At 42.1% G+C, this 143526-nt stretch overlaps 4 protein-coding genes and 3 long non-coding RNA genes across 9 annotated transcripts in view; 4 read left to right on the forward strand and 3 right to left on the reverse strand.

The window, feature by feature from the left end:
* The window catches only part of DYNLT3 (dynein light chain Tctex-type 3), a 7769-nt gene extending 1272 nt beyond the window's left edge, over positions 1-6497 (forward strand). Inside the window, exons 2-5 of the mRNA XM_055702934.1 lie at positions 53-94; positions 1964-2087; positions 3076-3153; positions 4250-6497. Of these exons, the coding sequence (XP_055558909.1) occupies positions 53-94; positions 1964-2087; positions 3076-3153; positions 4250-4326 (321 nt within the window). The 3' untranslated portion in view covers positions 4327-6497. The remainder of the gene's footprint in view (positions 1-52; positions 95-1963; positions 2088-3075; positions 3154-4249) is intronic.
* An 11986-nt stretch (positions 6498-18483) lies between these two features.
* On the reverse strand, positions 18484-40073 carry LOC102053609 (cytochrome b-245 heavy chain). The gene is made up of 13 exons (XM_005431905.4): positions 39564-40073; positions 36848-36943; positions 35303-35413; positions 31419-31503; positions 30032-30177; positions 29031-29221; positions 25698-25827; positions 24799-24891; positions 23144-23397; positions 22691-22853; positions 21729-21875; positions 20414-20538; positions 18484-19707 (listed from the first exon to the last, which is right to left on the reverse strand). Exons 1-13 carry the CDS (start codon positions 39606-39608, stop codon positions 19581-19583), a joined length of 1713 nt encoding a protein of 570 aa, XP_005431962.1. The 5' UTR covers positions 39609-40073; the 3' UTR covers positions 18484-19580.
* LOC129735307 (uncharacterized) lies at positions 36952-47614 on the forward strand. 2 transcript variants are annotated; one of them, XR_008730729.1, is made up of 3 exons: positions 36952-38395; positions 38599-38705; positions 40067-47614. It is a non-coding gene; the product is annotated as an uncharacterized LOC129735307 (long non-coding RNA). The 2 variants fall into 2 exon arrangements; XR_008730728.1 differs by lacking the exon at positions 36952-38395 and having other exon boundaries at positions 38407-38705.
* A 3480-nt stretch (positions 47615-51094) lies between these two features.
* XK (X-linked Kx blood group antigen, Kell and VPS13A binding protein) lies at positions 51095-70114 on the reverse strand. Its single transcript, XM_055701078.1, has 3 exons — positions 69721-70114; positions 59223-59485; positions 51095-54215 (listed from the first exon to the last, which is right to left on the reverse strand). The coding sequence occupies exons 1-3, from the start codon at positions 69963-69965 to the stop codon at positions 53389-53391; spliced, it is 1335 nt and encodes a 444-aa protein (XP_055557053.1). The 5' UTR covers positions 69966-70114; the 3' UTR covers positions 51095-53388.
* Positions 70115-70655: 541 nt separating this feature from the next.
* Positions 70656-75742, forward strand: LOC129735308 (uncharacterized). Its single transcript, XR_008730730.1, has 3 exons — positions 70656-70785; positions 70953-71093; positions 75608-75742. It is a non-coding gene; the product is annotated as an uncharacterized LOC129735308 (long non-coding RNA).
* LANCL3 (LanC like family member 3) lies at positions 71684-110357 on the reverse strand. Of its 2 annotated transcripts, XR_008730727.1 has the most exons (6): positions 109505-110357; positions 83238-83361; positions 82147-82344; positions 79853-80060; positions 75923-78735; positions 71684-75004 (listed from the first exon to the last, which is right to left on the reverse strand). XR_008730727.1 is itself a non-coding variant. In XM_055701079.1 (5 exons), the coding sequence occupies exons 1-5, from the start codon at positions 110048-110050 to the stop codon at positions 78576-78578; spliced, it is 1236 nt and encodes a 411-aa protein (XP_055557054.1). In that variant the 5' UTR covers positions 110051-110357; the 3' UTR covers positions 71684-78575. The 2 variants fall into 2 exon arrangements, 1 of the variants encoding a protein (XP_055557054.1); XM_055701079.1 differs by having other exon boundaries at positions 71684-78735.
* On the forward strand, positions 109678-121647 carry LOC129735309 (uncharacterized). Its single transcript, XR_008730731.1, has 2 exons — positions 109678-109804; positions 121247-121647. It is a non-coding gene; the product is annotated as an uncharacterized LOC129735309 (long non-coding RNA).
* Positions 121648-143526: the final 21879 nt, after the last annotated feature.

Genomic DNA, 143526 nt, shown 5'->3' on the forward strand with positions numbered 1-143526 from the left:
ATTATTCCTTTTCTGTTCTATCAGATATAATAATAATTAATTTTTATTACAGATGATCTTCAATGCTGATGAGGCCCACAACATAGTTAAGGAGGTAGGTTTTAGCTAGAAGCTGTATTTCAAAGAAATTATTGACCTTATCTTGCACTATAGTGAAAGTTGTTACTTTCATTGACCTTCCCAGATAAATTCAGTCTTACATGAAAGTATTGTTTGTATCAAATAAAGGCTGAGTTTCATTTGGAGCTGCTTTAAGCCTCATCTGATCTCTCTTCAGCTACCTAAAGGGACGGTAGATGGGAGAAGAGAGTACCAGAATTCACATTACAGTGGAAAGATGAGGGCCAGCAGTCACAAGTTGCAAGAGAAGTTCACTCTGATTTATTTCTTTTCCTCTTTGATCCAGCTAGAGACTAGCTAATCACTAGAGAGGTTGCAGGAAGAGCTTGTGGAGTCTTCATCCTTAAAGATTTTTAAAACTTGACTGGACAAGACCTTGAGCGACGTGATCAAACTTGGAAGTTAGCCTTGGCTTGAGCACAAGGTTGCACTACATGAGCTCATTATTCTAGCAGTGCTTTTGAAAAAAAAAATTTCAACAAAAAGATCAGGTTGAAAGTGAGTAGCCGGATGGTCTAAATTAAATACCTAGTAACTGGAAAGGGATTAATGAAGAGCTGGCTGCATACAGCATGCTGTCATGTTTTGCAGAGAAATACCATTCTGAGAAAGGAATTCCTAGAGGGGCTCTATGATTCCCTTCCCACGTGCCCTGTCAGGAAGGGGAAGGGCTGCACCTTTAGAACTGTTCTGATGCACAGCGGCAAGCTCTTAGATGTCAGATAAACGATAAGTCAGCCCTTTATGTAACTGTCCCTGCCGTGAAAGGCCACATACGGCATGACAGAGTCTCCAGACGCTGGGAATAAAGCCAGGTGTTTCTGCCGCTGATTGAAAGCTTAACCAGAGCCAAGGAGCTCTGGCACTGGGTTCATTTCTAAAAGGACCAAAATCTCCAAGGGATCTTTTTGTCCCTCTTCTGTTTTGTGAATATTTATTTCCATTGAGTCCTTTGTGCAGCTTCATACACTGTCTTCAGAACTATTTGGACTTTTTAAGATCTGGGGCACCAGTCTCTTACACAGCCTGTTCGTGGATGGTTAGTGTGTGGGATTCATCTTACTAAATCAGAGGAGAACATAGTTCTATTTTGCTTACCTTTTCCAGGTGTATGTTTTTTAACCAGATTTCTCAATTTTAGAGCAGTATCCATCAGCACATAATTGTGAATTTGTTAGTAGTAGTAGAGAATGCAGTTTAAGAGTTACAGTTACAGAGAAGGGTTACAGTTCAATCACTTTAAGCAAGAGTTGGCCAATCTGTAGCTGTGGGAGAACATGCAATTTTCAAGCAGTTCAGGTATTTCTTGTGCTGCAAAATAGGATGCTTCACTCTCTCATATCTTCCTCATCTTTTGAGCTGGGGTATGCATTTCACTATTGTTGCTCTGAGGATTTTAGTATATTGCTTGCAGGCTCTGAGAGGTTGGCCAGCCCAAGCTGACATTATTGATTTGAGTAGTACGGTTCCATTACAGTAGCTTCTGAAAGCCAAGCTGGAGTAGGCAGTCATTAGGAGCAGTGGCATGTGTTAGTGTCTTCACTGGTGAATAGATCCGTTCACTTAACTTGGTACTTAAAGCATATGGCTAAGGTCTTTCCTACCAGAAATGTTCAGTCAGAGCCTCATTTTCTCCATGTAATAATGTAGCAAGTACGTACTAAAAATAAGCTTACGAGAAGGCTCATTTTATTTCCTGTTCAGCTGCTGATACTTGATAAACTCAAGTGATTTAAAGGAATCAAATTGCCAGATAAAATTCCTCGGATTATGTGAGACATTTTAAACTTCTACATTTTGAAGTATGTTTACTGAAACTATTTTTTTTAATTCTCTATTTTAGTGCATAGAAAATGTTTTAGGCAAGACAGATTATAATCACAACAAAGTCAACCAGTGGACTGCTGCTATAGTAGAACAGTCACTAACACATCTGGTAAAACTCGGAAAAACATATAAGTACATTGGTAAGTACAAGCAGTCATACTTTTACCACATATAATCACAGTGAGTAATTGCTGAAAGGTTCCTTTGAATGCAGTGCAATACTCAGTAGAAAGTTTTAAACTGTAAACAAAGCAGAGTAGGTACCTGAACTCTTCGGTTATGTAAATTTTTAGTAATACCTGTGGTGAAACCTTGGCAGTTTCACCTGAGCTAAGCAAGCTAGCAACACTTAGCACACAAGATGACATGTTACACAATCTTTTCTGACTGTTAAGCAACCCCAAAACAATTATATCAACTTTTTTGGTATCAGTTCAGGAAATAATTGCTTATCTTAAATAGTATCTTCAGTAGGATTAACCTTACTATAAATACAGACATTTGAAAGACTTTAGTCCTGTATGTTAAACCACGTCCCATGATATTTATATGCATGTCTGAGGAAGGGAAATGGAACTAAGTAAAAGTTTAACCCATTTGGGTCATTTTGTGGAGTGTTAATAGCTAGTGTTTGCACTCTGTTCTGTTTTGAAAGTCTTGGATTCAGGTTATCACAGGTTATATGAGTGCTGCAGGTCAGTCTAGAAATGCTGCATGTTACCAGAGTGTGGTGGTTTCAGAGAACAGTCAACCAGTACTTCTCGGAAACAGCACTCATCAGCTGTGACTTCTGCTGTACCTGTGAGGACAGCACCTGTAATCCCCTTCTGAGGTGCACATGACACAAGCCATATCTAAGTAGTTTAAAAGATAGAACCCATAATCCTATTAGCAAGCATTTTGTTACAGCTGTTGTCTTTGTGCAAGTAAGAATAATCGTGAAGTGAATACCAAGTTCTTAAGGAAAATGCTGGGGGCGAGGGGGTTGTCAAAAAAGGCATTGACTTAACTGAAAGCCACCTGCCAGCCATTTGAAAACATAATGCAGGCTTGAGTTTGGAAGTACTGAATGATTCACCTGTTCTGCTTTAATAATTAACTTCTTGATTTTATGACTGTATCTTGCAGTAACCTGTGCAGTGATGCAGAGGAGTGGAGCTGGTCTTCACACAGCAAGCTCATGCTTCTGGGATACCACAACTGATGGTAAGTTTCCTCACTCAAATTAAAAATTTGTAGTAAAAGAAATGTTAATTATTGTTCAGCTGTAATAGTGAGGTTGAACGTTTCTTCAAGAGTGATCGTAGAAGCAGTAGCTTCCAGGATTAGATATTGTTTACAAGCACAGCAGAAGTATTTTGTTAGCAGTCAGTGCCTGCATTAAGAGCAATTGCTTTGTAAAGTGTGAGAAGCAGGAGTAGCAACACCTTCATTCTGAAACGAGTCTCAAAACATTTAATCCTCATCAATAACCATAGATCAGTTGAAGAGACAGTAAAATGTTACCCTCAGTAAATGCAAGTGGGTAGTCCTAAACATCTGCCTGTCTGCTGTAGGAGACAGTGCTCCTTTGGAGGAGAACAGAACTTGGTAAAAAATAGAAATAGTTTGACCGATGGTGTGTGTTTCAGTTGCTTAACTATCACCCAGGCTTTAGATGTGTTTTATTGCTTCCAAATTAGTTCTGTGCATTTTTTTCCCAGGTTCAGAGTATCACAGGGGAACAAGATTAAAATAATCTTATGTCTGTCAGAGACTCAGAAAGATTTTTTTTAGAAGAGGGCACCAAGATTTAACTTTGAAATAGAAATGGCATCAGAAAGTCAACTAATGTTAAGAAAAAAAAATCATAAAATAAAGTTATGTAAACAAGTACAGTTTAATCTTCATGTTTCCTTTGCTTGTAAGACAGTGATACAGGAGAAGAGGAAAAGTTACAGAAAGTAATTATACTAGAATGTATTTGATCCAGTCTTTTTTCTGATTTCTTGTCTGGTTATCTTGCCAGTTTCAGTATGAGATTTTCAAGGATTTTTGCTAGTCCAGCTTCTAAAGAGAGAGACTGAAATTGTCTTTTCCTGGAAACTGTCTTAAGTTTTAAAGGCTCATGTTAGGTAGTAAGCAATGTACAAGTTACTGAAAATGTTTTGCAGCATGTAGTCTATTTATAGCCAAGGTGACATAATAGTACTTAACTTAAATCACAGCTGAATTATTCATACTAATTTGACATAATTTACACTGCAATAAAGTAAATGTAGACACTGGAATTCTATTTTTACTTTGTAATAATCTCTTCTAGGAGCCTGCACAGTGAGATGGGAAAACCGAACAATGAACTGCATTGTCAATGTGTTTGCTGTTGCTATTATCCTGTAGCTGACTGGAAGATAAATACAAGCAACACCGAAGCCTTTAAAAAAAAAAATCATCCAAACACATGGCTAAATATTTTAAACCATCATTTGTTTTTGTATGAGGAACATACAGAAGTTCTCTACAGAGAGCATACAGTCTAAGCCAGTTCTCATAGATTAATTATCTGAAAGCTAGCAAAACATTTAAAATATATATGTATGTATCTAAAGATAAAGTTTTAGTAGTTTAAATATTCAGAAGTATGTTAATGAGAAGATGCCACAAAGATCAATACAATTTATATCAAAGCTAATATCAAAGATACTTTATTTGAGAGGAACGAAACACATCAAAGGAAGGATTGAAGGGCAAGCAAGACCACTCAGGATTATGGTGCATTTGGGAGCAAGTTATGAACACAATTCAGAGTGGATATACTGTAAACTACTGGTGCTTCATGTTTGATTAAACAAAGCTAACTGTTACATTGAATGCTGGTGCTTGTGAAATTGCATGAGCATCAAGTTTTGGTCAAGCATGAACATTTACATTGAAATTAAATCCAGTTAAGCTTTTCCGCTGGAGGTAGAGGATGACTTCACTGGGACAAAGGTGAAATATACCTAGTCCTAGCAGAATTCCAATTTATCTTCAAATGAAGAACGTAATATTTGTTACTGATTCCATGAAACATGCTGAGGATCAGACATCAGCCCTTAATTCATAGTTTATATATCTGAAAACATTCCAAAGCTACTTAAATTTGATTTTATGCCACAATTGTGGAATTTGTGATAAGCACTTTACTGATTCCTCATGCAGTAGCCAGGAGCTAGGGCAATAAGACTGGACCCACATTACTCCCAAGGAGGAAAGTGTTCAGAGAGAAGACACACACATTTCTAAAGGCTTCTGTTAGGTTTGAAAACATTTATCTTAAAGCAACATAACTATTCTTTGTAGGAGTGTTTCCTGTGTTCTCTTAAGTCTAGAATTGGATCTTAGTCATATGAAATAATAGTTAAAATTTAAGCACTAAGAATTCCACTCCTGTAAAGATTTATGCAAGTTCTTAACTTTGCTCATCTGATGAGTGTTAACTTGAAATAGTCCACGTAGAAGAAAAAGATTTGCACACACACAAGTATTTGCTGGATTGGGGCCTGCATTTTTGTTGATTAATGTACGAATTATATGATAAAGAGATGTATCGATACCAAAAATGCCTAAATGATTGCTGCCACTAAGTGGCAGTTACATTAAGTTGTTTTCTCAGATGCTGCTTAAGGATAGATTTTTTTTTTTCTTTATTACTGCATGTCTTTGGAAGAGACTGGTAACTACCTAACAGCTACTGTAAGGCTGTTTTGGATTTTAACAAATGAATGTTAAAGCACTATTATGCAGTTGTGTTCAGGTGTTTTTTCAGATAACTGACTATTAGGGCATGTAGCAAGTGTCCTGTACAAAGAACAAGCTAAAACCCATTTCATTGCTTAAAATGCATATACCTGTGAGAAGGAACTTGTGTATGTGTAATTCATATTATTCAAGATCCCTTGCTTTGCAGACAAATACAGTTCTGCTTTTACCTAAGTGCAAGTCACGTTAATACTGTAATACTGCATTTGCCTAATGGGCAAGTGTAGTATGAAGATGTATGTTTACGTTGTACTGACCTTCAAATGTACAATAATTTAACATTATTTGGGTTAGGACAGCAATTTCTGAACTAGGTGTCAGCAGCATCCAAGAGCTGAGATGTGGAACTGACAAAAATGCAGTAGTTTCACTGGTATTTGAGATTGTGCAAAGTGAAGAAACAAGTGGGGTGGCAACTGGAAAAAGATTTGGTATGGTTGATACAATTTCAGAATTGGGTGAGTAAAAGCAGCACTGGCCGTTACCTCCCTTTAATGGGCATTCAGGTGCCGTGGTCAGAAGAAATATTCCAAATAGCCGCCTACAGGCAAATCTCATTTGCTATTTTTGCTTTACTTGAAAACAAGATGCACTGAGTAAGACTATCAGTTTAATGAGGCTTGATTAAGGTTCTGCTGCAGAAGAAACCTAGAAAATACTGCTTAGTTATAAGACTGCTTCATTTTTCTACCAAAAAAAAAAAAAGTTTTGCCTTAGTTGTATTTTTGTCTTGTGTTCTTGATCAATATAAACAGGAACTGATAAAACTATTCCTCTTACTTTCCTTCACTTGTATACAATTGTGAGAACTTGGGAAAGTTATTGAAATTCTGTGCGCATTTTAGAGATGAGGCCTTGTCAGAGGCTAGTTCCCAGATGCTTAATTTCTTACACTTTTTGTTTACTCAGACCTCTTCCTCTTACTGCTTGTCTTGATGATGGAAGTTAAAGTTTTGTTACTCCAGAAAAATCATTATGAAACTCTGGGAAAAGTATTTGTGTTCTACATCATAGTCTTGTGAATTTAACTTTTTTCCCCATCTAATCTTTCTTTTCCCCATTCTCTGTGGGTGCAAACAGGTACTTGTATTTAATGTAACTCTGAAAACAAATGCTGAACACCATTAGTTGCTTTTCCAAGTAGTTTGTTTTCAGGGATAAAACTGAGTTACAGAATATGAAAACCCACAGCAACATTTCAATAGTATTTTCTAGCAATATGTTTTCTTAGTTGTTACAATCAAGGCAATGAGTTAACTATAGGGATCTTTTTAATGGGACAGAAGAGTTTGTGTTAAGGTATAGCTCATATATACAGAGCTATATGTTCCTACATAGGATTTCATGACAAGGTGTGTTATTCTTCCCATGCAGATTTTGTTCATCTAGACAGAAGAGGTGAAAGGGAAAGTAAGGGAACAGATTCATTACTTTCTATTGCCTGCTAGATGTCTGTCAGTGACATGTTAGCTTTCTGATGACTATCTTCCCGTTACACTCAACTTGATCGATGAAACAAGTACAAATCCTGGTATGTTCAATTTTGATTCTTGCAATCTAATGCGCTTCACAGACCCTGCTGAAATCCCAGCTGGTAGCTAGCCTGTTTAGAGTCTGACATGGATGTTAGAGCACTGATATTTTAAATAATGTTCTCTGTTATGGTTTAACTACTGGTGGCCTATATGTATTAGTACGGTAGCTGCCATGTGGAGAAAATAGGGTTTTGCTCTAATACAGCAGATCCTTCAAAGAGGAGTGCAGCAGATTCCTGTAATGAACAGTTCTTACTTGATTACTGGGGTGTGCCTTGCTGCCTGCTGTACAATCTGACCAGGTGGTTTTGTTCCCATTCAATTCAGAGAGGGATGCTTTAGCACAGTCAGTGTGACACAAGCACGGAGCCAGACTGCACCCTTCCATCAATATCCTGAGCAAGGAAGTTCTGCCTGTGTGTCTGCAGGACATTCCCAGCTTGAAGCCAGTACCAGTTTGTGTCTTGGGGAGTACCTGAGCTCAGTTGTGGTATTCTGTAAATGTGGCAATACACCCAGTTGCGAAGTGGCTCCAAAGCTATGCAGTTACGTTTATGTTGTGTTGCCTGTGAGCCACTCTAGCCTGTTGGGCCTATGCCAGGTAAGGGGTCCGTGGATGTTGGCTTGTAGGTGGGACAATTTCTCTGTTCCCCCCCCAACGGAAAAAAGGGTGCAGTCAAACACAAGATGCCTACTGAGGGAGGGTTTTTTTACTCCAATGAGTTTAAATCACTGTCGAGTAACTGGAGGTTTTAGCTCTTGTGTTCTATCAAGCAACTGTTTTCAAACACAGGAAACATGCTGTGACAGCAGCTTTGTTAACCTAAGTTTTCTAAAAAGGAATAGAGTAGGGCTAGAGCAACAGCTACAAACACCACTGTAACTCCTGTCCCACCATCTGACCTAAAATGACTTGGAAAGGACAATCAGGGTTACAGAAGCACACCTCACAGGCTGTTATGGTTTGTATCAGGCACTTAGGTTTACTCTCTCGTGCAAAGAAGCTACTGGTAGTACAAGAGCACGAAGGAAGAGGCAAGGCAAAATTTGCAGTGGCACTACCATTTTAAGTAGATGGTTTTACCTATCTGTAAGTTACTGACTTTGTAATACATGCTTACATAGCTGCACAGTGTAGAGACCACAGAGTTCAGAAATCAGACTGTTAAAATCATCCATCCACAGGGGAAGGCAGTGAGATGAACTACCTCACTTGGCTACAAGAAACTTCTTTCTAGTCAGCAGGTTCTCGTCATAGGCCTATACTGGATTTAAGTAGAATAATTTCTGAACAGCACCTCCTAAATCAGAATCATAATAATATCTGCAAACATATTAGGAAGAAATGAAACATTCTCAGCTGTTTTTGTAGAGTTTACTGAAGTTTTTGAGGCAGCTTTTATTCAATGCTTGTTCATGAGCACCTGGGTAAAATTAGAGGCTGGAGGAAAGGGAGATGGATGAAGCCCTTGTTTGACAAAAAAAGTGTGATCTTTTGGTATATAACTAGTCTCTCTCACACAGACGTATATTTTTATTTTGTTTTGTATTTATTTATATCCCTTTTATTTATCCATGTCCCTAACAATTCTGAGTCATACATAGATAATCTCATTCATCTATGATTTCATCTCTTGTTGCTTATTTCCACTTCAGCAAAGTCTAGGTATCAAAAGAAAGGCTCCAAAGCTCATACAAACAAATATCCTGGCCAGAGACAATACAATTCAGCATTTAGATATTAGCCAGAAAAAGTGAGAGGGCTCGGTAACGCCAAGGCTGTGGCTGCCTTTACTGGTACTCGCAGCACTCTGATGTTATGACTTTATCCAACATCACGACTTTATCCGATCTTGGGCCATAACTCTGGGGGCTTGTTTTCTGTGTGAGCCTCTAGAGTGGCTGTTGAAACTGATCTGACCAAATCACACAAGAATCTACTGCAGGGTTCCAAGTGATGTCATTTGTTAGTTCGAAAGGCCTTCAAAGATACGTAAGGACCTCCCAGATCAATGCTGTAATATCTGTATAGTGTTCATGCCGGAGTTGAACGTTTCAGGAAATTAATCTTAAACTGTAACCATGGTTGTAGCTAGATGGTCTGCTAACGTGAACAAATTATAGTTGCCTATTTCATGGCACTCTTTACAGGTCCCCTGAACGATAATTGAAATTATTGCTCGTAGGGACAGCTTGCAAAGCTGGCTTTGGAAGGGAAGAAACTGAGTGGTTTTAAGATTTAGATGTGGATCAAGTGAAGCTTAGGGATCGGCGCCGACATCTCCCAAGCTCTTTGTACCGTTGTTTGGACATCTTAAACTCATGCAGTTGCCTCGGGGCCGGAGCGGGGGTCGTGCAGAATTGTGGCTTCGTTTGAGTAGCAGCCGGTAAATAGATGCTTTCCAGTTTTCGTTTCATGAATAGCTCCACGTGAAGCAAACGACCTGCCCCTCCGAACACCCAGTTCTGCTGCCGCTGGGGGGCTGTGCCGCCTTCCGCTGAGCTCGGCTGGGAGCACAGCGCCGGCGAGCCGGGCTGCAGCCGCGGCGGGACGTGCCCCCACCGATGTCCCTGTCACGGCAGGACGTGCTGAGCTGGCCGCCCCGCAGCTTCGGTGCACGCCGGCGGCCTGCGCCCCCGCATTTCAAGGCAGGCACGGCCATCCCTGCCGCGGGCATTCGGGATTTTGCGGGGCCGAGGCTGCCACGCTCCTGCAAGGGAGGCGGGGGGGCGCGGCCCCCTCACGGCTCCGGGGCCCGGCGGCAGGTGGCGCCGCGGGGAGGGGGCCGAGGGCCCCGCAGCGACACTCGGGCTCCCGTGGGGGGACGGGCCGTGCTCCAGCCCCGCCGGGCTGCGGGAGGGCGCAGCAGCCGCGCCCGAGGAGAGCGGTGCGGGGGCGGCTGCCCGGGCGGGTGGCGGTGCGGCAGCGCGCCCACAGCCGCGGCGAGCCCCAGCGGCCGGGGTGCCGGCCCGGCACGGCGGTGGCTCAGGCGGGAGCGCGGGCTTGGCCCGGGGCCGAGCGCGGTCGATCGCGGCCCCGGCGCTCCCGCCGCGGAGGAAGCGGAGCGCGGCCCGGCCGGGCTGGGCTGCGGGCGGGCACCGCTCCCGGGGCGAGCGCTGCGTGTCACCGCACCCGTCAGAAGCGGCGGTGCCTGCCCGCGGGGCCCGTCACCTGCCCGGGGGCTGCGGGGCGGCTGCTGCCGGCGGGGCTGGGGGCGGGCTGGCCGCCCGGGCAGTGAGGAACCGGGAAAAGGAGAAGTGGCGGGAGGGCAAGCGCAGTCACTGCGATGGGAAACGTGGGAATGCCCTGACTGCAGTCTTGGCAGCAATGACACGTAGCAGTCACTTTCTTACAAAACAGCACGGGGCAGTTATGGTTGTGCCATTCCTCTTGAAACATGTTTTCTGCGAAATTGCAGCCTCCGGGAAAGACGAGACTGCAAACTGGCTGTCCTTGCAAGGAGGCAGATACCTCACCGATGCTCTTACTACTTCCCTACTGGGAATTCTGTCAGCAGCTGTGGGCTGTGTATGAGGCAATTGCCCACCCATCTTCTGACTTCACCTATTTTTGTATTAGCTCTTGGGCCTCATAAAAATAAGCATTTTGTACGCATGCTTAACTGTAGGTATGACGAACTTCTAATTTCAGTGTTGCTACTGTTAAAAACACTTTCCCTTGAGAAGAAACGTGGGGCTAATTCATGACATTCATATATTAGACCACAACAGTAGTCATATCTACTGATACTGGACAGATGTTGAAGCATTAAAAATAGAATTGGTTGTATATATTGCCAACCTCCTTCATTTACCCCCTGGAGCTGGTCAAGCTTGTAAAAATTTGCATGTTTTCTCTTTTATAAGCCAAACTTGAAATGGAGAAAAGCAAAGAGAGACAGTGTAAAAGGGCATGGAAAACACCCACAGCTGAAACAGAAACTTCAGAAAGAATACAGAGCTCCAGATTTATTTTTTATTTTCCACATAGGTAGATGATTTACATGAGAGGCAAACACCAGCTCATAGGACCAAATCTGAAATGAGCTGAATTTACAAAACTTAGTCTCTGTCTTTTCCTTTTTCAGTAATCCATTCATTCCCTCAGCTCCTGTCTCATTCAGAAAAACAGATTAAACAAATAAACCTAGCTTGGAAACCTAAATTAAGTTTTGCTCAAATAGTAGCCACTGGAATTTGTGATCCTAGTTCTCCATAATAATAACAGTAGTAGTAGTAGTGTTATTATAATGATGCTATTATTACTGCATCACCTAGAAGCACTAAGTTGGGAACAATGCCCCCCAATGCTGGATGTTTTTCAAACATAAAAGAAAAGCCCAGCTACTGTCTGAAAGCTGTTCAGTTTGACTGAGAAGAGAAAACTGCAATGGATTGACACAAGCAGTCCTAGGAACACAAAGAAGCAATATTAGCCACCCCAAAAACAGTGGTCCTAGAGAGGAATTTGAGTCCAAGATGTCTCAAGATGAGGACAGGGATTAAGATCTCCGAGGAAGATCATGGCTGAGCATGGTGATGCTGACTATGTCAAAGGCAACAACTACAGAGGACTAGGGGTCTGCCTACTTAAAAATTCTAGTCACAGCATTTTGAGAGTTGCACTGAGTTAGAAGTTAGGGGTTTAAGATGAAAATGGGAGCATCGGCAATCACACAAAATACTTTTTCAGTTATAGATGAAAGAAGGGCTGGTAATTATATTAGCAAGAAATTGGTTTGATTGTTTTTTAAAAAGATGAGAGTATTCTTGATTTGGGTGGAGAACAAGACAAATGAAGTGCGAGGTTCCCGTTGCAGCTTGTGTGACATTTACAGCATATGCAAAGGCCAGAACTGTGCATCTTTTCCCACTGACACTTCCCTCAGCAGGAGTAAATACCTGCTTGGCATGTAAGGTAGCAATTTGCTAACTCTCCCAGCAGTATTTTCTCTGCTGATACAGCTTCCTTCTGCCGTTACAAAATGCAAAAGCTGTCCCCATTAGCTGGCAATGAACAGTGTTTGCGTGCTACTGGTAGGGAGAGAAGGGAAAGGCCCAGCATCCTGAAACAAATTAAATGACTGTGGACATTAGCTAAGTAAGGAGGGAACATCTGTTACTTCTAAAGGGGAAGTGGCCATCTTAATGGGTTGCAGCTTACTTTTTGCAAACGACCTGAAAGTAACATGAGGACTTTAATAATTTTCTTGGGTTTGGGGCTAGTTTCTCTTGCTTACATAAATGCAGATGTACCTGTTAAATTTTCCTAGTAGTAAGTTGCCTGTATCTATCAACCCCTAAGTCTGAGAAAGATATTTTTTTTGCAGCATAATAGTTGGGGGATGCTGGTTTTCCTTTCCAGCCTCACAAACCAAGACTCATAGTGGCTTTCATCATCTCCCTCCCTGATTACTACTGTTCCCTTTCTGCAGGCCTCAAGATCCCCTCCCCATATGTTGCTACAGAGATCCTATCTCTAATCTGGCACTGATACCTGTATTCCGCTAATTTACAGTTCACCACCCTACCACCCTGGAAAAGGATTTAGGCATGCAAGCACCTACAGAGGGAATCAGTGCATAAAGGGCTTAAATAGGATATTGTATTATTGCAGGCTGTCAAAAAGGAGTACTGGCAAGTGCTCTAAATATACTAATATATTGGCCCTGCAATGCAACGCTCAGGCCAACGCTCATATCGCTATGGCTATCTTGCAAAGAGCTGTTACTCGGAGTGGCTGCTTGGGGAAAAGCTGCTGGTATGCCCCAGGCAGCAATGTGAGGGCACATGACATACAAACCCACAGTCCCCAAATGGTCACTTCATTCTTTACGATGGCTTTTATAGTGGTACTAGCTAAACATCTGACAGATTAATGCAAATAAAGGCACTGGGGCATTCATTAAATTACCAACGACTAACTTGAGGCAAGATTCCCTAGCTACGTTTGCAACACAGGCTTTGCTGCCTGCCTCAGAGGCTGTGAAATGGCAGGGAAAGGGCTCACTTCTAGCTGCAGCAGAGACTCTAATCTTCAGAGGTTTCCTGTAAAGTGGTTGCAAAGTAATACTGGGTAACTGAGCAACAGTTAGTCCTCTGTAAGTGCTATGTCACTGCAACTTGTGTTGCTGTCCTTTACACATTTTTTCTATCGTTATTTGTTTTGGCTTGTAGCATTAGGTCTCTGTTGAGTTTTTAATTTATGCATATGAGATGGACAGCAATGCCCATATTTACTTAACCATTTGCAGCCATATTACAGTGAGAATATTTCATGAATTCTTAACAACTGAGAGAAACTTTCATAATTTTGAGGCAGAGTATAGTTGCTGATGGTATACAGCGTTCTTTTTCTGTCCTCTCAGGGGGCTTGGCTCTAGAAAGTGTTTCTCATAGTTGCTTTGTCAGTCTTTGCTGATTATTTCCTTGCTGCTGTCTGGGCACGGTTAAGGTCTCAGAGGGCTTGTCTGAATTTGCCACCTGAAAACTGGCTTAAGCTAGTATCAGATTTGTCACAGATAAAAGGGAAGTGTGAGAAAAAGGCAGAGAAAGCAATAAAACCACAGCAGCAACTATCTTCATCAGCTGTTCATGGAAACGTGCCCAGCCTGGGTCATCCTGCAGAAATATTCACTTATGTCCTGGCTGCATGGGATTGCAGGGTAGAAACCTCTTTGGTCTGTGAGGGTGGTATTGACAACTGCATTTTGTCTTGGTTAATTGCAGAGAGATGACGGCAGTTGCTGTGTCCCAGTTCTTCCCTATGCCATTTCTGCACCCAGGAAAATTCCACCTGAATTTTCTCAGTGCTCTCCATCATTCAAAGAGAAACCGTACAGAGCCACAGTGCAGACCCTGGACTTTTGCATGGTCCAGTCTAACTCACAGGAGTGTAAAAAGACAAAACCAGCATCAGAAGCATCTACACTTTACTTCAAAGGTGACTTGATCAAAAATGTCTCTGCAACCCATTTGTCCCGAAGGTCGTAAAATTCATGGTGAATCATATTTGCATATTTTCTGATCTTAACACCAGTTGACCTACAAGTACTAAACAAAATCAATCAAAGACTTATTTGCAGGGCACTTTGCTTTGTAAATTCTTTGCAGAATTATAAAGCATCAGTTCCAAGGGACGAGGTGCTCCCCTTTGGCTGGCTTTTCCTTCGTTCCTCCCTCTAGGATAACGCTTAGACAGGTAGGTGAGTATTTGTGGGGGGAGTGAGGTTTTTTGGCCATTTCCCTGATTTCCGAACAGTGCAAATGAAATATAGAGTCAAATGGAGGTATGTTTTACAGGATGAAAGTACATCATTTGACCCACACATGCTGAAATACTAGAATAGAACAGCTCATAAATTTCCTTCATCATAGAATTTAAAATAAAAATCATTAAGCAGGAGGAGAGAATTCTACACGAGGGGACCAAAATAGTTTGTTTGGGCAATACAGAGGTGGCTACAGTGCTGATCTATTTGTAGTGACTGGGGAGGTTGGAGCTGAAACATGTTATGTGAGACATGCACTGCACCGTTTGGAGCTTGGAGCGAAGCCCTTGTGCCTCTCCCTGTACTTGCAGTGGGCACAAGCGCTTGCAAAATTAGCAAAAAGATTGTGGGAGCTGGGAATTTTCAGGAATCTTGCAGAGCTGGGGAGCAGGACAAGTGGGTGAGTGAAGGGGTGACAGCAACAGTTGTTAGGAAAGGATGGACGGAGAGAAATCGGTGGTATTTGGGTGGGCAGAGATACACCAGTCAGCCAAGCAGAAGAGAACCAGCAGAAAGAGACGGAAGGGGGCTAGTGGAGGTGCAGGATGGGGCTAGAAAGCATTTATAAGCTTTCAGCAAGTCTCTCAACACTTTTCCACTCTACTGTAATTAATTTTGCTGCTACTCTGGGCTAGTTTGTATGTGGTGAATATAAATGAGACTAGCAGGTGGCTAAGGTCTATAAGAAATGCAAAAACAAATGTGTGGTCTACGACAAATTACTCTCGTTTGCGTCTGTGGAACTGACACTGTTGTACACAGACATGAGGATCTTGATCCTGACAATGCTTATAACCGTTAGAATCTTAATGTATGCTCCTAACTTCCTTTGAGCATATATAGCTATGTGTTTGAGGTGTCAGGAATTACACCTCGCTATGATTTCTGAAAAGAACTAATTGAAAGTTGAAAAAATTAGAAGAGTCAACATTAATTCATGAAGAACACTCCAAAACAGAGCTGGATCCTGAGAAAAAGTGCAGTAACAAGACCCCAACATTATTTCTTGTTTGTTCAAAATAGCTTGTGTTTCACAGGCAGCTTTTTGTTTCTTTTTCTGTTTCTAATTTGGTTTAACTCACCATCTGAGGACTAAAAGGCAGAAAATCTCCACCCAGTGGAGAAAACCTTACAAGACTGAAAAGAGGAAGATGTATTGTGCAAGCGGGGTGTTCTTCCCCTGGGACATGCGAGATGGTGAACAGGCAGAGTAGCATTTTAATTGTAGGTTTAAACTTAGGAAAACTTGGGTTTCATTTGCCCGTGTGCACGCTTTGCAAGTATGTACCAGGGAAGGAAGGAGGATTAGATGAGACCCAGCACATATCAAGGTCTTACTTGAATATATTGTCTGAATATGTCCAGGTGCCATGCCCCTTCCAAAGCGCCTTTCAGTTTCCAAAATCAAGATGAGGCCAATGGAAACCAGAGCAGCCTAGCACCTTGGAGGGTCAGGGTCCTTAACTGTAAGACTAATTACAGTGAACTGGAGATCAAGGATATCAATGAATTGATTAACTGCTTATTTCAGATGACTACATATGGGAAGACAGATAAAATGTTATGTAAGAAGGGAAGGAAAACATGCTGAGCTGAGGCCGTAAGTGAGACCAACTTTTCTCTTCAGTCACTGAATTTAAATTCCAGTTGCTTCCATTAGTTGAAACAGTTATTTTAATAATCCAACAACTTTTTTCTTGCCATCAGCAGATCATTTTTCATTTGAGTAGGGAATCTGTGGAACTGGATGGAAGGACAGATCAGACATCTGCCCGCTTTGTAAGCTCAGGTACGGCACGAGTTCCACGGTGTCGCACAGACTGTGGTCCTGCCTCTGCTGGTGGTGTCAGGAACGCTAGAGGTTCTGGCCTCTTTTGCAGTTATCTCTGCAGACAGCTGTAATGGGAGAGCCACTTGCAGTGGTTAGATCCCACTGAAAGTGCGCGTGGTTCTGAAGGGTGCCCAGAGACCCTGGCGAGCATGGGCAGTGGCAGAGCTCCGCTAGATGAAGCACCATAGCTCCTTTACTCTGGCACCCAGAAAACCAGGAGCTTGGTAAAGATGGGAGCAAGAGTTTTGTGGCAACTGACCCTCGTCAATGAAATACGGTCTTCAAGTCTTCAAGTCCTGCCTTCAACCATTCACTGCCATTCCCCTTGCACTGCTTCCCCCCCCACAGAAGCAACTTTGAGATGTCCCTGCCTTTCAGAAAACCTTGCTGGTGCTGCTGCAGCAGGGTCATGGCACCAGGTAGCATTGCCTGAACTGCAGAATACCACATGCAGTTTCTCAAACAAAGGTGAGAGGACACCCTTTTTTTTTTTCCCAGGGCAGGCCCTTTGGAGTCAGCAGTTTGACAACAAAAGGAACAGTTTATTGTGAAAGTGACCCCTTCCCCCACCCCCAAGAGAGAAAATCCCCAGACACACAGAAGGAGGAACTTTTTGGCAAGAGGCCCAGCCGAAAGCAATGGTTGGGGTGCAAGCAGTGGCATTTGGCCACAAAAGAGGAATGTTGTTTAAGCTCACCTGTAGCCTGTTGCCCTGGCATTCTCCTCCGGGTGAATAAAGAGCCCTGCATGTCCTGCCTGGTAGGCTGTGATGGTGTCACATCCAGAACTGTCAATGAATTTAGCACAGCATGGGGTTTATATCTAATGCACATGTTGTAAAAGATGTTTTATTAAGAAAAGGTCTGCTCTGCGTCTAAGGTGGCTGACCAGTGAAACCACTGATTTTCTGTAGTGGTTTCTATAGAATTCTATAGATTCTATAGACCAGGCAAGCATTTGGAGGAAGGGCTTTACTCTTTTACCACTCAAGAAGACAGTGACATTTACTTAAAACAGTACTGCCGACATCCTTTTGTGCTTTGCTGAAGAGTAGGGAGGTCTCAAGCTGGTTTGTTTCTTATGTTTGTATTTCAGTGCTATCTGTTTCACTCATGTATCCTAGATTGTAAAAAACCTTCATATTCATACCATGACTGATAATGCATGGCTTGCTATTTTAGTAAGATTTAATATAACAAACCTTTGAAAGAAACTGAGAAGCTCTTACCTGCTTATGCTTTTTTATGGTTTAGGAAAACAGTGATTTATTAACAAGCACAGAAATCCTTTTCATGAGTTCAAGGTGACAAAAAAACCCTGGTGCCAGTGGGCTGAGTAAGGAAAGTTCCCTAGAGTTTTAAGAACAAATGTGGCAATGTTTAAAAAATGAATGTATGAATTAAAATACACCCTTCCAAGACTCTTCACGTGATAAATACGCTGTCTCCTTTAGACCTCTTGTAATTCCTCTTTGCCCACTTTCTAACAATATAGCATCCTGATCACATTTCTAATAAAATCAAAGGCAAATATTTCAATGCTTTCTGCACAGCATGACAGATTATTATGTTTCAGTAGCAATGATTTTTATTCCACAGCAGAAGCTTCTTTAATTCTGCTTATGTTCTATTCTGATTTAATAGAGGTGTTTCAAACAGAATTATGTGGATTTAAATATGGCTCTTCTGAGGGAAAGAACTGGAAAATTCCCCACCAAGCTAATCTTTGCCAGAAACTGGTATTAATAAATAGGAAACTGGTAAGCTGTCCTTTTGAAGTCACATGGGGTGCTTGGATAAGATTTAAAAGTGGTGTAAAGGGAGAACATATCCTGTCTAGCAAGCTGACATGTAAAATATGCTGCATGCAACCAGCTGGCTGCACAAATTTGAAATTGCAGGAGGAGACCACCACTTTCTTCTGTGACTGTTAAGAACCTGTCAATAAGGTCTCATGCTGTGTAGGAGCTATCACAGGGCTTGGCTGCAGGGTTTAAAAGTCGCTAAGCAGGTGATGGCTGAACGGGAGACTGTGGTGTACTAAATGGCAGCTTTTTTCAAGGCTTTTTGCACTTTTTTCCTTTTTTTTCTATGCTACTGGTTTTAATGCTTTTTTAAAAAAATTATTTTCTTTCTCTCTTGCTGGTATTAAAGGTTTTGGTTCTTTTTTTTTTTTAAGAACCTGTTACCTGTAGTGTACATCCAGAAGTATTGTGCTGTGTATGGGTGTCTTGTGCACATCCGAAGATTGATTTGTAGCTATTCCAGCTACTGCCCACGTGATCATTGCTTTCTGAAACCTGTTTCACCATCAAAGAGGAACAGCTGAACAACAGGGCCAAAAGCACTGCATGTATTTAAAAACGCTCCAGAAAATACCCATTAAATCATTTAGGAACAAGTTTTTTTAAGCCTTGAAAATCAGAAATGGGAGTCTTGAAAACACAAAATCTCTTCTTTTTTGCATCACTGCACCATGAATTTGAAGATATGAAACAGCATGTTCAAAGCAGCTGAGCAATGTCTCACATGCCAGGTGCGGAACTTGGTTTGAAACCGTGCTTGTCATCCCCCTGCAGCTGGGGTGGGGGTGCCACTTGGAAATCCAGGTGGTTCCTTTGCAGTTCTCCACTTTCCTAGAGAGGAACAGCTGCTTTTCAGCTGCCTGTGTTATCTCTTGGACAAGATGTTTAGGCTTGTATTCGGAAACCTGAAAGATGCTGGTGCTCAAAGGAGATTCTCTCTTGTAAGGAACAACCTTTCCAAGTCACCCTTCCCCAACCCTGTCTTGTTCCAGGGACTCGCTGCAGCCAGGTTAAGCTGTCTCCTAATAGCAAGCATTACGCTAGAACGCTTTATTGTTTAATAGCATTAAGCTTTATCAGTGTGCATTGGTTCCCAAATGCATATGGCTGCCTAGACCTTTCAGCAGTCATTACAAATAACAGGAGGATAAAGGCAGTTAATTGAGGGGAAATCCCCTCACACAGACAAAGTAGATTTCTACTAAATTGCCAGCATACAGAGGGCAGTGCAAACTTCCCTAAGGTAAAACTTGACTCTTTTACTCTGCCACAGTGCCAAAATAATTCCCAAGAAGCAAAGGGATTTGCGTTAGTGTAGCTGAGATTAGAAGCTGGGCTGTCCTCAGATTCCAAATAGAAAAAGAGATCCAGTCTTTAGAAATTATATTGAATGAGTAACACATGCTTGGGAGTTAGAAATTTTCCTTGTTAAAAATGAAATGTACTCCTCGTGGGTCAGCTTCTGAGCTGCTGATGCTCTGCTTGTTGAGTGTGTCAGCTAGGCCCTCAGGTCCACAGAGGAAAACACCTATTCTGGAGCTGTGAAGAAAATGAAAATATGGTTAGGAACTAGGTATGGAGCAGTTGGATGTTCTTCATGTAAATCAATCTTATGTTCTGTAGGTGCAAGGTTTTTTTCTCAATTACAGGAACTGAAGTAGAACTTGATGTCTAGTCCTTAAAACTTATAACCCCTTAAAACTTGCAAGGCACTTACTACTGCCTTTAAAACAAACGGTGGGCTAAATCTAAGCTCAGCAGAAGTCAGTGAAGACAGGTTTATTGACCTCAGTGGAATCAAGGAAATAGAGCTTCGAAGAGCTTACGGCACTGATTCTTGAAAGGAACTCTTCTGGGTTTTTTCCTATTGATTTTGGGTGCTCAGCTAAAGGTCATCCATAGGCAGGTTTGGGGTTTTGAGGTACATAGTATTTTAGGAGGTATTCAGACATCACCTGATACTCCTGTCTAGCTGGAATGATGGGGTATGTTGTTTCTAAAACTATGGCTAATAATCAGACACTGCATGAGGTACCTCACCAAAAAGGAATGATTTTTTAAAAAAATATTGGTTAGAACAATTTGGTCAAGATCACATCCATGGCTGAAACAAGAATATAAAATACCTGGACAATGTTAGAAAAAAATTGTTCCTCAGACTTTATCAGCCAAAGGAACAAGAATATGCTATTATGGCATTTAGATAGAGGAAGTCCACGGACACTATCAATTTGTACAAGTTTACCCAGGATGCTGCCCTGCAATAGTTTTGAACTCATTTTCCCAGTTAGGTCTTCCATACAAGGTTTTCTGTTTAAGGCCTGTAATCACATCTTTCTCTTCTTCATGATGCACTACAAAGTGAGTGGCCTGTGGGAAATGAAACAAAGGACAGCGTAAAGACAGAGTTAGATATGGCAGTATTATGTCCTGTTAAAGAAGTAATGTCAATACACACTGAATTATTTCCAAACCAAGAATATGGAGTTTATGGTGTTTAGCAAGGATAGCTAACATTTGTGAAGTCCTGACTATCGGTGTCTGCCTCCTCCTTTTCCCCAGACTGGGCAATCTCAAGAGTTAAAGCTATGAAGCACTGAACACAGCAATTAATTACATTTCTTTTGCAATGAAGTGGTTTGGTCTACAAACTGTAAAATAAAGCTGTAAATTAAAACAGAACTTTCCCTTCAGGTACAATAATACAACTCCTTTGACCTTAATGAAGTCTTGCCAGTTTGATCTCGGGAAGCCTTGACCCATATGAGGAGGTCTTGTCCACTCTCCCTGTGTAACTTTCATCTAAAGCAGCTAAGCTAAGTAAAGCCAGGAAGAGAAGGTGGGGTTAAGAGCACAAGTTCAGGCCTTGCAGAGTTCTGCAGCACTTTTATATGAGGAAAAAGTTACAGGTAATGTTCTCCCCAAGCAAAAATTGTGGGACTTTTCCTTCTCCGCCCCTACCCCTCCCATGTGTGAGAACTTCCTATCTTGCTCCTGCCCCTCCCTGTCCATCTAGCTAGCTACAGGACTTTAGGCACATGGTGAATTTTGCAATGGTGAGACATAAGTTTTCACTAAAAGTAACAAAGAGAGCACCTTTCCTGACTCCATCACACACTCTGAAGTGGCTCAATGACGAGATGCTCCTTTCTATCCCCACAGCGACCTGCCTGCATGGGGCCAGACAGAGAACTCATGAGAGTCCTCAAACAAATGAGCTGCTGTTGCTCAGACTTTGTGCATTACCTTCCCTAGTCCCAAATGCTATTAATTATATTTTAAGCAATATTAGCTATCTTAGAGATACTTGCATGGTCAGCTGGGGTTGCTGCTGTGAGGACAGACTGCTTCCCAGAGTGCACAGCCGGAGCAGACCACAAAGTAAGTCAGAGTGCACATTAGCAGCTGATCCCGTGTAACTTCTGATGCGTAATACCTGTCTGCATGTAAAACCTCTGAGAGCCAGACAGAGGCCCATTTGGACATTCATCAAAACATAACAGACTTGCGAACATCGATCTCTGTGCATATGGAAGCAATATTTTCTACCATCTTGTTACCTGAGATTCATCCCAGCCTGTAAGGTAGATGTTATAGCTGAGAAACTCTGCGTTATTCCTCTCCTGCATTTGAGCCTCCAGAGATTGCAAGAGGTCAGCAAACCACTCAAAGGCATGAGTGTCCCTGCAAAGCCAGTAAAAATAAATCTGGAAGAGACAAGAGGAAGCTGTCAGGGGACATAGGAACTTACGGTTCCTAGTTTTATGTCTGCTAACAGAATGGGGATTGTAGAGTTCTTGTAGAAATTGCCCCAACTACTTCAGTAGATGGGTAGGCTCTTATGGAAGCTATTCAGGAGTTTTGATGCTGGGAGGGTTGTGAAGCAGAATGAGTGACAGCAAGAACAAGGAAATATCTTTCTATTTCTCTTCCACCAGTGGGTGACATTTTTAGTTCATGATATTTCCCCACATACATTATTGTAAAACAGTTTGTTAGGACATAAATAAATGATTTAGAGGTAGACTCTACCTCCCTTGGCAGGCAAGGTAAATTAAAATAGGTAACAAAACCAGTTCTGTTCTCTGAATATGACCATAAGAGCAAAGTGTGACCCCCACACCTCTGCACAGGGAGTTTCCAGAGGCAGGAGGGGAGAGGAGGATGCTAGCAGTGCTCTTCCACTGATGTATTGCTTTCTCTGTGCTTAGGGAAGGAATGCAATATTTGCATGGGCTGTGTCAGTGCCTTGGACTTCTTGTTTCTCATGCAGATTGAAAAGCATCTCCACTGGAAATCCCCAGGGCCACAGTGAGGATTTGTATGTGAGATTATGCTTGTAGGACATTTCTCCTTTAATTATGACCCTCCTACTTCTCTGCCTGCTAGTTTTGTGAGGTAGCTGGACTCTTCTCGTAGGACTCATGAGTGTCTGGAGCCACATCAGCTTTGCTGGGCCTGTTTTGATTTGGGCTGCCATCCCTTGAGCAATTCCATGGGTTCTGGGAAAGAGGACATGTACCTTCTTGAGTTTTAGGTTGGTCGCATCGTGGCAGTATTTGTACCAGACAGACTTGAGTACAGATGCAAAGGGGGTGACCCCTATTCCAGCTCCAACAAGCATAACAGTTTCGTAACTGAATACGTCCTCACTAGCTGTTCCAAAGGGGCCGTCCACAGCTATCCTGAAATTGAAAGTACTCTTAATAAATCAATAGTGAATATTTATCAGCACCATTTAAAATAACAGTAAAAAGGTAGGTATTTGTCTGCTACAACACACATTTGGGCTGAATACCAGTCAGCAAAAGAAGAGGTGGTGTTAATGGGAAGAAACTGTAAAGAGCCATCTAAGGCCCACATCTGTGTTGGAAGTAGTTAAAGATTGTATCACAGGTGCCACCAAACTGGTTGAGCAAAATTTAAACTGTCATAGGTGTTGGTTGACTTCACTGTGGAGACTTTTTGTACATACTTGGGCAACTTCCATGCCTCTTGGAATTCTTGTTTATCACATCCGCAGGCATTGAACAAACCCTCTGTCCAGTCTCCTACAATACGGACATGAATGCTGAAGTAATCCTCTTCTGGAGCAGAGGTTAATGTAAACGGATGCCATTCCAGTTTGGACACTGCTGGGCATTTGACAAAAATGTATTGCCCAACCTCCATCTTGAAGCCCTTCTTCATCATCTGGAGCTCAATTGTCTTGAAGGGATGAATGACCACCTACAGCGGGAGGGACAAGGGTAAAAAAGGGAAAAGGAAAAGGCTGTCTTCACTGTTCACTGGATGTATCTACATCCTCCATCACTAACAACATCCTCTGCTATGACAGCAAGGCAAGCAGGTGAAATTTTGTTCCCAGCAGAACTGGGAGTGAGGAACAGCACCTGACAGCCAGATGAAAGACTGCAGAAGATGCTGAATTTTTTTGGTTGAAGTATTTTTTCACACCATGTTTGCGGTCACTCCAAAAGGGACAGGTCAAACTGGCACGTCTTGTAACATATCACCAGATCTATGTATGCGCACTGTGAATTCCAGATGCACCTTACACAGTGGCACAGCGCACAGTATTAATAGATTTGACAGTGTATGTAGGGGCAAAAACACAGGGCTGTCATACAGATAGGGAATTGGGTAGATAGTGCCTCTGGAAACTTATGTTTTTGTGTGTGGGACCTATGGACATTTGGATTCTGCCTATCTTTAGCCAAGAATAAACAGAACAGTATTCTAGAAGCAAGGCTAGTATTTCCGTCACTACGATTTTTTAATCCTAAAGTTGTCTGCCAAGGTTATTTTCATTTTTCAGAAGAGATTTGCAAACGGGAGAATCAAGTCTATCTATTAATGTAGGTATTAATTATAGAGTTTAGCATCGTGGAAGAAATTTTCTGCCAACAAGACACTAAGCAGACACCATAGACATATGGTGTAGAAATGGCTCAGAGATATTTTAGTAAAATTATCAAAAAGCACACTAGGATCCTTCCAACATGTCAGCATTGTGCTAGGGCACAGTAGAGACACCGAATGTCATCCTTTAAAGCTTGCTATGATTTGAACAGGATACATCCACAAGATGTGTGGAATGTGAGGAAATTACACTGGGAAAGACCAGGGTAGTTCTTACATGTTTGAGCTTAGTGCTGTGCTAATTTGACTGTCAGACTTTCAGAACCAGTGTTTATATGTCTGCAATGCACAATGGGGAACAGAAGTTCATCATTTGCGTTGGCTGCACAAAATAGGCACCCCCTCACTCTCCTTTTCAGGAGTCATTTGTTCTGCTGAAAAATCAGAATTCTTAAATATCCATGTAGTTTTGAAAACAAAGATCTTAAATTATTCTTAAGGCTGTGGAATTTCTATATTATGATTTTTTCCACTCAATAAAAAGGAAACTAATTTCTCTTTCCTAAGATTCAGTTCTGCAGCATAGCTAACTTCCTCCTCTTGCTCTCTTTTAGAGGCAGGCTACATTTAGATGTTAGAGGTTAGCATCATGATAGCAGCCAGAACGTTCCTTTCACTGATGACATTGTAGGAGTTGCTGGCTTTGCTGCACCGTTTGGAAAAACTGATAAAGTTTTGCTGGGTGTTAAGCATAGCGTCACCACATACCTTTGTAATAACAACCTTCTGCTGTGACCTCCAAAACCGCACCAGCCTCTCACACAGGTACAAAACCATGGGACCTACTACCCACTTCCATGTCTGTAAGCAGAATAAAATGAGAAGTCAGGTAATGAAGATGGCAATTCAGATTGAGTCCTGGAAATGCTATGAGCAGACAAGTAATCTAGGTTCTGTATCAACCAGCGTAGGGACCCCTTAAGAGAGATGACACCTTCAAAATTACTTCTGGTCAGAGAGGGGGTTTCTTTGTTGAGAGTTGCAGCTGGCTTTTTAGTTGCCACTAGAGTTACAGCAAGGTATTTTCCTATGAGTGATATTGTCTTTGTCTAAAAATTAAGGTAACTAAGTCAAAGTTGTGGAGTAAAGCTCTGAATGTGTTGTTGACTCAGGTCTGTATTACTGTAGGAGATGTGGTTTCTGTTAACAGATCAGTCTGAAATGTGAACAAACAACCAGTCTGGTTAGTCAATAAAAGTTGAAGCTTCAATGTCACATTTCCAGACGCATTAATTTTCTGGTAATTATCATCAGTCCATTAATAATGTGAAACTATTTATTGCGTAGATTATAGCACTTTCTAGAAGTCCCCACGAGCCACAAAATACATTTTGGGTAAACAGATATGATTTGCGCTTTTGTTTTGCCTATTAATTTTGCTCATTTTATGGCACACTGGAAGGGGGTTGTCTGTCTGTCTGTCTGTCCATTTCTGCTTATAATCCATTTTGTCAAAATCTATTGCTTTATGTAAAGAAAGCAGCCACTGAAGAGTGCTGGGGGTTACACAGCAGCTTTTCCACAGCAAATGCATATGCTATTTAACAAAAAAAGAGTAAACTGTAAACATTTTTAATTGGATTTACACTCAAGACAACTGTTCTTACCATAGGAGGATTCCCTGAAAACTGGGGGATTGGGCAAGCCCCCTTCTTCCCCCATTGAGTGAAGTTCTTGTAGCAAACCTCTGGATTATGTTCAGCCAGGCTCTCATCTGTCTGCCCCCGTACAATACGCCTGGAAAAAAAACCCCAAGAATCATTAAGGCGATGAAATGAAAATGAAGGTATATGTCCCTTATTATTATTCTACAGCTTTGATATAGCTTGACTGCTCAAATCAAACCACAAAAATGTTATTGAAGTGATAAAAATGGAGAAGAAAGTTTGTGGGGAAAAATACTGACTACAAGATTAGGAAATGTAGAGGTATGTCCATTACCATTTTCAGGATGCAGTCACAATAGGAAAGCTTCATTCTTTCCAGAGTTAGCCTACTTTTTTCTTCAATAAAAACAAAACCTGGAGTGGGCAAGGTAGCCAGTTTCCTAGTGACTGGACAGAAATAATTTCTGTTGTTTATCTTAGAAATTTGGAGAGCTCTTTCCAACATACATTCTTCCTTTGACCCTTGCTCTCCCTCTAAAGCTGTGGAGTAGCTGTTCAGTCAGTGTGGATGAACACAGATGAACTTCTGATGCAAAGCAGCTATGCAAACTATATCAGCTTGTGTTAGCCTCCGGCCTCTATATTCTTGCTTGGTTAGGGTTTGTTGTTGTTGTTTGTTTTATTATAGAGAAGTCTGACTGCTCCAGTTCAGCTGTATTTCCAGTGGCAGAGCTAAAGCTGAAAGGCAGTTTCAGTTTTGAGGGGGAAAAGTATGTTCTGATCTTGTTAACTATTTCCTGCCTTTGTCTGGAGTTGTGCCAGCCTCAGGGGCATGTAAGAGTCCCCAGAATGATTGTAATTAGGATGAGGGTCATAGTAGAGAAATTTAGATTAAGATCTACTGATTTTCCTTAGAAACAGTCTGGTTCTGATCAGGCTGTTCAGTTTTATGCCAATATGATTCTGTTGTTATCTTCTTCCCATGACTTCTCTTTCTGCTTTTCTAGCTCGGTTTCCATGAAGTAGACTATGTTTCTCATGTTTCAAATAACATGTGGTATGTAAGTCATATATATGCCCAGCTTTAAGATTTATCAGAAGATTGTTAGAAAGCCTGTGCACCCTCTTAAAAGTTGCACTGCTCACAAATATTACTAACGAACCTCTTCCTCATTAAAGGTTTGATTAACATCCTGTCTGAAAAATAAAGGGAAGGAATGACACTGTCCTGGGAGTGTCATGAGTTGCAGTTTGCAGGAACATCACCAGCTGCAGTTTACTTCCCTACTAATGACAACGGGTTCATCTGAGCTGCCTGCCCTCTGGGATGAGTTGGGGGGCAGGAGGAGCCCATTTCCTGCCACTCCTCACCCTGTTGCTTAAGGGAAAGTGAACCTGAGGTTCTTGGCCTTGTCCTATGCTCCATTCAAGGTCTGACAATGCCAGTACCCTGTACAGGAGAAAAAAAAGACTTATTTTCCCTCATTACTCAGTGCAGATGCTCTTCCAGTACTGTAACTAAGCTTTCAGTAGTATAGCCTTATAGCTACTTCTTTTTCAGCTGAAAGTTTTACTTTAGCTTCCAAAGCAGGGTGATCTGCATCTCTGTGCTCTCTCCTCTTTACATTTACTGTGATGGGAAGTTTAGGATGTTTGTCCGTGACACATAGGTCATGCACAGAAAACATCAGTGCTACTAAAGTGCTGTAATGGCTTGTAACGGACAGGGATATGCCCCTTTGATTCTGTTAATTATCTTTCGTTCAGTTTTCTGTATATACATATCTGTATGTATGTATATATGCTTAAGTATGACACACAGCCTTCTGTCTCCTGAAATAAACTTGACATCTATGCCTCTCTCTAGCATGTTACTTTGAGACTGTCAGATCATACTTATTCCATAACATCCATCTTTGCACACGTAAGATGCCTTCCTTCAGTGTAAAAACCTGTCCAACTAGTGTATTAGTATTTTATCTAAACTCAAAATGTCCCTCTTGCCTCTAAGGCCAAATAAGTGAGGCCACTGAGTTCACAGCCAGAAAGCATCCTTCCCTCTACAGACAATAATATTCCTATGTTTATCTCCTTTGAAAGGACAGCTGAAGTTCTCTGACAACCACATTCAACCCCACTGCTGCCCAAACTCTTGTCTTTTCAGCATAGTGCAATTAAAACGGTGGAAGTATACTGAACATCCAAGTAAGCAAAAAGTCAACTTTTATGAAACACATACTCCTCACCAACCTCTAGGAAGAATTGCTTTCTGATAGCATTGTGTAGTTACTACTAGCAAGATTGTACATTTCGTCAGTAACTATACAGTCTTTGCTGCAGGAAACATGAACCACTTCTCCTTTTCTTTCAACAGGTTTTGCTCACACCTTCTCCTTCTTGTTTTGGAAGTTGGAATGGCCAAGTATGCTGGTGGTGATCCTCATCTGCCTTCTATTTTTGTTCTTCCTGTTGTGCTCTCATTTCTGTCTTTTTTCTAGCATTACTGGACTGAGAGGAAGTGTTTTTGAATAGTCATTTTTGCTGAGCATTTTTAAAGCATACTTTCTAGTGCACCTAAAATTTCCTTTAAAATGAACAACATTGTATAATTATGAACTATGAGATGTGGCTTGGATACTTTAGCCTTTTTTGTCTTTCTTTATGCGTCAGTTCTGTGGTTTTGAAAAATGTAACTAAAGTTCATTTTTCTAAGTGCTAAAATAGAGTTTGCATAGCACTAAAATTGTTTTGCTAGGCTTCTCAGCTATTTCAGAAGAAGCTACAGAATGAGCCAACAGTGGAAAAAGATGTTTGGCATTTGGAAGTTACAAAACCTTACAGTTGCCTATGGTTGAGCTGCAACAGCTAAAAATCTGTTCTGAAATGCTGCTGATATTAAAAAGTTCATCCAAGTCTGAAAGATAAATCTGTGTTACTAGAGTTTTCATTTACCCAACAAAATCCTAGGGTCTACATAATTTTTATGCTGAGATGTTCTTACATGCATGTATGTGATGGAATTCCTTTTAGAAGAGAAAGATAAATTAACAATTAGAAAAAAACTTGGGAAACAGCTTTCCCATTAGAATATCAGAAGAAATTGAGTATCAGTGAGCTTAAGTATGCCAGGTTCTCATGAAGCTTCATGCATGTGAATAGCTTGTTGTACATGTCAGTGAGAGCCACTGGCTCTCAAAGCCTGCATTGGCCCAGCATTGCTATCAAAAAATAACTGTTGCTTGGTAGCTTAAGTCCCTATACTTATGTGTGTAGAAGGCTTTACAATAAGATACAGTAGTTATTATGTACTGTGTGATAAATGTGAATACTCACCCAGCACCGTGGATGACAAGGCCAATGAAGAAGATGACAAAGAGATGGTGGGTGTACCAAAATACTTCGAAATACGACCTTCGGATGGTTTTGGTGGATGATGTGATGATTAGTATGAGGGCCAGTGTGATGATAACTCCGCTGAGACCAGCCAAGTACGTGAAAGCAACATATAGGCCTCCCACAGGATTCTGTGAAATAATTGCACACGTTGGTCTAAGGAAGGGGTCACACCAAAGCAGAGCCAGCTGAACCATCAGTATGTTTCGCTTGGCAAATCCTTTGCTTTGTTGTAAATCTTTAAGTCATCCTCTATCAATTTTGTATGCCGACAACGCCAAAATCCCACTCCATTTTTGTTGCACTGCAGATTTGCCTTTACTAAAGTAAGTGGAAGTAGAGGAAAAAGATTTCCCACCAATTCACACACCGAACATTGTTTCTTACTCTGCTGTTGCTCAGCAGTATGGGCTTGGGGAAGGTGAATATGTTTGCATAGCTCTGTTGTTGAAAGCTGGAGTTCTACATCCATTTTCAGGGAGCTAAATGACAGCTCTCCTTTCCAGTGGTGGCATGCAGCTGTGGGTCTCTTAACTCGTACAGACACTGGACACTTGGTGCTTCTGAGGAATGGGGAAGTTCCTTACTTTTGGTTTTTGTTAACCAGGGCTTAAGCAGCCCAAGTTCAAAACTTTTCCCCTGATTTCTGTGTACCTTTCTGTGTGCCATGTCTTCCTTAGTCACAAGACTGCTTTACAGAGTATTTGTTTTTACATAATATTTTAAAAAAACTACTTTGAAATCCTCAGGTGAAAAAGTTTAAATGCCAAAATTCAGCAACAATATTACTGATAAATATATGAGTGAATTATAAAAGGATTTGCTGCAAGATGGCCCAAACCCAGATTGTGCACACTAGAAATAGGTACTTTGCTCAAATAGTCTTATATGATCATCTAAATAAATGTAATAATGACTTTACACAGTCTGTTGTCACTTACTCCAATAGTTTTTCTAAAAAAGTTGACGTAGCTTTCATTTGGGTTATCACCAAGGCTAGAAAGCACAGCTGCCAGAGTGTGTTTCTCTTCAACACGGGCGTGCACACTCCACTCTACGTTGAATAAGTGTGCAATGGTGTGAATTGCTAGGAGTGACAGGAAAGAAATAATCACTGTTAAGCACAAGACAAGTACTGAGTGGTTTTGGCTACCATATGAAACTTTGGAACATTTGTCAACTGAAGCTTAAGACCTTTGCCACTTTCACCCTCTTCATCAAAATTTGAGATCACTGACATGTTCTACCTTACCAACTGAAGTTTACATCTTTTTGGGTGGGAGAAAGAAGTAAAGGTAAGTTTCCAGCACATCTTTGTTCAACAGAGGCTTTCAACAACTTGAGTAGTAGTATCCTAATACACGGGAAATGGAAGTATGGGATGGCTTAAATTATTTGTCAGGATTATCCAGGATTTATGTAGAAAAGCCAGAAAATGAATCTGGATCTCTTTGGTGTCACATTTGCTAGTGCTGCTTTGTTCTGCTGTATTGCTAATAATCACTAATAATGTTCATGATGAGCTGGATGTGTTCATAAACCTAGTACAGCTGAGGTGTTTCACACTACCTCCACTACACATCATTGTGGGGGCAAGCCGTATAATGCTTTTCAAAATTTCCTCCTTTTTGTACCACCAGATACCTATTCACCTTCAAAACAGGGCCTGATGGGTACAGATCTAACACCCCAGGCAATCCTCTGCTGCAGCCCTCCTCTGTGGCCTTACGTTAACTGCATCGCCCTGCTCCTTTTCTGTGAAGAGGTGGTGAGTTTTCAGCCACAGCTCAGAAAGGGAACTTGCTTAACTCAAGTAATCTACTGATATGAAGACTGTTCTAGGATATATCTTTGTAATTTACTTGCACTGAGAAGTGACAAATGTGATGGGGAAAAAAAAAAAAAAGAAACCCCTTAGTTTAGGAAATGAGATATAAAATATGAAAATATTCCCGTGGCCTGTCCAGGTTTTTATATACCCTTTTATCATTTTTATTATTTGTTTCAGACATGCCAGCAAAGAAAAAAGTCTAAACAAGAATTAAAGCCAGAGTACGTGGTTCTCAGGGCATTGCTAAACATCCTTTATTAACCAGTGTCATAAATGCTGCTGGTGGATCAAGGGAAAAGTATTATTTCTTATTTTTCTTTTGCTCTCTGCCAGTTGCAGAATAGTGTTTGAAAACTGATTTAAGCCTTGGCACATGCTGACTCCTTTAGGTTAATGAAATCACGTCTCTACACATATCCTTAAGAACTTGAATCCCAGCTGGGTTCTGTGTAAAACACATGACAAAGCAATAAACCAAGAAACATTTGAGTACCAACCAGTATGAAGAGCGATCATCCATGCCACCATTTTGTGAAAGGTGAGGTTCCTGTCCAGCTGTCGTCTGACGCGGGTAGAGCAGCACTTTGGGTTTGAAGAAAGAAAGTATTTGAAGACTCTTTGTGATTTCTATGCACACTTACTTAATTGTAGGAACAAAAACAGAGGGCCTGAGCACAACAATTGATGGCATTGCTAGTAAAAATCTAGAATTCCTAAATATAGACAAAAATATTTTCTCCCATACTTCAGACTACAGGAATAACAGATGATGTTTTAATGTGTTCCATTGAAACAAATCACTTGATAATGAGAAAAAACTTAACGTCCAGTATGACAAAGTATATATATTATCTGTGTTAAAGTACATGCTATAAACAGAAGGAGGGGTCACAGTCTGCCATGGCAGGGTGACTGCTTTGGTAGTGGCAAGTCGCCACCCAGCATCAGGATCCTGTTGTGGTTCATGCTGTAGAAATGGATTGCAAAGTCTGGGTATGACTGTCTCAGGGAGCTTCCACCCCAAATGTGTTAGTCACTTATGGTCAGTAATGCGAAGTGATTCCTTCCCCAAAATACTGGGTGTACTTGCCAGGCATTCACTTACAATTTGTTTCTGGAGTTACACAAAGAGAAACAGAAAGAGAAAATCTCTGCTGATACAAACTGAACAAGTTGGCTCTTAAGAAAAACAGAACGATACGTTCATGAAGAATGTTAAGTTCCTAAGAGGCCCCATCTAAATGGTGCTGCAGTCAGTGGGAGTTTTCCTATAACTTTAAGTTCCTGTAAGGCTAGATTTACTGTCTCCACACAGTAGAAAGCATGATTATCCTGTGTTGTATCTTTATATTGCTTTTGCTGATTGGCAAAGGGAAGAAAACACTGTGGAAACTAACACAAACATTTCCTCACAGGAGCCAGGTAAATGTTTCACACCATGAATAAAGAGAGACAAAAATATTCTCCCAGGTTTTGCTGGACATTAACTTTGTGGAGGCCAGGGTAAGGTAATGCATCTTCCCAGCTGAGAGGGTGGAGCTGATCGCCCCAGCTCCCATCCCGGAGTGAAACAGAAGGGGTGCTGAAACACCAGAACAATTTAATTTCTGATTTGTTCGTCACTTAGTGGAGATATAGCAGCAGTGGCCTTACTCTTCCATACCAGTCCATTTCTAAATGTCCCATGAGTGTTAACTGTACAGATAAACAGATGAGCAGGAAAGAGTTCTCTCCAGTTATTCCCCAGCTGTGCCATTGATTTAAAAAAACGCTCTGGGGCTACTGCAATGACTTCGGCAGACTATAACAACAGCCAGGAGAATTTTGTCCTTCCCTGTATCATGTATCTTGAGACACAATTAAGAAGACTGTAGAATAAACTGTAGCATAGTAAAGGAAGTGGAGCTCTGCTTGACTGCCTTGCAAAAAGCACTTGGTCTTTCTGTTCAAGAAGCAGAAGGCCAAGCAATGGCAAAAAAAGTATTGAGGCTCATTAACAACAGTGATGAATACGGCAATAAAGGGCATGCAAAGAAAACAAAGCTGTTCTTTCAATTAATCACAAATAAATTTGTAGTGTATGATTTCTGGATGGCAGGATGTAAAGGGCAAGAGTTTCCAGCACACTCCTATTGAACAGTGAGTTTCAACAATCCTCCCCTCTCCTTAACCCCAATGACATTGTTGTTGGAAAGGTCACTGCCCTTTCAGTAAGTTATTTGACATTTTAAAATCCTGATTTTTCTTAAGAGATCCTCACAGGTGTTACCTGCAGAGCACAGCTAATTACAGACAACAGAACAAGTATAAGCAGCTGTACTCCTGTGCCACCACAGTCCTGACACTACCACTGGCACACTGGGCTGTGCATGTTTGCCTAAGATATAAAATTACCTCCTTCCCGAGGTACAGACTAATTGCAAAAAGCAACTGAAGTTAAACAAGCACCATCTAACAGCCCTTATTTTATGGCCTTCCCTCCCCTCCTTGCTCATCCTCGGAGCCCTTTGCTTCATCACACAGCCCAGTGCCACCAGCAAGACAACGAGCTGCAGGCAGGAAGCAGAAAGGGAGCTGTAGCTCTCTGCATGGGTCTCACCTGCACACTGGGGTGTAGCCTGAGTGACTCTACCACAGTGCCCAAGGCAGAAGGCCTTACTCTGTAGCATGAACACGGAGATAAGAGGGACAGCTTCATCGAGATCCTGGTTAGAAAAGTTAAGCTATAGATGTTAGGAGATAAGTAATTCAGAACAAGTAGCATAAAGTCCTAGCTGGAGTACAATCCTCAACCCTTGGAATGAGTTTTTAGCCCTCCAGTAATGTTCCCAAAAGTGTCTTCAGCTCTTTTTTTGCTTTGACCTCAGAAGACCTCTGCCCAACCTGCTTTCAGCCTGACCTCCGTGAAATCTATTTTAGACCTCATGAAGGCCTTGTATGATCAAGAGCTCATCAATATTTTCCAGTTGTATTCATCCAACAGCAACATTAATTCTTAATAAATTTACGTTCATGATTGACTTCTGCAGCCTGGGGAGTCAGCTCTAAATCTTGACAGATACTAGTTGATCTTTCTTAGGGCAGGGAAGAACAGCTTTAACCCTACAGTTTTACTTATTGTTCTTTTTCCTTTTACATAGGTGGCAGGTATGGCTGTCTGCTTTTGTAGCATCTGAAGGGGTATAGCACAAGACTGAAAGCCTGGTCTGTGTAGTTACAACTCTCTATTCCTAAGTGTTATGCCTTAAAAAGGGCAGGGCACTGTCCTTACTCCTAAATGTAATTTAGGAGCTTAAGGAGGCAGACACATCTCATTTATTCAGCCTCACTGATTGTCAGGATATATCTACCAGATGGAGGTAAGCCGGGGTTGTCTCTGATTATTTTCTTATTACTTTGTATTCTGCTCTCTTCCCCTGTGAAGGACTCTTGAAATAGTGCATCTATTTTATTGCTTCCTCTTTTGCTCTGCTTTTTCAGCCCCCACAGGCTCTCTCATTTGTGTGTAAGAATTTATGCTAGATTTATAAATGAAAACCAACTTCTGTGAACTGGTTTTGTTGACTATGTGTATATTAAAGAGGCTAGAAAGAAAGGAGGAATCATTATATATTTGGAAGGACAGTTCATGAGCTTGAGGACACCACTGCTTCTTTCACTGCACCACGGCATGCATTTTCTGTGTTATTTCTGCTGTAATAGCCAGAAATCTAGATTTCAACAGTGTGATACAGTCAGTACTACCATAGGAAGATACTCCAGCTGTCACTGAGAATCAGTTGTCCTCTTCTTAGTGGTGGTTCCTCAGTGCTGTGTATAACATTTGCATTTGGGAGCTAGAAACGGTCAAAAGGTCTGAAAACTATTTCACCCTGAGATGGAAATGCACCTCGGACAAGAAAGACTACAATGAAACAGGTGGAAAAAGTCCCATTCTGAAAGTCTGTGAAAGCCTACATTTACTTTGAGAACTGAACATGCAAAGACAGAAGACATGGGCTAGTATCTCCCTCTGTAAATGGGTGTTGCATCAGTGACAAATGATGTGAACGTGTGCAAGCAGCACCAATGGCTCTGCCTGCCAGAAGAAGGGCTTTGCACCTGCAGCCAAGGCAGCACAATGCCCCGGAGGCAGGAAAAAATGCATTCGAGTTTAAAGACTTGAAGGAGGCTAATTCAAGGCTAAACCTCTCAACAGAGCTCTAGGTACACCACTGGCATACAGACCTCAGTCTTGCTCATCAGCCTTATCTGCTTCCTAAAAGAGGACATCCCCAAAGTACGGCATATTTGGGGAACTTGGATGGAGTTGCTTAGTATATTTGCAAGGCTGCTTAGGTTTTTATCTTTCATAAATTTTGAAATTCTTTCTTCATCTTACCGCACTTGATCCTCTGAGGAAGGAGAGCAAGTTTCGACATACTGGCAGCAGAATCAGCATGCAATTGAAATTCAAGCAAGCTGCCGGGGCCCTTGCCAGAGCCAAAGCACGCTGTAATTGGAAAGATAATGTTATTTAATGCATTAACCAAGGCATTATCCGGAACATGGGTAGACACAGATTTCATTTATGCATTATATCACAACTTTTCGTGAGTGTGAGATCTAGAGTTAATTAACAATGTCCACATTTCAGAGTAGTCATGCTCTGGCCAAGTCAGAGACACAGGTGGGGCAGAACACATTCCTCCAGATAGACAGCTTTTATTTCCAGTTTTGAAATAATAGGCTTGTACAAAAAGCTCCCTGTCATGTCTGACAATCAATGGCCAAGCACAGATGCAAGTTGAAGCCATTAGTAAATTTTCTATCCCAAGGCTGTAAAGAAAGTCTCACTGCTGGGGCTTCAGTTGGCTGGGGGGGTGTGGCAGACAGAAGGGCAGCTTATGAGGGAAGCGGTTTTATGTTCTCTGTTGTCAGTAAAGGGAGTCTAGGGAAATTTGTTGTCTCATCTTTTAGGATTATATTCCCTTAATGTTGCTCTTCACCCTGTACGATTTCAGATTTTTGAACAAAGGCTGTTTGAACAGAGGGAACAATGACCATATTAATCCAAACACAGTGAAGGGAAGCAAAAGATAATGTTTGCCCTCCTTGCGTTTGTTCGGACCCTTTCAGGTTTCAGATCACAGTTACTGACTTGGGGTTACACTGAGCTCTAGTTATCCAAGCACAGGTCTCTGTGACTTCAAAGGCAACTGCACCATGATTGCAAAGGACAGAATTTGATCCATAGATGTGAAGCCATATGCAGAATGGGATTTCATGCTTTGTTGAATTAAACCATAGCTTTGCAAGCCTTTTAAAAAGTGCTATGTTCTGTAATTTGAAGCTTAGCCTGCTTTTTTTGTTAGTGATCAGGCTTTTAAAATATGTGAACAAATTAGTTTTCTCTGTCAGTTGGTCATGACCCGTGGCAGCTTTGGAAGCAGTCAGACACACAATGCTGCATTAACCAGTGGGATTATACTGAGTAGCCCAGGGTCCAGGATCACTTCACTACCTGACTAGTATTCACAGGCTTGACGAATGTGTGAATGATGATTGCTTTTCAGAGCTAATAGCTTTGTAAACTATTCATGCTATGAAAAATAATTGCAAAGGGAAGTGATTGCACAATATTTCAATAGCAATATTTTATTCATCTTTTGCTTAATAAAGCAGCCAAAATTTAAGTTCACTTTAATTACCAGGAGCATAATAGTTACCTGAAAACATCTTCAGAGTGGGATCTGTCTATTTTATGTACCAACTTTCTATTCAGAAGCACTGGGCATCTGTCTGCATTCAGTTGTATGTCTGCATGTGACTTTTAACTCCTACAGGAACTTGCAGCTCCAGCCACTTGATCCTCCTTCAATCAAATAAAACTAGGGAAAAATGCTATGTGCTGTCTATGCCAATATAATACACGTTTTGTACTTACGCCAAGGAGTACTCTGGTGTAGAAGAATTTTGGTGGAATGTCATACACAAGATAGTACCACCAAAAGAGGAAGGCATTTAGCCCCAGCCACACAAGCTGAAATAGAAACAAACAGGAAGCTTTACAGTTTGTTGTTAGAGATCATACATCTGAATTTACACAGTTCAGATAATGGTCAGTTGGTTCATTGTGCTCCTGTTTGCAGAGAGGCGCACTGCAGGGTATAAAGGCTTCAGGACAGGCAACAGAAATCTTTCTGGTGGAAATAGGCTCTGATGTGTGCACACAGAAGTACGGGAGTGGCAAAAACCAAAATACAGCAATGGGTAGCTGAAACTTTTGCATAGCCCAAAGGGTTTAGGCATGATTATATAAGGACCATCATATTACAGGTGTTTAGCTAAGTCTGCAAGTCTAGTTGAATGTCCAAACATCATTAAGGTTTAGGGTCTCTTCCAAACGGCAGTTCTTCAGACATATTAACCTATGTAAGAGGAAGACTTAGGAACTGTGCCAAAGGACAAAGAAGCTTGAGATCTAAATATAGATGGCCTAAATTGCACGTAGGGCTCTGAAGGTCTGAAAGCAGTCAGCAGGAAATATTCAACACAGGCATTTTGGTAGTGTTTAGACTACCCAATACTGGGCTTCTTTGTAACTGTACTGCAGTATTCTCTCATTCTTGCATATCCTATGGTGCAGGTTTCTTCAGGGAAAGAGAAGTTATTAGCCCTTTCCAAAGCTATCTAAGGCAGCTACAAGCCCATCCATCCAAAGAGATGATAGTGAATCTGGGCATTTGCCCTCCTGATTTTACATCCCATAGTGAAACCAATCTGTATCAGGGTACCCTCAGTCTAAAGCAGATTTACTAGGTGGTGTGTGAAAACAAAGTCTAATAACTGATGAAAAACCCAGCCTCTGGTTATAAGTTAAGGATGCCAGAAACTTTGACATTACAGCCCCTCACCCCTCCTAACCCATACATTTTGCTAGTTCTTTGGCCCAACTGACACTGTAAAAAACTTGGGATTAGTTTAGATCTTGAAAATGTATTACCCTTGTGACATAAATACAGGGAACGAAGGGATTTCCATCAGGGTAAGGCAGTATATGGGAAATCCCCAAATCCTCATTAAAAAAACCAAACTCGTCTCAGGATTAAATGCTTAGGATACGTATTTAAAGTGAGAGTGTTTCTACTCCCACATGCCTGTCAGCATGCCCAGAAGACCAGGATGTTTGGCATGATCCTTGAAGGTCTCTCACAGTTCTTCCTGGTGTTAACCCATGTGGAACATGGACCTTCTGAAACACACTGTGACACCCTCTGGCAACTGGGGGTTGAGTTGAAGAGTTAGCAGCCATCTGTGCTCTTCAGCTAAGGGACAGTGGAGGCAGCACAGGCTGGGGTCAAGGCAGACATGTTTCTGTTTTGTTGAGGTACACCAACAGAAACTGTGGCTGTCCTGTTTCTTTCAAGCACTGGACAGCCCTGTACCCAGCCAGCATGCACTGAAGCTGTAGAGGACAAAGCCAAACACTTTGGTAAGGCTTCCAGTGAACTGTCCTTTTGGCTGGATTCTTTATCAGTGACTTCGTTAGTTTCCTTCCTTATTAGCTGACCTTGTTATAGCTTTGAGGCTCTAAATAGAAATTCCTTATTTGAATAAAATAAGGGCCTCCTAATTTTTTAATATTTCAGTTCTGGTGGGGGAAAAAAACCCACCCCAGAATTCACCTTTTGGCAGTTTCAACTTCCTCAAGTCACTGAAGGTGACAGCAAACACAGCTACTGCTTTGCAAAGCACTGAAGTTCCAAGGTTATCTTCCTAAATCAGAGCTACACATCTACAATGTAAGTATTGATTGTTCATAGCAGGAGGAATACCTTTTGGAGAAGAGATGTTCACATTTCAGTCACCACAAATGTATATGTTCTAGGTCTTCTTTTTCTTCCTTTCATTTTTTACGGCTAGTAACCACACTTGGCAACAATACCTTAACTGGTATTACATTTTGGTTTTGTATGTTTTACGTGTATCTATATGTGTGTATATATATATTGTATGCCTATAGCTTTTGTATCACACTGTGAAGTGAAAAAAATAAAACACAAATATTAAATTCTGTCTACATTTTCTCCAAGGAGGACTGTCCAGCTTTACTCTTCAGCACTTCTAAATGCAACTGGGATTTTCAATACTTTTAAACCTTGCTCAGAATTAACTTAACCTACTTTCACAGCCACTCTATGCAAGCTGTATACAAACTCAACTCAAATACTTAGTTGTCTTAATGAAGAATTCATGAATCTCTGCTCTAAATTTTGGAATCTGACTACAACACAAATTTTATGCCATCAAGACGCTATGCTTCCAGTTACACTCACTTTTGTTTATAAAAGTGCAAGAAAGGGTGGTTGTAATTGCTTTCTCTGTTGAAGCACACATAGTTAAGTGACTAACCTCAGATACTTAAATATTTCTAACAAAGCAAACGAAAGTTAGCATATGATCATTGCTCAGCTGACAATGAAGCCTACAGCAACTGAGATACTGGACAGAGCTCCTTAAAATTTATTCTCTTGAAGTGTTTCACTGTGCTTGCTGCCCTGGTTTCAGCATAATCATTCACTGGCACAGTGAGAGCTGCTTAGTACAATTTTCTGCAGAACTTTTCACTAGACACAAATCACAATAAAACTTGTACTTACAACGACAAAGATGGACAGTCCTTCATTCTCCACCCAGTTACCCATGACTGCCTGAGACGAGTGTGCACAACGGCCCCGTTCTTTCTGGGAAAGCGCCTATGTCTTCTCTCACAAGGAAGTGAGAGCAGAAGCTTGCAGCAGCCTGTTTCCTTTCTCATTCATTTAGGAAATAAGTTAACCATTGAATCATGTCCATAGTTCGGTTTCAAACATGTTTCTACTATCTTTATGCATAACTTTTCATAACTGAACTACATATAAACTGTTGAAATAAGCTATTTTTTCCTTGTGATACAGAGGATAAAATAAATAACATAACTGGTCAGGTTTTCTGCTAAAAATGTATTGCTACTTTATATAACTTTCAATGCTGAAATGTAATACAGAATGCACAGAAGGGCTATCTCTTCCCAGTCTTGTCTTTTTCTAATCACCTCAGGTCTGAGTTGCTGTTCCTGCTGATCGTCTTTGATAAATAATCACTAGAATTATTTCTCTTCCAGTAATTCAATGTCCACAGAGGCTTCCAAATGTAATCTAATACTCCTGTTGTCTGGTACTTGGAAGCCTTGCTACTTCTTCTCTGCTCAGGACGAAACTGAAGATATGTCGCTAGATAAGCTATTTTTCATACTTTGCACTCTTGCAGAGACCTCAGCCCCAGGAACCATGTCACTATATGTAAGAAGGCTATTGAAATAAGCATTTTGCTTTTGTGATTAGAGAGAAAAATATGGGAAATTGCCCAAATGTATTTTAGAGCTTACAAGCCAGAGGATATTTATTCCAAGTGTATTTGCTTTAAAAAAATGTAAAGTTAAGGGAGTTGAATGATTTCTGATTTTTTTGCCTCTGTGGCATCACAATTCCTAAATCTGCAATAAAGAGTGCAAAATGGTAGTTTGGAGCTCAGGGATTAAGAGGTACCATCCTTTGGTGAGGTCCAGGCAGGTCCAGGAGGAGCAAGGCATCCAGACCTGTCTCCTGCTGGCTCATTCTCCAGTGTATTCCACCCACTGCACCGCAGAAATGCAGATCGCCTCCCAGAGCGACCGACACAAGGCTGCCTTCTTTCCACAGACGTGTGTATGTACCTATGGTGTTCTTCAAAGATCTCTTTAGGCTTTGGAAAGTAGCAGAATGGCAGTTTGAGCAGTGGTGTCTCTGCCAGACCTGTGACACCCTACTGGACCCTGCAGAATTTTCTGGCTCTGAAAGCCCGAGCGAGCCTGCAGCAGCCTGGTGTCGCACTAACGGCTCTAGATCACAGCGACATTTCCCCAGGCCTGATCCTGTGCCTACTGGAGCAAGCAGCAAGCCTCGCGCCGCATCTGTATGACTGACGTTTGCTCTCCAGAGTAAATGCTGATCTCATCTGCCACTGAGAGCATGACGAACCACTGAGCTGGCAAGAGTAAAACCTGCACGACTCACATCGATCAGAAAAGTGACTCGGCACAGCCTACCTTACTTTGGAGTCAGTTAGGAACTAGCCTCCTCAGGGCCTGATTCTGGCAGGGATGAGACATTTGGTTATGGTGTAAAAACGAGGATGAGGGGAGCCAGGGCAAATACCCGTGTTCTGGCTAGTGGCTCTCTTCTTGCCTCTACTTCCAACATACCACGATCTTTATTTAACTTTTCCTGGAATTTGGCCTCCATAAGGTGACATAACTGGGACTTGAAAAATCCATTATAGAAAAAAAATCTCATATGTTTCTACACTTTGCTAAAACAAATAGACAAATACAGCTGTCTGAATGATACAGGTCATCTGAATTATATTCTTCATTATTACTCACTCTTGAGACATATAGAAGTAACTGCTCAAATGTAGGCCAGGGACGAACAGCCGTCCTTCACCTCCCCATGTAGGCAGGACTGGCAGCATTTTAATCACCTTCCTCCACAGGAGCCTCCCAAGCTTCAGTAGCTGAAAACCAAAATGAAGTCTTCAAAACCTGTTAAATGGGGTTTGCAGCAACCTCATTTAACAGGCTCTCATGTGGTAACAGTCCCTTTAATGGCCATCCCAAATGGGTGTCAGCAGAGGGTCTGGTCCTCCGTAGTTTTGTTTATGGAGGTAGCCTTTGGGAGCTGAACAGCTAGAGAGGATGGGAAAGGAAAGGAAAGGAGGGGGGTAGTGCTGATTTGTGGATGCCCATTCTTGCTGTGAAGACTAGCGCGTTCTCCCTGCCCAGAAATGGCAATGTTCTCACTGCCTTTTTCTTCCCCTTAGTTCAGGCTAAGATACTTAAGGCTTCTCTGGGGTGAGCAAGTGCAGGCATCCAGGATGCTCTTAGCTTTGGCAGCCCTGCCTTGCCTGGAAGCTCCTCAGGCACCAGAGCCACTGAAACATGGATTTACTGGCTCAGGAGGTTTCTAGCAGGCCACAAACCCAGCAGGGGCTGATCTTAGATCAGTCACAGCAGTCGCAACGTATGATGTCCTCCTAACAGTCTGAATACAGAGCATGAAGCAGAATATATTTCAGCTGCTCCCAGCCTAGCACCTGTCAAACACACATAGCTGATCTCACTGCCTGAACTCCAAATAAAGGGTAGGGGTGCTGGGCCTTTCCATGGCTGGTGAGTTCTGGTGCTCCTTGATGTCTGTGCGTGTTCCCATTAATTTCAAAAGTGACGGGACAACACACAGAGAACTCTGACTAGTTGCTGCAGGTGACAGGTGTGAGCAGAACTGGTACCAAACCCACCCACGCATCACCCTTCACTTAATTCTGGTGCTTAAGCAAAACATCTTTGCTATAATATTACAAAGACTCGCATCCTTTGTACTTTGGTCTAATTTGAAAAATGCATCCTGTACAAGAAAAGGCAACATTGGCAGCTGTGTACTAATTACGTAGGAGTGTGTGAAACCAGAGTATGGAAAAAATTAAACACCACCTCATTCTGTTTTTAAAATTTCTTTCAACCTAGCTGATTACGCACAGCATTTTTCATTCTTTGCACTGAAGGTTCAGCGAACAGTGATCCTTTTGCAGTGGGATAATTTTGAAAAAGTATTCAGGTCTCAGGGTTCTTAATTTCCTTACAGTAATTTTAGCCCCTTGTTTAGAAATTAATTTAGTTCCTGTCCTGCTCTGTGCAATAGTATTCTGCATATTCCTGCACAAATTTAATGCCAGATAGTTGCAATAAGCCTAGGTGTTTCACACCTGCCTCCTAAAAGGGACAATGTAACATTCTGCACATACAAACCCTGAAAGAGAGTGATCGAAGAACAGAGTGAAAGAGACCCAGCTCCTGCATTGCTGAGGAAGTTGCTGAGCTGGGATCATGGAGCTCCTTCCCGTGCAGCAGGAGGAAAGCCAAGGAGAGACCTCAAATAGCTTCTTTTATTTTGTAGGCTGAAATTTTTATTTTGAATGCTGTGCAATCCTTGTTTACCAACCTTCCCTTGATTCCACACCAAAGAGGCAGAAATGGACAAGAGACTTGTCAAGCTGTCTTTCCTGAAGGGACTGCCTTCACACACAGCCTGAAGCTGTCACTCAAGGGAAGAACATAGTCTGAAACTTCTGCTCCTTCTGTTTTGTTTACAAAACAAATGATTCCATGCTGAGAGGAGGGCAGAAAAGCGGACAGATGTGAGCCGGGAAAAAAAGTGTCAGTGAGACTCCAGAAAGGACTGGCAGATCCTTCTATGTCTTTGCTTTACGCTGTAACCCTCAGTGCAGGTCCCTGCTCCAGTACTTCCTCACACTGCCTTTTGCAATGATCACGAGAGGCTCACGTGCTCCATGTATGATCCAGGCACTGTTTGCCGTATCAGTCTTGGCCTGAAGTCAAACAGCGCTATCACAGAACAGGTCAGAATGGCTGCGCACTGCTACGTTATTGGAAGGAAGGGCCACTACCAGCGACGTACCCTGAGTACAGATAGACGTTTTATTACATTAAGTTGGCAGTATTTTCCAGGTAGAACTGGAGTAAAGTTAGGACAGCATAACCACCCACGCCTAAAAGCAGAGGCCAAAATAACCTGGCTTTGCGTGGGACTGAGGGAGAGGGAGCCCAGCTTGCAGCTCTTTGGCAGAGTCCCAGGCTTTGTGATCTGCTAGTCTGGCTCTGGGACTGGAATACAACTATCATCTATTTGCTTCTCCCTGTGTATCTAGACCTCTCTTCCCATGGCTTCAGATCCACTACACGTCTGTGATAGGCCAGAGTAATGCTTCTCTGCCTGGAGAGGGACTTCACCAGCAATTTGCCACTCAGGAAAACATCTTGAAAGATGAGGGGCTGGGGGGGGGGGCAGTTTTCCCCTATGCTATTATTGTGCATTGCCTAGAAGACTTTCAACCCAGACCTAACAAGCCAAGGTTTCAGCAGGAGAGCGGTGCCTCAGAGGCCAGTGTTCACCCGCCTGGCAGGATGTCTGCATGGCCGGGTGGCTGGGCAATGCCCCTGCTGGGCAGCACGCACCGGCCCGGGGCCAGCACCTTCATCCAGGACCCCACATCACTCATGGGGCAGAGCTCAGCTAGAGAAGATGTGCCCAATATGTCCCAGACCTTCCCACCATAAGCACCTGCCCTTCTGTCCCCTTTTCCATGGCATCCCTGTTCAAAATCTTTCCTACTTTTCCCTCTCTCCTCCAGGGCTGGGCTGTCAAAGCCCATTTCTAATCAGCAGCTCACAATCACAGTCTGGGAAAGGACCTCCAGAGATCCATTAGCCCACCTCTGTGCTTCCAAATAGGATCCACTGGAGCTGTGTCACTCCTGACACATTTGCATCACCACTTCCACAATGAGAAGCAAAGCAGCCTGCTAAAGCTCTGAATCAGTAGCTCATGACCAAGAGCGTGCTGTGCAAAGAGGAGTCCGTTTAAAGGCATGAGAGGAGAGGTCTGCTGGCGTTAGTGGGCTGGGCCAGGCACTGGGGAGTGAGATCTGTGGGGGTCTGCACCTATTGCCTTTTGCAGCAGTCCCTGGACTAATTCTGGCAGTGAATCTCCTGTCTGGGGAGAAACCTTGTTGTTTTGCTCCCCAAGGGATCCTGGCGTAGCGTGCAGGGCGGTGGGCAGTGGGAAGGGATGAGGCAGGTTTTCCTTAGGTGTCTGCTGGGGCACGTTCCCATTCGTTAGGCTACATGCAGTACTCCTACAGACACTGGGGAGTCTGTGATTTTTTTTCTAAAAAAATCTCTAAAAGCTGAGGAAGAAATCAAGCCCGCTGTCAGTAAATGCAAGTTTATATTTTGTATTAAATGTTAATTTGCCATTCAGGGATCAGCGCTTCCACAGGGAAACACCTGCACCATGCCCTGATGTAGCTTCTTCTGTTGGCTGGCTGGGTGTCTTAGTGCCTATGTTACATCAGTGGCAGAAATGCCATCGATGTAACTACACAGCCACAGAAGTATTCCACTATCCTCCTTCACGCACAGGAACAGCTACCCAGGTGTCAACGCTGTAGCCGCACAGGTCCATATTACTTTACATTGCTGCAGTTTGTCTTATAAAATACAAAGGAGTGTTGTGATAGCTTTTGCTGATTTTTCTCTCTCCCAGTCCTCAGCATGCAGGTGACAGGTGACACAGTTCAGTTAGCAGATGCCTGTCCACAACCAGACACCTGACAGATAAAGCCTCCGACTCAGTCATGTTTTTACTGGGGGCTTTTAGTTTTGAGTAATAGCAACAGGGGAAACACTGGGGAATGTTGTCATGTTTAACGGACACATCTAAGCAAGATAACATAATATAATGAACTGAGGGACCAGGGAACAGGCTTCTGCTTAAAGCCTTTACTTAAAAACTATCCTTCAGATACGTTAAAACATAGCTCACCCCCACGCCAAGATTCAGCCTGAAGCCTATATGCTGCTAAATCATACTTAAAACTGCCTCTTAATATAGAATTACATCACTTCAGTCACACAATCACTAGATTTATGCGTTTCTCTTCACTCATTTGTCATGATAAAGCTTTTTTACTTCTAAATTTGCCCTGGTAACTCGGACACTTGTCTGTGAGTAGCCTGCAAAGCCCTAGCTGGCTTCAGTTACACTCAGGAGAAGCTTGAAGGCATCCATCCATCTCTTTGGAAAACTTAATGAAGATACAAATGACACATAACCTGGGCTTTGGACTGGGATGACTTTCTTCCAGGCTGAATTACCCTTGGATTAATAGCTACTGAAGCCTCCTGTTACAAGACTGGTTACAGCAGTTTATGCATACACACACACGCACCTCCCTCCTGTAATACATTTTGAGCACTTCTAGAGAAACCACTATTAAAAATGAAAGTAAAATGAATGGATTAGATTGGCGAATACAATTTCCACAATATTATTTATTCATTCTCTTTCCTGTTTTTATGACCTTTTAATATACGGTATGATGGCTTAATGATATTCTGCTATTTTCCTTGCTCAGGCTTTCATGGGAGTAGCAATAGGCTGGAGGTACCTTTCTCAGCTGGATTTAGGGATCTTTCTCACGTAGTTTCCTGCCAAAGCTAAGGGGGACTGCGTCCACCTTGATCAAAATCAGAACATTTGACTGCTAATTACAGTGACTGACAACACTTTCTTTTGTATTCAGAGACACAACCCCACCTCGCTGAGACTTTTGCTACCTGGCACGGAGGCTCTGCCACATCAGGCTCCAATCCTTTGTCAATTTTTTTCCATACAAATATGCTCTTAAAAATGCTAAAATTGCATTTTGTTTTCTATCACACCAGAAGTTATTGTGAATGAGTGATATGCTTAAGACCACACACAGTTTGTATTTTTTAATTTTAGATCTCCCAGTAGTAAATTTTCCCTTTCCCTTGCCATTTTTTTCCCCCTTTTCTTCTCTTGCTTGGAGAGACAACTGCTCATTTGCTGTTGTACCCTGGGAAGAACAGTGATGTATGGTTTATTAAGACAGCTCAAACACATAAGCCCTTGACTGCTACAGGACAAGTGATTTATAGGTGTTTGCTAATGGACTCCTGCTCGGGGCCCTTGGGGGGCTTCCATTTAATTTTGTACCAAGGGCAAATTATGCTGAAGAGCCAGGTGTAATTGGCATATGAGTCATTTGATAAGTTAATGGTACAGCACTCTTTAGCCTTCCCTGAATTTGCCTTACCATCTATCTTCATGGCACAACATCAACATCATTACTGAGGTCTGTATTTCATGGCAAGGCAGAAGTAATTTTTCACTTATTACATTCCTTGCCTGCTCCCACCTGATAACCTGTCTCGCCTGCAATGCTTCCATTTCCCTCTTACTCTGAAGTAGTTTGGTTCATTTCTGATATACACAGCTGAATCGCCGTGACTAAAGCTTAGCATGTGCGATGTGTTGGGTTTCTCCAATCAATTATATTTTATCTGTCTGTAAAGAACAGATACTGCTTTTACAGGGCATCACATCTTGTCGGCTGATGAAAAAAAATATGATCCAAGCCGGAACTAGCCAGCTACCACATGGTGTTAAAAACACTGATATATTGCATGGGTCATTGCTTTACTTTACATGCATAAGGGAACTGGAATCAGCTAAGCAAACCTTACATATTATGTCAGTAGTAATATTTCTGTTCTGACCATTAGCATGGAAATTGCCTAGCTGTGCTGAGAAGCAGAGTCAAAACTAACGTGTGCACTGCAACACAAGGTATATAATTAAGACTATGCTGGTATTAAACCAGACAAACAACAAAGAATTTTTCTAAAAACGAGGCTATGTCTAGATCAGGGAGACCACCTCTGTTTCTGAGGCTGGAGTACACTGCCTGCACGGACCTGGACTCCTTGTGGGGGGTTGGACCATGCATCTCAGAGCACCAGTGGAAAGATCTAGGCACAGCCTCAATGCAACATGTTTCTGAGTTGTCCCACACATTTCTGAAGGCTTGCGGTGACATTTTTTTTTTTTTTCCATAAAATATTTTTTCTCATGTTTGGTCTTTTTTGTCCTTGTTGCTCAAAAAATAACTAGGGGGTGGGAAGGAAGCCTGCAATAATCCACAAGCACAATGGAAAAAAAATGTTTAATAAAGACCCAATTACTCTGCAGTTGTAAGGCTCCCTTGCTTTCCTTGTAGTTCCAAAGCTGATGCTACTCCTTTCTGAAATTTTCCTTTCCATTCTATTTTTTTTAAATGACACCTGCATGCTTTTGAGTTACTGTACTGCCCGTAATTACTAAATTTTTCAACGTGGCAATGAAGAACGGATGCACTCTATCAGTTCAGCCCTTTCCAACAGCCATGCAACTTTGGCTGTAAAGAGTAGCCCTACTGAAAAACACAGCAGAGTGTTTCAGTGTGCCTTGTTTCTTCATTTCTATTTAAAATGACCACAATGAAGCAGCAGAGAGGAAGGAGGAGTAGTGAGGACATGTATTCTAAAGAACATAACTGATGTTACGAGGGCCACCAACTGCAAGACTACAGCAATTGCAAGTACTTCTCGTTAGCTGCTGAGTTCAGTGCGTGTCTTACCACAACACAGATTTACAAGAACTGCAAATCCATGCATGAAAACAACAACATGCAACACTAGTACCTCGTCTGTAAGGTGTTGTGCTACTGTTTTGATATTTAGCTCCCACTCTAGAAGCCAGATATGAATTAATCTTCACCTTGACTACCTCTGGCATCACTCTCTATCTGAATCCATCCCTGATCATTTTCCTGAAAGTATCTGGCTGATTAAAGCTCTGTACTGACAGGGCACATTAATCAGATGGAAAGAATAGCTGATGAAAGAAACTTCTGAAGTTAAAATATGTAACATTTATTCCCTGTCACCCTGTTTGCTCTGTCAAAACAGGAACTTGAGCAATTATGAACATGAAGGCACACAAGGTGTTTAAGACAGGCTGTTTCTAGTTCATTAAATCAGGTCTCACCTTCAGAGCCAAAAAGTTACAACTGTGATGTTATTCCAGAAGGATCTCAGTAAGCAATATCCAACTAATTAGCAGCCATCCCTTGCTTAGATGCATTTAACCCATTAATGCTAGTCTGTGATTAGAAGCCTTTCACACAGCAGCATTCACAGCTGAATTTCACACCTGAAAGGCAGTATTTTCATACCTGACCGCAGACACTCCTCATTTCTGTAGAACTTAATTTCAGTGGCAAGAGATTTTCCTTATGACACTGAGAAATCCAAAAAAGGATAAAACTGGGGTTTTCTCCCAGGAGATGAAGTTGTTGTTCACTCAAGGGAGAAATTCAGTAAACTTTCATGTTGTCATTTCAAAGCACTTACCTTTCATTTTGGCCCCATTTGCTTTGGGGTAAACCCAAGACCTAACAGTTTTACTATACTTATTTTTCTTGGTCCATAAGAAATTATGCAACCTTTAACACCTCTTACTTTTCAAGTCTTCTGTCTCTGATGACTCAAACTCACCATCTCTGCCCAATTATCATGTATTCATGTTTCTGAGATGATTCCTGAGTGACTCGAGGCAGTCATCTCAACTGCATTTTAAAATACAGGATTATATATATCCACTATGGTGTTTGGCTTCTAAATCCCATTTTCTTTGGTACGTAAGTCCTTAATATAGGCAGGAAGTAATAGATGGTGTATGGTTTTAGACCAGATATTATCAGCTGCCCTGGGAAAAAATGTACTGGGGAATTAATAGAAGAAATCCCCACACCCCTTTTATTTTTTTGTTTTAAATTAGATTAAAGTTTACCTACCCCAGGTATTCACCAGTTCCTCTTTCCCTCTGTATCTCTTCATCCCCAGAACTTCTAGTCCTCTTTCATGCTAAGGGAAAGAGGTAGCAGTTATGTGGATTGCTGAGTGATATACAGTTTTATAACACCTACAGCATGCCAATTGCTTGGCTTGCTAAGTGGTCAGCAAGAAGTTCACGCTACAACCTTTCTCATCATCAGTAGGATTATTTTATCAGTTCGCACCTTTTCCTCCTGGAAACTGACAGTCTTCACAAAGCTTGTATAAACCTGTTTTACTTCCTCAGATTTCTTCCCTCAGAAAAATTTAATTTTAATATGTCCAATGAGTTCGATATGTATTGGGGAGAACAGGACTGACAGAGAAACAGCGTAGTCACGTAACCTTTTCTTTAAGAAACCATGTTGGAAACAGAAGTTATCAACATTGTGCCTAAATCTGAAATTTCACATTGAAGTTTTAATATACATTTGATTAAAAAAAATATATGCTGGATACTAACTTACAAATCACACCTTGAGACTGAAAATAATGTCTAGAAGAAAGGATTAATCACTATGTGTTACGGAGCACAGCTCTTACTAGCAGATAGTAGTGCTCATCACCACCAGGACTTCTAAAATCCTCTCTCATTGCTCCTCATTTACACATATTACAATCTATCACAATGTATCTATATACTCCTGTATTTATAAAATACACATATTTTATGTCTACATATACATTTACAAACACTTAAATGTGTTACAAAGGTTTTATGCAGTCATGTTGCCTCCTCAGTCCTCCTCAGTGTGGATTTTGCTGGTTATTCCCAAGGTCAGAGACAAGCACCTGGTAAATCCAGATGAGCATGAAAAAAGTGTGCAGAAAAAAGTTAAAAGATCCTATATAAAGAAGTAATAATTTCTGATTCCCAATGCAAACCCACTGAATATTCTCATTATGCCAATAAGTAGCCTATACTGATCTTGTTCTGTCTCTTGAGCTGGTCTCAAACTGCCTGGCTCCTGCAAAATTTTTTGCTGAGACCCCAACCAGCTAAACAGCATTGGAAGCACTGCTGACTGGAGGTAAGGAACTCCCAAATCAATCACAGATTATCCTTCTGTCAGGTCTGCCTGAAAACATTTCTTCTGCTGCATGGTAACCGATGACAGCGTGCTCTATAACCTTTACCTTGGATTTCTGAAAGCAGCAGACTAAGAACTGATAGCAACACAAGAGAGTGTTTCAACATTTTAATTTGTGTTGTTTTACAAGTATAAAAGAAAACCTATGCATCAGATCTTGCATACTCTTAATACATGTGAATAATCCTCACTGAGCAATTCTTTGTGTGACTTGGGACTAATCAAATGAATACTTTTTTTAAGAGTAGTCCTATACCCTTCCGTTGAACACATATGCCTCTAACATTCATAGAGGAGAGCAAAACCACAGTAAACTTGCAGCAAGAGATCACTCATTCACACACATCCTCTAGCTAATACTGCCCTCTCAGTGCAGCCGCTGGGGTGTACTGGTAACAGCCTAGACTGTTGTCATCCTGAGAAAATCTCTTTCCTAGTATACAGTGCACTTTAGAAAAATAAGCTTGTCCATTAAAACACTGGTCTTAACAGAACATCACTGCCTCTGTGACTCCCTCTCATACCTTCTTTCTACCAGCACAGCTAGATCAGAGCATACGGAGCAACGACACTGTTAGTCAACGTGCACTCCATGATGTGGTGACATGAGGCACCACAAAAGCAACAGCCTTTACGTTGACGGAGTGTTTAAACTGTATTTGGTTAGTCTGCACAACTAAGGCAAAACCACATGACAATCATATAACCCATACAAATATTTCTTTTTTATTATTATTATTTTTCACTCTCATAACAGTGATTTAAATATTCAGTTCCCTATGCATGCACTTCAGGAGATTAGTATAAAAATAGGAAGTAATATGGGACACTCTCTAAAAATATGCATATACAGTAGTCTTCATCATTGGTATGTGAAGTTCAATGGTACCCACTATGCATACACACTGCACTCCTGGCTGTGGAACTCTCCTACTGTTGACTTCACTGTAGCACAAACGTTTTGCTGGCTGAGGTTTACGAAGCTTCCACTGTTTCCAAATGGCAAAATCACAACTGCACCATCACTTACAGTGTCCAATGTCTGCTTTGAGGACTTGAAAGCTCTCTCTTCAGATATGAAGTACTTCTATATATGACGCCACTTCCCCCCGCGCCCCCCAAAGACTAACATTTCAGACCTAGGTACACCTGCAGACAGGCAACAACCATAATTCCCTGATTACTGATGAGCATCCAGCTATGAAGTCTGATACTCAGTTTTAGCTAAGAAACCTGAAAATTTGGCCCTGTGCACTGAACTCTGCAGGTTTGGAAGCAAGGCTTACATTCTCAACTTGCTCCAAATAAGAAATCTGAAACATTCTCCTACATCTAGAAAATCACAGAGAAATACTATACTGTACTTCTACATACAGAAGTACAGAGAAATACAGTAGTGTCTTCAAGAAGTCACTTCGCTATTCTATGTTCCTCAGACAGAGAAATTAGAACGGAAGTGTTTAGTATCTTCGCAGATACACGAGGTACGTTCCCATGGCAAGCTCAGGCCAAAAATTCCAATTACCACCCATCAATAATTTAATAAGACCTACATACACATACCACACACAGACACATATTGAGCAAAATAAAAACTGTAACTCCATTATAAAACTGAAGTATGAAGACATTCATTTACAGTGCAGGAAAGAGCAAAATAAAACCAGCTTAGCTCTTTGCAGCACTGCATGCAACATATTTCATTATAAGTGACCTCAGACCTGAGGTCATTTGTGTATTTCCAATAAACTTTTGCGTGTTAATCTGCTAAAGCTTTCTCAGCAACTTGCAAAATACAGAAACGCTTTTACTTGTGGTGATACAGTGCATAGAAGAAAAAGTCAATGACTTCCATTTCCTCTCTCAGATTTCAAGCCTGTGATATTTCTGAGGTAAAGCAGCCAGAGAGTTTTGAACTACTGATACTAAACAACCATAACATAGCACAGCCTCAAGAATAAGGACTCAGTGTCTTCTCTCCCCACATAAGTCACCGGGTTGCCTGCTTGGTGTATGGCCAACCCTCTGACAATCAGGATAGCGCTCGTCTCTAACTTCAGCCATTTAAAAGGGAGACAGACAGCCAAAACTAATTGCCAAGGCATCTGGTTAACACTGAGTAATTGGTCTCCAGAGAATGATTCATACCATCTGACTTGGAGGACATTTTTAAGATGGGTTGAATTACTCCTTGGAGATGAGCACCTACATGATTAGCTCACACTATCTGCCTAACCTCTAGATATTTAAAGTTCTATAAAGTTAACAGCACCCTAATACCAGAACAGCACAAAAAGTATTAGATAAACTATAATATCACAAAAAGGAGCTATTCCAGAACATCACAATGTGTTAAATTTAATTCCCTTACTAACAAGCAGGAAACACGAAGGGTAAGACAGTGCAAAGCCAATAACCCATCTGTCCATTCTCAGTAACAATCACATTTCAGTAGTAGTGCTGCCTAATTCACCGTTTCTTGGCAACCTAGACTACAGTGCATTGTAGGAGTCCAATTCTTATACCACAGAGAGAAGTATTATCTTATTACACTGATTAGAGTGTAAAAAAAGTGTGCAATTTGATCAAAGCAGACCACAACAGTCAATAAGATAGCCAAGGTCTATGCTGTGTTTCCATGCTAGGGTGACATGCCATAATGACATCCTGTCTGAAATAAAATGCCTTTCCTTCCATCCTCAGATTTCCTGAGTAAGATGAGCATCAGGCCAGTTTTTGAAGGATGCCTCCTCGAATGACTTCAAAATAAGAATGTGAAAATAAACCTATGTGCAGAACACTGAAATAGAAGTCTACAAACAGTGATTGCTCTCCATACACACGTGAGTTTTCCATAAAGGTAGGCTTGTCAGTCATCATGCAGTGCTACACTTGCAAGAAAGAGAACCCATCCACAAGACGCAATGTCCAAGATACACAATGTTCCCAGGAGGCGATCTACCACCTTCCAAAGGCACCTACTTGCTTCCAGTTGTACTAGGCATTGGAAGAAACACTTTGATGAGGATTCCCTTTTTGAGAATCTATTGACTTGCTGCTGCTCCGTGCTTCATCAGTAGTATCAGGAGATTTCACCTCTGCCTTGTCTGTCAGTATGGTGGTTTTGGGAGGCTTGCAAATAAAGCAGAGGAACTTGAAACAGGACAGCAAACCTTCGGAAATGCTGGATGAGAAGAGCTTTTTGCAAGGGTGGCAGAACTGGTAGAACACCAACATGAAGAGGACAGCCATGCAGTAACCTATCAGAAGCTGCAAGACCAACAATGGGGCGCAGACATATAGGTAGATATCGGTTTTATAAATGTACCACATCAACAGGAGGAATGCATTCTCTATGAATCGCAGCATGTAATACACAGTCAGTCGGTACCAGTTTTGGGATTTGTTAATTAAGTCAGGATCGTTGAGCTTCACCTGCACTGCCGACCAGCAGAACATGTTAATGCCAGCATACAGGAAAGTAAGAAGGCACAAGACTATGGTAGTACCGACCCTGCTCAGTGCCTTCTCTATGTTCTCAGGAAATGGAGACTTGCTTTGCCAGAATAGAATCCATGGGTAGAAGAAAAAACCAAAGAAATTCACTAGTACAACGGGGAGAGTCCAGATTTGAAGGACTGAACTGAAAAGCACCAACACTGTAACCCGTGTAGCAATCTCAAAGCTTCTCCACATGAATATGCAGAGGTAGGCGGCTGGTTTCACGCTGACATCATAATCGTCATACTTAATCTTAATAGCCAGGATGTTGCAGCGTAGGGCACCGTATACAATTGACAGGAGAGAAAGGACCATAAAGATACCTACAAAGAGAAAAGACAAATCAGGACCTTGAGCTTAGCAGAAGTTGCAGACACAGAGTAGTGCAGATGCAGTTGTCTTCACAGCACTCCTGGGTAACGTAATGCCAAAGAAGTCATTCCTTGTATGCACTCCTGGGTTCTTACTCTAACTCTACTTCTTATTTTGGTCCCTATTTGTTACTTTTCCAAGTACTTTTCCAAGAAAAAAAGGCACTTAACAGTCACAAGTGTCTCCCTCCTCCCCTTGCCACAGGCTGTTCATACATGTATTTTCTCTGTCATTTTAGCTAACCTCTCTCCCACCCTGATCCTCAAACATCTGAATTATTTTGAAAAAGAATGAATTAAACCTTTATAACTAATTTTCCAAGAGCACTCAGTAAGCTGGAAAACATTTGCCATTTTAGGTAGTAATTTTGCACACGCCAGTTTGGTTGTGCATATATTCTCCGAAAATGGTTATGTATTTGCTTGTTTAACATAAGTCTTTAATAGCTGTTTTTGAACATCTTTCTTACAGCACTTTACTTGATCTGAGAACTTTTAAACATGTTTTAGAAAAACACTGGCTGAAAGCAGAAGAGCAAGCGAGTGCAGTCAAGAATACAGCTTGAGAATATCCTGTGGCTCTTCAAAAAGGCTTTCCAGTAGTTTTGAGCCGGCTCTAGAACTGTGAAAGAACAAATAAATTCCTGCAGCTAGTGAAGCAGAAGAACATTCTCAAGAGTTAAATAAACAAGAAATCTACCCAGCTCGGACAGGGTGCTGCTGTCCTGGGACTCTGCTTGCTTTCTGCTTTCATAAGTCAAGACGTTAATCTTATTACCCATTTTTGGTTTAGGGATTCTATTTTAATCTCAAACTTGTCCTAAAAACTCAACCCTTCAAAAGAGGCGTTTCTCCATTGATAGAATCACGTCTTGCTAACTCTGGTTTAATGTAGCAGTCCAGTCCTGGTCCTTGCCCAAAGATCAGTACTGCCACCAAACCTTCAGCTCAAACATCACTTTTAAGTCTGTGAGAAAGATGGTTTGCATCAGCCACAAAGGGAAATGTGGGAGGGTGACATTATGGTTGCTTTTACTCATCCTGAGCAGGCAAAGAAGTGAAAATTTCATAAACAGAGTATCTTTCCCTGGAACAGTCCCAAATCCCCCCATCAGTCCTTACAAAGGCAGTGTTTCACTTCTTCCTTCCTACTGCCAGAAGGCTGTACTTTTCTTACAACTCAGAGGTGTACACTCACAAAGTCACTCAGGGAAGAACAGTTCTATTTTGTTGGGTTGTTTAATTAGGTGTTTTCAAGACTTGGTCCTTCCCACTTGAGAAATTGCTAAGAGTAAATTCTGCTTTAGATAAGCTACAACACAAATACCTATTACTGAAATCTTATATTCAGCTGAAGAATCTTGCTACTTATTATATATACTATAGTTTCTAAACTGATAATCAGAACCCTTGAAAAATAAGGGTATTTCTTTTGTTACTTATGGCAAGACACCTAAATACAGTATTTTTTTGGCTTTAAGACATAATTTCAACATAGAAAGAATTATTGACACTGAAAATATGTTGTTCAAACAATGAGAAAAGTATTCTGTGGTCAGAGCTTGATGAGTTGAGAAGAAGCAACTGTAGCAGCATCCTAAGGTATCTAGTAAGACCACCTACAAAGCCCAGTCATGAACATTAGGAAAATGACATTGCAAACATTAGTAAATTGAAAAAAAAAAAATCATAAACCCAAAAGTTCTGTTTTTGAAGATGGCAGTCACTGCTACAAATTTTCATTTTTAAAAAGTACCCTTTTCAGCAAATAATTTTATTTTTAAATGGTAGGAAATCTGCCTTTTGGGATTATTTTATCACAGTAAGTAACACTTGAGAAAGATAATTTGACTGTTGTTAATGGCACAAAAACTTTAAACTTACAAAAAGATTGCTCTTAACAGAAGCAGATCTTCCACATTCAATACTGCACACTGAGAACTGGACCTTTTCAAAAGAAAGAGGCCAAGTCACCACCCCCACCCCCAATCCCCAGCTAGCTGTTTTTGTAATTAATGCTAACTCAGGTCTTTTTGGCACCTTCTGCTTTTGCTCTTCTCCAGGTGGTACTACTTAAGAGGTCAGGATAGCTGCCCAACAGTGTGTAAGTGAACCTGAGCCTGATGTCTGCCACCTCTTTGAAGCAAGGTTACAGCAGGATGGAATAGATGACCTTTAAATGTCTCTTCCAACCCAAACTATTTTATGATTTAGTACAGGGTGAAGCCCAAATGCACAAGACACCTCAGCATCTCTTCTGGGAGTGGCCATTTCAAAGTCAGACTGGGCATTTCACACCCTAACAAGTTAGAAACCTCTTCCCAGTTACACTGTAACAAAAGAAAGAGCCAAGGGTCTAGAACTAGGACTCAGATTTGGCTATTGCACGTAGTTTCCAGTGTTGCATTTAATCAAACAACAGTTCCATAAATTTCATGCTCAACAGTCACTGAAGCTTTGTGTCTTTCATCACTAAACCTAGAGGCTTTGTGCTGCTTTTGCACCTCTCTTTAATTCTCTTCATTTTACATTCTTGGCAGACAGAATGCCAGACACTGGCAAGAACCTGATCATCCAGAAGAGGACCATAATGAATGCCATGAAATACGCAAGAGAGGAGCAGCACAGCTCCTGTTGACAAAGGGCTAGGAAGGATGCATGCTCTTTTCAGAACTGTTCAGTTCAACACTGAAAGCAATAATGAGCTTCACACAGATCTGAAAGAGACAAGCCATACTATACAGCATGATGGTAAACAGTTTTAGGTTCACAGGTGATACTGACCTCATTACCACTGACCAAGCAGAATTTACACAAGGTAATGGACAGGGTAGTGTAGGAATCCAGAAAAACAAGACACTGATGAGGAGGCAAGAAAAAAAATAATGTGGAAGTCAAGATACAAGACAACAGTGATAATTATAAACAGACAAATGGAAAAGTACATGCACTTCGGAGGATGAGAGTCAAAGAACATGGAAGGTGAAGGCATCTGAAGTGTGGAAGAGCTGGACTGGCTGTTAAACTACTTTGACGATGCTGCAAGGTCAGAAGGTTGAAGACATGTACCTATATATGAGAATCCCCATGTACACATAACAAACAACAGACTGAAACTGTGCTGCTATGCATCATTGCCCTTTACTCTGGAGACTGAATAATACTGCTGGACACAAGGTACTACAGCAGAAATAAGTTGGCTAAAGAGATTGCAGAGAGTTTCAATATTTCAGAAGGTAAAACACACACAAGAGGAATACAGTTAGGATTTTTCATTTTTCTGATGAATGAGCTTTAATAGACATTGCCATTGTTCCTAATTCACTGATTAAGAAAATTAAAAAGAAATTAAATTCTTTTGATTTCTGTATTTTAGAATTACATCTGCTATGGAGATGGCTCCTGGGAGACACAACGCGACTACTACATTTGCTATCGGATTCACCGAACTCCCTGGTGAACCAGCAATCTCTGGTTGTCTAACTTCACCCACAGAAGGTCACTTACCAGTCTAGGATTCAGAATTCATCTCAGCAGCAACTGATAAAAGTCAGAAGTAATAGGTTGTTACAAATCATTATTAAATATGCAATTCTCTAATCATCTGGAACACAGCATTTCTCCTTGCCAATCATGACCGGTAAGGTCAACATCGGTAATAGAAAAAATACAACAAAAAGGTATCTTTCAGAAACAAATGTCATCTGCAGCAAAGTGACTGGAAATCTTGCTAATTGCACTGCTCAGCAAAGGATTCAGTGTTTTGTTCTCATACCATGTCACAGATGCCACGGTTGTTCGAAAAGCTACCTTAGCTGTGAAGCACTTCAGAAACTGTCAGGAGCAATGTCTTTCAATTAATTACTGCTATGACCTTAAACAAGTACTTTTTTGATTAAGACCTTCACATGTTGTAATACCCTTATGTGCTGACTCGCCCTTTACTATACTCATGTTTTCTGTTCCCCAAGTTGAGGGGAGAACCCTGATGTTATAAAGGCTTCTCCAAAAAATCTTAGTTCCTTACCTCGGTACACTGCCAACCAAGGCACCTGAACCGAAGAAAGCATTCGGGTTTGTAACGTGTCACCCTAGCTTCAGCCTCCCTAGCTGCAAAGCTAATAAAGATCCCCGGCCTCTTGGGGCCTCAGCGATGTAACAAGAGTGATTTTCTATTTCAGTGGAAACAACCTCCATAGTTCACATAGGTGCCACAGTCCTTTCTTACACCAAAAAGCTGGTTGTCCTACAACCAGCTAGAGTAGGTTCTTCATTTAGCAGCGAGTCAGCAAGTCAAGACTTTCCCCCCACCCCCCACCCCCACCCCCAAGGAACTGCAGCACATCATGGAACAAGATGCAGAGTCCCACAATAAGAAAGGTGTGTCCTGGTAAGTCCACGTGGTGCAGCACTGCTTGGTGAAGGCTTAACAGCTTGAGTCCAGAGACGAGATGGCCACATTTGCATACCGGCTTATTGAGTCCTGACTTCTGATTCCAAATTCAGAGTCTGGCACAAGTAAAGACAGTTCATGTCCTCAGTCCATATTTGAAACTGCACTCCTGAAAGTACAGCTTCCTTAATGCAGCATGGCAAAACATGCTCTGCACTGTACGCCAAGGAATTTTCCAGAGTTTTCCCAAAACCAAAATGGAACAGAGGTAATTTTTTTTTTCCTCTTCATGAAGACAGCTCAGTTCCTCCAGCTGCCTCCCTCTCATGCCATAATGGCCACCTTATCAAATTAGTGTTTTTATAATAACCCAAGTATCCTACAGGGAGTGTCATAGTCTAAAATACAATGATATAAACTTGAGAGCAACATCACCATCAAAAGCTGTCAGGGAGATGAAACCCATTGCAATATGTTTGGTTCTTGTCCAGGGCAGCTACACTTGACTGCTGACCCTTTACCTCTCCCTCCCACCAAAATATGGAGGTGATAACAGCTCTACCTACTTCTGGCAGCCGTGATCTCCTGCTGCAGGACACAGATGTAGAGCTGGAGTGTGAGCTGGGGTGCTGAGCCGAGGAACGCCTGGATCACAGACGCCCTGCTGAATGCAGACCTGTGCGTACACAGCTTGCCTTCAGCCTGTCCCACTTCTTTTTCAATTTCTTCTGAGTACCCATCCTTGGGCATCTGCCTCTTCTTTGTGATGCTGACATAGGGCTCTTCAACTCTGCCAGCATGGAAGTAAATGTAAAAGACTTCCACACACCTACAAGAAAAGGAAAAAAGCATAAGCTTTCCCACTCCTCAGTATTTTAAGCCATGACATAACAAGTCCTAGGTCATTTGTTCATAGAGCAAAGCCTGTACATTGTCTCCTCCTGGTAAATTTGGAACATGACAAGATTTCACTCTTTTAAATATGAACTACTGTTGGAAGAAGGGTTCACCGGAGTCAAGAAGACGCTCAATATGAGTTATGCATCTTGCTCAGCTTTATTAGTTTCTAACACTACTTATATAGAACCGATACACATGCATATTCATAAAGCAGAAATATAATTGGTTAGTAGTCTCTAAACATGCACAGTTCTCACACCCCTAATTACCATGACTAAAATAAGCACTCTATCCATGTAGCTGATTGTGTTGCTGTGCTTCAGCCTTGTAGTTTGTTACTCCCTGTTTTCCCATACCAGTCCCTATCTTTCTTGGCCCTGCACCTGCTTTCCCAGCAGCTGTATCTCGTTACAGCCACGGCCTGTTGGCACAACATAATTACTTGGTCTCAGGATTCAAGAATAGCTGAAGGCTACCTTTCTCGTTATCTTCAGCACAGCAACTTCAGCACAATTCTGATTACAGGCCTATCCTAATACCAGGCCTGGATTGTGCAGATCTTCAGAGATTCTAAAGCCATGCTTCTGCAGCCGTTCTTCTACAAACTACATGCAACTAGTGGGCAAGAATCTGGCAGTGCCCTTTGGACTGCTTGTACTACTCAGACATGAGAGGAGGTTTAGTCGTTTCCTATGAGCTGTCCTTGATCTCTGCTGTCTTATTGAAGTCCTTGAACTACTCATCCACTACAATGTTCACAGGCTGCCAACCCAGGACCTATGTCTTCAGATTCTCTGCCTTTCTCTTCTTGTTATCCATACATCTGTGGCATGCTAATGGGACATGGAAATAAAATCACTTTTCATACCTTTGCCTTAAAATATCTCAAGACACTGGAGAGAAGCTGAGGGTATGAGCACGTGCACACACCTCACACAGCTGGACTCCAACACTTGCTTTACCAAGCAACGGTCCAAAACATGAGTAACAAGCCACAGCCGCAATAAAGAGAAGAAGGAGCTTAGAGCCTCACAACTCTGGAAATTAATTTTTTTTGAAGACACTGAAATAGGAGCTTTACTCCTTATGTTTGCTTACGTTTATTGCACTGTTTAAGGAATATTAAACACAATCTTGCAAAAATATTCTAAATAAGAAGACACAGTATTTCCAGTTGCTGCAGCTCTTCATACTTGAGACATGGGGGGAACCAAACCTTCTTGTTTATGTAGGTCTAACTTACCACAGACTAACTTCCAAGGAACAAAGTAGTGTCAGCACATGCACTTCATAAATCACACCTGCTGACTCTACCTATACACAGACAATAATTCATACATTTGGGAGGGAATAGAAAAGAGCTGAAGGGCTTGGCAGCAGCAAATGCTGTAGCAAGGGCAATCTGGCTCCTCGAGTATTAAAGGAGATAACACAGCCTCAGATAGATTTCTGAAAGGACAGGAAAGTTTCTGCAACTTCCTTCCAATGACTAGTTTTAGATTGGCAAAAAAAAAATTAGAAAAACTATTCTAAGAGAGTTGCTTGGATATGAAGGTATCAAGTGTGGCTTGGGCATCAAGCAGGTCCCAAACCAGACAGGGTAACAGTCAACTTTGGGAAGTAATAACAAGCAAGGATTTACTGAGATACAGGTGAAGTCACAAGCTGAAGGGGAAGGGGAAGGGAAAAGAAAGAAAACCCTCTATTTCTGTCACATTGCATAGGGTCCTAAAAATACAGGGCATGCTGTGGAGGAGTCCATGTACAGCAAGACTATAAAGGATAAATGGCATTGACCACTGAAAAATAAAAAACCCAAAAGCCCAAACCCCGTGCAAACATAACCTGTTTTCTGTTTTCTACCTAACACTGGTACAGGCTTCAAGAAGAAAAGCAACTGTAGTGTGAGCAGCAGAACTGATGAGGACTGGCTTCCAGCCCAGAGGGAAGCTTTGGGGAGAGAAACCCCCACCGCAAGGGCGACTTGTCGTGCCACCTCTGCTCTTTTCTCCTCCCAAGCCTGACATGCATAGCATCTTCTTGTGTAGGCATCAGCCTCTGATGATGACTGAGCTGTCTTCTTTCCTTCTGTTGTCTGCTGGGGTTTGTCTCCTCCGCCTGGTTGCCTCTGTAGGTAATACTTGCTGGAATGCAGCATCTCCAAGTCTCTGACAGGTCAGATTTGGCCAATTAGTTTTTGTAATGTAAAAATAAGGTTTATCATCTATTTAAAAGTATCTCATAATTAGAAATCATGGAGCTATGCTTGTCTGAGACTTTGAATTCCTGTTTCCTTCTCAGCCTGACTTTTTTTAACACTTGCAAAGTCAGAGTCTATCACAGTCTTTCAGGGGGAAGCTCACAGACTGAGCTGTAAAGCAGCACTGATAGCACTGATAAAAATTCAAATAAAAGCATACTGTTTTTTATTTTAATAAACTTGACTTCATTTCCTACCCCCCAAACTGGACCCCTAGCAAGTTTCAACTGCTCTAGATGGAGAGCAGTTTTAGGATTCTGTAGCAGTATCCTTGATTCACTAGACTTGAGCTACCATTATCACTAAAGCTATATGAAGTACCTGGTGTGCTGGAAGCTCCATTCACAGTGGTGACTTTCTATTTTTCCCCTGTTAATCTTTTCAGTCCCTGCCAGTCCTGTTCTGTGTGAAAGAATTCACACACCCAAAAATAAAGTGTGAAAAATTAATAAAGCACAACAGCTTATGAAGCCAACAGAGATTCTGAAACCAACAAACTGATTTTATTCCAAAAGAAGGATCCCAGAACATTTTTGTCTCGCTTAGTATTCACAGCTATCTATTCATCCTGAGCTGAGGGCAAGTCTGAGCTATTACGGAACATGAGATCTCAGCATCAGCCTCCTTCTAATCACATGGCCAGAGTTAAGTCAAAGGACCCACCTAACAAGTATGCATTAATCCCATAAAAGAGATAAGATTCATAAGACTACTGACTATAGCCAATGTTATAATCACAATGTTAGGTTTCAGAGCAAAGCATTCCATTTGTATTTATTAGCTAGGTATTAAGTATTAGTATATTGTTTGTAATGGGAAATTTGATGTCTGTATAGAAAAGCAAATGATGGCAAAATGATCTGATGAGCAAACCTGAGAGCTAAAGGGGACATTTACCAGTACAACAGAGTAATAAAAACTGTATGTGCAAGCACTCAGAATACAGCAGTAATGATGCCCATCTCCTCCCAAGCCCTCCCCATCCCACGCAAGAGAGTCTCTGGAGGTCATGCCTTCTGAGGCAAATAACAAACGCACTGAAGACTGTAGCTGGTGCCACTGCTCAAGCAGCTGCTGCAAACAGCAGACTGGCAGCCGATACACTAGAAAGAAACCACCGATCTAAATGTGTAAGTAACAGGGCGTAAGAGGGGCATAGGCACTTGAAGAACCATCCAGATGAGAAGTGACAAAGTAAGTACCAATTCAGATCATGAACCTGTGCCAGGTTACAACTTTGCCTATGAAGTACATTCTGAAGGGTTGGGCATCTTGTCTTTAAATGAACTGGCTTACTATTTTTTTAGTATGAAACACACTAAAGAGACAATGCAAGAAGGTGTTGCTTCATACCTGCCGCTTTTGAGAGATGGGACACAGCTCGATGCAAGCAAATGTCACTTTAATTAGCCTAATAGCATGATTATATACACATAAGCAATTGTTACATCTTATTCTGATTGGTCCAAAAACTTGTGATTTCTATAACTATGTGGCAACTCGCGTGAAGATCTCACGCTAGCTATTTAGCAATTCAACAACAGTTACAAGACAACAATGTCTGCAGTTCTTGCACCATGTCCTTCAGCAAGCTGACAAACAGACCGCCTTATTCCTTGTATAGTCTCAACTTGATACTTGGTCCCTGTTTCTATACCCTTCAGTAATTTCTCCTGTCCCTTTATCACCAGGGCTTATGGCCCACAAGCTCGAGCGCATTCCTTTCAACTAACTGATTGTTACTTGTGGTCCTGCTTCCCAGGCCCCCTCCTGCACATACCAGTTTTCCTCCGTGGTTACAAACTGCTACAGAATGGAGAATTCCCCAGAAGCCCCAGCTGCTCACTGCTCATCGGTCCAGAGGAACAGGAGTGAGAGATCCCAACTTCTGCACAATCCATCTCCTGCAATGCAGTCATGTTTAGGGCCCTTTCAACAGGTCCACATGTGGCATCAACAGCAGAAGGCATGCAGCTGGCCATTTTCACTGCATGTAAAGCAATGACAGCTGCAGTAAAGTCTCTGAAGGAACTAAAATTACTCTGAAGAAAAAAAAAATGCCAGATCTACTCTCTACAGTGAAACCTAACAGGTAGGAAAAAGATGGTGCCACTTTCTCTCCTGCTGCCAAACCTTGGCAAGGAGAAGAGCTACACTTTTTCAAGGATCCTGATGGTGCCTACGAAGAGTGATTCAGCAGCAACACATTCGTCTTCTACACAGTCAGTAGGAGGAATAATCCTATCCTTATATGCCTGCTGAGAGCGAGCACCTCATTCTCTCTTTTAATCATGAATGTGTGGGATTTAAATACAGGCAAAATAACAGTGGTGGGAAGAGGGAGCAGGCAATGAAAACAGGGAATGATGGACAGCCAGCAAGCGTTCTAAGAACAAACGTCCATTTAAGACCTATCCAGAGGAACAGGAGTGAGAGATCCCAACTTCTGCACAATCCACCTCCTGCAATGCAGTCATGTTTAGGGCCCTTTCAACAGGTCCACACAAGGCATCAACAAGAGAAGGCATGCTCACGTGCCATGCTCACGGCAAACATACAGGCAGGTTTCTCTAATGACTCCGTTTTTAGTAATTCATCTTCTTTGGAGAAGTGTGCAAAAGACTTATCAGTCCTGTAGATTTACTTAGCTGTGTCAGGCAAAGATTTGTTCCTCACTCATCATTCTACCTTCCATCTGCGCTGACTTTCCGTTCATCGCATCATGGGTGCCTAACACATCTGCTCAAGAATAAAGATGAAAAGAAGAAAAAAAAAAAGAAAAAGAAAAAAAAAGCCTGAAGAGGATCTAGGCATATTCTTACATTCCTCCCATCTGGAAAAGAGGGAGATGCATCAACAGTTGTCAAGTTTAGAGCTAGCAGAATCTCCTACAGTAAAGTCTACCAATGGAAGTCCTCAAGAAGAGAGATTTTTAGACCTGTGCTATTCTGAACTATAAAGCAGGTCACTATCCACGAGAGACAATGCTTCTGTATAACATGACTGAAGCATTATCTGCACCATTAGAGCTTACTGGATTTCAAACTGCAGATTTAGGTGCCTGAAACATTAATGACTCTGAAAGTTTCAGCCTATAGGTGTTTTGGTTTGGGTTTGGGTTTGAGTTTGTGGGTTTTTTTGGTGGGTTTTTTGTTTGGTTTGTTCTGTTTACTTCCTGCAGCTCACAGAATCTAACTTTGGCTGTAACACCAGCTCCTCTGGCAGTTTGATGCAAACTTCCTACTGCATCTGCTTTACTGCTGTCTACACAGTACACAAACACATGTAATTGTTTCTCCTTATGCCTTGAGAAACAAAGCCTGATCCCATTTAAAAAAAGAAAAAAAAAAGCCTATTGTTTATATCCTTGTCCCATCAAAATTTGAGGAAAACAGTCATTACTGTTCTATATAGGGGCCTCTTACATTTGCTTTTGCTTTTTTTTTTTTTTTTTTTTTTTTTTTTTGCAAGAGTTCATCATTCTGCAGACAGAGCCATCTCCTAACTGCATATTCCTCGTAAAGGCAGAGCCTGCAGGCCCCCATTCAGCTAACAGAGCACTAGGGATGGTAATTTCAAAGACCAGCAGAGACTTAGCTTTCCTCTCCATGAAGTTAGTATCAGAAGGACGCACTGCCAAGTTTACACCAGTCCTTTCTGGATATGCCACTTAGTACTGTCTTCAGTAAATCAGATGGTAGGGAACCATCACATCCAGCAGACTTATGGTACAATACCACCAACACCCCTGCTTGTGACTGTAAGCCCTCTCTGTTCAAGTCGGTTTGTTGGAAATTGTACTCCTCACTTCAGCTCCTGATCTATTAATTGTTTGCAGAATAGAAAAGGGGAAGCAAGTTAACAGAGGGTTCTCTGGCACCCTTCATGAAGAGTTATTTGCACTTTGAACAAATCCCTAAGTGTGGAGCAGTAAACAAAAATACATCCAGTTATTATATATTCAAATTGTCACAACACCTATAATCTCAAGATGATCTCAGCGCTACAGGTGCCATCCAAACGAACAGGGAACAAAGAGACAGTCCTTGGCTCACAAGTAGCCGATAATGAGCCAAAAAGCTCATCATGGTCTTCTCTAAAGAAAAATGTGTTTAAGCTCTCATTGACATTGGCTATCATTTTAAGTCATTTTTTGTGTTATAATTTACTTTATGTGGTAAAAGAATCTCCTTTTACAAAAAAAAAAAAAGTATCCAAATATACTTTCTAAACATCCAGACAAATTAGTGCTCTTACAAGGAATGGCATTTATCTGAAATGTTGCAGGAATCCCCCACCGTGTCTAGAGACCTGCAGTCACTTTGTTCCAGCCAACTCTCTGCACAGTCTCCAGTGTGCCTCTATCCTGGGGACCGGAGCCAGGCGACTGAGGGAGGCAGAAATTTTACTCTACAAATTGCTCCAGATTTACAGAGACATTCTTGGGGAGTGGGAGAAGGAATTAAAAAAAGGGTGCGTTAACAGTCCTCTCCCAGTACAGCAAAAGTCCTCTCCAGGAAGAGGGATGCTTCCTAATTTTAGTGCTTCCAGTGGCAGCAGCAGGACAGCGAGTGCCTCCCGAACAGGTGGAGCGTGGGTGTTTTGGGAAGGTGGTGGTATGCAAGAAGGTTTTATATGGGAATGTACTTTTTCCCCCTGTCGCACAGGGGATTCAAAATAGGCTGGATCATTTGGCTTGCAAAGCTAAACACCCTCCTTCCCTGCCAGGATATTTCCAAACCATTCCCCAAAATTTAAACTTAACTTTTTAAGGAAAAAAGGAAGGGGAGAAAAATGTCTAGCTTTTAAGATGATGAAAACTCACACAATGTACATGGGCTGTTTGTAAAGCAGTGCACTGATATTTGGGTATTTCAGTCTGAACAGAGCAATACTAACTATCCTGTATCATGTCACAAACCCCACAGAGGTGGCTAAAAAGTCAGCAATAGCTTTTTTAAAGCAGATGAAGCAGACTACCCTCTGTTGAAGCGTGCCATCTGAGGCAGCCTAAAGGCTCTTTAACATTTCATTCTGATGCTGCAAGCAGACAGGGCCTGGGATGGCTCTACTGTCTGTGTCCTGTTTGACCTGATTTGTCCCACTCTTCCCTAAAAAGCCCTGGGCCTGTGTGTCCTGGTTTCAGCTGGGACAGAGTTAATTTTCTTCTTAGTAGCTGGTGCAGTGCTGTGTTCTGGATTTGGTATAAGAACAATGTTGACAGGACGCTGATGTTTTTGGTTGTTGCTGGGTGATGTTTACACTAAGTCAGGGACTTCTGTTTCTCAGGCCCTGCCAGCCAGAGGGCTTGAGGGGCATGGGACATTGGGAGGGGGACACATGGACACAGCCAGGACAGGTGACCCAAACTAGCCAAAGAGGTATTCCATACCATGGGATGTCATGCTGAGTATATAAACTGAGGGAAGGAGGCATTACTTACAAACTTCAGCATTAAGGCATTTGTCTTCCCAAGTAACTGTTACGCATGATGGCTTTCCTGGGGATGGCTGAAAACCTGCTTGCTGATGGGAAGCAGCGAATAAATTCCTTGTTTTGCTTTGCTTGCATTCACAGCTTTTGCTTTACCTATTAAACTGCCTTTATCTCAACCCACAAGTTTTCTCACTTTTACTCTTCCAGTCCTCTCCCCATCCCACTACGGGGGGAGTGAGCGAGCAGCTGTGTGGGGCTTAGTCTCCCGCTGGGGTTAAACCCCAACACTGTGCCATTGAAACGTGAGAGAGACCGAACACAGGGGATGGAATAAGGCTTTGTACTGGAGAAGCAGGTGACAAACAAGAGCAGGACTCTCTGGTGCAAAGGAGCAAAGGTTTGCCTGAAAGGATGGGACAAAACTACTCCAGGGACAATGGTCCTTTTCAGCTTACAGTGGTTCAAGTCACAGTGAAGTGATGATACAGCCAAAAAGTATTTTGCCTTCTAGTAATCACCTCAGACTTGTGTGTATTCCAGTCCACACGGGACACAAAGCCTCCTGCACAAAGGAGGGAAAGGTAAGGCATTTCATGTGCTGAAATACTTCATCTTTTACAGTACAGACCTACACCTGATGGGAAGTGATTGGTCTCCTCTTCCGACAGATACAACAATAGGCTACGGATAGGAAGACAAAGAAGAGAAGAAAAAAAAAAAAACCCAAAAAATTTTAATGTCTGTCTCTGACCAACCACTTCACCCTCCCACACTGCTGTACTGTATCCTACAGACCCATTTCCGTGAATCTAAAGAGAGGTTGTTTTCTATGAAACTTCTCCTCTTTGTTTGTAGAGTCTTTAGCAAGATCTAAGGTTTTCAGGTGGCACAAGCGTACTACCCTTTTTTTATTAGTAATTATAATTCCAGTTACCCTGGGTCTAGAGAGAGGTTAAAATGCATCACTTCGTACTGCCTAAACGATGCCACCGGGACTGTGGCACAGGCGTGCTGCAACACTTCCAGAACATCTCCAAACCTCCTGGAAACGTTAAGTTCATAAATCTTTGAGAAAGGCGGAGCTGTTGACACACTCATAGACTGCAGCACCACGGAGAGGAGAGGGCTTCTGTATGCCCACTAGTTTTATAGCAGTGACAGCAGCTGGGAGCTCACCAACACAGCAGACAGCACGTTCTGCTCAAGATGAGACTTGTGTTGCAAACAGATAAACTTGACTATCAGAAAGAAAGAGAAAGCGAAATCATGCCTGATAGTTAAGGTCAAGGAAAAAGTCTATATCTCTTTCAGATAATTAGAAAGAAAATCCTCTAATTTGTTCTCGTTGCTTACATCCTTTTTTTTTGCTTCTCCATGTCTCGCAGCTTGACGCGACATTCTCTCCTTGTCTGACCTCAAGAAATTGATTTAGAATGACAAAAGCCATGAACATAATTTTTGATAGTTGCTTTCTCTTTGGCCTCACTCTTCATTTCCAAAGAATGTGGCAGTATTTTGTTCTTAGCTTTTAGAAAATTGGAGCTCTTGAAGAACTTAACTGTTAATCAGTAACTCATATATCTTTAAAACATCGACAAAACAAACAAAAAAAATAATTCAGCCATAGTTATAGAGGAATTCACTGTTTTTGAAGTGTAAGATGTTTTGTAACATCCAAACTGTTCACCCTCATTAGCGTGAACAAATCTTTCTTTTCCACACTGTTCAGGAACTTCAGCAAGTTAGGGATACTTCTCCTAGCCTCTACTACAGAAACACTGTATTTCGTTCCTTTTCTTTTTGAAAAAGAGTCTTGAAGATACATTTAAAATGAAAGCCCCTGGCAAACAAGCCCTTTGCCATGGGGTTGCAGCACCTCTGTAACTTTTCACCTGTTTGTTTGTTGGGGTTTTTTCCCCCTAAGGACGCTTTCAGTGAGAATTTGAACCGAAGCTGAAAAATCTCCATAGCAATTTGGGGCAAGAAGCCCACTTTGGAAAGAAGAGCCGTAGTAAAATATTGCTAGCATTTCCAAGACGCACAGACGGGATGGGTACCGCCACGGCTTTGAACTAGCAACTGAGCGAGTCTCCTTTTCTCTCTTGGAAGAGTAACCTCAGAGTAAAGCGCTACGGATAAGCCAGCAGGCACAACCATTTGTAGAAAGCCACACGGACAGAAAACAAGCGCAGGACGCGGCAGCGGCGGGAGGGCGCGGGCTGCCCCCAGCCCCAGCGCAGCGCAGCCCCCGCCCGCGCCCGGCCCCTCCGGCGGGCTCAGCCCGCGGGCGCCCCGTGCCTACCGGGGGGAGCGCCGCGCCCCTCCCGCCTGCGGCCGTTCGCGGGGAGAAGGTCCCCCCGCGGCTTCGGAAATAAGGCCGGCAAGGACCCGGCGGCGGCCGCCACCCGGCACAAAGGCCGGGGCGCCCCCGGGCCGGCCCGCTGAGGGCGAGGACGGGACTCACCGACCTGACGAGGGGCCCCAGCTGCAGGAGGTGCAGCAGCAGCACCAACGGGCGGTCGCGGCTCACGTCGCGGTGGATGAAGACCAGGCTGAGCTGCACCAGCGCGCAGGGCAGGAGGGCGAACAGCAGCGTCAGCCACTGCCACATGCGGTCCCCCGCCGCGCGGTACGCCCCGCTCAGGCACAGCGCGGCCGCCGTCTCGGCCACGAAGAGGACGAGGGAGACGAGGACGGAGCCCGGGAATTTCATCACCGCCGCCACCCGCCGGGCGCGTTTTCGCCGCGCCGCAGCCGCCCCACGCCCCGGCCCGCCCAGCCGCCGTTGCGGCGCCGCGCCCGCCAGGGGGCGCCCGCCAGGAGCCGCCGGCGCAGCCGCCGCCCTCTGCGCCCTCGGCGCCGGCCCGCGGCCCTCGCCCCGGGGGAGGCGCGGGGGTCCCCGGGGACCCCCCAGTGGCGGAGCCGGTGCGGGTGCGCTCGGCCCTATGGGGGCGTAAATGGAGGAACGCTCCCCAGTGGCGCGTTGGGGGGCACCCCCTCATCGCGTCCCCTCTGGCTGTGGGATGGGTAACCGCGCTCAGCGCCGGTGGGAGGGCGGGGCGGCCCTGGGCGGGCGCTCGGCAGGCTGGAGAGCACAGCCTGGCAGGAGGGGGCGAGGGCAGAGGCCTGCACCTGGCAGGAAATGACTATGTGTAACAGAAAAGGCTAAGGGACAGCTGATTAATAAAAAAAGCACCACCACCCCAACCACAAAACTGTGGAAAGGAGCAGTGAGCCCTAGCGAGCCCCCCGATACACCTGGTTCAGACCCCTGTCACCCCAGCGGGCGGGCTGGTGCAGTGCCCCTTCACCGCCTGCCAGGCCTCTTCCTTCACAGGTTCCTTGGGTCACAAACTCCTGTGACACCAGCTGCTGGCCAGCAGCATTTGCCTACTGTCTCCAGGCCTCTTGCCTTCGCCAGCAGACCACCCCATGCCCCTCTCCCTTGCCACCAGAACTCTGGAGACACTCTGAATATGCACAAGGCCACCCTGGCAGTATCACTTGATGCCCCCGTGGAAAAGCAGCAAAAGGTAATAGCCCAAGGGAAAGACAAGCCTTTGCAGTCTCTCCACAACATCCTGAATCTAAGCACCTGGCAAGAAACAAAGCTCCTGAGGTACCAAGGCAGGCTGGCAGATGGTGCTTGTATCCTGCACAGGAGTCTCCACTCATCACCGCTTCGCTCCTCTTGGTGCAGGTACTTGTTTCGTGCACAGCTGGCTCTGATGCCTGTCCCAATAGATCTCATTTCTCCTTGCCTGTTCCCAGTAACAGCAAATCAGCATGTGGAGGTTAGCTACCAACCTGAGACCTACGAGGAGCACAGCAAGAAGGCAAGGTACAGTTTGGGAAGCTATTAGACCATTCATGGGATAACACTAATGGCTACTTCTGTATGTGTCCTACTATTCTTTAATGCAACTTAGGCTGTCACCAGATTTATATACAAAAAATGCCAATAACGCCGTGGCCCATTTCTGGCAAGTGTACTGCTGCATTGGCAAGTTTGGAGTCCCATTGTTCAGCTCTAGTTGAGCTCAGCTCGTGGCAAAGATGAAAACCTTGTTATGGGCGGGCCTAGGTGAATTTAATGCTTTAGTGCCCTTCACTGGGAATGGAGGGGTCTTTCTGGAAAGAGGCCACCTGTACTGAGATTTAAGCAGGCTGAAAATAAACACCTAAGTGGGAAACTTTAACCTACAGGCCAAAACCAACCTGTCTTCTCTTATGTTGTGGGCAACTACCATGAGTTAGTTTTACCTAATCGCTATGTGCAGCCTGGATGTTTTACCAAATTCCACGGTGAATGGTTTTACCTTTGATAACACACCACTGAAAAGCTTTTGGAGCCCTGAGCTGTGACTGCTCTGGAAGGGGAAGTTGCTAGCACTATGAAAGATTAGAAACAAGCAATCCAATGCAAAACCATACTGTTCAAGATTGGGCTTTTATTTAAGGCAAAATATACTCACAGCTTTAATATTCATAATATGGATATACACAGAGTTTCTTCTGCCACTATGAAGCTTAGTATTATCACTGCTTTTAAAAAGCTATAAAATCTAGTTTCTATCATAATCTACAATACAAAACTAATACAATAAACACATTCTGAAAGATCACAGTGTTTAAAACATTAGAAGAGCAGGGGTCCTGCTTTTAAACAATAAGGTGCATTTCTAAAGAATCAAATCTATCTTGATTCTAAGGGCCTGTACCATATTATGGCTGCAAATGGCTATTACACTGAGAAACCAATCTAGGGTGTAGCACGTAGTCAAGAGATGAACACTATATGTTGGAATATATTGAATAATCAAGTGTCACCAACACAAACTGGACATGAAATAATGCCATTTCAGTTCCCTGTACTTTTTGTTCATATTGGCATTCAGGTAAGTTGCAGACATGTTGAAGGAAAATGGGTATAAAACTGCTATTAAATTGAACCCTGCATATGCAGACACCTGTGCTTTCCTCTTACTGGACGAACAAGCCTTACTAATTTCATGGGACTTGTGTAAAGGAAAGTCTGTAAGCTTGGAGTCTGGAATTACGTAGTTTTTCCCCTATTTCACATGTGTGAAGGATCTAACCTTCCACAGGAAATCAAGTGGGAGATTCACCACTGACATCAGCAGGTGGCATATCAGGCCCTTAAAATGGGTGCAGGAGGCCAAATCAGTGACAAAATCAGACCGTTGTTAGAGAAATTCTTTCTTCTCTCACGCATGGTCATAGTAATGAAGACAGGAACAGAGTTCAGTTTCTGGTCGGACAGCCTTTCTCTTCTATATGAAGTAGAAGGAAATGAATAGGATTTGTTTTCTATTCACTATGGGATATAACTGACTTCAGGACTTCTACATAAAATTTTCAGGGGAGTATGCATGTATAGTCATGCAGCGCTGTTGCTGAGTATCACTGCATTATAAAGAATCTTTTATTCAAATATCATTATACCACTAGGCAAAATGAGTTTTTAATTAATTTTCTGCCATACTAGTTTGTATGGCTGTACTTGACCTAAATGCCTCCACCTTCTCCCTTGTAAGTATTAAAAATAAACATGGCCTTATGTATTTCGAAGCTGTTTGCTATTTAGAAATTGACTTTTTTCAGAGCATCATTTAAAATTTTAAATATACAGGGTACAGGACCAACAGTGACATCAGAGACAGTGCAGATTAGTTAGGAAGTTTAATAACTCAAAGGAGGTCAAAAAGTTGGTGCATGTTGGCTTCTCCAATCTATTTTTTTAAACTGCCTAAACATTGATAGTGTACATCGCTTCCATTCCGTTGAATGCTAGGAGTAGGCAGTAGGTTCAGCTACAGGCAACGCCTTCACAGGGAGGCTGTTTTCAGCATATGATGATTTTGCTGCAATGGCAATGAAGCTAAAACCTGTACGGTGCACACTGTACCGCTATCTGTGCAATGAAGCAAACTGTGCTATTCTCTTGGAAAATGCCTATTACATCCCTAAATTGCGGTATTGTTTTGTGGGCCCTGAGCATTTTTGGCTTATGGCTTTGAAGTATGTTGTTCCCTCAGTAGCGTAATTTTTGGTCATTTTCTTATTTCTTTTCAATTTAGCTTTCTGCTGCTTACTACTTAGTCCAGGACATATTGTTATAAACTGAAATGTCTTCTCAGAGCAATCCAGATTGTGCTGTAAGCCAGTAATTGGTATAGTTCTTCACAGGAAGATTACTTTTTTAAAATTCACAGGGCAATTCTTATTCCTGATATACACTAATCTTCCTACAGATTAGAATATGCACTCATGCCAGTGAAAATTCAAGGTATGTAGGAGAAATTACCACACCTGAGATTTACGTGGCAGACCTCAGAGATACACTCTGTCCATGGATCTTATAGGTCCAAGTAACAAGGACATATTCTCAAAATGCATGCATAGGCTAAAATAGGTCACTGTTTGCGTAAAACATGCAGTATGTTGGTAGATGCTATAACTGTATATGCAGATAACGATGTAGGTAGAAAAATCTGATTGCTTATGAAAGTTTCTATTTGCACATATTAAATATGTATGTTTCTGAATATATCCGATACCTACAATTTGTTTTTTTCCACAGTACTTTAAAAACTAATCAGTATTCTTATCATATTATGTACATGTCCATATAATTATTATTAGAACATCAAGAGGCATTACTTAATTTCACAGAGTAGCAAAAGGGGCGACCACTTTACTTGCATATGTTTGTGCATTTTTCCCAGAACTATTTAAATATGTATTTTGGAATGTTTAGCCATTTCACTTGGTTTTGATTATCTGCATAGACTGAGATACTAGAGAAGTTAACATGCTCCCTTGAAAGTCTCTCTTTGTTTTATTTAATGATGTAAAACATCAGTGACAGTTGTTACGCAGTATAATGATTTTTCCTTAGCAGGTGGGAAATGGCAGAGCCAGTGAGAAAACCTGGGAGAGTAAAATAATGTAATGCAAGTAAGTGGAACACCCCTCTTAAGTAAAATCTATCAATCGTATTTCAAAGAACAGAAGACCTGGGCTGCTTCTTCAGCCCTCTGAAGTTATTCATAGGTTGGGAAAGACAGGCAGGGAAACCGATGGAAACAACAATCCAAACAAAGCAGATATTAAAAGCAGTGGCACAAAATCAATACCTTATCATGCTGAGAAGTTGTGAGTAGCAGGAAAAAAATAGGGTGTATTTGTTAGAACGGTACTGCTGCTGAAACTTACTGCATCTGGCTCTACAAGTCCTGAAATCACAATATCTGGACATTAGAGATCTGGTTTCCCTCAAAATTATTCCATGACAATAATCTATGGATGACCTATCAAAACAAATGAATAGTATATAGCTCCTTAAACTGATTTGTAATCTACAGCTTTACTCACAAACAGCATCACACAAACACAGGTACATCACAATAAGCACCAATACCAATACAATGCATCCTCTTTGCTTTAACAGCATAACCAGAAATAACTATTATTTCACTTAAATTCCTATTGCCTACACTTTAGAAACTAAACGCGGTCAAGAAACTAATGTGCAAACATGATGTGGTAAGTTGTGTTTTACACTTTGAAAGAGGCTTCTCAAGTTTCCGGTAACACAGTCTTTTGTCACAGCACCATGGCAGAATCTGTTCAGGAACACGCTTTTTCAGTCTGTTAGGGCCTGAATCAGGAGCAGGAAGGAGACAGCATCTCACTCAGAATGTCTAGCAAAGGTTGCATGATCGATTCCTTGAAGCAGTAGGGAGGGAACACAAAGGACCTTATTTTTTTATTACACTGAAAAGTGCTGATGGCTCTGCTCAGGTTGCTTTCCTGTCAATGTCTTAAAAGCAACAAATAAAGGTTGCAACAGCATGTATGTAACAGCATATATAGTACAAAGGAAAAAATATTAGACAATTACGAGGAGGAAAAAGATGAAAAAAGACTGCTCATTTAATGACTGGCATTTTCAGAAGAGCCCTGGGGTATATTTACACTGTGCTCAGAAGCTGAGACTACAGCACATCTAGTAGCCACCTTGACCTAGCAAGGTCAGATGAGAAAAGCCACGAAGCTCTAAGAATGAGCTCAAACTGCCATGTGTAATAAAACAGATGAACGATTACATTCCAAGATTTTACAAGAGGTATCCCATGAGACTGGATGTTTATGTTACTGATCTTGTGTCGTAAACAAAGTCTGCATGCTGCCCTTGCTGATGCTAGTGCCGAATTTGCATAACTTGCAGAGATGTTTGGGATCTAGATTTTGAAAACTGGGCGGTTACATTGGTTTTTCTCCTTGTTGAATGGACTAAATCTTTCTAAAAATAACTATTCTTTCTCACAGGATGAGTATCAAATGAAGGCAAACACATGGCTTCGCACATGGAGAATGGCTGCGGAGACAAGATTTGTTTTGTGGGTACTGCTGAACACAACACAGAGCAGATCAGAGTCTCCTTTGAATGTAAGTCAGAAGGAATTAATTCTACAAAGAGACAGAGGGAAAACCCCTAGAAGCCTAACATGAGTTCTTAATGTGTATTTCCTGCCATTTATGAAGAATTACATTAAAAGATTAATGCAGACATGACAGTTGGAAGTTAAGCATGATAAAATGGAGTGATTTTATCTACCTCTATTATGGTAAATTTTAACATACATGTGGCATATGTTAGAATTCGTGACTTGGTCAGGTTACTGTACTGATCTATTGTGCTCTAGATTTATTGAGGTTTGGCAAACACGTTCTTCTTCAAGCATCTCCTGAGAAATAAATAACTGGAAACAATTAAACGTTGTGGTCCATTGGTAATGAAAAAGTAGGCTCTGGGGACAGAATCAAAAGGTCGTGATTACTATTCTGATACACATACTCTCATGAGGCTTAAGTTTGGAGCTGTTTGGGTTTTTGACAGTGTAGTTACCAAAACACTAGGTGGTTTTGTTCTGTGTTTGCATCTCTAAATAAAAGGATGGGAAATAACTGTAAGATGGCAACAGCTCGAGTCTACATGGCAGAACCTACTTCTCTGTCTTACAATAAGGTGGAATACAGTTACTGTAGCTACCTAAATGCTGTGGCACAAATGTTGTTACTTACGTGTTTTAGCTGAGTGACATCACCCTACAATAAAAATTGAGACTGAAAACTTACTGACCACAGGGGAAAAGTAGATAGGCCAAGTTCTACCTTCCTTAAGCATCTGTTTGAAAAGGTTCCAGTTATGAAAAATATGAGCCACTTTCATTACAGAAATGGACTTAGGATCTTCACTACTCACAGCTGGCTTTGCTCTGATCTAACAGGAACGTTTCAACATGTCTGGGCAGAGCACACACACATCTCCGTTATCTTTTTGATTTAGCCTCACATGTATACCTCCCGATGAAATACATCCTCGTACGTGTACACATCTCACTGCTCAGGGTAACAAAGTTACATTAATGGCTTTCTTAAAAGTCCTTTTATCCCACAAATAATAAACATGTAACAACTGTATATTGAATTTTAACATTTCCATTCACAAAAAAAATCCATAAATTCTTCACAAATTGATACAGAACTGCATTGCTTTATTCACTAATTAAAAATAGTTACTTCTGTGATTAAGTAATTAGAGCTGCACAGTGCAAGACAAAATAGCAGAAATCCTAATCTGCAGCTCATAATAATGCAAGCCATCTCATTAAAATAACAGTGGCAAGAGCACGAATGGGATTACTGTATTAATATGCAGAAGGACTGCAAGACCTGGCTCCAACTTATAGCCTGATCAAGGCCCACTGAAATTAAATGGGAACTTTAATCCATTAAAGGCATTAAAAATAAAGAAATTGTAATCTCCTCCAGCTGAGAATGCAGGAAGAGAGACTGCATTGTTTGGCAGTGCATGTATGTCAGCTTTTTCACACTTACTTCAATTTTTATGACATTCTGGTCTTCCCAATCTGTCTTTAAAGGTTATTGCACTACATTATTCCCATATAAATAAAAATAAATAAATAGTAAGTATTATTTTAAATACAGACATTGATTTTATATTTTTTTTAGTACAAATCTATGTTAGCATTTTCTTTAGCTTTCAAGTACCATGTCATATACATAATACATATAAACCAGCATATATTGCAACCTTAAGTGCTAGTGCAACTAATGTTCAGCAACTCATTTATTTCTATAGCTACAAATCATTTGGGCACATACATTATTTTGTTAACCAGGAAAAGAAGTAATTTGAGCTTTGTTATGAGGTTTTTCTTAAGATCGGTATGCCATCCAAGGTCCGCATTCAGTTTGCAGTGTTTGTAGTGAACAAATCATCAAGGAAAACAGATTTTCTGTTCTCTGAAATATGTACATTATTGTTCAGAAATGCTGCTATGAGCAATTAATTTTTAAAGGAAGCTTCTGTGTCAGCGAACAATACTTATCTAGTAATGCTGTATCGTGAAGAAAGCATCTGCCTGCTGTACCTTTGCTATAGAACTTTTTGATCCAAGTCTTTTCCATGGCTCCACTCATCTTCCCTGTGACAGGGAAAGTATTGACAGGAAGTGACAAAGTTACAGTAAATCAGTAAGGAGACCAGCTCCTTGCCACAGACTGAGTTCTGAAAGGAAGGGTCAAGTTCAGTTCTCAATTATGCACATGAAACCCCACTAGCTGAAATGAACTTGTGAAACTGCAGGCTGAATATAAAGCTATCTACCTAATTATCTTTATATGCATATGAAGATGAAAGAGCTCCAAGAGACAGGTACTACTAATACATGTTACTAAAAATAGTAGATGTGGGTTTAGGTAAAAAAATTCCAGATTTTGCCTTTGTGCGGTGTAGTGACACATCTACAACACCCTCCCCGATCAATGCATTGCTGCATGAAGAGTTGTTTTTGCAGGTCTCTTTAAAACCTAATGGATGTATCACTGTTTCCTCTTTTTGCATGCCCCTGTAATTCTAGCTTGCTTTTTTTCCCCCCCCCTGTGCAACCACCAAATTAAACATTTGATAATGCCCCTTTCTCTCTCATTTCAATAATTAGATTTTGCTTCTTATTACAGCTAAATAGCTATCATATCAGATTCAATCACTTCCCCCATTTTTTTTTCCACTGACACATTTTTTTTGACCACACACTTCCCTCCCAAAACCCCAGAGTATTTTCTTTTTCACCTGACTCCCAGCTACATTAAGGCTAGCATTAGTGGTACCAGTGGCTTGTTTCGTAAATAGCCTGTCTTGACAAATATGTGAAACCGCAGGTGCCCTTTCCCATAGCCACCAGGACGTGGCACTGGAGAATGATACTCTCTAGACGAAGACACTGAAGAGAGGAAACTCAGCTTGGTTGGGTTGCAGCAAGTCAGTCAGGAAACACACAGTTCCTGAGAAACCTTCATACAGACTATATACACTTTCTAATGCCCGGGAACCAGCCTTAAATTCTTCTGTAAATAAGAACTCTGCAAACCTAAGAGAGAGAAAAAAAATAAATGTTACTATTTGATGTCCCTCTATGTCTACTTGTTGTTTGAAAGCATTATTTCAATAACATTCAATGACTAAGAACAATAGAATGTTCATTATTATCTGCAAATTTTACACTAATTTCTACATGAAACTGAGGTCCATTGGGTCTCTAGAAGAGATCTAACAAATTTTTGCAATCTGTACGTGCATTATGCTTGTCTAAGAGCTATACATTTTTTCTGGTTTTTGTAGGATGCATCTTTAAACATACTTTTAAAAACCTTCTACCTTGGTTGTTCTTTCAGCAGGATGCAAGCAATGCTTGACATTGATGCAACAAATGCTGTAATGCTGAAGTAACTACACAAATAAAATATTCTCACTTCAAAGGAAACAGCTGAAAATGTCACCCTAATTACTATCCCACTTCCCCTCATTATTCTATGTAGTAAGGAAAACAGTAACAAACATTGAATACTGTATTTTTAAACATGTACACTAAATTACAGAAATATAATTAAAGATAATAGCAGCACCGGGACAGAATTTTCAGCAGACCATACTTGCCTGCATCAGGACAAATGGAATTAACCCCACTAGCTAAGCTGAACAGCACAATGCCAAACTGGCTAAAGCTGGGAATGATAAATTAAAAAAAACGTAAAATAACAGCAAAGCAGGTCCTATACTTATTTTCCACTTTTAATAGTAAGGTATAGTGTTAAATGCTGTGAAAAATCAGAACAAATCACATTTTAGTCTGCTCCTGGACTTGGGTACGCAACTTGGCTGGTTTCTGATCTCATGTCAGGATGAGACCTGGATGCACGCTGCTCCTCCCCACCCGCTCTGCTCCCTCCGAAGGAGCGCAGGCTTGCAGGCAGGGAGGGAGGGAGAGAGCCTGGGAGAACTCAGTGCTTCTCCCACCACAGGCAGCCTGGAAGCAGGACCGCAGGGCTCCCCACGCGACTGCGCCTGCCCCACAATTCACAGAACTGCACCTGAGGCTTAAACACTCAGTTTACATCCAAGGGCGGTGATCACAGACTGAGCAGCTTTACAAATGTTCCTGCAACTTTCCAATATGACCCTGAATCTAGAAAGGCAGGAATGCTAACCTTTGTGCCCTGTATATGTATTTTGAGTTTCCAGTGAGCCTATACAGCAGCAGGAACACATAAGCACTACCAGCCACTCCATGGCATATTCCAGGTCCCTTCTTCAACAGGCCCTTCTGCCAAGTTAGCTCTCCACAGCGGATACAAGTGTCCAGATATTGAGGCTTCTTGGAAACCAGGTAAGCTTTGGCAAACAAATATGCAATGCCTAGGAAAATAGCAGCGAGATTGTCTTTTGTAGTAAGCAGGGCAAGGGTTCTGTACAACACACACGAAAATTAAGATTAATACACTAAAAAAACTGCAGTCTCATGCACTACACATGTCAATGTTACATATCTATATATGCCACATGGAGGGGAGCGTATCCGATATGCTAAAAAGCATATGGTAAGATGTACTTATCCACTCCCTGTGACAACACCACTGTCAATCTTTTTCAACGCATTACTGAATTTCAGGGTTTACTCTAACATGCCCAGTCTTTTATCAATTTAAAACAGCAGTCACATTTTTGCCTTTAAAACAGTAAAGTCTTAGCCATGTCTTCTATTGTTTTCAAACCCCCCTTCACCTCACCCATTTACAGTGACAGAAACACAAGGATGGACAAGATCATTTCTACACTGGCAACAGATACAATTTTTTACTGAATGAGAAAAAGAAACTTGCTCTTTTTTTTTTTTTTCCTCAGTGGGGTCTAAGCTGCTTTATTCTATCTACAGATATGCATACTAACTTCTGTAAAAAAAACAAAAACAGCTGACATTTTTAGAGGGGATTCAGATAAAATAATCACAATCTTCAACAGAGCACTGCACAGCTCAGTTCACAGCAACCTTAAAAGAATGCATATGACAAAAAAGAAATCAAGTGCCTAAGGAAATGTTTAGAATAGCTCACTTGTGGTCTGAATATAACATACACTGAAATAACTGAAAAGTGTTCTTGTAAGCTACATGTGCGTTACTACCCAAGAACAGTGATGGAATACAGGACTTTCTGGGGAAGAACAATAGCAATTCATGAATTTGCATGTCTCTACATGTCCCCTAAAGTAACTTCTTTGGGATTTTGTCACTTTGGTTGAGTCTCACTGCATATGTCTTCACTAACAGTTAAAGCAAAGTCAAAGGCCACTCTGAAGATACTGAAACAAAGAGGGCATCTTCCCTGCGGGTTCCAGCCATACTGCAGAAGCAACCACAGAATCACGGAATGGCCAGGGTCAGAAGGGACCTCTGGAGATCATCTAGTCCAACCCCTGCTAAAGCAGGTTCATCTACAGCAGGTTGCACAGGATCACATCCAGGTGGGTTTTGAATATCTCCAGAGAAGGAGAATTTTTTCCCCTTAAATATAAAAAAGGTTGGTAAGCAAAAGCTGTTTTCCCCTCATTTCCCTAGTGTACAAGAGCAAGAAGGTTGTTCCTTAATCATACCAACAACAACAAAGTGCATTACCAGAAAGCACATTTAAAGGATGTTCATTATAATGTACTTTTTGTTACTTTAAATAGAACACCTTTAAAAGCAATGCATCAATGCTCATGGATGTTCTTTAATAAAAGGAAGTTTTTCTGCAAGCATCTAGGTTCATGTTACCAAGCCAATACTAGTCAGCAATAAAATTCTGTCTGGGGATAAAAACTCAATACACAGCACTACTTGCTGAAATTACTAAGGTATAGGATTAGATTTTGAACGGACAGACATCAGCCAGCTTTGCCTCATGAACCCAAACTAAGGATTAATTCTCTTTTTCTCTGAAAAGCAGTTTTGTATGGGTGACTTTCAGAAAAATGCCTCTTGCAAGTACATGAAAATACTTTGGTCAAATTTATGCATTATCCATGTAATAAGTGCAGCATAAACTTTGACTCTGATGTGCAGGGAAAAAAGGTATTCTGAAGGCCTTCCCAAAACTCACAGATACATCTATGCATACTATTTTTCTGTCCAGCCATATGCTGTCTTTTGACTCAGCTGTACCTTTCTTTGAGGTCTTGTCATGAAACAGAGCAAGACTGGCAAACATACAGTTCAGGATCACCAAAATTCTTTCAGCTATGATCACCCCTACTTTTAAGCAGAAAATAACCTATCATTCCAGCTGCTTCAGCAATAAGCCACTCTTTACTGAAACAAAAAGCCTAAATAGTTTGCCTGCATCTCCTAAAATGCCAAAATTGGTCAAATTTAACTTGCGATCAATGGCAATCACATGGAGTCACCTAACATGGAAAAGCAATGTGATCAGCATCTGGCTAGTCATAGCATCAATGGGAAAAGAACCTGGAGCTCCATGACACCAGTGTACAAGCTCATTCTCCCGCTCGATTGTCTCTCCCAGCTCAGGAGGCCAGTTGCTGTTCTGTTCTTGGTCCATAAGAAAATCAACGCTCTGCCATACAAGCTCCTGATCTGCTGGCTGCAGGTACTCATAATAGGAAAGCAACATCTGAAGGATTGATGAAAGCCCATGTGCTGCACCTGTAAAGAACAGAAAGAGTCAAATCAGAGGGTGGGTTTAGGTCCTGCCTTCACCTCACAGCAGCTTTCCCTGGGAACCGATTTCCTTGTCAAGTGCATGGCTCTTCCATCTTCTTCATGCACATTACAGGTGCTTGGAATAAAAACTTCCTAGGTGCTTGACACTATGATTTGTTACTACTTCTGTCATTTCCAGTTCCCCTAATTATGCAAAAATATGTATGATTTTTTTCTACTTCCACTCTGATATGACTGAAAGTCAGTGTGTGGAGCTAAACTGAACCTAAACTGAATACTGTTTCAAGACATTACTCTTCACACACTACTGAATCTGGATTGGTATTCTGAAGTCTTTGTTAAACCCAAAATGTAACTGGACCATAAATAGTATTCCCAGTTACTGACTGACAGTATCAGTCATCTAAAACCTAAATTTCAGTGCAAGAACTGTCTGTACCTGCCAGGGTCTGTGGAGCAGCACCACTCAGAGATTTCTACCTCTGCTCCCCTGCCAGAGAACTCACTAACATCCACAAACCAATCTCACACTTTCTCCAGTGTGATATCGTGCCTTGAAGACCCCACTAGGGACCTACTCAGTGACCTTTCACCACTGCTTCAGAAGAGCTCCAGATAAGCCGCTCGTGATGGATAGGAGCTGACCATATGCTTGAGTTGTACTGCTACAGCAAAAAATGCTCTGCAAGTCCCTGTGTGGCAACAGCAGCTTACAAATAACATCCCCTGACTGTTCTCTCTGTGGACCTTCTCCACACAGTTGGATGGTCCCAACTCAGTCAGGAGAAATCCCACCCTGTGGTTTTTACATATTTTATTTCTGAAACATCTACAACACAGCATCACTTTCAACACAGCTGGTGTGTTTTACTCACCAAGATACTCTGTTCCATAGTAGGAATACATGAGTGGAAACGGTTTCCTCTTCTTCACTGCATACTGCTTTCCTGATTCTAGTATGGCCAGGCAAATTGATTTTATTTGTGCTGGGGTCAGCACCTAAACAGAAACATCAAACCAAACATCAAGTCTATTATAATAATTTTATTTTCTAGACATTTATCAGGACTCTGCATTTTTGCTGGTGCACAAGACAAAGTACTGCCTTTAATCTTATGAGCATGCCATAATAGACATCATTATTAAGAGCTCCTTACACAAAATAGTAAATGTACATAATGTTTCTCAAAACAAGAATTTCATCCTGTCTCAGGAAACTGTCAAATCTTTAGCTGCAAAAAAGAAGTGAAAAGAGGCCCACTAAGAACTCCTGCCTTTCCTTCCCAGGATGGCACCTGACAACAAGCAACCAGGCAAGCTGCAGAACATCAGCCTCCAGAGTAGCAGATAAGACAAAGAAAAACAGACCTAGAGAGGGAGTAAATGTTACAGGCTTTATCGGGGCATACCAAGCTAGGCAGATTTTTCTGCAAGCATGATAAAAAAAAGAAGAAGAAAGGAAGAGGATCCTAAATTTTCTTGAAAAACCAATACTACATATGTAGGTCCGGAAGCGTTTTAGTAAAAGAATCAGGCCTTCTTATTTCAAGACAATGCTAAGAAAAATGAAGCGCAAGACAGGTTTCTGTGAAGACAGGCTAGCTACGTTTACGGGACTTTATCATCATGAACAGGTCAACACTGCCTTTAATGCAGTCCAAAGAAATGACTAATGCCTTATTTACATCAAAACTAAGACTGAAAAAACCATACCTTTCACCAGATGTTCATTTTTCCAAGTCACTGACCTAAAGCACACAGTGAGGAGCTGGTTTTCCAGGTTTTAACTACAGCTGTAATTATATGCAATTCACTGCAATCATCAGCAATTTCCTCTGTGTCAGCCACACCTGTAGGTTATGGACCAGTACCTAGGTAATTTAAGTAACTTAGTTGAAGTAGTGTTTTGGCTTTAGGGGGAAACCTGTATGGCAGCTGTACTTTGCAAAAATATATTTCAACTTAGGAAAAGTGAACTGAGAAAGAAAACAGGCAAAATGAGGCAGAAAAAAGAAAAAGGCTGTAGAAATATCCCTGTCAAGATAAACAGCAATCCAAAACTAACTGGAATATCAAGGTAATGTTTTTAAAGTGTTTCTGAACACATTTGGTTTCGCCATAGTTTGTATTACCACAGGATTTACTCTTTAGATAATACTGTCAGTGTTAAGTATGGATGCAACATCTGTTATAAACTATATTCTCTCATTTGGCATGTATAAGATGGTATGGAAAATTAATGTCACTTAAAACTTCACTGAAAACTAATGGCTGAAATATCTTTTTTGTCTATCTTACCTTGCTCCCTGTTAACAAGGCATTTTATTACAGCTGCTCCAAATGACTATGCTATTTGTACAACCTGGAAAACAACCTACTTCTGATCGTGATTAGTGTTCTTTAATGTTACTGCAGTAGAAGTAAATAAGCCATTAACATCTGGAGACTTCACTCATTGCCAGTCATTTTTAAATTAATTGTTTTAATTTCACTGAATTTAAAGAAATAGTTTAAATCCTAAGCAAATGAGGACAGCGGAGACATGGTGAGACACACTGCATACTCTCCAGAGCTCTCATTTTACCATCTTGCAGTTTGGGACCTAATAATGGCTATTTTAAAGTACTGATGGTGTATTTTGAATGGATTTAAATTTCTACCCAAATCCAGCCTTGCACAACACTGCACAAAGAAGTTATCAGTTAGGAAGAAATGCATTGTTCACCTTTTTTTTATATAATGTAAGTATAAAAAGTCAAACACTTAAGCGCTATGATTACTTCAGTTATACATAGTATACTGTTTGGGCTGGCATAATGAAATATGCTAATGAATATCACCTCTTTTTCAGAATGCAAAAAAAGCTCACATGCAAAGCTAGATCAAAATGATTATTTAAAATCATAATTGGAATGGACGATAGAAATCAACTCTTCCTGACCCACTTCCACATTACTGAAGAAAATGTAAAAGAAAATAACCTGTATATCTTGAAAGCAACCTTCTGGCTACTCACTGACCTGTACGCTTTAAGACGGGTAGAAGATGTGTCCTAACTAATAGCTAGGTAAGAAAACTTCCATGCTGACTCCAAGTCTCTCTTACCAATTGCCTAAATCCACAGTAATTGCGCTGTTACCTCTGTTTTCCAAAACACTTAAATATGAAGGTTTTGTATTTGCTCCTTATTCTAGGAAACTGTTTGCTGGAACAGAAACATTCATTTACCATCATTATTAATGGACTTCCACAGGTTGAATGATCAGAAATCACATTTAAGTTTTCCATTGGTTGCTACATTTTATTTCAACCAATTCTTTCACCTTACCAAGAAACAGATAATATGTGGCCAGTCTCTGTATGCTCCCTCACAACAGCTTTAATAAAACAGCTAAAAACTTTTGACCAAAACAACAATCATAAACCACATAAATCATAACCACAGACGTACGTGTAGCCATGGTTCTACAAAGTTAATTTTAATTTCAGTGTAGTCACAGTGCCTCCTTGACCCAGGAATTACTGAAAGAGTATGTTTCATTAGGGACGGCAAAGAAATAAACTGATCATCCCAAAGGCTTTGAAAGGATAAATTGCATGTTGATATCACATCCACTGTTGAAAGCTGTCAGATGCTTTGATGAAGAATAAAGCCAATATGAGAATATCCTATACTCAGAAAAAAATTTCATGCTTGAGATAGCTACATTTTTTGAGAAACTTCTTGAATGTCATTTAATATGAGCTGGCTACACAGCAGGTAAAATTATTCTTTATCATGTCAGTACTTACAAAGACTAGTGACATTAAGAGATATATTGCTGGTGGTTTAATATTTCAGCTAACACGTTTAGTATTTTTAAGGACACCACAACCTATCGTGTTACACTGGATGTGTCCATTTTAGTACCCTCACTAGATCAAAATTTAAAATACATGTGTTCCGCATTTTCCCTGGAATTTTTGTATCAATTGGTCAGTGGAGTTCCTTATTTTCTGTTTTAAATCATTGTTCAGTGATGTTGTATACTGTTAAACAACAGTTCCAATCACCTTGGTGACAGCTGTGTTCCCCTATAGCTCTTACTTTAAGTACGACACTTGAGCAGCACTGTAATATGTAGTATTTGTACTACTGCCTGTGCCTAGGAGCCCTACTTATAGTAAAAAGCCACTGTGATTGCCTCTGAAGTCTCTCCATTTTTCTGTTGTGCCACTGCAGACAATATGCCTTCTCCCATTAAGGCACTCCACAAATTTTTGAGTTATTTAAGGCAGGTACTTTATTCTGTAAATCCCTGTTAAAAGTCAGCAAAGGAGTGCTATGTCTACAGCAATTAGAGAACGCTGTCCTTTTTTGTTGTTAGCAATCTTTCTCAACCTGAGATTGTTTAGTTGGAAGCAATTTCACAATCCTTTTAATCTGCTACGAGAGATTTTGTAATATATTGGTTATGGCAATGCTGGGTGCTAGATAATTGTTTCAAAAACTGTAGACAGATATCTTGACCTTGAGGATCAGGCAGAAAGAAGGACTAGCTCTTCTTTGCTTCTGATGACAGTACCAATTTCAGCGGTTCATTATTCTTCTGAATGTTTGCTACAAAGTCTCTTGGCTCATGATTTGCCTTTTGAAAACCACTGCTACCTGAAACTGCATACTGTATTGAGAATATTTGAGGACTGTAAGCTTTTAGTTCTTTTAACAGACCTGTGTTTATTTTCTTAGTGCTCTTTCCTGTATGTATCTTTGCTGAATGCCAAGTATCATTATCTTTTTTTAGATGCATCAGTACCTTTATGAAGTAACAGCGACATTTACATCACTGTGGAAAAAGCCACCTTCTATGCATGTAAAAAATATTAATATGCATCTAACACATCAGGCCTTTCTCTGTCATATTTCTAAAAATCCATTTACATGAATTTGATCATACCCTTTTTCTGATGCTGTAGAAAGTGTCAAAATAAGCTGAAAAAAAAATGGGTTGGTTTACAAATAACCTAACAGGAGCTTTGCCATTGGTCTCCTATCCTGGAAGCCCAGAAGAGGGAGCTTGTGAACTAGTTATAATACTCAAAAATGCTGCAAAAAGATACACATGCCCCTGTTCAGCAGGACAGCTGACTCAAGCGGAAAGATGCTGTAGCCAACTTGGTAATACCTTACTGCACTGTGTGATGTTTAAGTTCGCTCCTTAAGTTTGACTTTTTTCTACCAAAGACGGGCTGGGATTTTTCAGGGACCTTGTGTGCAATGTCATGGCCAGCTGGGTTTTTTTCTTTCAGGTGATGCTAACACCCAAAGCCACAGAAATGTAACAGGCACAAAGTCAGAGGGGTCTGCCTCCCCTCAGTGTTATCCCAGTTTGCCTGAACTACCTCCTACAGCAGGGAACCCGGCTCCAAGTGCACAGCTGTCTGCTTTTCTTATAAGCAGTGTCGAGCACACCCTTCTTTTCAAAATCATAATATATTTTTTAAATGTCCTGAAAACTTTGTTCAAGGAATCAGATTAGTTCCTGAAGTACTACTGATACTGTTGCTACTGCAGTACGTTCACGCTGTAACAGCACCATGAATAGCAATTTCTAGAGAGCGTACTTTCCCAGTTTTCTCATATTAACACAACCACATGACAAGGTGTGTAGACTCAGCACAACTACTAGTACGATTGTTTCAGTTCATTGGAAAACCGTACTTGACTGCAATCTTGAGTAAAACAGACTTCCCTATAGATCCCGTTGGTATTGCTTGGTTTTAACATGTAAATTTTGGGGATTTTGAGGCTTGCTCTTTGCCTCACCAGCATGAAGGCAACAATGTCAGTCCTGTCCTGTTTTGTGGGTCACTAATCACAGGTCCAATCAGAAACTGAAGACTGCACTTATTCCTGATGAATCGGATTACTGGTAAAGATGACAATACAGCACTTTGGTTATTGCTAACGGAATACAAAATCTTCACAGGTCTCACCTGCCAAGACTGCGCAGCACTAAACCCGTCAAATTCTGCTGTTAAATCTTCAGAATGGGAAAATTTCAGACACAGCTGCAAGTGAAGTACTGCACAAAAGGATGGCGCACAACTGTGCCTGTAGCTAAGAGGCTGTCTGAGAGCAGCTGGTGCTGCTACACGGGTCAAATGCAATAAGCATCTCTATTCACTGTGTCTCAAACACTGGAGAGTTTCAAGGAAAAAATGGCAGCTGGCCTTTCTTCAAGCTTCCCTTGTCTGGGGTCAACGAAAAGAGAGGGAAAACATGAGATTCTCCAGTTACAGTCAGGCTCCAACACCTTTCATTCAACTGCACCAGGGTCTGGCTGGATACAGCCGTGTAGTTCTAATATAGTGGTTCTCCCAGGTCCTGGAAAGGAAACAAGAGGTTCCCATCACCCTCTTTACTTGAAGAAAGTATGGAAGCACAACCACCCCGCTCTCTGCTGCTGGAGAACTGAAGCAGGAAGGATATCAAGGAATGGATCTAAGAGCAGAGCTGTTCAGATAACCAACATCTCTGAGGAGGTATTAGTCTGCCTATTGAGAACTTGGGTGCTGTTCAGCTGAACGTGGCTGGTCAGCAGCACAGACAGCAGAGAATTTCTCAGGAGAACAAGTCCCATCACAGAAGAAGTGAGGTACCCTGGGATGTACTTCTGTGTTACAGCTTTGAAATGGAAGCTGTCTGCACCCCAGCTGCATGTTCTCTTCTGCCTAGTAAAGGGTTAGCGTTACCACACAGCACAGAGCACCAACAATTCAATTTCAAGCACCTCTCCCTAGAATTGCACCCAAATTCAAGACCATGAACTGAAAAGCATGTTTAAAAACAGTAAAAATATAAGACTTGCAAATTAACTGAGAAACAAACCTGATGCTGCTTGGAGAGGCTTTCTTCTATATTACAGATTTCTACCCCAAATTTTTCCAACAAAAAAGTAAAATTCTTCTTTTTTCCTTTATTATTATTATTATTATTATTCAACAACCCCATAATGCATGGTCAAGCCATTCTGTGGGCACAGACCCTGGGAACTGGCCAAAATGGATGTATCAGTGATCACCTTTCTGCAAACCAAATCCTTGTTTGGAGCTCCTGTGTGTCAACCACTCCTCCAACAGAAATCGGAGCTGCTTGTGACAGCTGCAAATAAGTCAGAGATCAGTGCTGCACAGATACTGCTTTCCTTCCGTCTATGCTCCCCGTATGGGCAGGAGGAAGATTATTCATGTAAAAACTTCTTCACCAGTGGGAAATCCTTTGACTCTGTTTAGTCTCAGTCAGAAAGTACATCAGTACACGAGCCCTGTAGTTACCTTATGCCAAAACTGCAGTGCGAAGCTGTCATTTCCTGAAGGGAGATCTATCCTTCTGCACTCTAGATACATGTCCCTGACAATTCTGCATTATGATGACAAACACCTTCCAAGCTGGGCACCTTGCACTCTTGTTTGGGTAACAGGCAGCTCAGTGTGTTGTAGCTGTGCTGCCCAAGGATCCCATCCCATTTTTTACACTAGTAAGCAAGGAACATCTGCCCTGCCTGTGTATTTTGGATCAGCTTACTTCCCCTTAACAGCGGGTCTGCCGGTTCACTGGGAGTGAATCCATGCCTTCATCTGTTTCACAGACATTTCTTGTTGTAGCAAAGCTGTCCCACTGCTTGAACTGGCTGATTGTATGCAAGCTATGCAAAGGCATAAGAAGTGCTATCCATTCTTCCAGCTCCAGCACAGCAGGAAACAGGGTTCATGAAACAGCCTTTGCAAAAGATAAAAGCTTTCTAACACAGATGAGGGAGCCTCCCCAAACACTACAGTAACCACGGCCGTGCACTTAGTCTGCACTCAAAAATTATGCAAGTCTAGTTTAATTAGGCACTACCATTTGCTACCAGGAACTTAAGGATACTGTTTCTTGGAAAAATGAATATATTAGTGTTTGTGCACTAATCTGCAGGTCAACATGAGATGGGCAGAACTTGATCTCGAGTCAACTGGTAAAGGCCAATGTTTTTCACAGGGAAGCTGACCTAGGCTTACAAGTTCTAGAAATGAAAATGGCAACTGTGTCTAAAACCCAAAGAAAGCTGACAGGCCATTATTTTAACATACCCTGAAGGTCTCCAGAAAGAACTGCACACTTCCATTCCTTCATTCCTTCAACTGGAAAGGCGAGCACTCAGCATCTGACAAGGCACTGATCTAACAAAATGTAATGATTTACTTCTGAGGAGTATAAATGTGCAAAGAGAAATAAATGTCCGTGCTAGGACCTTTTAAGATTATGAATTGTACTACTGCCAAGTTCATGAGGACATAGTTAATTTTAAGGTGCCACTAAATACTGAAGTGAAATCAGGCAGTGGAAAGCACTGCTGCAAGGGGTAAGAGAAAATGAGGACATCACTGCTTCATCTCCAAAATCTAAGCTCTGAGAAAATTAGTCAAGGTTTCTATGGGAAACTGCCAATACCTGTAAAATTCCTTTAAACTGATACTTGCTTAAAAAAGGCAAAAGGAGAAGAGCACTGTGTCTCACTTTATACACCTGACTTAACAAAATGTTACTGCAATAGTGATGTCTCCTGGTAGAGGCGGCTACGTGCTTGGTGGCTGCCCAGCTCTTGTACTCCTCGTCTGGGCTGGCAAGGGCCAGCTGGGTGCTGCATTGCAAAAGGTGCCACAAAACAGAGCTGGGGCTGGCGTACCTGGCCCTGGGAGAAAGGAAAAGGGGGTAAAGGGGTGGGGTGGCAGGGTGGGAGTGGTAAAAGAGTGAAATCGCTCCTGAGCCCCATAGGCTAAGTTAACTAGCTGTGTCTGAAGAGAAGAGTCTACATCCAAATTCAGTGTGGTACAGGCCTGGAGAAAAGTCAGCACACGGCATATTTGGATGATTAAATGTTTTTCTACCACATCCTTTGCTGAGGCGTGTCTCTGACCAAACTACTAAACAGAACCTATATGGTTGCACAACCTTTTACCAGCTTCCAGCTTATCATAAGTACTATTTTCATGCTGTAATTGTACATAACAATAAAGCTTTACTTGTTTCAACAACGGTAATGATATAGTTCATGTGAGACCACCAAAAAAGATAAATAAAGCTAAAAGATTACACTGAAAGCAACTACGTAATGCAATAAATAAAAAGTATTGGATGGGGACTGAGGAAGATTGATTGCGAGTTCCTTGAGAATATTTCTAAAGATGTTCATAGTTCAATTTGTCTTAATAGTGTCAGCTTAATCACTTAGAGTGATGGAAAACAGCCTTTTCAGTTTCATGCAGTATTCATTTTTTTCAATTTGTCAAAGTTATTTCACCTGTCAGATCATTCATATAGCTTTTAATATCAAAGTCCTCACTGATCTGACTTGGGGGGTATTACTCCTGGCAAGTATTATATAAGAAACACGGAAAGTTTTACCATTTGGTGTAGCATCTAACACAGATATAAGAATACAGTAGTTTCATGACCGTCAGGAATGGAATCCGATAATTCATCTAGTAACCAGGCCGATACCCAGGGTTTCTATGCCATGCAATTATTCTTGTAAATTCCTGTTATTCCACATCTGGCTGATAACACTACAAGGCTGGCTCATAGTCTGTTGAGACTGATAATAATTCTATCTGAGGTAGCCTTTAAAGATCGAGACTACAGGAATATGGCTTACTTGACAGAGTAAAATGCTGACCTTGCTGGCAGAAGCCAAGTAGAAAAACCAAATGGATACAGCTGAGCAAACATCTAACTCTTCAAGGATTGACCCTACTCTCATTTTAGTCATTTTGGAGAGAAGTGACTAGCAGATGCCTTCTCATTCATTGCTCTACACCATTGTGGAGTGTGTGACTTACACACAATAAAAATATTTGGGTTTCTTCATCACTTTTTCTTTAGTTCAAGGCTGTGCACGCTCTCTGCCTCTATTGAATAAAGCTGCATTTATAGCAGTATCTCTCCCTGGAACTCCTGAGGAATTTTGCTTCATGTCAACAAATATTCTCAAGGAGATTGTTTCCTGTGACAAGCTGGGCAATATACCATCTTCCACATCTAAACTGAAAGAGGATTAAAAATTTCAGTTGAGGTTCGAGGCAGCACTCCCTTGAAGCTAGAATTCCAAATAATGGCTTATTTTTTGTGCTTAGGCAGAGCTTTACACTCCTGCTGTAAAGCTTCTTTGCTGCTGGAAATACCTTGTTTGAGGAACTAAAAACCTAGCAATAAAATGGAAGATCGCAGTTTATACACCCACCATCAAATAGTACTGGACAGAACTATCGTCACGATCTTGCTTGATACTCAGTTTAACAGGAATTCATTTGCCTTTCAAGCTGTTACACTGGGTCATGGTTCGCAGGTGCAGCTGTGATTGTCGGACACAGGTCCAATTTCCACTGCTTTCCAGGGGGTAGTTTTTTTCTGTCAGGACTACTGGATTGGGCCTGGAGTACACCTGTCAAAAACATTTTACCACTTTTCAACTAATCAAATATTGCAATGTAAACAATGGCACATCATTTACTTATACATATGAAGCAGGTTGCTGGGTATTGTAACTTATTTGTTCCTCCTTTTTTTGGCTGCTTCTGTGTTTTGTTTAGCTTTGTTCACCTGGCTGCAACTCACAAAATATGCCAGGTAGATGTGAAACACTGGAAGACAAAACACTTCATTCTATACATTATTAAGCAGCTTATGGCTTTTTTCCTCTTTATGTTAAAAAATACTTAATTCCTCATCTTCCATCACTAACCAGTCCTCTTATCTTCCCCATGCAACAATTCCCCATCTATCTGCAATGCCTTTAGGCTTGTGTTCTGTGTGTTCAGACCTCCTCCCTCTATACAAGTGAACATACTTCACTCACAGGCTTAGCAAACTAAAGAAAACAGATATGCCTCCTGAAAGCCTTATGGCAGAAGCGTCAGAACCAAAAAAAAAAATAATTATGGAGGAGGAGAGTGGCTAAGGCAGAGCACCCACTTCGCACTCTTCCACCCAACCCCACCAAATATTTCACTCCCAACTCAGAACCACTAGTACCAAATGCTAATGAATTCTGCTACAGAAAGCAGCATTTAGAAAACTAGCCATAAAAGATGTATAGCTTGTTACTGTGCTAAACTGGCAGAGATGAACTAGAGTTACACAGAAAAACAAAATACTATTATTTTCTTCATCTCTTTCAAATTAAGGTTCAAGAAAGAGAACATGGTTCCAGTGTTAGAGGCTCCCAACCACAATGCTTTCAGTGTTGTGGGGGTTTTCCCCACTTGAAAAAGTGGGGTTTTACATCTTAAGATAATACGTAGAGATGCATGGAATGCCTAGATAGTAGCTGTATAACACATGCATAGTTGTAACAGTTCACTACCTTAGAGGAGTCCTTGACCTTCTCAAAAACTTACACTCACAGAAAAGAAGGGCCTAAATTATTATGTGACAATTTGCATAGTGTTGTTGAACAGCTCAGTGAAAATCTCGGCTAAGTGTATTGCTGCACTGAAGAAAGCAAACAAAAAGTGTTAGGATGCACGACAGTAATACTGAAATGTTATTAAAAAGCTACTATAGCAGTCATTGCTTTGTTCTTCTGGTATTTCTCCAGGTCTGTTCTCCCATTATCAAAATAAAATAAAATTTAAGAAATCAAGCAGAGAGTGTGTGAAGTTAAACAGACTGCAACATTTATTTTCTGGACAGAAGATAATTGATGTGATAAAGCTCACAAGAAGTTATTTTATCTTGTAATGTAAGAACAAAATGATAGCTTATGAAAAGCAGCAAGTTTAAAGACAAAATATCTCTCTGCTCTCCCAAGACTCAAGTAAGCTAGGGAATTTATTTCTGCAAAATGCAGCTGAGCCCACTCACACTGTAGAATTTTAACAAACCAACCTCTCTATAATTAAATTGAGAATGATTTTAAAAAATTTTGGGTTAATCGCCAGAAGTGCCCCACAATTACAATTCTTCAGAGCCTGTGTAGTTTAAATAACTATTTTATCACCTTTAAACACATCAAATATTACAGTGTAAGAACATTTATTCCTGACAGATGTTGCAAGGCCAAGTCATACAATCAACACCAGGAACTCAGCCCACCAATTCTGGAAGAACGGTAAACCCTTGTGCTTCAGAGCATAAAGCCCATCCTTAAAAAGTGCATGTTAGGCACGTTACAGACAACACATTTCAAAATTACCTTCCACAGACATACATGCAGCTACTCTGAGTCATCTAGTGTACTGGTACAAGATATTAAACCAGATGGAATATTGAAAACAAATCCTGAAGAAGAAAGATTTGTTTGTATACACTACTGTGCTCCTCACTGCAAACAAGTGGAAGCGTTCAACACTTTGGACAGAGTCCATGTTGTGCTGTATGTAACAGAGCCTGCGAACAGTTACTCAAAGCTGTTCCGCAGTTAGTGCATTTCTGCCATGCTGGAACAGTTTCTTTCCATGCTTACACTTCAGGTGACAAAGAAACACAGCAACTTTGGAGCCTGGAGTTTGGGGCACCTCCTCCAGGCCCTGTTCTGAAGAACGTTTGAGTATTTTATGTAAGTAATTTCAATCACAGCTGCAATAAGGGAGACTTGCTTTATCCATCAGCACACAGCTTAGAGGCATCAGCTTAAATTCTTGCACTGTGTCAGAAAAAGAAGGGATGTGAATTTGAATTACCAGGTTAGCAATGAAGTCTCAAAGTTACTGCACATAAAAAGGAAGAAACTATGACCCCAGCTTGGACTGTAATTCGTTCAGAGACCAATTTAGTCTTAAAACCTGTAAGAGTGATGAGAGGTGAACACATTCTGCCCTGGCTAACGGGAATGCCTAGTTTACTTTTACTCCACGGCAGACAAGACCTTGCCTGGCGCTCTGCGAGAAGAGTACCTCCAGCAAACTGGGAGAGACTTGCAAAAGTGAGAGAGGGGCTACGTGGGACATGCTCCCCAACTTCAGCTTCACAGAGTCGCTGGGAAGAGGTAGAGATGAGTTACAGCAGGTGAGATGGAGTGCAAACGGCTAGTACTGTGGGATGGCAACTGGAAGGAGTTGCATAAATACATGGCGAAAAGAGAGCACTGTAAATCTGTACCAGAGCTCCATGGATGGTGAGTGATGCAGCCACTGCCTTATGAATTTTGCTGTGGCTTTTGTGCCTCACAACACAGCACTCCCAGGATTTGCATGCCTATCAAAAGATGCCCAGAAGACTTCAAGGGCATAAACTAGATGCCTTGGACATTTAGGTATACCCAGCCTAAAGGCCTGAAGAATCATAGATGAATCCTTAATAGCTCTGTTGGGTGGTACAGCTGCATAGGCAGTCCAAAATTTCATTGACCTTCTGGATGCTGTGTTGTGTTAACCTCTATCAGCACTGGTTATGACTTTTCATTTATACTAACTGTTCATTTCCATGCAGAAAAAATGTAAAGAAACATAATGTTAATTTGCATTAAAGTAAGCGTAGAACTCGGATGTGCTATCATGTTACATCCAGATATAAAAGCAGTGAAGCAGCACATGTGCAGACAATATGCTAACACTCATGTGAGCTGAGTACATGAGTAACTTCGGCCCTGTCATGTTCAGCTTACTTGAGTCTCAGTTTCTTCCTAGCATACAAGGTCTTACAGATAATTGTCCCCAGCTATATGTGCTTGTACTGCTAAAAATAAACCTTGTTTTAGTTCATTTGTTAATCTCTTGAGCTTTTTTAATACTTCCCCTATGCCTGTGTATGGTATTTGGCATTTGCCTCGGTTTAAAAGCCAAAGCAATTCTTATCCAGTGAGCTGTCTTTACTGGATCATTAATAAAGACAATAAATAAGGCTGGTTCCTACATCAGTCCTTTATTAGTAGTTATGATTAGCTTTGCTTGTGGTCTTTCAGCCAATTCCAAATCCACAATGTCCCCATCCAAGCCAGCATGAATTAGGTTTTCAAGGAAGATTATCTTTGACACTGCATCAAAAGCCCTATTCAAATGTAGACAGGGTATTGGCTACTGCTCTTTCATCAGGCGCTAATTTTATAATTCTGTTACTTACAACAAGTGATCTTGTTTGTCTCACAAGACTTCTTTATTCCTCCAAGTCATGCTGCTTTATATGCATAGTTCTATTATGCAGATATTTATGAGCCATGTGACATCTAGAAGTACGTCTAAATATTTGCTGCTGAGGAACAATGTGGCTACCTGCAAAATTAGTTAAACGATGTAAATGACACAGCAGCATAATTCACACAGGCTAACAGAAACATAATTAGTCACTTTAAAGTAGCACCAGCATTGCTTTCAAGCAAAGGTAATTCTAGAGAACTCCATGCTGGCATCATGCCACTTTTACTTTGTGTGATGATCTACAATTTGTGCCATGCCAATAAACCACTGAATAGAAATATCAACTTAAGCTAGAAGAAGAATGCTGACAACGTAATGCAGGAAAACCAGATGAAGGTGATCGAGTCCTCTGAGTCATCTGAATTTTACCCTACCCTTAGACTGTGGTAGCAGTCTGATGTAGTAAAAATCCTGATGATCTGTATGTGGCTCCCAGATCCTCCTCCCAGACACACTGACAAAGACAGTCCTGAAGCAAAAGGACAGCAACAAGAGTTTCCAGTGGCATACACTGCCATTAGCCTTGCCTGGAAATATGCCCACAACTCCAAATACAATTCAAGTCATACTTCAGATAGTCAGTCACTTGTAATTCAATACTGCCCCATTTCAAGGGCAGAGTAAAGAGTCATGGGATTAATTTGAGGCAGTATGGGATACTGCACTCTTTAAAATGTAGCTTACTTGGTAAGCAATGGGATCACCATCTGTACTTTTCTCCTGATTAAAAGATTGCCATTTGGTACTATAATAAAAGTAGGAAAGTCATCAACCCTCCCTTTGTGCTACTTATTTTCAGTTGTGACTGTGTACAAACTAAGCATGCTTTGGGAAAAAGAGACTGCTGTGTCAGAAGGCACAGTACAGATTAAGAGTCAAAACCTCACACAGAAAAGAGGAAGAGGAATAAGAACTGTGAGAGAAATACCACCCCCACCACTAAAAAATGAACATCCACTGCACTTAGCCATTACCTTGCATTTGAAGATCTCAAAGTGCTGTATAATTATCTAACAGAAATTATCTCATGCTACAGATTACATTGTGTTGTCGCTGCCCTGGGTGCGCTCAATGCCACGCGTCTCTTTTGCTGGATTTGACTCGTTATATGACTGTTCTCTGCAGCCCTACAGGAGGGACTGTGCAAAGTGAGACAAGAGGGCCCAGCCAGCTATTTCTGGACCTACAGATGACAAAACATGTTTTCCAAATCAAGCTTGTTAAGTCAAAGTACATGTATTTAAAGTTCTTTGCCAGATGCCTTTCTGACCTATTCTGTATGCTTAATATTCTGATGCCCTTGGAGTAAAGCAGCTTCACTTTAAGGACCCAGATGGACACAGAAGTACTCTGATACGTGTCTTGCACAATTTGAGAAAGATTCTGTAAAAACAAAACAAAAGAACTTCCCTCATACCCCCTGTGCTTGAGGGGTGTCCTGGCTATCTGCAGACACAAGGAAGAATGTTTTATCACCCCTGGCCTGTAATTCAGCTTTCAGAAAAAGGTTTCATCTCCTTCCCCTGGTGCATCCTTGGCTCCTCACACATAATGTGGGACAGGTAACTCCCCTCCTCCAGTGGCAAATGAGGTGTTTGATTAATAGGGGCGCTTAGGAAATAATCTTCCTATAGCTCAGGGGGACAGGTACTTTTAGAGTGTATCTTGTCTTCCTTTAACTGTGGGGCATGGTCTGCCTCCTAGGATCATCCAGACATTTTCACTAACAGATGTTCAGTGCTGCAGGGGTACAAGGCACTAAGAAGCCCTTGGGCTGCAGCATGCTCTAAGACTGCTTTGTTTCTGTTAAAGAAAAAAGAGTATCTTTACACTACAGCTCTTCAGATCCAGAACTTCCCCAATCACCTGCAAGAGCCAGGTACAATTCTGTCAACCTTAATACTTAGCTACTGGGGGAAGATTTTGACCTTCCTTGATATGGCAAAGATTGACAAAGAGGGATGCAGCTGGTGTTTAAGGCTTCATGGCAAAGCACAGTGCTGAATGGCTCCTTTCAATGCTTCTGGACTTCAGGCTCTTCCCTGCTTGCAGGTGCAGGGGAAAAAACTGCAATCCTTTGCCCATCCAAGGTACTAGGGGAAGTCAGAGGAGGTGGAATAGCATTGTTAGCCTGCTTTTGGAGAATGAGGCAAACTGAGCAGGAATGACTGAAATTTATGGGAGTCACATTTTTCTGGCCTTCCGTAAGTTCCTTCCACATATTAACTTCAGGGACTGTTCAGCCTGCAGAAGATAAGGCTCAGGGGAGATTTTATCAACATGGAAAAAACCTGATGGGAGAGAGTAGAGAAGATGTACCCAGGCTTTTCTCAGCAGTGCCCAGTGACAGAAAATTCTACTTAAATGTAGAGAGAAAGCTTTTTTACTGTGAGGGTGGCCAAACACAGGAACAGGTTGCCCAGGGAGGCTGTAGAGTGGAGATATTCAAAACCAAGCGGACACAGCCTTTCTCTTGTGGACCCTGCACTGAGCAGGGGGCTGGACCAGAAGACCTCCAGAGGTGCCTTCCAGCCTTGGCCATGCTTTGACTCTATGACTGATGCAAATCCAAATTTAAGTATGTTGATACACTGTGCAGACAGATGGTATGGATTTTAGTCTCCTGGAGATTTTTAGGCTCAACTCTGAGTTTGACTCAGCTTACCTGTGTGGTTTTTTGAAAAATTTACCTCACAATAATTGTTTTGCCAAAATAAGCTAGCAGTCCCACAGTGTTTAGAAAACAAAATCAAAATAGGACAAATGCATTCATACCACAACTCTGTCTACGTTTTGTCTTCTGGATGCGTTGCAGTTATATAAGCATTCTTCCCAGGTATTTTTGCTGGCATAATAAAAAATTGCGTATGTACGAAAACAGCAGCCTGGCATAAGAAAGCTCATGATTGATTCAGCTCTGCAAGATCAAGAACAAACAAATCAATATTTATTTAAAGAGCCTAAAGAAGTTTGTTTCGCTGTTCTACTTAAGAATTTTCCCCAAGTTCATATTTGGCCAACTTACGTCTAATCAAATTTAAACAGCTACACATAGAATGTGTATCTTGGGATCCATTGATATTATAACTGTAATTTTCACTAATTAATCACTGGCTTAGCCTTAGAAAACTAAAACAATTAAGTATAACATTAGCCATTTCACATATGGCAAGTAGAAATATCTAGAGATCAGGAGTTTGCTTTACAAAGGGATGAAGAACCTTAGTGAAAATGGCATGTTCAGAGTCCTATGAACATCTACGACAAGGCTGATGCTTTCCAGCCTCTGCCTGTAGTATTACTTTACTGCAAGAAAATCTTTGCTTTTGTTAGGACAGTTCCAGTAAGCCAAAAACCCCCACATTTGGTGATGCTGGATGAAGCTGTAAGAAACTTTTATAAAAATACAAAGACAGATTTCCATTGACTCATGCTGCTGGTGAATCAAAGAATATATAAAATGGCCCTCACTGAAGATGACAGAACTAGGGAGAGAGACAACAATGAGCTTTATCTTCACATTAGCAGCAAAAGTAAATCACAAGAACAGATTAAATTTAACCTCCAGACACTTCTTCAGATTTTCTAATGTGTACAAAATAATTGACTTAATATGGTCCCCTCAGATATATTGTTCCAGCTATACTTCCACAAAGGAACTCTTACCACTTCACAGATGCCCTCTGAATAAATAATGGTGGCACATCAGGTGTTACAACAGAGAGTAACATATTCCCAGTTTTATTCAGGGAAAAGGGAAAGAAGATTCTCTAGCTGGAAATAATGAAACAAAGCTCCTTCAGCTGAAGAAGCTTCTCATTTTGTGTTATCACAGCACAGCTTCTATGGTTCAATGATTCCCTGTCTTTACATGACCCCTACCTACTTCACTTGTTCAGACGTTTTTCCTAATGAATACCTGTCCATGTAGCAGTGGCCCATTAAAAGACTGCTGGATAATAGCAGGTCATGAGCAGGATGTGAGTCAGTGTCACACTGGCCTGAGACGCAAACACCTTACTGAGCTGTATAAATAGAAACAAGACCTGGAAGAAACACAAAGTTACCTCTCTGCTCAATTGGAAAGGCCTGTGCCAGAGCCATGTGTCCAACTTCTGGCACTCTTCAAGAAAGGCTGGAAGGAGTCTGGCAGAATGCTATGGGAATGACTAGAGGTGTAGAAAATATGACACATGTGGGAAGATCAGAGGCATTAGGATTGCTTAGAGAAGAAAAGATTAAGTGTAGAAATTATAACAGTCTTGCTATATGAAGAGCTGGTGGAAAGAGGAACTGAATTTCTCGCTGTTTCTCAATGGACAGCACAGGGAACATCACGCTTAAACTACAGCAATATTCAGATTAGTCATTAGGCTACACTTTCTAACAGGGAAGCTAACAAAACAGTGTCTCAGACAGGCAAGGCAGACTGCAGATCTTCCATCGCTGGTGGGTGTGAAGAGCAGGTTAAGAGAGAGGCTGCCAGGGATGACACAGGCACAGGCACCTGCCTGGGGGCTAGACGGCAGCCTGAATTACCTCTCAACGTGCCTATCAGTTCTTTGATTCTGGTAGGGATATCACTTGATTGTCAGGACTGAGTAGACAAACTGCAGGACACTGCCAGTATGGAATACGCAATGCCCACCATTTTCCAGCTCTGCACTGACCCACCAGCGAAGGGCTGCCTAGGCTTGTGCTGCTTCCAGCCCCAGGCCCACACACAGTTAACAGCAGCTTCCATTTCCTTCACAATGAAATCTAAACTTGACCAACTCACCCCAAACTTACAATCCTCAATTACATTTACATTGTACCAATGAGGGAAAAGTAGTCTTCTGTGAGGAAAAAGATTAGCCACACAAAACAACTAAATGCCTTGGACAGCTAGAAGATTTATCTATCTGCCACATTTTTTCCCCCCAGGTCATTCAGTGCTATCTGACATCCATTCTGTCTCACTTATAATCCACTGTTATTCAGCAGGAGATATTAAGCCGTTAAAATGAGGAATTCAGGAATGCTGATCTGCTGCAAAAATAGATTTATGGCTCTACACTTAGACATCAAAATATACTGAGCTGAGAAACACCAAATGACTCAGCAACAGCTTGGACTGCTATTAAGATACTCCTTGATCATGTTTGCCTAAGATGAAATAGCTATTTCAATTACTTTGCCTTGCTATTCCTAGAAAAATTAATCAGCTCACTAACTATCACTTGAAAATAATCCTACAACATAGATAAGAAATAATTGTTTTTGACAGGGTATTTTCATTGAGCTCTATTGTAATGGAGTGGACAGAAGGTTACGCAACATCACTCGGTGCTTAATTTCATGCTTGTCAATGGTCAAGGAACCGCACGACAGACACAGACAATGAGCATTTAGACAGACTGTCATATCAAAAATGGTGACCTGATTGCATATATTGATTTCTCATTTTTTAAACAAGGGGTGTAATAGAGAAGTCGGCTGACAGACGAAACTCCCATTTATAGCAAATGCCTTACACCAGGCTGTGATGGGACGCTCCTGCAGCAGCAGAGCAGGACCACAGGACTTGCCCATTTTAGTTGCCTCCTTCATCCTCTCTACAGAACCCCTCTACTGGTTGGAGGCGAGGATGAAGACAACGGCTTACTGGCCGAGTAAACTGCTCTGCTATCTTTATACAATCTGTCAATAGGGTGGTAGGTTGATTAAAGACTGTCCAGCTAATTAACTGGAGAGAAGTAGAGTCTATTGATTTAGTGGAGGAGAGAGGAAAGAAGCGGATGGTTTCCGTATTTCAGCACTGCTAGTTGTGGCATAGCTGTGCTATGATTTATGTATAAGTCTAATGCTCTAATGATGTGTATTAAATGAGTACAAAGAAAACTTAAGGCTTAATTTTATCCTCCATTTCAGTGCTGTAAAGTGCTGAGGATGTTACGCTTTCATTGGCAATTGTTTGCCTCCTGCTCTTTTCTTCCTCTAAAGAGCAGCTCAGTCTTTCATATTTCTGCTTTTTTATCCTGGTACCCAAGTAAGATTTACTAATGGTGTTACCATTTAGGTTACATGCTAATTTACAGTATTATATGCAAGTAATAGGAAAACGTCAGAAGAAGTATGTATGGCAATGTTCATGAAAATGCCTGTATTTGTTTCCAGACATCAAGTAGTCATCTCAGTTATTCCTTAGAAAAAAAAAAAATGAAATATAACACAATGTTGTGTTCTGAATTTGCAAGCACTGAATGTGACAACAGCTATTTTTGTTAAGTGTATGAGCCTATGCAGAGAATATGGTGACAGAAGAATGACAGACAAAAACCAAGCAGACAAAAATAGTAATTTTCCTCAATGAAATGTAGTTTACTCCTCTGCCTGTTCCCTGACCCATTTTATTTCTGTCTCTACTCTTCTGTTGAACTTTTATCTTCTTCCAAATCAAGCACATCAGCCATCAGATCCACACCAGTTTGCAAGTGAACTTGATTTTAGTTTTAAATCTCCCCTGCTCCTGGGACTACATTACTCCTTGCTTTTTTCCCTTAATCTTTGAATTCTGCTGCCTCTCTGCAGCTTTCAATTTTTATATTTTTGCCGGTAACTTATTCTTTTGCTTTTTTATCTTTTTTTTTTATTGGCTCTTTCTTTCTCGTCTCTGTTCAGCCTCTCTCAAATGTCTTTTTCCCCCACGCCTTCCTGTTTCTCTGCCTTCACACACGCCACCATATACGCATGTTCTACACGTGCAGGCTTTCTTCTTCCCATGTCATCCAGTGTTAACTGCATGGCTTTTGGTCCTTTGTGAGAACCATGCCAAAAAATCACTATTAGCCTTTGTCATGGAGGAAATCGTAAATATCAAATATAGCTATCTGTAGAAACACAGCATCGTACTAAAATTATTTTGTAAAATACAACATACAAAAATCTAAAAACCTAAGGCAATAGATTTAAGAAACTTCCTGCACTGTGCCAGCAAACTGACCACAAGTAACTAATGCTGTGAAGAACAGTAGCTTCCACCCAAGCCCTGTACCTCTGTTGGCAAGATCCCCTGCTTCTCTGCTTCAAACGCTCTGATGGTTCCAGATGTTTCTAAAGATTCAGTCACCAGATACACTCCACAGGTCCAAAGAACTGCTCAGCACCTCTTTCACAAAAATGCTCCTGTTCAGATTCCTGCGTTTTATTCCACTGATCTCATCTTCAAGCCAGAGGCAGCACATTCTGCTCTGTGGAGGACAAAGGCACGGTGCTCAACACCCTTGCTTCTAGAACGCTAAGGACTAGTACCCACAAACTCCAAAGGGTGATGTAAAAGTTCTCCATGGTGATGACGAGGAAGATGACTGAACTGAAAAGGTTTAAGAGTTAAATTCCAGTACATGAAATTTAAAGGAGTTAGAAGGAGGATAGGAAAGTTGAGATTTGCTTTGGATACAAGAGATGCTCTGACTAAATATATTTATTTTTTTGTTAAAAACTGATATTATAACATCAGGATTACCACTTGGGCTGCTTTTTCAGCAAAAAGATGCTGCTGCATCGACAAACATTATTTCAACAGCACAAAGCAGTACAGAGATATGACACTGCTTTTGTGCAAAACTGTCTTTTTAGAAGACGATGACAGATTAATACCACTCTTCAGCTATAAGCGGTTGAAATGTGCAGCAGAATATAAAATGTATGTAGCTAAACTTGTGTCAATCAAACATCCAATCCTGGAAGGATCCACAGTAAACCCTCTGTACTACAGTGCCTTTATACTGGCTGTTAAACAATACACTTGAAATTCAACATTTTCAACCCCAAATTTTCTGCTCTAACTACAACAGTGTCCACTGTGTTAAACTGCATCCAGGCGGCCATTATCAAGCTGTGCTCATCCCAGGATTTGAAGGCTGTTTAAAATAAAAATGATTTGTGATGCCCTCCTGAAGACAAACAGAGAAATTCTGAAAAGTAGACCCAAGCTATATCCAAATGCTTTAAAAAAAAATCCAGGTGTAAATAATTCCCTTTGTTTCACTTTTACTTTAGAAAACTCCTGTTTTCAACTCCCTGTTTAAATTCAACAATTTAAGCAAATTGATGCAAAATCTAGCCCGTGTGTGGTTTGGGAAACCATGGCTAGAAGAATGTACATTTAAAAGAGGCAGACTAGGATCAAAAGCTTTTTATCCTTACTGTTATCTCTTTTTAATCCTCTGTGGTAAAAAACAACATCCTGGCTGTGTAGTGGCCTGTGTAAAATGAAATAATGAAATCAGTACATCTCCAGCTAGCACCACAATATTTGACATTTCAAACACCACAATGTTTCAGATAAACTGGCAAATTCTTTCACAGAGAGAAAGGACTTAAATAGACACAGAAAATGAATGAAATGAATGAATGTTCACCTCAAAGAACAACCCTTCCCTTTCAGGTGCAGGTGAGATTAAAAGGCTAATATGGACATTTGGCACTACAGCACTTGGAAATGCATCTCTTCTGTGGGTAGTCTGCAGGTCTCCCTTTCTATGATCAGTCCATTGAGTACCTTTCAAAAACACCATCTCCAGCATTAATACATTTACATTGTGCTTTAAAGAGTTGCAAATGAACATGTTCTAGGCAGGATTCAGCAATCCCCTTCCTCTCACACCTTCTGATTTTTTTTCTAAGAGACTAAAAAAACCACAACCAAAAATGTGGAGCAAACTAACCTACAATAGTCTTCTAACACTAGCTGGAGGGAAGACTCTAAGGAACAAGTGAAAAAAAAAAATAATGTTTATTAATTTGTATCTTCTTTCCCAGAACATTATGAAATACACTGGCTGCACCTGTCAGGACACATGCACTGCACATCAGTCTGTTCCACTGCTTTTTAAAGCCAGTCCTGCCTCCCACTTCCCTTGCTGTGGCATCCAGATCCCAGACACTGCACAGCAGCGCTACTTCTGTTTTTCATATACCAGGTGAAGGTGGTCAGCTTGATTTGCAATCTCATGAGATCCAAGAGAAAAGAGGCTCTGGTGACAGACAGCAGCCAGGCCCTACATTCAGTGGAGTCCTACTAGAAAGACCATTGCCCTTTCTGGACATCCCATAGCAGAGTAACATCAGGAGTAACACCAGAATTGTGCCCTTCCTGTAACAGGACAGCAACCTTGGAAACACACACCAAATCATAACATCGCACATACTGGAAAAGGAAATTGAGACGCCCCTCTGCCACAGAGACAAAAAGCTTAACCACATAGCGGCATGAAAGAGCTTAAGGTCTCTGCAGGCTCCCAAGACTCACTCCAGTGGCTCAGCCCCCGAGGGAACTGGTTTGGCTGCGTTGCTGGCATAGTGTGCTTGCTCAGCTTGTCACCACTGCAACCACAGGCAACGGTCTTTTACGGTGTCCCCAATGTCTTTCAAAACTACAGTCTCTAATGAAACCACAGCATCAGGCAGTCATGCAAAATGCTGCCTTGCCTCCTACGTGGTACACTGCTGTCTGTAGCTGTCTCTTCTGCTGTAACCCAGAACTAGTGGAAGTCAGTCAAGCCCTTCGGTTCAGTTTCTAAATGATAACCTGAGCTCTGCTAAAAGGCAGTAACATCTTAGCAGATGGTGATGTAGGAAGCCACTTGAACTCCTGTACCTTTTCCTTCCTCATCTGACAGTTACATTGCCCGAAGGAAATGCAACTACGGAGACACACACCATGCTCCATCAACCATGAAATGGGATAGAAACATGAGTGGGAAAAATGCAGAGAGGATAAAATACCGTCCACATTGGGGGATGGGACCACCATTTTAACGGTGTCTTAGCACTGTTTGCACAAGCAAACAGAGGTGGAGTGGAGGCAATTAAAAACAGGACTGACAGATTTCCCTGAGAACACACAATGAACAAACACTACAAGCAGAAGAAAAAGAGCTACCCAAAGAAGACAGAACAGAAACAAAATTTCCCCTGGACAGTGAAAACACAGCAGTTAAGGTCAGCTAAAGAACATGCATCTTATTTATAAGTACCATATACAAATGACCCATTGTTTCTGCCAAAACAATATTTTACCCATCTCTCCCTCAGAAGCACCAACTACAATGTCAAGGAAATTAAAGAAAGGATGAAAACAAACATCCTTCCTAATGCATAGTGTCTCGTGAAAGTCAGATTCTGTTAAGCCTTGACTGCTGAAGTAATCCTTACTCATGCATAAACTCCCAATTAATTCATCAGGGAAAAATGCTGTATTAGCCTAAAACTCTGAAAACCAGCTGAACGCAAATGCCTTCTTCACATGCGGTCAATGTTATTCAACAGACTGGATCCTTCAGGACCGTCCATTAACTTTCTGAAGAACATGTGAAGCTTTAAAACACCGAGACTCTTCAGCAAGAAACTAAAGCATCAGGACACAGCAGCTGAGCTAAGTTGGTGTTCTCTAAAATAAAATAAACTCCTTCCTTCCCTGTCCAGAAAAGACCAAAAAGCAAACCCACAACATAAATTGTAAAATTTGCTCAAAAAGCCTTTCTTCAATGGCAAGCAATTTCTTGTATATAGGTCACCATTTGACTTCTTCAGAGGAAAAAACCAACCATACGGGCAGGAGCAGCTGTCTTTCAATGTAAGGAATGGATTTCACTTTGTGCTGAAATGTTTGCACAGCATTCTCAAAAAAAGCGTGTGGGAAACAAGACAACATGCTGCAATGAGCCATGTGAGACTGTGCACAATCAAATTACAGGAGGTAGCATTTTCCAGTGGTTCGAATCACAAGACATTGCTTCTATTCTGGGATGTACCTGGCTTACTGCTTGACCTTGGGTAATAAATGACATGCACTCTCTCTGGGCATCGTTTTCTTCATTTGTAAAGGGATGTAGGGTCTGGTCTAGCAATGTACTAATTAAAGTAATTCTGTATTAGGATGGGAACATTTATCAAAGGATGCAAATTTCGCTCAAGCATAGAGTACACACAGACCAGAAATCATGGTAATTTCTCTCATTAAGGAGCAAAATATTTTCATTAGAAGTTTTAATTTTTGTTAAAATTAAAAATTAAAGTTGGTTTTACTAACACTTAACAGTTTAGATTGTTTTATTTCTTGCACTACACATTTACAATGACAATGTGGTGACAGCATAAATAATACTATGGAAGGATGTTAGCTTACCAATTAAAACGTCAGCAAGGGGCTACGTAGTATGTTTTTATTGGCAAAATAAACCCCTCTATGATTGTACTTAACCCACCTGCCAAATGGATTCCACAGTAAGTGCATACCTGTGCTCATCTGTGGGGGTGTTTAGCTCTTTACAGCTGCATAAAGTATGATTTTTCAACAAGCACGCAAGCAGAGAGGAGAGCTTTCCCCTTCCTTGCACTGCCTGTTGGAGGGGATTGTACCTCTCTCCAAACTGTTCAGCAATTGCTCTAAAGGACATAAGACAAAATGGATGAAGGAATTAAATGACGTAGTCGAGTCCAGGGTGCCACTTCATTCAGCTGGTATGTCATGACACTGTCATAAGCACTGACATGGGTACCAGACACACTCCCCCAGTGCAAACTGAACTAATAGGAACAGCTTATTCCTCTGTGAGGAACTATCCCCTCAGGATGGCAGTCACAGGATTGTGATGCTTCTACAAAACTTTCCTCTCATAGAAAATGCTGTCAGAATGAAAAGTTTGCTTATGTTATGGTTACATATGTTAACATAACCATTTTTATGGTTATAATTGTCAGACAATCCTATACAAAGAAAGAGCACGTATGTTTATGCTATTTTAAATGGTTAGTGCTGTGAGCATCTTTGTTCAAGGCAATCAAAATATTCAGCTGAACATTCTTCTTGCCCTCTCTGGATACCCTGGAGTCTCCCGAGTCCTCCATTAAATAAGCTTCCTTTGACTCTGACTGCAGTGACTGGTACTAGATGGGGCAGAGCCACTTGTTTTTACATCATTTATTTACTTGTAATAGCTGCTTCCCTTCCCAGGAGGAAAGCAAGCCAGAAGCATATGAACTTGCAAATCAGTGATTAACAGAGGAAACACAGATTGGACCTGACAAGAGGACAGGAACAAAAAACTAACAAATGCCTGCTCAGATACCAACTGACCGCTTGGGAACAAACACCACAGCAAACAGAATCAGTTGCATTAATTATTATGCTGTCGGTGGAAGCTCTGAATTGTCAGCAACAACAATGACAATATCCTAGGGTAAAGTCCCAACTACTGAAACCAACAGCACGTTGTTGAGCCATACTCACATCTCACACTTCCGGAAAAAAACCAGCTCTCATTCACGAAAAGCACCTAAATACATGGTCAGACTTCCAAAAGACCACCAGCTTCTGTACGCTGGCGTTAATAAAACCAAGTGCCTCTGAATATCTGTTTTCTCGCTTGCAAATTACAGTACAGCACCGCTTATCATTATACGGTTCCTTACTCTGTTTAACCCAACGCTATTCCTCTCCTCACCTGCTTCATTTTACAGAAATATTCTTGGAAAGCCCGGGGTGGCTTTTGCCGAAGGATTCACCACCCGGCAACCAACCGCAGGTTCCCCGGGCGCGCCCGGCGAGCGACCGGCAGCGGGTGCGGAGCCGGGACCCCGCTCCCTCCCGCTTGCACAAGAGCCACCTCCCGCTTCAGGGGAGGCGCGCTGCGGAGAAACGGCTACTAGAGAAAGGCACCCCGGGGGGCCTCCCGAAGCGTGCCCCCACAGTGCGCTGGAAAAGCTGCTTTTTTTTTTTTTTTTTTTTTTTTTGTTCCTTTCCTCTCCTCCCGTTGCTGTCGAGGCCCCTGGCACCGGTGCGTCCCCCTGCACGGTAGCCCAGAGCCGAGCGGCAGCGCGGAGCGGGACGCCGCGGTGCCAGCCCGGGGCATCGCCGCCAGCGCCCAGAGGACACGGCAGCGGCCCCGACGGCTGGGCCGGTCCCGCCGGGGGTGACTCCGCCGTCCCCCGCCCTTACCTCCATGCCCAGCCGCTGCTTCAGCACCAGGGCGGCGCACAGGTAGCCGGCGCGGCCGACGAAGAGCTCGTCGGAGCCGCACTCGAGGAAGGAGAGCGGGGCGCAGACCTCGCTCAGCTCCCGGAACTTGCCCAGCGGCCGGGCGAAGTCGGGCAGCCCCAGGGCGCGGTAGACCAGCGCCGCTACCGCGTACACCCCGGCGCCGCCCAGCAGGAAGGCGGCGCGGGTGTCGGCGTCGGCCTCGCCGCCGCCCTCCTGGTAGCGGAGACAGGCGTCCACGACGCGGCGGGCAGCCCGCAGGTAGGCCTCCCGCGACGGCGCGAAGAGCGGACACTGCGCGACGTGGTAGAGCATGTAGGCCACGCCGGCCACGCCGCCGTACAGCCCCCCCTGGCAGCCGCGGGGGCCGCCCAGGGGCGGCAGCTCCCGCAGGATCCGCTCGATGGTAGCCGTCACCAGCGGCACCGCCACCTCGCTGTCCGGCGCCGCCGCCGGGCTGCCCGGGTAGTCATCGAAGCGGTTGGCGAAGCAGCGCTGGCTCTCCATGCCCCCGCCGGTGCGGCGCGGCGCTCTGCGCAGCGGGGAGCGGCGGGAGGGCGGGAGCGGGGAGCTGCCGGGGGAGGGGGCGGGGGAGCGGGGGGAGGGAGCGCAGGGAGGCGGGAGGAGCGGGAACGGGGCGCCCCCGCCGGCGCCCGCCGGCTCTCGGGGAGGATGCGAGGGGCGGCGGGCGAGGCGGCCGCTGCCGCACCGCCGAGAGCGGGACTGGCGGCCAGACCGGCCGGTCGCCCCGGCAGTGTCGGGGACGGGTCTGTCCCGGGGCGGCCGCCGCCTGCCTCAGCCCGCGGCGGAGCGGCCGGCGCTGCCCCGCTCAGCGCCCCTCGGCGCGGGTGCCGCAGGCCGCCGCCCCACCTGCCCCCCGGCAGCGCGGCCGAGGCGGCCGCTGAGGCGTGGAGGAGGCGGCTGTGGCTGACCCGGCTTTCCGGAGCGCGGAGCCGCGCCCCCGTTCTGGTGTCCAGCTCGTCCTGGCCGAGAGGCCGGGACGCCCTCCCGCATGGCAGGCCGAGCCGCCCGCGGGCCGCCAGGCAAAGGGCTTTGCTGGGTTTTCCACCCCCTCCTGCCCCGCTGCCGCCGGCGGGTTTGGCCCGGGGACGGGCGCCGGGCCCGCCCGAGATGCGGGGCAGAGGCTGCTGGGTTGTCCCTGGCGGCGGCAGCCAAGGCTGGGGGATGTCGCCAAACCCCAATGAGGGCAGCCCGAGGCCAATTAAGGTGGAAAGCTAAGCGAGTCCCCAGCAGACCAGCAGTGGCACAAGGCCATCTTTGTCTTCTTTCCTTCATGCACGAGTCAAGCAGAGCCTATGAAGAACTGAAAATCTAGGCCACCAAACAGATTCCGGATTTAAAGAAAGGTGGAAAAAAAAGAGGTCAGTCTGGGAGCAGATACTAAGAGCAAACAAACACACAGTTGATACATCATCCACTGACGATGTGAACTTGTGCAGCATGAGTGAATTTAGCATCAGAGGTCTGTAACTTGCGGTCACCTGGTGGTGTCTGATGCTTCCTCTTGGAGGTGCAGCCTCCGTAAGGGGGGACCTCCCTAAAGGAAGGTGGAAGGAGCAGCTTGCTGAAGGCTCCAGCTGGTAGCCAGCAGCTGGCACAAGTGGTAGCAAGAACTAAAGCACTGTCCTTTAGACTTTGAAAGACCTCCTGGAGCTGTGGCTGGCCTCTCTGCTTGATGGTGGCCGCTTGTTTCAGCCCTTTTCCTGCCTCAACATCAAAGCACCTTCAGCTGTGAAGCTCCTCACTTGCACTTTCACACCCACTTTTCATTTCAGCTAATCTGTCCTGTTCTTCCTTTTTTGGGGTTTATGATCTGCTCAGAGCCATTTGCTTCCATCCCTCTGATTTTGGTTTCTATGCTTTCCTTCAGTGCATTTTTGCCATGTTTATGCCAAGCGCTAGTCTTTGTACAGCGTTACTTAAAGCCCCATTTTCTGGCTTATTCACAACTGTACCATATGTGGTTTCTACCACACAGATCTTGGCAATCTAGAGCACTGAAAATGTGAAAATGCCCTGCCAGTGGATAGGACATCTCATTCATATGTTATTTTCTGTCATAAACTGGCTTTGGCCCATTGATACGGCAGCTAAGGATTTTCCAGCATAATTTCTTTTTGTTGTGGAGAAGTGTATTCCCTAAGTGCTCTTTTAAGTGAAAATTTAGGAGTTTTATTTTTCATTCTGACACCATTTATTACACATTTTGGGGATGCTTGCTCCATCTTTTCAATCTTTTTTCCAAATTAAAGGGGCTGGTATTTTCCTGCAATCTTCTGGGGTGGGAAGTGTGTCAGATGTGGTCTTCCATTGATGTGAAGGAATCCTGTCACTGAAGGTGCTTGTCTCCCAGCACTGAAAGGAACTGAGCAAGTAACCTTGGCAGGGACAGCTCTTTTTGAGAACTTGAGCAAGGGGAAATGGATCTCTGCCAGTTTCAGCAGCAAAGGATTTAATAAAAATACAGGCTTTATAAGAAAATCAGTTGGGTTAGCAACACTTTTCTATATGAGGGTCGAATAAGACTGTTACAATATTTTTCAAAAAGGAGTCAGTAATGACATGCCGAAAAAGAACACCTTCTGTGCTCTGGAGAGTCTTTTGACAAAGTAAAGAGTGCTTAGCCACGGTAGGGTTAGCAGATGTCATACAGCAATCAAGCAAGAAATGATGATGACAGTTGCTGCTGTACTTTTGTATAAAAGTATTACACCACCAAAGCTGAAAGAAGAGCTACACATACGCTTCTTATAACTGTGAAAACCCCTAAGTGTTAAACTGCTCATGTTTTCATGTACAGAGGTTTCGTGCTTTTGAACTGGATGCATTCTGTCTCTTTTTTCACTCAGCCAAGCACAGATGCAGTCCTGATACGAATGTCTGAGATGTAGATCATGCGTCTCTTACCAGGTCATCCTTTGCCCTCCTCTCGGGTCCCAGGGTACATGTGGGCCTCCAGTGTATGGCTTCAGAAAAATGTGAATTCCCTCCTCTTCCTTCTGTTCTAATAAATCCATCGTTACATAACACATGTTCTGGAGATGTGCTTGTTGCATATTGATAAAATGTAGAATCATGGAATAATTCAGGTTGGAAGGGATCTCAGGAGGTCATCTAGTCCAACTCATGGTCCAAGTAGGGCTAACTACTTATTGGTATATGTGTTCATGTACGCTCGTTTTCTACCTCTTTATTTACATATTCCTTCAGGGAATCTGTGCCATCTGATATTTCCAACAGAGCACAGTAGTCTCCTCAGTTGTAGTAAGGAGTTGGAGGCATCTTCTAATAAATGTTTTACAGGTTAGTCTGTCGTTTGTCTTGTATACTTTTTACTGAGGTAGCAATTTCATGTGCCTTCAGGAATTTTGGATACTCACATGGTTGCCAGTTTTGTTCTTACCCGGTATTCCATGTCTTTCCTGAGCCAAAGGTGATACACTGAGCTCCCATACACAGGCTGAGCTTCAGTAACAGAAGTGTATTTAGTGGTGTGAATGCATTAGCAGGGTTGTGCTAGAGGGTCTTCAGGCTCGTTTGAGCACACCAGCTATTAAATTCAAAATTAGTTCTCAGCCTACCTATTAAAATCAGGGTACTCCCTTCACTGCCCAGTGCTGCTCTTCCCTCCCCAGAGAACTTTGCCACTGCAGGTCAGCTTTGCAGCTAGCTCCTCTCCCTGCCTGTTTGGGCTTTGTTCTGGGAATCCACACTCCTAAAGAGTGGCTCAGTCAGGTGGCACAAGGGAATGAAGTAGGTGGAGCTGTTAGGAAAGAAGTACTTGTATTCCCCCATTGCTCTTCTACCTTCCTTGCTATAGGTTCTTGAAGAGGAAAGTCACTGTGCACTGCAGAGACCACCCTAGTACCCAAAATATGGAGGAGTCTGACAAGGAGTCATGCAGCGGAGGCAGCTCCAGGGATTTCATAGCATTGATGTTTGGTAGCCACATTGTCCTAGCAGTCCCTGGTTGCTCGGTATATTCTGTTTTCATACCATAACTGTTTTTTTAATTTCTCAGGTTGAGCTATCCTGTTCTGTTTGGACTCCACTTAAAAAGCTACATTAAAGCTTTTGTGGTTTTTTTTTCCATGATGATCAGTTGACAGTGGTAGGAGGACCTGTTTTGAAAATGAAGTGCTTCTTGGCACTGCATGATGGAATCTGTTCCTAAGTCAACGTTTTATTCTGTTACTTGTGTATAGTTGATAATCCAATTTCTGTGTGACAGAAGTGATAAAAGTCTTAGTGCATGTATTGCCATTTAGTCACAAGAAAAATTAGAAGTATGTTATTTCACAGAGATTGTTAAATATTGTGTCAGATAGTTAAATTATCCTACCTCATTTGAATTCCAGTAGGTACACAGTGACTGCTCTTGTGCTTTTCTGCAGCCCACTTACACTCTGAGACTTGCGTGTATTGAGCAAGCTGGTCCATGAGCAGTGGAACTAGTAAGGTCTGGTGTCCAACTGATTTTTTTGCCTGCTTTCCATTATCACATCTTATTCCCAGGCCTGTCCTGTGTTGGTATTTCTCACCTTCGTCACTGCATCCCAGCCATGCTCTTGTGTGTGCTGTGAATGGCTTGGGGGAGTTGGGAGGTATCTGTGGCTGGTGAGCGGAGCTGAGTTACAATTGGCCCATGGTAGGGGGCTGCGCTGAATTACTTTTTGCTCCAAGGGCACACTGAATTTCTGTCCACTGCTCCGTTTCATGAAATTTAGGAATTGAACAGGAGTTTAATTTTTTTTGAGACTCTTGTCTTATTACCAAATTTGGTTGAAATTGGCCAACAGATGCGAAATTATGGGGATAGTGTGAAATGCTGAATAGTATTTGGACAGTCACGCATAACCATGCAAACCTTGTTTCCTTAAGAAACTGGGCTAAAAAGTTTTGGTGGGTTTTTTTGTTTTCTTTTTTTGTTGTTGTTGGTTGGGTTTTATTTTTTGTGAGAATATACCTTGAACAACTTAAAGGTTCTTGTAACAAGATACTGAAAGTGTGGATTGAGGTTCTCATTGCTTACAGAATTGATTCTGCTTGCCAAATATCACATTCTTAATTTGGAGAAGTGGGCTGATTTCAGTAAGGGTTTCAGCTTAGATAAAAGCATAGAAGTTGTTATGAAGTCTCTGAAGAGAGTATTAACATTATTCAGCATCTCTGCGTAGACTTACTTGTGATGGGTGAGTCACCATTCAGCTGTTGACAAATGCCAGGGCTTTCTGCAGAACAAGAGGTTTGAAATTCTGAGTTTTGGCTTAACTGGTAAAAGCCTAACTTCAAAATAGCTTTACCTTGACTCCATCCTGAGCATTTTCTACAGACATTGTTAGTCCTAACATTTCTTCCCTTGACTTGAACCTACTCAGACTAGAAGGATAGTGGAGCTCTTTTCTTCAGGCTTGTCTGTCACATCCCACAGTTTCTTTGTCCAGCAGGTTATGGCTTTTTTTTTTTTTTTTTTGCGTTCAGGGTAATTTCTAATGAACCATAACCATGAGTACTCTTACATGCTTCGAGAGCAGTAGTTCACCTGCAATTCTCTGCATGGTTCTGACATTGTCTAATGGAATAAGGAAGCAAAATTTAAAAAATCCCACTGTGCACTCCACGGTTAATATTAAAACAAAATAGTTGGTTTTGTCTTCCTAATTAGTCTGTCAGTACAACATATATTGTAAATTTTAAATTTCCTTAAGGACATCTTTTCTACAATCGATGTCAGTGTAATATCCAAGATTTGAATTGTAACGTTTTTGTCAGAGCTGAAATTTGGAAACATTTCAAAGTACAGGAACAAAAAAAATCAATATCTGAATCAAGTGGTGTTTTTACCTGAAAGCAGCTAACATTTTTATCTGTGATGTCTTACTTGAATTTCCTTCTCTGTACATTTTGCAATTGCCTTTGTGCTAGCTTGTCTTAGTAATTGCTGTGGTGGAAATGTTAGACTTTCATTAATGAGTCATGCTTCTGTTTGCCAGGGCAGGGACCTAACACCACAGGCCTCACCCTACAGCACCGGCAGGTGATGAAGAGAGCTGGGGACAGTGACTGGGCCCATTGCAGCCCTGGGACGGGGCACAGCTGCAGGCACTGAGTAGTAACGCACATTGTTGGAATTTCAGGCTGTAAGGCTAAGTCTGATAGGAAATATCCTGGGGTCTTAAACGCAACTAATGATGATAATAATAATGGGTGTATGTCCTTGAGGAAAGATAGCACCTCCAGAAACAAGTTACCCTTTAATTATATGCTAGGAAGTTAGGTATATGCTAATGTGGGTGCAAGATTCCCAAGTTCTGAATCATCAAAACTAGTGCAGCGTTTGACCTTTTTTAAAATTTCTATCTTGGCTATGCATGTTGACGAGGTCTAAATCTCTTAGCTTGACGTATTTGAGACAGTCATAGTGCCAGGTGATGTGCTCTGTGTTACAAGATGTGTACACATGCATGGTCTCACACACACAGAAATACAATATTGTCCAGAAACAAAACCTCATCCAGGTGGTTTATTGGGGTTTTTTTAGGGGTTTGGGATGTTTTTCAGTCAAACTAACAAAGCCAGAAGACAAGGCTAAGTTTACAAAAATGAAAACTTTAATATGAGACTTTTCCTGAGAACTTTCTAGCCCAGCTATTTTCAGCGTAACCTAAGGAGTAAAGTAGCCTAGGTTGGGGAACACTGAGTCATGGAAGACTCCACAGGTCCAGCTTTGTGCAAGTGAGGGTAGCCTGGTTTCATGAATCTGCAGAATACTGGCTCCTCTCCATGGGATGCTGATGAATTATCCCTTACAGCCTGCAGACCTCGGAAAACATAAAATAACCTGACTTTGCATGTATAGTTATTGTCCACTCAATGAAACAGATGGCTTAATATAAGACATTGAAAATGAACGAGGTTGATGCTCAAGAAAACTGCAGTCTCCTCAGGAATTCTTTTTGACTGACACATTTTAAAACACAATTCTTAATGTATTCACAGGATGACAGAATGGCTGAGGTTGGAAGGAACCTCTGGAGGTCATCTGGTCCAAGCCCCTTGCACAAGCAGGGCCACCGAGAGTCAGTTACCCAAGACCATGTCCAGGTGACTTTTACAGTATCTGAGCATGGAGACTCCACAACCTCCCTGGGCATCCTGTGGCAGTGCTCCGTCACCCTCACAGTAAAAAAGCATTTGCTGATGTTCAGGCAGAGCCTGCTGTGTTTCAGTTTGTGCCCTTTGTCTCTTGTCCTGTCACTGGGCACTACTGAGAAGATCCAGGCTCTTTCTGCTTTGCGGTATCCCTTCAGGTATTTCTGTACACTAATGAGGTCCCTCCCTGAGCCTTCTCTTCTCCAGGCCAAGCAGTCCCAGCTCTCTTAGCCTTTACTCGTATGAGAGATGCTCAAGTCCCTTTAAAATCTTAGTGGCCTTTCACTGGACTCTCTCCAGTAGCTTCGTATCTGTCTTGTACTGAGGAGTCCAGAACTAGACACAGTACTCGAGTACTATTCCTGGTCTACTAAATTTTAAGAATCCACAAAAGTTTGTGTATCTTTTTGGAGGTTTTGCAACTGAACTGCAAATAGTTCTCAGAAGAGAAAATAACGAAGAATGCCAGAGTTTTTAATTCTTCGGAATCCTGAAACAATGCATGGAGCACCTTTTTTTTTTAAATACAGTGGTAATGTTTTCTTGGGAAACTGCCAAGAACATTTCAAAATCAATTTTATTCACATTCATTTACAGCTCTTGCACTTGGTACACAGTCTGTCTTCATTTCGTTGCTATATGTTAGTCTGATAGGATGCATAAATGCTGTGCTAGACTGTGCTAGATGAAGATTCATCTGTAGCAGTTTATGCTATTTTCCTTGTTCAGCATCCAAAGGGGAGGTCACAGAAATGTGAAATATATTATACTCTGTTTGGGTTTTGATTTGGTTGTGGGTTTTTTGGTTTGGTTTTTTTTTGGTTTTTTTTTTTTAGTAGGAGCTGGCTTTATTAGTGGTTTGAAGTTATAAATTAACATAATATGAGGTATTGTTATTGGACTTAGCATAAAAGTATTTTGCTTTATTTTTGCACCCTCAAAGGTGTCAGCTACGATCCAGGAAATGTTTCCACCTGGGATTTACCTTACATGTGTGAATGGTCCCTCACTGCTCTCAGTAAATACTGTTTGCAAGATCATGGTCTAAGATTGTTTCAGAATGCCATTAAGTATTTTTGTTTTTCTAGTCTCCAGTTTGCAAATACTTAAAAAAAAAAAAAAAAGCTAGAGAATATATAAATATAATAATTTACATAGCTTCATGAATTATGCAGGGAGACATTCCAGTTCCTTGTTGATAAGGCAAAATGTTCAGGTACTAAGATAAGTTTGGGTGGGATGTTACAAAATTAGGCTCTGACTCAGTATACCATATGGGTCAGAAGTATTGCTCGTGTACTTGATATAAAGCACATGCTCAAATTGATCAGACCTGTAGTGCTATGGTGCAGGATTTGCCCCTTCCAGCTTTCTGTAAGTTGAGGTCTCTCTGAAGTAGGCAGTATTAAGACTGTTTAAAGGGTATTTTAAACCACCGAAGACTTCACAAAGTGACACTAGTGAATGACAGAAAAAAACCCATTGCCTTTCCACACAAACATTGTTATTTTAAGTTCTCTATATAAGCCAGATGATTCAACTTCTTTGATGAAAAAGGCAATGTATATAAAGGAAAGTATAAATATGTAATATTTATACAGAAACTTACATTTTATATATATATGTATGTATGTATAAGCTCATGTTTCAGATTTGAAAAATAAACTTGCTCTGGTGAGTCTGAAAATATTTTTAAAATTAAATAATTCCTTTCTCTGAATATCATCTTTATTATTGCACCTCATTAAAAACAAATGAATCCAGTTATACCTACTCATTTACCGCTTGGTTTATTTGCTGGTTTCCACACTGTTGGTAGATCCAGCCTTTTTTGTGTCACCTCATTGCTTTCAGCACTTGTGCAGTGAAGAACCTTGACACTACTTTAGAGTCACACTAGTTTAGAAGAATTTACCTGCATTTGCTGCCTTCTCTTGCTGCCTTTCCTTCCCTGTTCACCTGTCTCAGAGTCAAGTTATGAAACAAAGCCGTCAGCGCTGCAGAACTGGGTATTAATGCACAGTTTGATGAGAAGCCTTTGCTTTGGAAAGGATGCTGGGCTCAGTTGTCAGAAGTCACTGCAATAAAAGCTTTGTCTTTGTGTTTGCAAGTGCAGCTGCTGATGCTGGCAGGGCTGGACTGGCTTTCTGGGTGCCCCACATTTGGATGCTTGTTCTTCAGTACACAGTGACTTTCATGGGTATCAGTGTTTGCTACCTTCTGTGGAGAAATTAAACCTCCGCATGGTAGTACAAACTGTTCCCTCTTTTTAATGTCACTTTGCCTTACAGCACATGAAGGCTCAGAGGCACACACTGGGGTACTTAGTCACATTTTCCCATATTCATCTTTAGATTTAGGTATTGTGCTCAGGAGATGGATTTAAGTTTCAACTATTTCTTCTGATCAGAGCAACCCTATTGCAGCAGGAGATCAGACTGATGTTTTCAATGGGCTTGACTCCCATTTGCATTAAGATCCCGGACTCCCATTTACGTCAGGGTCCTACTCTTGCATGTTTCCTGGATCAGCCTTGGCTGTCACTCCAGTTGGTTTTCACTGTTTGGACATTTAAAAAAGGTGGAAAACCAGTATATCCAACCTTGTTATGCACAGGAATTTTCTACTGGCATCTTCCTCACCATTGCCACAGAGGGAGTTTCTGGGTGAGAGAGGGCATATTCCAGGCATTTTATGGCCCATTGATGACCCCTTCCTAAAATAGCACCTAAAGCCCATGAGCTTCTGGAACAAGGTAATGAATCGGCTACTGTCCCACCCACACTGGCACACACGTCCTGAAGAGCATGGGCCCTCCCTGCTTATTGACAGGCAGCAAGTGGCCCATGAAGGGAGCTCTGTGGCCTCGGGCAGCAGGTTGCTGCCAACATGTTACATCCTTAGATCCCTGTTCTTCACTTCATGGCTCACAGCCTTGACTGTTGAACATATGAGGCTAGGAACAGAGTTGTGTTGTCTGTAAAATTACTAGTTTTATTTTATTTTAAAATTATTACATTTCTTCCATCACCAAAAACTCTCCTTGCCTTGCTTTGTTAAAAGTTTACCCTCCTTACCCTCCACCTTTACCCTTGCAGGCCCAGAAAGCTCAGGTTTTTCTTCTCCCAAAGAGTAAGATCCCATGCACAGGGTGGGGATTGCAGGGCAGAGGAGGTGGTACGGGAGCCAGGAAAGCATGCTGTGAAGTGATGCTTCCTCAGTTTGTTTTCTCCTCCCTTGTGCTACAGAATGGAGGAATAAAGGATGGCAGCTGGAGCAGCTGGCTGCTTCTGGGGGGTAGGTTTCATCTAATAAGAAGGAAAATGTGGTAAAGCATGGCAAATAAATGAGATGTAGCCATAGCCAGAGGAAGTGTGACATGGACCAAGCGTATTAGTGTCACTTTCAGTGTGTGAGAGTTGATATCTTTAATATCAGAGGCACAATGGCGTTGTGTGGTTTTGGAGCCTGTCCTTAGGGCAGCATAAGCAGGATTAAAAACCTGAAATTAACTCCATTTAGTTTAAATAAATTCAAAAGATGCTTCCTTCTTCTGGCACTTTCTCTTCTGTGTAAGTTGGGTGTTTATGATGTTGGGAATTAGTAAGAGTAATATCACTTCCAGCGTGTGGCGTAACCGAGATAAGAATTCATAAATGCATTTGGAACAAACAACTCCATGTTACGGAAAATAAGATCAGTTATGTGATTAAAATGAATGCAATCAAATTTGAAGCTTCAGGCACTGCAGCTAAACAAACTGGTACCTCTAATCAGCAAATGATGTTCTTTTAAGGAATATTATAATTTTAAATGGAGAAACTACTTTAAAACTGTCCTCTCTAGTGAACAAATAACTATGCAGCAATATTTACATAGTCACATATAGCATCTTTTAAATGGAATTCATGAATATTTTCTAATTGGACCTCAATAAGAACTTTGCACCTAAGAATTTGATACAAGGGAGACATCTGGTGAGACATCCCCGTAAATGCCATGCCTCCGCACTGTCAGGCTCGCAGCGACTGGAGCTGGGCTCACTCGGTACAGAGCTTCTCTGTGGGCCTCAAATATATCTGTGTATCCTGGCAAAAAACTGACTTCTCTAATTGTCAGTTGAAATATTTATAATATTGGCCTCAGGGACTTAAAAAACTGGGGAGGGGAAGGGAAGGGAAGGGAAAAAGAAGAAAAGAAAGAGAAAAAAAGCAACAAAGAGAAAGAAATATTTCTGTTATATTTTATACTTGTCTTTGACATCTGAATACACAAGCAATTTCTTACAATTCTTACGATTTCCCTGTTATTCTTTCCTTTGAGGCATTTTGATTAAAATGCTAATGATGTTCTAGGACAGTGATGCTCTCCCAGAATTGAAGATTCATATTATATTTTGTTCAAAGGCTAACATGTCAGGTGCTCTCGATTGTACATACAGACTCTGCTTGTCTTGAAATTTTCTGTGTTTAATGGGGACAGAAATGAAAGACTTTTCATTTATTCTATAATAATGGGTTTTCATTCTAGAAATTAATAATCATGGAATGAGGTAAAATATCCACATGATGGGCCAGGCTAATCCTATGACTGAGAAGAACCAGGAACACAGACTGCCTCTCAGGCCTGTCCTGTGGTGGACCCTGCTTTTGGAAAGAGTGGTCATGCTGGTGACATCACTGAATGTGACTCCAAGGAGCCTTGGTCCTGCTCCCAGCCCTTCTTTTCACTTGCAGCATGAACAGAGAGGTGAATTGATCCTCTGCGGGAGAGCAGCTTAACCTATTCGATACAGCACAGAGAACTGGTATGCCTGTTTTCAGAGCTGACATCCCTGAAGTTGTCCATGAGATCATACTCAGGTCTCTTGATACATGAGACTATAAAAGTGTAAAACTTTAATAAAGATAAGAAAAACTGATAATACTTGATTACTGTAGCAGTTTAAGCATTTATTTGAAAGTGACATCTTGCTGTTGTAACACTCTGCCTGGTTTAGCACATATTTTTGAATCCGCATCTTTGGCTGTATGCCCCTATACAAACAGAAAGGTGGAGTGAAAAAATAAACCCAATTCTAAGTTTACTGTGACATTTGTGTAAAATACTTGGATAACTAGTTTCCCTTTTGTTGCATTTTCTCCTTTTGAATTGTTGAAAACATTTTTGGTAACCAGACATAAGAAATACTGCAGGCACTGTATTTTTTTGCACCCACAATTAGAAATGGAGCAACTCAATGGAAATCCATCAGAACGACTTATCCTGTGCTGTAGACATATCTGTTGTGAGATCTGATGTCTATATTCTGTCATTTATCAGCAGTCCTGGCTAACCGGGGAGGTCCCAGCTGACTGGAAGTTAGCCAATGTGACACCCATCTACAAGAAGGGCTGGAAGGAGGATCCAGGGAACTACAGCCCTGTCAGCCTGACCTCGGTGCTGGGGAAGGTTATGGAGCAGGTCATCCTGAGTGCCATCATGCAGCACATGCAGGACAACCAGATGATCAGGCCCAGCCAGCAGGGGTTTATGAAAGGCAGGTCCTGCTTGATGAACCTGATCTCCTTCTATGACAAGGTGACCCACTTAGTGGATGACAGAAAGGCTGCAGATGTTGTCTACTTAGACTTTAGTAAAGCCTTTGCCACCATTTCCCACAGCATTCTGCTGGAGAAACTGGCTGCTTATGGCTTGGATGGTCATACTCTTCACTGGATAAGAAACTGGCTGGATGGCCGAGCCCGAAGCATGGTGGTGAATGGAGGTTTTCAAATGAAATATAAATCGCCCACTTTCAGTTGCATATTTAGCCTTTGTGACTTCATTGAGTAATGACTGAAGCAACCAAAAAATGGTATGTCATACTTATTTGCAAACTATCTTTTATGTGTTTCTTGCAAGGAATGCAAAGATTGAGAATTAGATCTACAAATAAATATCTATTTATCTTGTTTGTCAAGCACACACACACACACACACACACACACACATACACACACTGGTCTTTTTAAATTTCTGGTGTTTTGAATAACCACGAGCAACAATCACTTTGGAAAATTAGAAAAAGGTAAACATAAAAGCCAAGATAAAATTGTAATTATTGCATCTTTTATAATTATTTTACCATACCAGAATAATTCCTTTAGACATATCTCAACCTCAGAGTGCAACACAGGTTTTCTGCTCACAGGCCCAACAATCCTTGTTCTTTTTTTTCTGTATAAGGGAGATGAGTTAATATATCTTCCAGAAGCAGAATTCTGCATCATATGTGGAAAGTTGTCAAGAATGATGAAATCAAACAGCAGTATAAAATACATAACATAAACCATCTGAGAAATAGAGAAGAATTTTTTTCGTATATTCCTATTCTCTTCTAATCGAAAGCTAGTTCAGAGTTTCTAACCACTCATGTTTTTTCAAATCATTGATTTCTCACTGAAGTGGCCAAACAATGAAAATATTGCAGATCAACCCAACCTCCCCAGTATTTTATGCCACTGAAAAATGAAATGTGATTTGCTTTCAGGCACTTTTCATGACTTGATTAATAGAGCTGATTCAGATTTGGATCAATAGTTGCTCTCTCTCAAAGGACTGTTTACTCCCCATTTTTGATTGTGTGACCTTATGAAACAAGGGCAAGCAGCATCATTGATGCCTATTCCTGGTGAAGTAAATCCTTTCACCTTTATCACTGGCCAGAGTTGGGGACTAAGAATACTTATAGCATGGTCATTGCAGCACTGACCTGCTGATAGAACAAACGGGTTTGAGTCATTGCGTCCATATATCTGCTATACTAGTTCAGAGAACCAGAGAATGCTGAGATACACAACTTTAAGCACAGAGAAGCTTAATGCATGGGGGAGTATTTCAGGACACATTTGAGAAATTTTGCCTGTATTACTCTTGGGTTTTCTTTCTCCTTTTGATTTACAGACAAGCATTAATGCATATCCTTACACTTACAGAGATTAAAATACTCACATCCCCAAACACTGTTAACATATTTTGAAACATATTTAAAATACAGCTTTTCAGTGGAAGATAATATACACATGTATCTCTCTGTACTAGGTGTGTTTATGTGCATGTAAATTAGATAGTGCCATGACATAATGCATAGGTTTACTTGCAAGATTTGGGATGAATGTGTCATCTTTACAGAGTCCATACATCTGCTACTAAAATGCTCAAATACCTTCTTCTAAGGAAACTTAGAAGAACTGGGACAAGTTTGCCTTGTGGCCCCAGTGTTGTGACATGAACAAGAATGACACAATGACAAACACTGCCATTTGAGTTGGAACTGTACCCATCACTTTTAAAGAGAAAGAACACAGTGTGCTTTGTGAGGTGCTAAACTTTATTGTTTGGTCTTTATTGGCATCTGATTTACACAGTTCAGCAACTTTCCGTTTGTCTTTAAATCAGAATAAGGTCCCACTCTAGATGAATCCACTACTCACCGCATGAGTGATAACAGGGGTACTTAACATGCTGCTTTAAAAATCGTGTTATATAGTCTACTGGTGTTACATTTGGATCATCTCAAATACAAGCTGCTTGCTACTGTAATTATCATACGATCTCTCTGTGTTGGATATGAAGAACTGAGGAAGGGCTGTATCCTGACTGAATAAAATAAAAAAAAAATACCCCCATGTTTAACAACTACTCTGTGTTGTGTTGCCTCTGTTGCTGATAAATGCTATTTTAGTCACAACCATAGAAGAATGATTCTTTTTTTTAATTAGGTAGGAATGAGAACTGGTTTGATTAAGAACTTTGGATTTATCTGAAATGCAACATGTCATAGAAAATCTTATACAAGGAGTAGTAGTCATGAGAGGCTGAATCTCTCCAACTTTTTGATCTGAAATGACAAAAGAGAAAGGTCAGGGCAGCTACTGGACATGCTGAGTTCAAATGTATGGCTCACTGTTGTTGCAAGAACCAAATTTAGGTCTCGGTCAAAGAGCAGATGCCTACGTGGCTGAGAAACTCTGAAAAGTTGTAACAGTTGGGAAAAAAGCACTTTTCTGTGGGAAAGGGCAGGGTGGCTACAGTTTCTTAGTTTCTTATTCTTAGTTTCAGTAAGTACTGTAGGATCACGCTTAAAGAATCCCCCTACATGTCACAGGCACATTTATACATGTCAACCCCCCAGTCCACTGGCCTTCATTCAGATCCAGTAGACACCTTTGTGTTCTTTATAAGGATTTTTCATCCTAGGCAAGATCAGTCATGCTCTCACTCCAAGAGTCTTCCAGCCACAGTGCTGTGAAATACAGGGATTTGGGGTTTAGATGAAGCCACTCTTCCCAAAGTCCCTTTACTGTAAGTTCAGGACTTTCTACCTTTCCACTTTGTAAGAAAATTGACCATGGGACATCCCTGATCATAGAAAATTTTGTGAAGATACTGTCTTGAATTGTTTGCACTGACTTGGGCATACAGAATGGTAATGTGACCTGTAATTTGAGTGGTAGAGGGGTAGACTACGAAAAACTGGACTGCAACATCACCCTCCAGATAACAGAGGTTTGCTGCTTCTCAACAATGGGGAAATTCCTGGTACTTTCCTTCTTGCTTGTAGAATTAGCATTGGCCATCATTGCCTTGATGTGAAAGGAAGGGCTGGCACACTTTCCAGACACTCCACATCTCCACAGCAGGGGTACATAAACAAGCACTGCAGTGGACAGGAAATCCAGTTTTACAGGAGTGAACAAATCCGTGCACTGTATTCAATCCCTGAGACATCTGTTAGATTGCCTCAGTCAGAGTTTTGTTTTGAAAGCACGCTTCCTCCAGCTACTTCAAAGTTCTTGCTACTACAAGAGGGAATACAGTCAGGCAGGAGACTGTCAAAATTGTTAACACTTGAGAGTTTGCTGGTAGGTAGCCCAAAGGGAATCCATTTTCTGAGGGAAAAGAGTCATTGATGTGAGTTTCCTTCTTTCTGAGGTGAGGAGGGGTGGTTGTCTAGCCCTTACACTAGAAGAGAAGCCTGTTGCTGCAGAAGCTGGAGCTAGTAAGAAGGTGAATGAATAGCACCAAAGGAACCAGACTGCAGTCTGTCTCTATGAGTTGCATTGTCCAACACTTCAGCCTCTGAAATGGTTGATTCCAACATAAAAAGATAACCGGCTAATTAGTTGTTGAAAGGGATTGATACTGAAGATTGATTGTATGGGGAGAAAGAAAGACTGTATCCTTCAATATGCCTCCATAGCTATTCTGTAGAATATGAAGGTGCAAGAGGCTGGTGGGTACAAACAAGGGGTCTCCAGTAGCAGTGATGACTAGCTGAACCTTGGTTATCTCAAGATTGTGTGGATATGCTGTCATGGAGGATGACTGGCTTCTGGACTGACCACACCAAAATATAAACATAGTGTGTGGTGTTGCTTATGCTTAGTGGTTCTAGATACCCTTAGAGATCAAACGGTAGCCTTTGAATTCTTGAACCACTCAGTCCCATCTTTTCTGGGACTGAAGATCTCCAGGCTCTCAAGAAGATGCCCTGCTGCCTGCTGCTTTTCCCTTGACAATCCCTATGCATACATTTTACCAAGGCTGAAGAGGCAAAGCCCTGAATGGCAGTGACCATGGCATCAAGTTTCACTTCTGAAGGCAACAGCTGGAATAAGGAATTCAGATTAAGAGCTTTACCTTAAGATCGATCATCAATAACTGCTGTCATTTAGAGGAAGAAGAGATGTGTGTAAAGGGTAAAAAGAACTCTGTACCTGATGATTATAAATAAAAATGTTTGCTATGTACAACCTTTTACTTATTGTATCCTCTCTCTCCAGACATCTCATATAAGTATTAGTGGGCAGCTGAGTCTTTTCCAAGGCTCCTGCTATGACTTACAAGCCGAGGGTAAAGTGAATTTAAAAGAAAACCAATTTCAGATGCAGGGTGCTGCAATTACTGGCTCACATTTTGACTTAGGTGCTGGACAAGGTCCTCCAAGATGACTGTTTTCACCATGTTTGGATTGACTGATTGACCCAATTGAAATAGTGCACTTGGATATAAAATGGATGTTACATCATGCTTGAATCTCAGCATAGGGCAATTGGAGGGGATCTACTGTTTCATCTCATAAGAGCCAAGGAGTCTCTGCAACTGTGTACCTTGGATGAACTTGCAAAGAAAGACATTCCTTCCAAGGCAGAGGTGTAATAAGAAAGTCCGTTGTAGGAAGATGGCCCTAAGTGAGAGTGTGCACTTGCAGGGTTTTCTCTGGCTTCGATGCTGAGAAAATGTGACCTCAACAGTCTGCCTACACTATCTACCAAACAGGCTGAAAAAGGAGCTGCTGATAGAAGGACCAGTGTGAAGAGGAAGTTACATATCATACAGCTGCCACTCCCCAAACCATCTCAAAGGAACCTGAGACTCATCTCAGTGCATTTAGTTGGGAGGTGGTTTTGGTCATTGGTTCAAGATTTGGGAGGAACCAGAGGTTTGTAGCCTGGATGTAAGCAGTCTGTACGGTCTCTCAGGGGCTGGGGAGGCTCTGGGACATAGCAAGGCAAGGGCCCAAGTCTGCCTACCTGGCTGGTGCGTCAGAGCCACATGTGGGACTATGGGAGAGTCCCTTTGGTAAAAACCCTTTCAACTGTCAGCCAGACCTTGTTCTGGCATGTAGGAGAAGTCGAGAATAAAACTGGTGGTTTTGAAAACAACTTAAGAATAATCTAGATTCTCTTGGTAGATCTTCCTCATTCAGTGCTTGCTGATAAGACTCAGGGCTGAGGAAGAGCCTGAGAAGTGCCCTGAAATCCTGAGAAGGAGATGCTTTAGTGGGTGAGAGGGAAGCCATGCATTTTTTTCTTCTCTTTCATTTTCATCACATGATGGAGACCATCCATGCCAGTTTGGAAGCACTGATAAGGAAAGGGAGCTCACTCAAAACTCTTTATATGCTTCAAGGATAGAAAGATCTCATATCATGAAGGTGTCAATAGTGATGGAAAGCCACTTTCCTGGGCTGCTTTGCAGGTGATTGATGTTTCCTTTCTAGCCCTGAAGTAATGGTTGGCAGAAATTCTGCAGTGTTGGCCTTCTCGTGTTTCTCTGTAAGCCAGTACTGAAGTTTCAAGAAATCATATACTTCCCAGAACATACTTTTCTCTGAGGCCATATAGTAGTATATAGCATATCTGCCAGAAAGGGAAATCTCTCTCCTGTAATCTGAACTCTACTGTATGTTTCTGAGGAGCCAACAGACAAGGAAAAAAGTCCAGTTGTTAAGTGAAAGCAAATAAAGGGCGGCGACAACGAGCTCAAGAAAGAGTAAGGCCTGTGTGAGGGCAGGACACACACACACAAAAAAAAAAAAGGAAAAAAAAAGAAAAGAATAGAAGGCTCATTTGGTATGTAGGTAGGCAGTGATGAGTGTGCTTATCTCTTATAATTATTATGCAGCTAAGCAGGAGGTACAGTGTTGTTAAGGCTAAAAATCTTGTCTTGCATGTTTGGATATATGCATACTACAGTTTGCATGCTCATATGGACAATCACTTGAAGGGAAAACACAATCTGCTATAATGCCTATCTGCTAGACAAAATGTGCATGATTAGTTCCATATGGCTTTTCTTTCTGAAACAGTAGAGCTCCAAAGTGAGGAAAGATTTCAAAGAGAGGTGATGATGTATTTCAAAATCCCAGTTCAATAATGCAGTTATGGGGGAAATTGGCCTTCAGTGGGATTTAAACACACATTTGTGCGCTTTGCTGAATAGTTATTCCTTAAACATCTGTTTAAAGACACGTACATACTAAGACGTGATCTTCTTTGGGTAGGTTTTGAATCAACTCCCAAGTGATTTGCTGAATGAGGCTTCAAAAGAAGGTCTACAGTCTACAGAAAAACAGTATCTGTTTTCTAATGTAACAATTTCTTTTACTGCTGAGCTGCATTATCGAGTAGAAAAGTGCTAATGCTATTCCTCCTCACACAGTCACATTTAGGAGATAGATATGCTACTTAAAGCAAGGAGGTGCCTAGTCTTAAATATGCCTAGTCTTACAGCAGCGGAGGAGAGTCCTTTAGAGGACAAATCAGAAAATCCAGATGTTGCACTGAATTTTATCATAACCCACCACCGATGACTTTAAAACAGCCCCCGAACTTTAGCTCCACCACTGAAAAGCTTCTGGGTGAGCTTTTCTTTATCCACATGTCATACAAGAGAAACGAGGCAGGCTAGTCTCCCAATTTAGATGTTTAAATTAGTTGCCTAGATTTAAGTGCTGTTAGTAAGCCACATGAATAGCCTCTTTCAGACAAAACATTTTAGGGGTGTTGGGTTCTAAAATCACTATTTGTCATGAAGGTAAGAATGAAAACAAATTAGTCTGTCCAGCATGGCTGTTTGCTTTCAACAAAGAGCACTTCAGCAGGTGTTCAGCAACAGGCTGTAGGAGTTGGGATGTACTGCAGGTGGCATCTCCACTGCCAGCAGCCGCCCTGCCATGCCATCTGCAAGGGTGACTTGGTGGGTTGACAGTCACTCCCCAATGAAGACAGGAAAATCAGGCATCCAAGTGTGAATGTCCAGAAGCCAAACTGCTGAGTACAGGGGAATTTTAAACTAGTCAATCAGAAATACCAAGAGGGCTGAAATGTCTTTGACATTTCCTGGGGGAGATGGGGATTCAGAACCCTGAAAGCACTGTCTGCAGTGTCTTGCCTGCTCTATTCCATAGCCAGGGATTACAAAACGTGCCCAGGAGGCTAAATCCCAAACCAGCATCACACTTGCTGACATTTGAACCAACGGCTCCGCATTACAGGAAAATATGCTAGCTGCCAGTTTATGGGCATTCTGTACAGAGGCAATCCTCACCTCTCTTACTGAACTCAGGCTGCTCCGTAGGCAGAGGTGATGAACTTGTGAGAGCAGAAGGCAAGGGTCCTCACGGGGCACTGGATCAGTAGCCTTGGCTGTAGGCACTTAGTTTGGGGAGGGGTGCTCTGCGGTTCCTCAGGCTACTAAAAACCTGAAACATATTGCTCATAAAAGAGAGAAAAATGCTTTAGAATAGGAGCCAGAGTCTTGTTCTCAGGAAACACAGAGCCCACTGAGCTCCAGGTCATGGCTGCTCTCTGCTGCCGCCACGGTCCTTCCTTTCTCAGATGTAGAGTGGTCCAAGAAAAGTAATGGAGACCATTCCCACACCAAATATGCAGTGCCTGATGTTTAGGGCATTTTTCTAAGCTCAGAGAGGTAGGGGCTCAAACTTTCATGGTATTAGAAGAGCCTAGGATGCAGGTTTTATGTTTTCTGGAGCAGTGCTTGTTACTGGACAGAAGTAGGGCATCATGTTTTGTGATAACGTCATCTTAACTGAAGTCCAGGGTAGTTTAGACTTGTGAAATGAATTCTGAACAGCAGATCAGGCCCCAAACAACCTCACAAATTAAGCATAAATCTGGCCGTTCAGATTTGTGAAGCCAAGATATATAGCACACCTGTTGACACTGCAGTGGGTTCTCAGGGAAGATTCTCTCTGGGCGTGTAGGTGTCCCATGCGCATAAAGCAAGGAAGGCAGTGTTTCCCTCAGCTAGTCACAGTGGGGTAGGACAAGACCTTACCTTGATTCCTTCCCTTCTGGGAGCTTTTCAGGCTGTGCCTCCTCCTGCACCCCAATGTGACTGCTAGTATCACAGGCTGCATGTGAAGTCCTTAGGAACTTCTATGTCATACACAGAAATAAATGGCTTGCAAGAAGGAGTTGCACAGCTGTCACTTTTCCTCTCCCTCATGCAGAGAAGGGTATGATAGAATTGTTTAGGCTGGAGAAGACCTTCAAGATCATTGAGTCCAACCATTAACTGCCAAGTCTACCAGGAACTCCCAGCCAGTTTCCTGCATACTAGCAGACACCTCCAGCCCATGAACAGGGCTTTTCACAACCTACATTTTGGATATAGACTCTTCAATTCTGCCTAAGCACCACTTTGCATGCATAATTCTCATTTTGGAGCTGAGAATTAATCTATGTGCCTGACTTTGTCATCTGCAAAATGGAGAATTTCCTTACCTGACAAGAAAAGTGAGAGGATAAATATTTCAGAGACTATGAAGTACTCAGACAACTCTCTCAGTGAGGGTGACAGAAGTACCTTGGCTAGACAGGAAAATGCTGCTTTAAAATTCCCAGAAGAACAGCACAGAATAGAGATGAGATACAGCAACGTGGGAGGCAATCACAGCAACTGGGGTGATAGATGGCATCATTCACAGTAAGGCGGAATGGATCTGTGTGTAAACTTTCATCCCTGGTATGCTCTCTTCACTTCTGGCATGTGCATCATCCATGCACTATGCCACAAAATGATGTTGTTCATCCTCCTGCTTTTTAATTACCGTTTGCTACCTCAAGTCCTGCAGAAAGAGAATTGGGAAGAGGAGTTGTACCGTACCGTGTTTGGACTGCTTATTGTTTTGGTGTTACGTGACAATCTTTGCAGTTCCAGCAGGGACCTAGCTGTGGGGCTGTTTCCTACAGAAATGCAGAAACAGAAGATTTAGGGGAAAATGGACTTTGACGAAATCTTTACCAGGCGCAGGACTCTCAGCCATTCCTCCTCAGGCAGGGCATCACCTGGCCAGAGCCAGTGGATGCCCGTAACACGGGCGGAGGGGGCTTGGCTGCTCCAGCACCTTCAGCTGCTGTTTCCAGCCTCGTCCCACGAGAGGGCATTATGGTAACATCCATTGCATCCTTCCCTGCATAAAAGGAGGATCAGGCTCTTGGACTGAGAATTTTCTCCTACAATATATACATAGCACTTATAGAAAGCACATTTACTTTTTCGAAGTGTTGCTGCTTTGCTTATAGCAGTAACATATAATCAGTATATACTAAATTTCATCTCAGAGAAGCTAATATGACCCTCTGCTGCAATCAAGTCCAGGATGACTAAATACTGGAGGAAAACTTCATTTTTTTCATATCTCAGACACTCTGTAAGACAACTAAACCGGAGGCTTAGTGCTACAAGTCTTCAGGGGTTAGCCCATTTATCAGTCATTTTAATAGGACTAGCAGTATGAATAAAATTCTATAGGTTCATTTCCTTACTTTCCTGACCCTTATGCAATTAAATACCATATTTTGTATCTCACCCTTGGGTCTGTAACCTCCCTCGTGTAGCTGGCAAATTTCTGTATCACCTCCTAACCTGGCTGATCTGAATGAGCTTTTTGAAAACATCACTGACAGCAAATCACTGCTCCTCCTGCAGTCTATAAAAGGTTTATCTTCCACTTGACTGGAAACTGCTAACCATATGCTAAACACTTTTGATAATGCCATCCAGAAAGGTTTTTTTTCCCCACATATTCCATATTCTGTTTTATATTCCAAAAGGTTGTGCATTTTTTGCAGCTGTCTTATCAGATGCAGCTCTAATATTTTTCTTCTGAGTGATTCAGTTTTAGATAAGTGATTTGTCTTCGCTTTGCGTTACACAGAAGTTACTTGCCAGCTCCAGGCTCTGGCAGTGATTTGCAGTGTCACCAGCTATTAGAAAGGAGGACACAGAGTTGTTAACCAGATCTTGACAGGTAAAGGAGAGACGAACCTCATCATAAATGCTATGAATAACGCTGTTGGATGAAAGAAACGCATTCTTCCGAGCAACTGCTTAAAATGAATAAATAAGTAAGGTGAGATAAAGGACTGTACAGGCTATGACTGCAGTATTCGCAGCAGGATGAGCAGCAGATGATAAGGACAGGAAGGCAGGGAGGACGTTGCAGGGACACAGGGAGGCCTGACAGCAGGGACTGCTCAAGAGCAAACTGGCTGGTCAGCCAGCAGCCGATGGCATCCACGTGAGCAGGTGACAGCACCAGGGACCGGGGTGCAGGTTGTGCCACAGAAGAAAGGGTCAGCATTTTTAGCATGGCATAGACATTACTGTGTATGCTTCTCCCATATATCATGCTGCTTAATTGCTGTAAACCATCAGGTAGCTCTGTGGAATGGAGGAAGTAACTAGTCTGATTAGCCACCGTTCACGAAATTGTTGCTCGCACACGTGGTCCCCGGCACACACCGCCTTAGCCACATGCACTAAGCTGACGCTGCTCGTGCCGGTGTGCCGCTGTCTGCTGAGGGCAGGAGAGACGGTGGTGGAAAGCAGAGTCATTCGTGTCACAGAGACTGGCAGCGCTGAGTGGGTGAGTCTCAGCAGGGTGGAAAGAAACTGCACTCGGAGAATTGCCTGGGTGAAGCAAGTACTTCTGTATCAATGAGAACAGACCAGTCTCTAATGATCCTGTGCCCTGCTGTGAGAAGTGGCTGTGCTGCCATCATGAAAAATTAAAAAAATCTTTTACTCTCATTTTTGTTTTATCTTTCCTTTGGACACCCCAGACGGGCAGGGAGCACTTCTGCCTATGGCTTTTCTGCTGGCTGGGGAGGCACCGTACACTCACGGAGAAGTCTGATGTGGCATCTTTCCCCACAAGGTGTATTTGAAAGAGTTCTTTAATAAGTCTGTAGTTTCCAAATCTACTTCAGGAAAGACATCGGGAAGCTCTGGTCAGTAAAAAGTGCAGTAGGAGTGGCGCAGTATGAAGCTGGACACACCCCAGTGCAGGGCCATCAAGCCACTGCTGCTGGCTACACACACTGAACACGCATGATGCTGCCAGGGTAAAGAGAGAGAAAGTGTTTCTGATAAGAATGCTTAGCAGATTAAAGCACTAGTAAAAATAGCTGCACATCGGGACTGCGCCCAGTCGTGCCAAAGAAGCAAAGGGAACACCAGGGCCAGGCTGGGAGGCTGCTGTCCTCCTCTCTGCCCTGTCGCATCTGTGCGGAGTAGGCAGAAGGCAACAGGCAGCACCAAAAGGAGGATCCTGCTGGTTATAGGGATCAAGGCACTGCCCGGGCCAGGGCCAGGGTGCCTGGGGCTCTGCAGCCCCTACCCAGGTCTGGCTCTGGTGGGGAAAGCTGGTGAGGAAGAGCATCAGGGGACTCTGCCTTGGGCTGGGAGCAGACCCTGCTGCCCCAGCTTCTCCTGCTGGGCCACAGAGCTGCCCCATATCCCTGGCTGTGCCTGGTGGTCCTCAGGTCTGTGGTGGCCTCTGCTCACCATCCCCAACCTGGTTCTGCCCTGGGGCTGCCCCACTGCTGGGACAGCCTAAAGACCCACTATAGGTTTTCTTTTTCATTAAAATAGTGGCCTTCTCCAGACTACCTTTTATCAACTTTTCACTGTACTTCAGCAATAGCAAACCACTGTCTGGAAAATTTCCTTTACATCAACAAGATTTGCTTAATGGAAAAAGACATTGCTATTGGGGAAAGCGGTTTTTCCAGCCGACAAAACCAACTGCCAGGCAGCAACCAAAAAGAGAGAAGGAAGAAAAAAAGAAGGAAACTATAAAAAACCTGTAACTTTTAAAATGAGAAGCGTTACTTGTGTTATGTATTTGACCATAAATTGCAACAGGCTTCTAATTAAAAGTAAACTTGAGTAGACATTAAGGACATTTTATCTGAGACACATGTAAATAGGGCTACACAATTTTTATTAAAGCATCATAAAGAAGAAAATACAGATTAAATGTGACATGCAGTATGTAACCAATTCATAAATCTCCAGTTAAATCTGAACACTGGGAGGGATGAGCACATGTAGATGTTGGGCTCTGGATAATCCCCCACTATTTCACTGGGGGAAAAAAAGAAGAGTGGTGAAGCCTGAAGAGCTTTGTCAGCTCAGCCACTTCCAAAGTCACATTCCATGCTGGCACAGTCCCATTCTCACAGGACAAGCTGCTGTGCAAAGCCACTCAAACAGGCTGGTCACAAAGCATAATCAAACAGGATCAGTGTCTGGTTCAAGAAATAGGTAAGATTAAACCAAAACCAACCTGAAACTTTAGCCTAAATGAAGAACTTTATAGGACAGGGCTAGTTCTGCCTTGTGGCAGGGGACAGGAGCAGATGACTTCTCCAGCCTCTTCCAGGCCTGTGCTCACAGCAGCAACCTCTGTGGATAGTGCTATCCAAAGTTTGCAGCTTTCCTGCTTTTAGCTTAATTATTTTAGCCTGTAGCTAAAATACACTTCTTTAAATCAGCTAGCTTTCAAGGTGCTTCTTCTCACTACCTCGTTAAGTAAATATGTGTTCTTAATAGCTAAACATAAGCAAAGAGGTTCATCTTTTTATCTCGTATTTGATTACCACCTTTGCTATGAGATTTGCAGTAAATATTCTACAGCATCCAGATGAATGGCATGTTATGGAGCTGGGGCATCAGTCACAGCTAATTAATCACAGATTCATTCTTTATATTTTAAATAATTTAATTGGCTCAATCAGCTTAATATTAGGGGAATTTGCAAATCATTTTGAGCTTTTGCAGTCAAGTTCATGACAATTTCCTTTCCCAACAAACGTAACTGTTTCCCTGAGTACCTGTGTACTTATTTCTTGCTTGGGATGTTTACCTATTACACGGGGAAGGTCAGTGATTGCAGCTTTGAGACATACTGGCAGAGTTAAGTTCACTGGGAGCCTGACCCTAAGGTTCCATTACCAATAGATGATATAATGGAAGTTTATTACTTTTCAGAAGAAATGACAAAACTAAACGTTAATAGACAGATTGACTTTCTGGTGGGGTCACCGTTCATTAAATTTCCCACTGCTTTTACAACCTGAGCCACTTCAGTCATTTAGCTTTTAGCTCAAGTCCTTAGAGCGAGAAGATTGTTTCTTTATTACCTTGTGACCATTCTTCATTTTAATGGCATTTTCCAGCTCTCATCTTAAAATTGGTGAACACTATAAGAAAATGAAAACTGTGCCTTCTAGGGCTTAAACACAAACAAACCCAGTTGCTTCCATCCTTCTTATTTAAAATCTGACAGGCGCTGATTTGTGCCAGGCAGGTAACTAGGTGCCTAATGGAGACAGCTGGGTAGGGATGAAAACCTCCTTCGCAGAAGCTGAGGGTAGACTCAGAGCAATTATCTACTATGAAGGCCTCACTCTGTAAAGCAGCAGGCTGTGGGGAGGCTGTAGGAACCAGGGGACAGGTAGTCGAACTGAGGAGGACATGTCAGAGAGGGGTTTTGCCACTAAGAGTGTGCACAGGTGCCCTGAGGCAGTCACAGCACTGTAGCTGGACCAGAAACTAGTGGCTTCAACAGCCCTGACATCTTTTGTCTTCTCCTTTCTTCCTCCAAAAGTCAATATGTGGACTTTGATCAGGTATCATTACAGAAGGTCATCTGGGTACACTACAGAGAACTGTTGTGGGAAAGGGGACATACGAAAAACAGTAAGAACCTGTGGAGGAACTCCCTGCAAGACATCCCACCCACCAAAGAAGACAGATATTTTTTTATGTCTTATTAGGTAGATATGTCATAACATTTATAGCCTTGCAACAAAAATAATTAAAAAAAGGATTTATTACCCATCTTAATCACATTCCGTGCCTACAGATTTCAATAGCTACAAGACAATGAGAGTATTTTATGAGCGCTTCTTTAAGGTCACAGGATATTTCAAAATACAAGGGCCACAAATTGTTTGATGAGTGGTCAGAATAAGAGTACCCTCTTACTTTACATCACCGATTTCCTAAGGAAAACACCTTTTCTGTGCATAGCGTATGATTTACAGTAATCCCTCATTTTCTGATAACCCAGGGCTCAGGTCACAGATTTTACATTTTTTTGATGGAAGGTTGAACAAAACTGTTTTGTGCTTGCATCTTTCTAATAGATCATGGCCCTTTCACTTTGTTTCCTATCACTGACTGATTGTGAATGCAACTTGCCTGCCTGCCTTCCTGCCCACTCCAAAAATGAAAAGGTGATAAAAGTAATAGACAAGACAGGAAGAGGCAAACATCTGTTGAATCAGTGTGCTACGACTTAAAGATGTTTTTCTGAGCCCTTAACCCAGCAGACTATAACAGCTAAGGATGCCTAAAACAAGAAACGCTTGGGAGAACTTTGCAGCTGAGCAACAGCGAGGGAAGGAGGATGTGCAACATCTTCCTAACATTACAAGCTCCAATTGTTTTTCTTTTCTAAATCCAGATTTATTGTTTGGGGCCATCACCAGAATGTTCTTTGCTTTTCCACTGTGAAACAGATGGCATAAATGTGCCCTGCAATTTTATTGCTATGTTGCAATTTCATCGTGTCATGCTCAAACCAAATTTAGTCTACAATAAAACTTTCATTCTGCTGTGCTGCCTATGGATGAATTGACTAACATGGCAGTTTAAAAAGTTTCATGTTGCTAAATCAATATTTCATTATTTGTCTCATATTGGTTTTATTAGCAGTAGAACTGAAGTTCAACAACAGCTAAAAGCTTGAAATGGTTACTTGGAAAGATGTAGTGAGAACAGACTTGTGCACAACCACTGCATTTTTAATCTTTTCATTTCTTAATACAAGATTAATACATCTTTTCTGACATGATGAGATTAGACAAAATTTCTCAGCTCTGTTCTTTGTAAGGTCAGTCAAACTACCAGCTGTAAGAATCTTTCTCAAAGTTTTACACAAGTGAAATAAAAGTTCTATTATAAATTTACCTTGGCATAGACTAGAATAAAAAAGAAAGCCTAATCTGTGAAGAGGTGTTCTGAAGTGTGGTCAGTACAAGAGCAACATGACTAAAAGGAAAATGTCTGAAACACAGCAGATTTTAACTTTCCACAGTTCTTTATCAGTGCTTTTCAACCACAGCAACTTGCTACTCTAACGGCAGAGGTGTTCTTGTACCCAGGGCAGAGGGGAGTTGATACGTGCATACATAAACATATGTAGAAATCCAACTTCAACTACTCCATGATTTCTTAGGGTGAAATATGGCAGGCCAAACTCTTACTGTTGTTAGAGAAAAAGCTTTAAAAGGGAAAGGACACGGAGACATGTTGATGACAGAAGTTATTTTCTTCTACAAGAAAAATACTGCAAATCTCTTGGCTTTAGGGGACACTTTATCCACTTGCTCTGCAGAGATAATCTTATACCACCACCAAAGGAGCAGAGAGGTGATTTAAAAAATCCTAAGGAATGAAAATACCTATCAGGTTAGACAATCACTGTGAAGTTGCTGGGATAACCTCAGCATTCCTGCACACCTGCCTCCCAGCTGCCTCCCTGCACCACAACCAGCCTCTGATTAATCCTCTCTGGAGCTTGACTCTTTCACACAGATACCACCAGTGCCTGCACTGGCCAATCCAGTTTAGCAAACCAGTATCTCTGGTTGCCCTTGAGGGTGGTTCGTACTGTCTGACTGGTCCAATATCCCCATTTTGATGATCTCCCCACTGTGGGTTTGCTGGATATCTTGATATCAACAGCAGCACAAAGACAAGCCAAGTCAAAGCAGAGATAGATGTGTTAACTTGACCTAAATGTAGACAATAAAGTTATAAAGATATCAGAGATATGTGTACATGAACAAAACCAAGGGATTTGGAGGACTTCTAACACTCCTCTACTACTACTGCTGCTGCTGCTGTAATTGCTTTAGTTGACCTGGTCTCTTCCTTTTCTTTTTCTCTCTTTTTCTTTGAAAAAAGACTAGACCATTATTTAATTGCATCGCTTTATTTAGATTTGGCATTAAAAGAGACCTTTTGACATTTCTGAGTGCCCTTCCAATAATTAGACTTGTAAAACCCACCCTGTAGCATTCTACTAAAATTAGGTCACCTGCCAGCAGTTTAAATAACAAAGTGAAGAAAACAATTTGCATCAGGCACTGGACAGTGATGGCAGGAACATTCCCAAAGCACCCTCACATAATTTTTTTTTATACTGCCTTCAAAGTAGTGTAAAAAAATGCAGCCTTTATGACGTGCCCCCAAGAAACTAAAATTAAGGCCACATGAGCAAGAGAGAGAGGCCACGCCATGGACCTGGAAAGCTGATGATGGTCACCCAACCTCCCTTGCAGCACAAATCCAGCTAAGATGTTGCTTCTGGTGGTTGCAGGGGTATGGCACAAGGAGAGAAGCGATCTCCCATGTAGAGAGGCCCACGGCAACTTAGGGGTTTGTAAAGCAGAATGGCTACCTCGGGCCAGGGGGCAGCCAGCACAGGTCTCGCAGCCCTGCGGTTACGTGTCTTGCTCGCAGCTGAGCAGTTCTTCCCGCACTAGCTTTGGTCATGCAGAGCATGTTGCCATGGGCTGGGGCTGTAGCAAAAAAGGCCTCTAAACAGTGACAGCATCTGCTTCTCAGAGGCTTTACTTTATGGTCAAATGCAGTCAGCAGGCCAGGCAGAGCGTCTGCTGCCACAGGGTATGCACCACAGCAGCCTGCGCTCCACCGTCACGCTCCGTCAGTGAGCTCTCCATGAATGCTGGGCGACAGGACAGCACCTCTGCCATGTCTCTCAGCCAGCAATGCCTCCATCATGGCTGTGCTGAACGTTGGCCAGCCTCAGATCAACACAGACCGTGGTTGTGACAGTGATGTACCGTGTCATTGCAGCCTGAGGAGGCTACCTGAGAAAGTGGAGGGAAATGCCATGAGGAGAAGGGGCACAGCAGGGTAGCGTGTTGCAGCATCTCACCTGTGAAACCTTGTGGAAGAGGAGCATCTGTTCACCTATGAGAGCGATCTCTTTTAAAGAAAGTATTGTTGAAATGAGGTTGACTATCAGCACACCAATCATTTGTCATCGTCGCCAGCACAGAGGAGATGACAGATGAAAGGTCCACAGGCTATATCTGACTCCAAAACCCTGTGTTCGACAGCAAAATGAACTCCATGGGTCTCTCTCTCTCCCCTTTGCAAGCCCTGGCACAGAACAGCTGCTGGAAAAAGGCAGGCCAGAGGGAGGTCAATGTTTTGGTGATGTGGGGTTGCAGTACTCAGCTGCCTGGGAAGGCATTTTGTGTATGTCTTGCTCCTGAAACAGGAGTCTGAGAATGGGGCTTGAGCCTTTAATGTTGCTCTTGGAGAAGCCTTTTTAATAGTATGGCACAAAATTTGGTGCAGGGAATACTGGTGAAGTGAGATGTCTTAGTCAGCCTCATCTCAAGATAAACACGTTTTTACACAGCAATCTGGAAATCTCTGGACAAATGAGCAATGTGGGATGATCTTTTTTCAGCCAAGTTGCTAGGAGACATCACTGTAGTCAATCATATAACCATCAACTACTGCTGCTCAGCAACTTTTTAAATAAACTCTTCTATACTGAAAAGTCATTTAGTGAAGCTAAAATTGCTCAGGGGACCGTGCCAGTTTTGACAAAAACAAGGAACAAAACTTGCACTGGCAAAGACTTTTCAGGTTCTGGATGGAATCTGTGATCCTAAACCTATAATGGGAAGGTTGGTGCAACCAGCATACAAAAAACCCAAGAGGAGTGGCTCAAACCTACACCCTGTGATATGCCTTAATAGAAAAATACTGGTTTGCTTTTCAACAACCCGTAAGAAGCTAGTAAGCAAATTAAATCTAAGGTGTTTGAATTCACTATACCGAGAAATCTGCATATACTATAGGAAATTTCAAGGGGTTTTGAAGTTTGAAAAAGACTGCTAGCCTAGTCTAATGTGCAAAGCAACCTAATGCCCTACAATGGAGGAAACCTAAGTTCTAATACTTGCTCCAGGGCCATGAGTGAATGGCCAGGTCCGGGCAAGAACCAGCCTTCCTCATGGGCTGGGGGTTTGCTGAGAACCCCAAGCCACTGAGTATTTTGGCACTGGTATTACGATTTTGGGAACCGTTTTCAGGCTGTCAATGTTGTGCTGATGCAGGACAGTAAATGTTAAAATCTGAAAGCAACATGCAGGACAGAAAACCATTTTTTACACACTTCTGCAGATGACGGAGATGTTCTTGGCTGCCCCCACGCCTTGAATTTTGGTGGGCACCCACATGTGGAGAACAGAACCTGAAAGATTACAATACACTTATTGTGGGCAAAACCCACAGATGTGTCGACGTACAGCTGACTGGGTCATGCTAATTGCCAGGATACTGGGCGTCCTCCCAGCCCACGAGTCTCGCTATGCCGGCAGACAGGCTGCTACCCACAGAGCACAAGCAGCCACGCCGCAGATGGCTGGTCCTGTGCCCGACCCTCTCTGATGCAGCAGAACTGCCCAGGGGAGCAGGCTCAGGCTTGCTTTTGGGGTCAGCACTTCTCTTTTTTGCACGTAAGGAAGCCGTTTTAATTTTGAAGCTGGCATTTACCCTCAACCTTCCCCACTCGCCAGGTGCTTTCACAGAAGAATTTGCTTACTGCTGCCTCCGCTACTGCTAGCAAATGAACGCGTAAATGTGCCCAGCCTTAGCTGCACTTCTACTAGCACTCCTGAAGTTGTAGTGAGTTGGAAACGTGATTTCACGTGGCTGTTGGATGAAAGGAAGTACATTTAGAGACACCAACATTATGTTCAGAAAAGCAAGCCCACAAGACTGCATGTGAAAAGGGGACGCTGAGCTATAAATAGCTCTGGGAGACACAGAAGACATCAGCGTGGAACTTTTTGGTTTTATTTAAAACTCTGGTGAGGTGGGTACATACAAAAAAATCTAGTCTGACCAACTCTCATACATGGCGTTTTCTTTCAGAGGACAAATGTATTCTACCTTCATCCACCTGTAAGGAAAAACCTATGGCTACGACAGAACCATGAGGAGAAAAGCAGACAATACAAAAATGAAAGGAAAAAATAAAAAAATAACAATTCTAATAGTAAATAAAAATAAAATACTTGTCATAAGACAGTTTAGGGGTACCAGCTGGGGAAAATTTTTGAGCTAATCACATCGCCCTTGCTTTTCTCTGCTGGTATCACTTTCCGTCTTTCCACAGAAAATCCTGGCAAGAAATGCTGTCTGCAGTGGTTTTAATCTTGGAAATGATCCATGTGTGGTGGCTGCATTAAGACTGGAAGTTAAAAGGCAACAGGTGATAACAGCCTGCACCTCACTGCGTGTCACAGCAGATTGATCCCTGCATCTAGCCCCCAGTGCCAGCATTCAGCCCCTCAGCTGTGTTTGTCTGGCGCCGAAATACTGCATGGGCTGTAAGCAAGCCAGCAATGTCAGGGACCAAGTAGGCAAGCTTGGGTCCCAGATCCTCAGACCTCACGGTCACCGAGTAAGTAACTTGAGTCCTTATGCACAGCAAAGAGCAGGTGCTGTGCCACTGCCAGCGGTGACAGAGTAAGAAAACAAAGCAAAAGCAAATCGGGAGCCTCTGACCTATGGAACTGGTCTAGGGTCTGTTCTGTGGGAAAACACATCCCACACCACGGGAAAGGCCAGGGAGATGGTGTGGTACAGATTACTTCTTATGCCAAGATTTCACTGCTAGGAGTATTTTTCTGAGTAAGTAAGTTTTCTGAGTACTTGTTTCCTTCTTGCTTTAAGCTCCTCAGCTAACCCTGGGAGCCACGCAGGTATGTACAAAGCTTCCAACCAAAGGAAACGGCAGGTCACACTGAAAGGTTTTGTTTTGATTCTTTTTTCTTTCTGATTTTGTTGTTTCTAAGACAGGGGAAAACAGCACAGCCACCAGCGTGTTTTTATTGCATGATAAACTGGGACAGGACAGGGAAAGCGAACACAGGTACTAACATTGCAGCAAATGTTGCAGAGAGCTAAATGGTAAGCAAATACTGTGCAATGTATACAGTCAAGAAAATATAGGCAAGGCTTTCTTGCACTGACTTGTTACTTAGTATTCAGTAACTCACTGCCAAATGAAAAAAAACAATTACTGACATACCACTGCAAAAGCAAAGCACAGTTCAACCTCCTGGCAAAGCTCAAAGTTCAATTACCCTGTAGCAAATCAATCAAATGTGTGTGTAGCAAGCAATGAGAGTATGTCTCATTGTCAGATGAGATGTCACCTCACTGCTTTCAGCTGAACATGTTTTTTCTTCTTTTTAAAAATCAGCAAGTAGCACTAGGAAATATTTACAAAGTTCACATTATGCAGAAGATAAAAAGGAATCTATTGGTGTGATTTAGAGTGGCAAAGAACAGTGTTCAAGGCATATGAAACAAATAATGAACGTTCAACAGTAGTAACCTGGCACGAAGATTTGATTTTTATAGACACTGAGATTCATGATACCAGTTTAATATTGTATCTGCCACATTTCAGTAGCTAGAAGCCAGGCATGCAGAAGCAATCATGCATTGAACCATGTGCAAACACATTAGCTAATGCTGATGGATGTATGGTCAGGACACTGAACGTGTATGTGCACAGCGAATGCCACTTAACCCAACACAGCGCATTCTAGTTTGATGGCATTGGTCTAAGCTACATAAATAAAAGCTTACCAAGGGGAGCAAGGTGCTACCTTGTGCACATGATGGCTTGGAAAGTCACACACACACATTTTTACTTCAAGCGGCTCTTCTTACAGTTTTGTTATGACCAGCACAAAACCATACTTGTGTTCATGAAACTCTATGACATGTACCTCCTGTTGGGCTTCACCAATGTCTCCAAAAGACTCTGGCCATGCAGTAAGCTAGGGAAAAATAGGGACACATCCTTTTTACCAGCAGCTGAGCGAGAAAGAACGACACAACATTTGTCTTGACTGGTATGCAGATCTTTAGTTTCCAGCAGGGATCATTATGCTGCAAGGTTGGTGGTTGTTTTTTTCTTTTTTTTTTCCTTCATTCGCTATTAGTATGTCATTTCCAGAGCTCATGCAAAAGTCTGCAATCGCTTTCTTTCAAATGGCTGTAGCCAAATTTGAAATTAAGTCCTCTGACTAAAACAC

This window comes from Falco cherrug, chromosome 2 (genome assembly GCF_023634085.1).
Source record: "Falco cherrug isolate bFalChe1 chromosome 2, bFalChe1.pri, whole genome shotgun sequence".
NCBI lineage: Eukaryota > Metazoa > Chordata > Aves > Falconiformes > Falconidae > Falco > Falco cherrug.

Coding starts and splice junctions, on each gene's coding strand:
- LANCL3 (XM_055701079.1), bottom strand. CDS start 110,050: ATGGAGAGCCAGCGCTGCTTCGCCAACCGCTTCGATGACTACCCGGGC. Junction 83,362..109,504: donor AGCAGCGGCTGGGCATGGAG/GTAAGGGCGGGG, acceptor GTTTCTGTTTAG/GTGCTGACCCCAGCACAAAT. Junction 80,061..82,146: donor CTGGTGTCATGGAGCTCCAG/GTTCTTTTCCCA, acceptor CTATTTTCCTAG/GCATTGCATATTTGTTTGCC.
- XK (XM_055701078.1), bottom strand. CDS start 69,965: ATGAAATTCCCGGGCTCCGTCCTCGTCTCCCTCGTCCTCTTCGTGGCC. Junction 59,486..69,720: donor CAGCTGGGGCCCCTCGTCAG/GTCGGTGAGTCC, acceptor CTTTTCTTGTAG/GTGTGTGGAAGTCTTTTACA. Junction 54,216..59,222: donor GGAGATCACGGCTGCCAGAA/GTAGGTAGAGCT, acceptor TTCTCTTTGTAG/GTATCTTTATGGTCCTTTCT.
- LOC102053609 (XM_005431905.4), bottom strand. CDS start 39,608: ATGGGTAACTGGGTGGAGAATGAAGGACTGTCCATCTTTGTCGTT. Junction 24,892..25,697: donor TTTCAGGGAATCCTCCTATG/GTAAGAACAGTT, acceptor TTCTGCTTACAG/ACATGGAAGTGGGTAGTAGG. Junction 22,854..23,143: donor GAGGCATGGAAGTTGCCCAA/GTATGTACAAAA, acceptor TTTCAATTTCAG/GATAGCTGTGGACGGCCCCT.